At 42.1% G+C, this 140,567-nt stretch overlaps 11 protein-coding genes, 1 long non-coding RNA gene and 2 pseudogenes across 18 annotated transcripts in view; 9 read left to right on the top strand and 5 right to left on the bottom strand.

Annotated features, from left to right (window-relative positions):
* The window catches only part of LOC135525862 (echinoderm microtubule-associated protein-like 5), a 64,063-nt gene extending 60,570 nt beyond the window's left edge, over positions 1 to 3,493 (top strand). The window contains 5 exon segments of the mRNA XM_064953797.1: positions 1 to 110; positions 219 to 322; positions 968 to 1,121; positions 1,649 to 1,749; positions 1,954 to 3,493. The exon segment at positions 1 to 110 is cut by the window's left edge and continues 53 nt beyond it. Of these exon segments, the coding sequence (XP_064809869.1) occupies positions 1 to 110; positions 219 to 322; positions 968 to 1,121; positions 1,649 to 1,749; positions 1,954 to 1,990 (506 nt within the window). The 3' untranslated portion in view covers positions 1,991 to 3,493.
* Positions 3,494 to 9,063: 5,570 nt separating this feature from the next.
* Positions 9,064 to 13,528, bottom strand: LOC135525859 (iron-sulfur cluster assembly 2 homolog, mitochondrial-like). The gene is made up of 4 exons (XM_064953795.1): positions 13,419 to 13,528; positions 10,729 to 10,903; positions 10,400 to 10,515; positions 9,064 to 9,376 (listed from the first exon to the last, which is right to left on the bottom strand). The coding sequence occupies exons 1-4, from the start codon at positions 13,520 to 13,522 to the stop codon at positions 9,202 to 9,204; spliced, it is 570 nt and encodes a 189-aa protein (XP_064809867.1). The 5' UTR covers positions 13,523 to 13,528; the 3' UTR covers positions 9,064 to 9,201.
* Positions 13,529 to 23,389: 9,861 nt separating this feature from the next.
* Positions 23,390 to 43,718, top strand: LOC135525857 (autophagy-related protein 2 homolog B-like). 4 transcript variants are annotated; one of them, XM_064953793.1, is made up of 43 exons: positions 23,390 to 23,489; positions 24,449 to 24,831; positions 24,944 to 25,106; positions 25,263 to 25,415; positions 25,515 to 25,617; positions 25,763 to 25,925; positions 26,014 to 26,193; positions 26,303 to 26,399; positions 26,499 to 26,663; positions 26,799 to 26,950; positions 27,046 to 27,157; positions 27,251 to 27,494; positions 27,585 to 27,747; positions 27,921 to 28,013; positions 28,216 to 28,404; positions 28,533 to 28,806; positions 28,908 to 29,016; positions 29,119 to 29,326; positions 29,447 to 29,589; positions 29,704 to 29,867; positions 30,103 to 30,278; positions 30,391 to 30,541; positions 30,681 to 30,874; positions 31,027 to 31,107; positions 31,231 to 31,337; positions 33,846 to 33,938; positions 34,027 to 34,097; positions 34,201 to 34,277; positions 34,373 to 34,543; positions 34,838 to 34,970; positions 35,063 to 35,262; positions 35,367 to 35,596; positions 35,772 to 35,889; positions 35,987 to 36,178; positions 36,278 to 36,379; positions 36,552 to 36,630; positions 36,768 to 36,987; positions 39,415 to 39,484; positions 39,704 to 39,786; positions 39,958 to 40,079; positions 41,394 to 41,548; positions 41,675 to 41,824; positions 41,965 to 43,718. In XM_064953793.1, the coding sequence occupies exons 2-43, from the start codon at positions 24,670 to 24,672 to the stop codon at positions 42,193 to 42,195; spliced, it is 6,243 nt and encodes a 2,080-aa protein (XP_064809865.1). In that variant the 5' UTR covers positions 23,390 to 23,489; positions 24,449 to 24,669; the 3' UTR covers positions 42,196 to 43,718. The 4 variants fall into 4 exon arrangements, with proteins under 4 accessions (XP_064809865.1, XP_064809863.1, XP_064809864.1 ...); XM_064953791.1 differs by lacking the exon at positions 23,390 to 23,489 and adding an exon at positions 23,753 to 23,816; XM_064953792.1 differs by lacking the exon at positions 23,390 to 23,489 and adding an exon at positions 23,755 to 23,807.
* Positions 43,719 to 48,190: 4,472 nt separating this feature from the next.
* Positions 48,191 to 52,006, top strand: LOC135525856 (protein TMED8-like). Its single transcript, XM_064953790.1, has 4 exons — positions 48,191 to 48,355; positions 48,439 to 48,535; positions 48,773 to 49,066; positions 49,234 to 52,006. Exons 1-4 carry the CDS (start codon positions 48,197 to 48,199, stop codon positions 49,449 to 49,451), a joined length of 768 nt encoding a protein of 255 aa, XP_064809862.1. The 5' UTR covers positions 48,191 to 48,196; the 3' UTR covers positions 49,452 to 52,006.
* A 4,702-nt stretch (positions 52,007 to 56,708) lies between these two features.
* On the top strand, positions 56,709 to 59,983 carry LOC135527183 (uncharacterized). The gene is made up of 12 exons (XM_064955809.1): positions 56,709 to 56,770; positions 56,914 to 57,090; positions 57,168 to 57,273; positions 57,472 to 57,585; positions 57,915 to 58,083; positions 58,172 to 58,294; positions 58,429 to 58,616; positions 58,722 to 58,918; positions 59,045 to 59,136; positions 59,229 to 59,283; positions 59,553 to 59,650; positions 59,757 to 59,983. Exons 1-12 carry the CDS (start codon positions 56,709 to 56,711, stop codon positions 59,981 to 59,983), a joined length of 1,608 nt encoding a protein of 535 aa, XP_064811881.1.
* A 535-nt stretch (positions 59,984 to 60,518) lies between these two features.
* On the bottom strand, positions 60,519 to 62,912 carry LOC135526962 (maleylacetoacetate isomerase-like). Of its 2 annotated transcripts, none has more exons than XM_064955630.1 (9): positions 62,624 to 62,912; positions 62,273 to 62,301; positions 62,095 to 62,163; positions 61,931 to 62,004; positions 61,671 to 61,796; positions 61,408 to 61,483; positions 61,271 to 61,323; positions 61,137 to 61,186; positions 60,519 to 61,035 (listed from the first exon to the last, which is right to left on the bottom strand). In XM_064955630.1, exons 1-9 carry the CDS (start codon positions 62,710 to 62,712, stop codon positions 60,909 to 60,911), a joined length of 693 nt encoding a protein of 230 aa, XP_064811702.1. In that variant the 5' UTR covers positions 62,713 to 62,912; the 3' UTR covers positions 60,519 to 60,908. The 2 variants fall into 2 exon arrangements, with proteins under 2 accessions (XP_064811702.1, XP_064811703.1); XM_064955631.1 differs by lacking the exon at positions 62,624 to 62,912 and adding an exon at positions 62,393 to 62,455.
* Positions 62,913 to 68,694: 5,782 nt separating this feature from the next.
* On the top strand, positions 68,695 to 70,857 carry LOC135526960 (methylmalonate-semialdehyde/malonate-semialdehyde dehydrogenase [acylating], mitochondrial-like). Its single transcript, XM_064955628.1, has 2 exons — positions 68,695 to 68,953; positions 70,768 to 70,857. Exons 1-2 carry the CDS (start codon positions 68,707 to 68,709, stop codon positions 70,782 to 70,784), a joined length of 264 nt encoding a protein of 87 aa, XP_064811700.1. The 5' UTR covers positions 68,695 to 68,706; the 3' UTR covers positions 70,785 to 70,857.
* Positions 70,858 to 73,896: 3,039 nt separating this feature from the next.
* Positions 73,897 to 75,904, top strand: LOC135526961 (uncharacterized). Its single transcript, XR_010453374.1, has 3 exons — positions 73,897 to 74,125; positions 74,222 to 74,401; positions 75,153 to 75,904. It is a non-coding gene; the product is annotated as an uncharacterized LOC135526961 (long non-coding RNA).
* Positions 75,905 to 76,308: 404 nt separating this feature from the next.
* On the bottom strand, positions 76,309 to 79,482 carry LOC135527182 (basal body-orientation factor 1-like; annotated as a pseudogene).
* A 180-nt stretch (positions 79,483 to 79,662) lies between these two features.
* Positions 79,663 to 86,360, bottom strand: LOC135527181 (basal body-orientation factor 1-like; annotated as a pseudogene).
* A 1,080-nt stretch (positions 86,361 to 87,440) lies between these two features.
* Positions 87,441 to 99,434, top strand: LOC135525855 (ectonucleoside triphosphate diphosphohydrolase 5-like). The gene is made up of 13 exons (XM_064953789.1): positions 87,441 to 88,067; positions 88,528 to 88,607; positions 89,242 to 89,385; positions 89,779 to 89,854; positions 90,457 to 90,492; positions 93,942 to 94,030; positions 94,129 to 94,208; positions 94,978 to 95,039; positions 95,227 to 95,328; positions 96,114 to 96,257; positions 96,480 to 96,536; positions 97,633 to 97,748; positions 97,850 to 99,434. Exons 1-13 carry the CDS (start codon positions 87,773 to 87,775, stop codon positions 97,931 to 97,933), a joined length of 1,365 nt encoding a protein of 454 aa, XP_064809861.1. The 5' UTR covers positions 87,441 to 87,772; the 3' UTR covers positions 97,934 to 99,434.
* A 1,268-nt stretch (positions 99,435 to 100,702) lies between these two features.
* coq6 (coenzyme Q6 monooxygenase) lies at positions 100,703 to 111,478 on the bottom strand. The gene is made up of 12 exons (XM_064953788.1): positions 111,107 to 111,478; positions 110,603 to 110,737; positions 107,695 to 107,753; positions 105,968 to 106,094; positions 103,928 to 104,058; positions 103,718 to 103,825; positions 103,575 to 103,637; positions 103,371 to 103,478; positions 102,443 to 102,645; positions 102,017 to 102,132; positions 101,515 to 101,681; positions 100,703 to 100,832 (listed from the first exon to the last, which is right to left on the bottom strand). Exons 1-12 carry the CDS (start codon positions 111,303 to 111,305, stop codon positions 100,803 to 100,805), a joined length of 1,446 nt encoding a protein of 481 aa, XP_064809860.1. The 5' UTR covers positions 111,306 to 111,478; the 3' UTR covers positions 100,703 to 100,802.
* Positions 111,112 to 115,594, top strand: fam161b (FAM161 centrosomal protein B). 3 transcript variants are annotated; one of them, XM_064953786.1, is made up of 9 exons: positions 111,112 to 111,201; positions 112,346 to 112,637; positions 112,744 to 113,252; positions 113,375 to 113,712; positions 113,975 to 114,096; positions 114,204 to 114,371; positions 114,482 to 114,581; positions 114,724 to 114,896; positions 115,163 to 115,594. In XM_064953786.1, the coding sequence occupies exons 2-9, from the start codon at positions 112,357 to 112,359 to the stop codon at positions 115,233 to 115,235; spliced, it is 1,764 nt and encodes a 587-aa protein (XP_064809858.1). In that variant the 5' UTR covers positions 111,112 to 111,201; positions 112,346 to 112,356; the 3' UTR covers positions 115,236 to 115,594. The 3 variants fall into 3 exon arrangements, with proteins under 3 accessions (XP_064809858.1, XP_064809859.1, XP_064809857.1); XM_064953787.1 differs by lacking the exon at positions 111,112 to 111,201 and adding an exon at positions 111,585 to 111,919; XM_064953785.1 differs by lacking the exon at positions 111,112 to 111,201 and adding an exon at positions 111,586 to 111,952.
* Positions 115,595 to 121,171: 5,577 nt separating this feature from the next.
* LOC135526959 (neuroglobin-2) lies at positions 121,172 to 126,196 on the top strand. The gene is made up of 4 exons (XM_064955627.1): positions 121,172 to 121,285; positions 122,782 to 122,890; positions 124,618 to 124,737; positions 125,592 to 126,196. The coding sequence occupies exons 1-4, from the start codon at positions 121,188 to 121,190 to the stop codon at positions 125,742 to 125,744; spliced, it is 480 nt and encodes a 159-aa protein (XP_064811699.1). The 5' UTR covers positions 121,172 to 121,187; the 3' UTR covers positions 125,745 to 126,196.
* Positions 126,197 to 140,567: the final 14,371 nt, after the last annotated feature.

Below are 140,567 nucleotides of genomic sequence, written 5' to 3'. Positions count from 1 at the left end.
ACTTCTACGACCTGACGCTTGGACCACAACTCAACCGCATTAACTGTTGCAGGGACATCCCCAGCTTTGTCATGCAGATGGACTTCTCTGCAGACAGCTGCTATGTTCAGGTAGGCACAAGATCTGTGTATCTATGATTGTGCAAATGTGTACTAACTCTCCAATATGAAACTCTCCCAATATTCAGACTGCATTATTATTTGCTATTACCCAAACAGATATCTACTGGTGCTTACAAGCGGCTGGTGTATGAGGTACCATCTGGGAAGCAGGCCACAGAGCAGGCAGTCATAGACAGGATAACCTGGGCCACATGGACAAGGTGAGTGTGTGTTATGTTAGGGCCATAGTAATCACACTACTGACGTGGCCATATGAAGTAATCCATACTGAGGACACAGGGGTTACACCCTGGCCTTTTCTCATTTGGGCAAAAGTCTGTTCTCTCCTCTGTGACCTGGAAACCGATAATTGGTCAAGTGGTCAAAGAGAGTGCCAATTAGTTAGTAGGCGAACGGAAGAGTGTCCTCGCCTCCTCGTTAGCCACCTTTCATCGAGGATTGTCATGTGTATCCTACCTGAGTTCTTTGTGGAAGAGTTTTGATATCTGCCGCACCCCGTTTAAAGCAGTTGTTGTTTTCCCGAAGGAGAAAAACATGCAACAGTTAAAAACGATATGCTACTTATCCTCACTTTGCATTTTTTGGGATTCCTTCCCTGTAAACGTCATTTGCCTGTTGTGTGAGTAGAGTCTCATTTAATACAAGCGCATTTTTGTCTATGTTCCTTCTCCTCGCCGCCTTTCCTCGATTACCTTTTGACCTTTTTCATAAGGAGGCGAGAGAGGACTGAGGAAAGAGGACACAGTAGTTGAGCAAATTCAAAATTAAGAAAAGGCCCGTCAAAGCACCACATAATCATTGGAGTTACTTCCTGTCTAATGTGTGATGTTTCACTGTCTGGTCAGTGTCCTGGGGGACGAGGTTGTGGGGATCTGGTCCCGTAACACTGACAAAGCAGACGTCACCTGTGCCTGTGTGTCCCACTCTGGCCTGAACATTGTCACAGGCGATGACTTTGGAATGGTAAAGCTGTTTGACTTTCCATGTCCAGAAAAGTTTGTAAGTATAATCTGTGTTCTATGATGCTGATTTGTGTCTCTGTGTAAATATTTAATTCTGGTTGAATTGTACCTTATGAATCCAAGATGGCAGAAATGTATACATTTACAGTTATAGAATAGAATATATTTCTTTATTTACGTCACTTACTAAATGTAATACTGCACATTTTTTTACAACTGCTAATACTTGTTGAATGACTACTCATTAATTGTATCATGTTGGACATTAGTCTACATTATTCACTTTGACTTAAATAAAATAGTAGCTTTCGACATTGATTTGAATGGATTTATTTATTTTGCTGGTGAACTTCCACTAATGTGTTCCGGGCTTATGTTTGTGGTTTCAATGTGTACCATTCATGTGTCTGTGTGATGTTATTGTGCCTGTGGTTGACCAGGATGACATAATAACAGTGCCACCTAACCTACAGTATGCATCTATTCTAAATTCAGTATAAATTTAGATCAGCTACTGGTATTTTGCGGTAGCCATTTTGTTAAAACACTTCTTGTTCCCTGCAGGCCAAACATAAACGCTTTCTGGGGCACTCAGCCCACATGACTAACATTCGCTTCACAAGTGGGGATCGCTTCGTCATTAGTGCTGGCGGGGACGATAGAAGGTAGAACTCCCGTCTCTATTTGTATAATATTCCTCTGAAAGTCTCAATTTACAACATTGTCATGAGTAGTGTTTTTGGTTCATTGCAGCAATTAACAATGAAATAAACATTGTAATGGTGTATGAAATACTGTAGGTTAGACTGCTGTCTAACTGTTACAGTAATAAGTGTGTTTTGCTTCTTCCTTTCCGGTGTCCTCTGCAGCCTGTTTGTCTGGAGGTGCGTCCAAGCCCCACACTGAGATGCATAACTGGAGCGACACATCATCCAGTCCAGGGGGCTGCATGGGCTTTTCCCAGCATGGCTATTCAGAGAGAAGAACCCACTTCGCTGTGGGGCAAGCATGTCAAAATGGACAACGCACCTGGCAGCTAGTAATCATGACTCACTGCCTCAACACTAGGTGCAATCGTCTGCGTGAGCCTCATTTTCATAAGCCCTGAGGTAGAGGACATTGAGTCACGACCGTTGCAAAATATCCCTCCAAAACATCACATCACAGTTGTAAAACGTCCTTTCATATCACCTGCACATGATTTTGATGGTCATTGTGGAGTGTTTCTGTGTCAACGTTCTAAATTGCAGTTTTGCCAGTTAGTACGAGTAAATGTGACTGATGAAAATGCCATTTTTAAAGACGTGTAACAAACTATCTTAGCCTTAATCTACTGGAGTGACTGATGAGGTTTGGAGTGGTTTGATGTTTGCTTTATATCATTTGAGGTTTTTTTTGGACTAATTCTAGTTTTTTGTTTTTTTTTACCAATGATTTCAACTCCTGTGGCCTTCCTCCTGAATGTAACATCCACAGTTACGATCTGGATGTCAGCATGCCAAAGCATACTATGCACTGTACACCCGACCTGGTCACTGTGTTACCCTAATGATTTGTGTATGTGATGTCCACTGGATGAACCTCAAAACCCCAGCAGTGTGTGACCATGTTGTAACGATCTTTTAGGTTGTGCTGTAACCCTTCATAACATGTCATGTGTGTGTATACTTGTTTGAGGCTTTGTGTATGTGTGAAATGGGAGTGTATGGCTTATTGAAAGACAATACCGGATTCCCTGTCCAACTAAATTCCTCAGATAAGGAAAAAGGCGAAAAATTTATGTTTCAATGCACTGTTGCATATTTCATTTCATCATTTTTCAGTGTGCTGCTATGATACAGTACTAAGAGCTTACACATTGATATACAGGGCCTTCAGAAAGTATTCCTACCCCTTGACTTATTCCACATTTTGTTTCATTAATCTGAATTCAAAATGGATTAAATATGTATTTTTCTCTCCCATCTACACACAATAGCCCATAATGACGGTGAAAACATGTTTGTTTTGCACTGTATTGAAAATGTAATACAGAAATATCTCATTTACACAAGTATTCACACGCATTTGCTATTACACTCCAAATTGAGCTCAGGTGCATCCAGTTTCCTTTGATCATTCCTTTCAGCTGTCACTACAACTTGATTGGATTCCACCTGTGGCCAATTCCGTTGTTTGGACCTGATTTGTAAAGAAACACATGTCTATATAAGGTCCCATAGTTGACAGAGAATGTCACAGCAGAAACTACCATGAAGTCCAAGGAACTGTCCATAGAGCGCCGAGATAGAATTGTGATGAGGCATATATCTGGGGAAGGATAGAAAACCATTTCTAGAGTGTTGAATGTTTCCAAGAACAGAGTGGTGTCCATCATTGGGAAATTAAAAAAAGATGGAACTACCCAGACTATGCCTAGAGCTTGCTGTCTGACCAAACTGAGCAACCGGGAAAGAAGGACCTTGGTCAGGGGGGTGACTTAAATCAGTTTTACCTAATTTCTACCAGCATGTCACATGTGCAACCAGAGGAGAAAAAAAACTCTAGACCACCTTTACTCCACACACAGAGACGCATACAAAGCTCTCCCTCGCCCTCCATTGGGCAAATCTGACCATAACTCTATCCTCCTGATTCCTGCTTACGAGCAAAACTTAAAGCAGGAAGCACCAGTGACTCGGTCTATAAAAAAGTGGTCAGATGAAGCAGATGCTAAACTACAGGGCTGTTTTGCAGCACAGACTGGAATATGTTCTCGGATTCTTCCGATGGCATTGAGGAGTACACCACATCAGTCACTGGCTTTATTAATAATTGCATCGAGGATGTCACCCCTACAGTGACTGTGCGTACATACCCTAACCAGAAGCCATGGATTACAGGCAACATTCGCACTGAGCTCAAGGTTAGAGCTGCCGCTTTCAAGTTGTGGGACTCTAAACCGGAAGCTTATAAGAAATCCTGCTATGCCTTCTGACAAACTATCAAACAGGCAAAGTGCCAATACAGGACTAATATTGAATCATACTACACTGGCTCCTATGCTCATCGGATGTGGCAGGGCCTGCAAACTATTACAGAATACAAAGGGAAGCACAGCCGCGAGCTGCCCAGTGACACGAGCCTACCAGATGAGCTAAATCACTTCTATGCTCGCTTCGAGGCAAGCAACACTGAGACATGCACAAGAGCATCAGCAGTTCCGGGACGAATGTGTGATCACGCTCTCCGTAGCTGATGTAAGATCTTTAAACAGGTCAACATTCACAAGGCCGCTGGGACAGATGGATTACCAGGACGTGTGCTTCGGGCATGTGCTGACCCACTGGCAGGTGTCTTCACTGACATTTTCAACATGTTCCTGATTGAGTCTGTAATACCAACATGCTTCAAGCAGACCACCATAGTCCCTGTGCCCAAGAGCACTAAGGTAACCTGCCCAAATGACTACCGACCCATAGCACTCACATCTGTAGCCATGAAGTGCTTTGAAAGGCTGGTAATGGCTCACATTAACATCACTACCCCAGAAACCCTAGACCCACTTCAATTTGCATACCGCTCAAACAGATAAACAGATGATGCAATCTCTATTGCACTCCGCTGCCCTTTCTCACCTGGACAAAAGGAACACCTACGTGACAATGTTATTCATTGACTACAGCTCAGCGTTCAACACCATAGTGCCCTCAAAGCTCATCACTAAGCTAAGGATCCTGGGACTAAACACCTCCCTCTGCAACTGGATCCTGGACTTCCTGGCGGGCCGCCCCCAGGTGGTGAGGGTAGGTAGCAACACTCCTGCCACGCTGATCCTCAACACTGGAGCCCCTCAGGGGTGCATGTTCAGTCCCCTCCTGTACTCCCTGTCCACGCACGACTGCATGACCAGGCACGACTCCAACACCATTAAGTTTCCAGATGACACAACAGTGGTAGGCATGATTACCAACAATGACAAGACAGCCTATAGGGAGGAAGTTAGAGACCTGGCTGGGTGGTACCAGAATAACAACCTATCCCTCAATGTAATCAAGACAAAGATGATTGTGGACGACAGGAAAAGGAGTACCGAGCACAAACCCATTCTCATCGACGGGGCTGTAGGGGAGTAGATTGAGAGCTTCAAGTTCCTTGGTGTCCACATCACCAACCATCTAAAATGGTCCAAACACATCAAGACAGTTGCGAAGAGGGCTCGACAAAACCTATTCCCCCTCAGGAGACTGAAAATATTTGTTATCAGATCCTCAGATCCTCAAAAGTTTCTACAACTGCAACATTGAGAGCATCCTGACTGGTTGCATCACTGCCTGGTACGGCAACTGCTCGGCCTCCGACCGCAAGGCACTACAGAGGGTAGTGCACACAGCCCAGTACATCACTGGGACTAAGCTGTCTGCCATCCAGGACCTCTATATCAGGCGGTGTCAGAGGAAGGCCCTAAAAATGTTCAAAGACCCCAGCCATAGACTGTTCTCTCTGCTACCGCATGGCAAGCAGTACCGGAGTGCCAACTCTAGGACCAAAAGGCTTCTCAAAAGCTCTTACCCCCACGCCATAAGACTGCTGAACAGGTAATCAAATGGCTACCCCCCCAACCCCTCTTTTACGCTGCTGCTACTCTTTGTTTATCATCTATGCATAGTCACTTTAACTATACATTCACGTACATATTAATTACCTCAATTAGCCCGACTAACCAGTGCCACCGCACATTGGCTATATGGACTATTTGCATTGTCCCCCCCCCCCCCCCCAACCGGCAACCCCTTCTTTTACTCTACTGCTACTCTCTGTTGATCATCTATGCATAGTAACTTTAACTATATCCACATGTGCATATTACCTCAATTAGCCCGACTAACTTGTGCCCCCGCACATTGACTCTGTACCGGTACAACCTGTATATAGCCTCACTACTGTTATTTTCACTGTCATTTTACTGTTTTTTAAATTTGTATTTCTTTACTTATCTATTGTTAACTTAAACCTATTTTTTTGTTTAAAAATTCTACTGTTGGTTAGGGCTTGTACTTACAAATAAGGATTTCACTGTAAGGTATTCTACACCTGTTGTATTCAGCGCACGTGACAAATAAACTTTGATTTGATTTACATTTACATTTGACCAAGAACCCAATGATCAATATGACAGAACTACAGAGTTCCTTGGCTGAGATGGGAGAACCCATCAAAAGGACAGCAGTCTCTACAGCACTTCACAAATGCACTTCACAAATGGGCTTTATGGGAGTGGCCAGACGGAAGCAAAAAAAGGCACATGACCGAGCGCCTGGAGTTTGCAAAGAGGCACGTGAAAGACTCTGAGAGCATTAGGCAACATTTTATGTGGTCTGATGATACGAAAATGTAACTCTTAGGCCTGAATGCAAAGCACTATGTCTGGAGAAAACCAGGCACAGCTCAACAACCTTCTAGCACCATCCCTACCATGAAGAACAGTGGTGGCAGCATCATGCTATGGGAATGCTTTTCAGCAGCAGCGACTGGGAGACTGGTAAGGATAGAGGGAACAATGAATGGAGCCAAATGCAGGCAAATCCTTGATGAGAACCTGCTTTAGAGTGCAAACAACCTTAGACTGAGGCAAAGATTTATGTTCCAACAGGACAATGACCTCAAGCATACAGCCAAAGCAATGCTGGAATGGCTTCAGAACAAGAATGTGAAAGTCCTTGAGTGGCATCGTCAAAACCCACACTTGAATCACATTGAAAATCTGTGGAAAGACTTGAAGATTGCTGTTCACTGCCTCTCCCCATCCAATTTATGAGCTTGAGAATCTGCAAAGAAGAATGGGAGAAAATCCACAAATCTAGATGTGTAAAGCTGATACAGGCGTACCAAAGACGACTCAAAAATATAATCGCCACCAAAGGTGCTTCTACAAAGTATTGACTCGGGTGTGAATACTTATGTCAATTAGATATTTCTGTATTTCATTTTCAATACATTTAAAAACATGTTTTCACTTTGTCAACATGTGTATATGGGTGAGAAATAATAATGTAATACATTTTTAATTCAGGCTGGAACACAACAAAATCTGGAATAAGTCAAGGGGTATGAATACTTCCTGTAGGCACTGTATGTTTAAAAGTGAGTGGCTATTTTTTTACAAGGATATAGGTGTATGTTTCTTGTAACCAGATATGATACACCTAACAGAGTAAATTGAAAATATGAAATGTGCAGAATGTTTTCCCTCTTGTTTTAATTATGTTGTTAAATAGATGACATGTTTACTGCATATTTGATTTACATTACATCAATGTAAATATAGTTTGTAAATATTATTTTGTATATTTTTTGTGAAATGTTTCTTAAATCACATTTTAATAAAGAAAATGTATAGACAACAACATAAGTTCTTTATCAGGCAGAGGGTACTAACTCTACCAAAAAGGTATCAATCCAGTAACTATTTGCATACAGCAGTGATCTAAGCTATGTAAATCTGATGGTTTGCTGAGCTAATAATAAACTGTTGAGATGAGCCTGTTCAGAAAAACTAATTCCCTCATCATTCACAAAATGACGTTGATTTTCCGAAACAGAGAAGAGTATTTAAAATGGTAATTTAACTTCCCCTTTCATGTAAAAAGTCATGACCATCATGATTTTAGGGAAAGATTATCATTTTGTACATTTAAACTGTGAGTTTAACCAATTCCTCATTTTTAATATATTTTTATATAAAAACATTGAAAACCTTTATAAACAAATCCATATGATGGAAATCCTTCGCAGTGATGGAGAACTTGAACTCCTGTACTGTAGTTACCTAGTGCCGATTGATAGACCTATCTGTGATTGACTGACCACACTTCCTAGCTACGCAATCATCTTCATGGCATAATCAGAAAGCTCCCATTTCAGTGGGTAATTACACAAAACATAAACATAACATGAAACAATTTCAAAGATTTAACTGAGTTCATAAGGAAATCAGTCAATTCAAATGAATTCATTAGGCCCTAATCTATGGATTTCACATGACAGGGAATACAGATATGAACCTGTTGGTCACAGATACCTTAAAAAAGGTAGGGTCTGGATCAGAAAATCTGTCAGTATCTGGTGTGAATAATTTTTTTAACATTAATTTGCATCATGCAGAACTACAAATCGCTGCAAGATCCTGCACGTCATCTCTTGCTGACACTTTTGCTAACAGTTGTGTCAATTTAAAACTAGCACAAGATAGTTCACATAATTGTCAATTTAAAGATATTTTGCCAATTTATTCATTATTACATTTAACTAACAGATAGTTAATCCAGAGATTCTTAACTTTGCCTCGATTCGGCAGTCTCGTCCAGATCATCATGGCATTTGTAGTTCTTTATGATAGCCATATTAGCAGCTAATTTGCATTTCATTATTGCGGGGTTAATCCAGGCAAATATATTGATAAATCACCTTGTCCTAGTGGGATTTACAGTTATCAAAACATCATGAGAGGGTAAACCTACATGAAACACAGCCTTTATTTTGAGCGTTTCTAAAATCCCCTATGGGAATAATGAATGGTGGAAAAACAATTGGAACCATTTCCCTGTTTGACTGCTAGGTTTTATGGGTATTATGACTCATACTGTGGTATACTCTATGACCAGTTTACATACACCAACATCAATTTGATCCCAAATAAAAAAGCCATGTAACATCCTTTTAACACATTTTATTGTTAAGATATATGACCCATTTTTATATATACAAGCACATCTAGGTACGGGATACACTCTAGCGCATACAAACCACTCCAAAGCATAGTCTTCATTTAGTATAAATGTATAATGAATCAATAGAGTGTTTTATATTGTAATGAAATGTAACACTAATCCATCTATTTGTATCCAAGAAAATCTCAGATTCTCAACCACTTAGTTTAATTTGTAACCAAGCATACTTTACCTAAAGATACACCAGTCTGTCAATGTTTTTAGTTGCTGAGTTGCTACAAGTATCGTCTGTGAATTGTGTAATAACTTATGCAACCATGAGAACACGGTCTCTGAATATATAATTTTATGACTTAGTGAAGGATGTAGGGGATGAGGGTTTGAGAGCTGAAAGCCTCAGGCCGAGACTCATAACTTGACTGAGAAGGAGGTTCCACAGGAGCAGCCGTGGTCTGCCTGGGGGTTCTTCAGCATCTGGAAGGAGGAGCGGATCAGCTCATGAGTATAGTCCAGTGTCGAGCCTTTCACAAACTCCAGGCTATCTTGGTCCACAATGATCCTTACCCCTCCCTGCTCAAACACCCTGAGAAAAAAATGGGGTGCAGTAGAAAGAGTTTAGAATGGAATAAAAAAAAGGATAATACGAAGGGATTGAGGACAGAGAGATAGCATGTAACACAGTGTAATGATCAGCTATACAAACCCACAGACTGTGTGGTGAAGAAAGCGCAACAGCGCCTCTTCAACCTCAGGACGCTGAAGAAATTTGGCTTGTCACCTAAAACCCTCACAAACTTGTACAGATGCACAATTGAGAGCATCCTGTCAGGCTGTATCACCGCCTGGTACGGCAACTGCACCACCCACAACCGCAAGGCTCTCCAGAGGGTAGTGCAGTCCGCACAACGCATCACCGGGGGCAAACTATCTGCCTTCCAGGACACCTACAGCACCCAATGTCACAGGAATGGCAAAAAGATCAAGGACAACAACCACCCAAGCCCCTGCCCGTTCACCACACTAACTTCCAGAAGTCAAGGTCAGTACAGGTGCATCAAAGCTGGGACTGAGAAACTGAAAAACAGTTTCTATTTCAAGGCCATCAGACTGTTAAACAGCCATCACTAACACAGAGAGGCTGCTGCCTACATACAGACTTGAAATCATTGGCCACTTTAATAAATGGATCACTAGCCACTTTAATAATTCTACTTTAATAATGTTTACATACCTTGCATCACTCATATGTATATACTGTATTTTATACCATCTTGCCTATGCCACTCTGTCATTGCCCATCCATATATGTATATATTCTTATTCCATTCCTTTACTTAGATTTGTGTGAATTAGGTAGTTGTGGAATTGTTAGATTACATGTTAGATATTGCTGCACTGTTGGAACTAGAAGCACAAGCATTTCGCTACACTCGGAATAACATTGCTAACCATGTGTATGTGACCAATAAAATTTGATTTGAGATAATGATTGTGTTAGCACAAAAAATTGTGTTCCTGCTGCATGCCATTCAACACATTAAATAGTTCATTCATAATGAGGTCTTCTTGAATGATTACAGAGGTACAATCAATCAATGACAATTACCTGTCATCCTCGTTCCTAGTACTGTCAACGATAAACTTGTACTGGAACCCAGAGCAGCCTCCCCCTTCCACCTGTATTCTCAGGTACTCTCCCTTATCCATGATCTCTCCTAACCTCTGAACAACACACAGAGAAAAGGGTAATTATGTCAGTCCTTGACATTGTGGAGTGTCCTTGTATCACTTGATCAGGGTTGATGAAAGTGAAAGCGAGTGCTCGAGAAAAACAGAGCTTTTACAGCCCACACATATGGGAATTATTTCAAATGAGAAGCTACATGGTATACTGTACATGACATGTAAGCAATTTGAGTGAATAATTGCCCTAACCTTAACACATGATGCACTGAGGTATACTTTCTCTTCAACTGGACTGGACTCTGCTGGTTCCTCTCCGGCTGATGTGCTGCTTAATCGAGAGAAATCGGTGTAGAGGGGTTGTGACCTTTGGGAACATCTCAGTAATATTGGTTGGCCCACATTGGTGACAAGGGGAGCAGAGGCCCTAAAATAAATACAATTATTCAGTCAAATCAGAGTACCAAAGATGCTCAAGACATACACATCACTCAATTTGAATATACACCACATGACCAAAGGAATGTGGACAGCTGCTCGTCAAACATCTCATTCTAAAATCATGGGCATTAATATGGAGTTGGTCCCCCTTTGCTGCTATAACAGCCTCCACTCTTCTGGGAAGGCTTTCCACTAGATGTTGGAACATTGCTGCAGGGACTTGCGTCCATTCAGTCACAAGAGCATTAGTGAGGTCGGGCACTGATGTTGGCTTGCAGTCGGGGTTCCAATTCATCCCAAAGGTGTTTGGCAGGGTTGCGGTCAGGGCTCTGTGCAGGCCGGTCAAGTTCTTCCACACCGATCTTGACAAACCATTTCTGTATGGACCTCGCTTTGTGCACAGGGGCATTGTCATGCTGGAACAGGAAGGCCCTGTTTCCATAAAGTTGGAAGCACATAATAATCTAGAATGTCACTGTATGCTGTAGTGTTAATATTTCCCTTCACTGGAACTAAGAGTCCTAACCCAAATCATGAAAAACAGCCCAAGACCATTATTCCTCTTCCACCAAACTTTACAGTTTGCACTATCCATTCGGGCAGGGGGCGTAGTCCAATTGCGGTGAGCTTTACACCCCTCCAGCCAACGCTTCCATGGTTGCTCATTTCATGAAGCTCCCGACGAACAGTTCTTATGCTGATGTTGCTTCCAGGGCAGTTTGTAACTCGGTAGTGAGTGTTGCAACAGAAGACAGCACTCGGGGTTCCCATTCTGTGAGCTTGTATGGCTTACCACTTCGCAGCTCCGTTGTTGTTGTTGCTCTTAGACGTTTCCACTTCAGAATAACAGCACTTACAGTTGACCTGGGCAGATCTAGCAGGGCAACATTTTTACGAACTGACTTGCTGGAAAGGTGGCATCCTATGACGATGCCACGTTGAAAGTCACTGAGCTCTTCAGTAAGGCCATTCTACTGCCAATATCTGTCTATGGAGACTGCATGGCTATGTGCTCAAATCTTATAAACCTGTCAGCAACAGGTGTGGCTGAAATAGCCAAATCCACTCATTTATAAATACAGTGTAGTTACAATTTTTTCATCCAAATAAAAACAAATCAACTAGTTAATGCTGACCAACTAAGTACAAATTAATGCAACTCTATGCCTATACTACTGATATATAAGGCCTAACGTTACACTGACAGCAGTGCATTCTACTAGTTACTACTACTTATGCCTCGATCACACCGATGGTGTTATGGCATTTTGGTACACCAGAAGTACATTCATTTCCAATGGAACGCTTATGCGTCAACCTGTATGCTTGACAGAAATGGTAGCAGAAGGTGAATGTGTAACTTTTGTTGCACACATATCCAGCTGATGCTGCGTACCATTTTTCACAAATCCGCTAACGGTGTAATCGAGGCGTTCGCTGCAGGGAAGGGGTGGCAGGTAGCCTAGTGGTTAGAGCGTTGGGCCAGTAACTGGAAGGTTGCTGGAACAAATGCCCGAGCTGACAAGGTAAAGAAATCTGTCGTTCTTGAACAAGGCAGTTAACCCACTGTTCCCTGGTAGGCTTTCACTATAAATAAGAATATGTTCTTAACTGACTTGCCTAGTTAAATAAAGATTAAAAATATATATATTTTAAAAAGGGCGTTTCTGGAAAATTCTATGCTTACAGTTTGACGCATATGTTGATAAATCCAATGTAGGTACCACATAGAACACAATACTACAAGGCAAACACAGCATTCTATTGGAAATCAATGTACTTCTGGTGTACCAAAATGTGAAAACACTGTCAGTGTGATCGGACGTTACCCCTTGATCACACCAATAGAGTAGTTACGTAAAATAGTAGGCAGCATCATCAGAAGTTCAACATTCACCTTCTGCTACCATTTCTGTCAAGCAGTTTACACATACGTTGGATAAATCCAACATAGGCACCAGAGAACACACTGCAACTGCTCTTGCGAGGCAAACGCAGCGTTCCATTGGAAATTCATGTATTTCCGGAGTACCAAAATGCAATTACACTGTTGGTGTGATCGAGGCATTAGCTTTGGAACACAACATCGGGAGTCTGTTGGTTAGTATTGTGGTAAGGTTTTTTTTCCATCGCCACCCACCAGAACGATGCACAACTCTGGGAGTCCAACCTGTGTCCCAAAGCCTATAGGGATGGGTCCAGCCTTGGGGTCATGTATAAAGGCTCAGTGGATCATGAGAGCTGGCTAGACCCATGTGTAGCTCGATCAAGACACACAACGTTGACTAAGTCCAAAGTATTTGTCTGATTAGATGGTAGGACAATGTTTTATTAACAGCAATCAAACGTTTACGTAGCTCGATGACGAAAGCTTGACTGACACAAAATGATAACCAATGCTGTAATGTTAAGAGAGCGGAATGGACAGAATTAAGTTGTTTATATGCCTTCTTAAACAATTCCCGTATATTTCAATACCCATATAATTGCTTATTGTATACCTAGCAAGGGTCCATGCTCTTGTCTTTGTCGCACTCAACATAGCTCCTCGACCTAGGAATGACATCTTCCGTAACACTGTAGCTAGAAAGCCTACCCCCAACATGGAGAAACTGCGGCGTCAGATCAAGTGACGGAAAACGATTGGTCACGACGTCACAAGAAACGCCTACCGTGCAATATATAAAATATCTGATTCGTTACATTCAACGCCAGTCAGCGGACCTTGTAGATTCGCGACATTTTCCTGTGACAAGGAGTGTCTGTCGGCCTGCACCTGAAGCAAAGATGTTTTATAAGTAACCCAAGATAGACCAGAGCCTGTCGTTTCTAATGGGAGAAAATTAATAATCGTGGGCAGAACAAGCAAGGAGGTGGACAGAGCCAAGAACGAGCTAGTGAGATCCTATTGTCTCGTTCTAGCATTTATTTGCATATTTCTGTTAGGGAATACCTACTCTGCGTATTGCGCGTGTGCAGTAACGCAATTCGCCCTTGCACTCCCAAACAACGCCCCTTTTAGAAACGTTGACAAAGGGTAGTCTACAAAACACCGATTCCAGTTTTGGCAACAACAAAAAAACTGTATGGTGATCAAATGTTTAATCGATGAGAAAATGTGCAGAATTTTGGCCAAAATCCATATCGCTCAATCTTCTCCCACCTCCGGCAACTGGGCTTCCTCTCATGACCATATTTGGTAGTGAGTGGAAACGCCAACCAGATGCTGGCTGGAATGCTTATCATTAATACATCTGGTGAAATATCTGGCTTATTCTAACTGTGCCCGAAGGACCCAAGCGGTGTGTTTAAAAAAGTTGTTTTGTTCGCCTAATATATATTTTTTCACAACTGGTTATATCGGTGTATATTCAAACGAAGATAGAAAGGTAGTTAACAAGTGAACGTTGGATTGATGAATTTGTTACTGTAGACTAAGGGTTGCCAAACTTTTTTTCGTCCACGACCTCATTTGGATATCTGAAAATTCTCGCGACCCCAACCAGCCAATGTTTACATTTTATTTGGGGCTATGGCAGGCAATTGCATAACATTCTAACAGTAGAAAATAGTAAAAATAAAGAAAACCCTGGAATGAGTAGGTGTGTCCACACGTTTAAATTGTACTGTATATATACGTTCAAAAGTTTGGGGTCACATTTTCTGTCCTTTAAAATAACATAAAATTGATCAGAAATACAGTGTTAATGTTGTAAATGACTGTTGTAGCTGGAAACGGCTGATTTTTTAAAATGGAATATCTACATAGGCGTACAGAGGCCCATTATCAGCAACCATCACTCCTGTGTTCCAATGGCACATTGTTTTAGCTAATCCAAGTTTATAATTTTAAAAGGTTAATTGATCATTAGAAAACTCTTTTGCAATTATGTTAACACAGATGGAAACTGTTGTACTGATTAAAGAAGCAATAAAACTGGCCTTCTTTAGACTAGTTGAGTATCTGGAGCATCAGCATTTGTGGATTCGATTACAGGCTCAAAATGGCCAGAAGCAAATAACTTTCTTCTGAAACTCATCAGTCTATTCTTGTTCTGAGAAATGAAGGCTATTCCATGCAAGAAATTGCCAAGAAACTGAATATCTCGTACAACGCTGTGTACTACTCCCTTCACAGACCAGTGCAAACTGGCCCTAACCAGAATAGAAAGAGGAGCGTGAGGCCCCGGTGCACAACTGAGCAGGAGGACAAGTACATTAGAGTGTCTAGTTTATGAAACAGATATCTTACAAGTCCTCAACTGGCAGCTTCATTAAATAGTACCTGCAAAACACCAGTCTCAACGTCAACATTGAAGATGCGACTCCGGGATGCTGGCTTTATAGGCAGAGTTGCAAAGAAAAAGCCATATCTCAGACTGGCCAATAAAAATAAAAGATTACGATAACAGAGCAAAATAACAGAGACTGGACAGAGGAACTCTGCCTAGAAGGCCAGCATCCCAGATATATTTCTGTATTCTTACTTTCAATACATTTGTAAAAATGTTTTAAAAAAAATGTTTCACTTTGTCATTATGGGGTATTGGGTGTAGATAGGTGTTTTTTATTTATTTAATCAATTTTGAATTCAGGCTGTAATACAGATTGAGGATTTTTATTTTATTTAATACATTTTAGAATAAGGCTGTAACGTAACAAAATTAATACTTGTATGTATGTATGAATACTTTCTGAAGTGTTTTCGGAAAGTATTCAGACCACTTGACTTTTTCCACATTTTGTAACGTTACAGCCGTATTCTAACATTGATTACATAAAAAATGTTGATCATCAATCTACACACAATGCCCAATAATGACAAATCGAAAACAGGTTTTTACAAATGTTTACAAATGTATACATTTTTTAAAACAGAAATACCTTATGTAAATAAGTATTCAGACCCTTTGCTATGAGACCTGTTTGCATTGATCATCCTTGAGATGTTTCTACAACTTGATTGGATCCACCAGTGGTAAATTCAATTGATTGGACATTTTTATTTATTTCAACTTTATTTAACCAGGTAGGCAAGTTGAGAACAAGTTCTCATTTACGGACCCCAAACTTTGAGGAGTTGGTCCTAAAAAAAACAAATATTTTCCAAGTTAATGGTGTTAATCATTCTACTAGCCACCTACTAAAACAACAGTGTGGGTTACTGCCATTCTGTGAGGATCATTTTTTTAGTAGCCACCATTCCAAACATCAGAGCCTATGCATGACTTTGTATTGTATCAATTGATACAGTGCCTTGCGAAAGTATTCGGCCCCCTTGAACTTTGCGACCTTTTGCCACATTTCAGGCTTCAAACATAAAGATATAAAACTGTATTTTTTGTGAAGAATCAACAACAAGTGGGACACAATCATGAAGTGGAACGACATTTATTGGATATTTCAAACTTTTTTAACAAATCAAAAACTGAAAAATTGGGCGTGCAAAATTATTCAGCCCCCTTAAGTTAATACTTTGTAGCGCCACCTTTTGCTGCGATTACAGCTGTAAGTCGTTTGGAGTATGTCTCTATCAGTTTTGCACATCGAGAGCCTGAAATTTTTTCCCATTCCTCCTTGCAAAACAGCTTGAGCTCAGTGAGGTTGGATGGAGAGCATTTGTGAACAGCAGTTTTCAGTTCTTTCCACAGATTCTCGATTGGATTCAGGTCTGGACTTTGACTTGGCCATTCTAACACCTGGATATGTTTATTTTTGAACCATTCCATTGTAGACTTTGCTTTATGATTTGTATCATTGTCTTGTTGGAAGACAAATCTCCGTCCCAGTCTCAGGTCTTTTGCAGACTCCATCAGGTTTCCTTCCAGAATGGTCCTGTATTTGGCTCCATCCATCTTCCCATCAATTCTAACCATCTTCCCTGTCCCTGCTGAAGAAAAGCAGGCCCAAACCATGATGCTGCCACCACCATGTTTGACAGTGGGGATGGTGTGGTCAGGGTGATGAGCTGTGTTGTCCTATGTCAGGGTGATGACTGATTGTTGTCCTATGGACAGAGTCTCCCACCTCAGCTGTAGATCTCTGCAGTTCATCCAGAGTGATCATGGGCCTCTTGGCTGCATCTCTGATCAGTCTTCTCCTCGTATGAGCTGAAAGTTTAGAGGAACGACCAGGTCTTGGTAGATTTGCAGTGGTCTGATACTCCTTCCATTTCAATATTATCGCTTGAACAGTGCTCCTTGGGATGTTTAAAGCTCGGGAAATCTTTTTGTATCCAAATCCGGCTATAAACTTCTTCACAACAGTATCTCGGATCTGCCTGGTGTGTTCCTTGTTCTTCATGATGCTCTCTGCTCTTTTAACAGACCTCTGAGACTATCACAGTACAGGTGCATTTATACGGAGACTTGATTACACACAGGTGGATTGTATTTATCATCATTAGTCATTTAGGTCAACATTGGATCATTCAGAGATCCTCACTGAACTTCTGGAGAGAGTTTGCTGCACTGAAAGTAAAGGGACTGAATAATTTTGCACGCCCAATTTTTCAGTTTTTGATTTGTTAAAAAAGTTTGAAATATCCAATAAATGTCGTTCCACTTCATGATTGTGTCCCACTTGTTGATTCTTCACAAAAAAATACAGTTTTATATCTTTATGTTTGAAGCCTGAAATGTGGCAAAAGGTCGCAAAGTTCAAGGGGGCCGAATACTTTCGCAAGGCACTGTATCTGGCATTGATGGAACAGGAGGGAATTCTTGACAGGGCTTCTCCCCATAGATCATCTGAGATCTCAATATTTAACTCTTTACCCCAGGTCTCCTTGAGATGGCTAGTAGAGGCTTCTGTGTAGTTGGAGAAAAAAGGAGACAAACTGTGAGATGAGGTGTTTTGAATTGGGAGGGCGCTGTAACAAATCATAAAACGAATGTTCAGGGAGGTTGTCAGCATTTTGAATTTCCCCTTTGATATAGTGTCTGACTTTTAAGTAACAGAAAAAAATGTGAATGGGAGAGATTGAATTTATTCTAATTGGATGAATGATACTAATTGCTTATCTATATAGAAGTCTTCCATTGTGGCCATTCCCTTCTACCTCCATTCAAGAAACACTTTATCAGACCGAGATGGAACAAAATAATGATTAAAGCATATCGGGGCGTATACAGAAGTATCAGGCACCTTACAAACATGCTTAATCTGGTTTAAAATTCTTAAAAGAATTTCTCAAAGCCAAGTTGTTGCCTGTCAGTTTGTATGGAATATGGAACTATGCTTTGGAGAAAAGCAAGACTGGAAGAGAGGAGTTTATGATAGACTTGAGTTCCATATTTAGCCACAGGGGGGCAACAGTGTCCGGCTATCAGGGAAACCCAGTTGCCAGTGCGGTAATGCCCTGTCATTTGCAGCCCAGTAATAATGCTTAAAGATGTGTAGGCCAAAGTTGCCACTTTCCTTGGGCTTTTCCTAGTGGGCTTTACGAATGTGGTGTTTTTTGTATCCTGAGACAAATTACAAGAGATTGTCCAGTCGAAAGTCTTTAAAAAATTATGAGGTAAGAAAAATCGGGAGATTCTGGCCAAGATAAAGGAACCTGGGGGGAGAAACCATTTCTATGGCATTAATGCACCCCATCATAGAAAGAGGCAGGATTCTCCAGCTCTCCATGTTTTGATTTAGCTTTGCAACCAGTTCACTGTAGTTTAGCTTGAAGAGGAGCTTTGGATTTCTAGGTATTTTTAGTCCCAGGTAAGTTAAGTGGTCATGCACCACTTTAAATGGTATCCTCTCTAGCTCCCTTGTTGTCAAATTATCTGCGATACACATGAGATCACTTTTCCCCAATGTATTGAATAGCCAGATAGTTTGCAAAATTAATTGATTAAGTCTAGTAGTTTAGGGACAATGGCTACTGGGTCAGAGAGGTATAAAAGTACATCATCTGCATATAACGAGTCCTCTAGTTGGTAGTGTATCTCCATCCCCTACACCAGACACATACAAAATCACTGGACAACTGATGTTAAAGGTGCAATAAGTAATGCAATTAAGTGTAGTAAATGCAAGCTAAGTGCAAAAAAAAAGATATAATAAATGTGTTTTGTCATCATAGGAGAGTTTGTAAACTAAGATGTAAGGTAGGCACATGGTACAAGCAAGTCCAAAGTTCCAAACATCGGAATGCACCTAACTCCAGGGTTTATGTTTTTGTGGATGGACCCAGACTGATTGTAAACAATATTACATTAGAGCTTTGGCATGGGTCCTCAGATCCTCAAAAAGCTCTACAGCTGCACCATCGAGAGCACTGGTTGCATCACCGCCTGGTATGGCAACTGCTTGGCCTCCGACCGCAAGGAACTACAGAGGGTAGTGCATACTAGAGGTCGACCAATTAATCGGAATGGCCGATTAATTGGGGCCGATTTCAAGTTATCATAACAACCGGAAATCTGTATTTTTGGACACCGATTTAGACGTTTTTTATTTACAACTATATTTAACTAGGCAAGTCAGTTAAGAACACATTCTTATTTTCAACGACGGCCTAGGAACGGTGGGTTAACTGCCTCGTTCAGGGGCAGAACAACAGATTTTCACCTTATCAGCTCGGGGGATCCAATCTTGCAACCTTACAGTTAACTAGTCCAACGCAATAAAACAACCTGCCTCTTGTTGCACTCCACAAGGAGACTGCCTGTTACGCGAATGCAGTAAGCCAAGGTAAGTTGCTTGCTAGCATTAAACTTATCTTATAAAAAAACAATCTCCTCCTCTGACAACGAGGTGTAGCAAGGATCGGACCAAAATGCAACGTGGTAATTTTCATAAATGTTTAATAACGAACAATACAAAAACAAGAAACGTAACACGAAAACCAAAACAGCCTATACTGGTGAAACCTAACACAGTAACACAGTGACAGGAACAATCACCCACGAAACACTCAAAGAATATGGCTGCCTAAATATGGTTCCCAATCAGAGACAACGATAAACACCTGCCTCTGATTGAGAACCACTTCAGGCAACCATAGACTATTCTAGATAACCCTACTAATTCACAATCCCAACACCTACAAAAAACCCAAGACAAAACACACCACATAATAAACCCATGTCACACCCTGGCCTGACCAAAATAATAAAGAAAACACAAAATACTAAGACCAGGGCATGACACAATCATAATCACTAGTTATGTAACGACGTTCTTCGTTTGTCGAAAGAGAGTCGGACCAAAATGCAGCGTGTTGGTTACTCATGTTTTTAATGAAACAAAAATGACGATACAAATACAAAACAACAAAATGGAACGTGAAACCTAATTACAGCCTATCTGGTGAAACTACACAGAGACAGGAACAATCACCCACGAAATACAAAGTGAAACCCAGGCTACCTAAATACGGTTCCCAATCAGAGACAACGAGAATCACCTGACTCTGATTGAGAACCGCCTCAGGCAGCCAAACCTATGCAACACCCCTACTCAGCCGCAATCCCAATAACTAAAAAACCCCACTACGAAATACAACAACATAAACCCATGTCACACCCTGGCCTGACCAACTAATTAACGAAAACACAAAATACTAAGACCAAGGCGTGACAAGTTAATTACACATGGTTGATGATATTTCTAGATATTATCTAGCGTGTCATGCGTTGCGTATAATCTGACTAAGCATACAAGTATCTTAAGTATCTAAAATATATATATATATATATATTTTTTTTAATCGGCCGATTAATCTGTATCGGCTTTTTTGGTCCTCCAATAATCGGTATCGGCGTTAAAATCATAATCGGTCAAACTCTAGTGCGTACGGCCCAGTACATCACTGGGGCCAAGCTTCCTGCCATCCAGGACCTCTATACCAGGCGGTGTTAGAGGAAGGCCCTAAAAATTGCCAAAGACTCCAGCCACCCAAGTCATAGACTGTTCTCTCTGCAACCACACGGCAAATGGTACCGGAGCGCCACGTCTCGGTCCAAAAGGCTTCTTAACAGCTTCTACCCCCAAGCCATAAGACTCCTGAACAGCTAATCAAATGGCTACCCGGACTACCCCCCCACACTTATTTTTCTTAAAAATGCATTGTTGTTTAAGGGCTTGTAAGTAAGCATTTCACTGTTGTCGGCTCATGTGACAAATAACATTTAATTTGATTTAAAGCCTTGTGTGTTGTGATGGTTTGGAATTCATTCATGAGTCATGTGATAACTACTGAGACCAGAGTATGACTAGCATCTCATACCATAGTTACTACTGTTCACTAGTGATTTTACGTTTGATATTGGAGCTGAGGCATGAGTTGAAATCACTAACCTGCTAACGCCTCGATCACACCGACAGCGTTTTGGTAAACCTGAAGTACATTCATTTCCAACAGAACGCTGTGTTTGCAACCATGTGTTGCAAAACGCGAGATCCCACTGATTTCACTGTGGTTCTGGTGCTTTCTTCGATTCCAAACTACTTTCAAACACTGACCTCTACTGGACAATGTACTTACAAATATAGTTAGTATTTCGTAATAAAGGTTTAACCTTTTTTACTACCTCTACATTAGATTGTGCCAATATACCTTATGTAGTCTGCCAATAAACTTCAAAGAAGTAGTTTACACCTCGATCACACATACAGCGTTATTGTGCAACGTGGTATGCAGCATCATCTTTGTGTGTGTAACAAAAGTTCAACATTCAACTACTGTACATACAGTTTGACGCATACACTCGATACATCCACTGTATGCACCACACAGAACGCACGGCAACTGCCTCTCTAACACGATGCTGCAAGGCAAACGCAGCGTTCCATTGGAAATAAATGTACTTCTGGTGTACCAAAACACAATGATTCTGTCAGTGTGATCGAGGCATTGCCCTGGTAGCTTAGCAGGTAGGGAACAAAGAACATTCAGGGACGTGAAGGTGAGGTTGAAGACACACTATTTCATAAAAAAAAGTGAAACCACACTTTCTGCACTGTTTAAATCATTTGTTTTATTTAGTATAAGCTTTTGTCTTTAAGCATCTTAAATAGATTTATTTTTATATACTGAACAAAAATATAAATGCAACATGCAACGATTTCAATGATTTTACTGAGTTACTGTTCATATAAGGAAATCAGTCAGTTGAAATGAATTCATTAGGCTCTAATCTGTGGATTTCACATGACTAGGCAGGGGTGCAGCCATGGGTGGGCCTTGGAAGGCATCGGCCGTCCACTTGGCAGACAGGCCCACCCACTGGGAAGCCAGGCCCAGTCAGAATGAGTTATTCTCCACAAAATAACTTTATAACAGACAGAAATACTCCTCAGCACCCCCCCCCCCCCCCCCCCCCATACTGCCAAATATTCTCTAAAACGACATTGGAACCAGCTTATGGAAGAGAAATTAACATTCAATTCTCTGGCGGACATTCCTGCAGTCTGCATGCCAATTGCTCCCTCCCTCAAAACATTGTGTTGTGTGACAAAACTGCACATTTTAAAGTGTCCTTTATTGTCCCCAGCACAAGGTGCACCTGTTGTAGTTATGCTGTTTAATCAGCTTCTTGATATGCCACACCTGTCAAATGGATGGATTATCTTGTTGCGTTTTATATTTTTGTTCAGTGTAGTAAATTTGGAAGGCAAAAAAGGGAAGTAATGACGCGGGTATTCCAACTGATTATTGGGTAAAAAAACCAACGATTTATCGCTACGCCACGGAGTTAAAAGAAAATATGTTGTTACTAATGCATTGTTAACATATAATGAAGCTTTGGGTAATTCGCCGTTTTCGGCACAATGTGGTGAAAGCGCCGAAGCCTTCTTCAGAAAGCCTCGGTTTCCCATCACTACCGTACCACTTTTCATTCTGTGACAAGACAGTCACACTACAGTCCACCACCATCATCACCATGTTAGCTTGCTAGCTAACTTACCGCCAATAGCAGCCAATGTACGTGGCTATGGGTTCTGTTTATATAATTATTTGTATTTCCAATAAACAATCATGATTATAAGTAAACTTCAACAGTTAACCAGGAAATGTAATGTATATTTTTAAACAATTAAAATAATTCTACCTGCCTTACTCATCTCCCTCCGCGGGTTGTTGCTTTTGTTTTGCTGTACTTCCGTGCGATCAACAAAGAGTTTTGTTCATGAAGATTTCACATTTCCAGTTCTCAAAATCTTTTGCCCTTAGTGACTTCTGATCAACACCACTGTTATTAATTATTTTTGATAATTAATTCTTTGCAATTATTTCTACACCTTGATTTTGAACATGGCAATATTCTGATCAGAAGTCATAAGAAACAGTTCAAGTGGAATGGCTTGTGGAGGAAAAAGCTTTTACTGGGAGCATATGAGCAGTAAACACTTTTAGTAGATTTTCGCAGAAGGGGTGGAGTGCGGTTGTGTGTACGTCCCCCTGTCTTCTTACGTACAGCGGAGCGTGGAAAGCGTAAAGAGGAAGTTATATTAATGCTCGGACATACCCCGGGTGAAGCGGGTTAGCCTTGATTGCATCTGTTTTGGAAACCGATCGTGAGCCAGGTTCCCAGTTCTGGCCGATGGCGAAGACTGCTCAAAACAAAAGTGACGTAGGTTAATCACGTGTAGTAATAGTTTGATTATGTGTTTTTAAATACAAAAGTAATTGATTTTGATCAAAATGATTTATCTCGTTTGAAAATTAGAACATATTTTATGGAAAATAAATGTTGTGTTTCTTAACGATGCATCATGCTACCTTGTTGACAACATGGATGAGCGCGCAGATTACTGTTCGATTTGAGAGGGCGTCCCTCACTCACCGGTTTTGCCCGGTTATACGTCACGGGCCATAGACTGGTTTACGTTATCGAACTCCCTCAATGGTGCAGTGTCATGAAAGTGTTTGTAAACAATTCATGCAGACGGTGAGAAACGTAAGCTATTATGCCATCAAATTGCTGTGTAGAACTCATTATATGACACGTAACATATTGTCGTGCCATGTCAGTTGAGCTATATTCAAAAGAGCGTGGCAGACAAACTAGTTATAGTCCAAGATGTTCAAGAGGTTCATGCTAGCTTGGTCGTGCTAACATTAGCTAGCTAACAACCCCAGACGAGAAACAAGTCGATTATGTGGGGATTTAATTTTACAGCTATCGACATACCCTGGTAAGCTTGTCATACTAGCTACATATTAGTAATCAAACTAAAATAACCTAGCAGTATTGTCAAACTATTAAAACCTATCATATTTCGCCGGATCCTTTCAGTTGACGGTATGGACAGGATTATCAAGCGAGTAACGTTAGACACCCGGTTTGCGCAAACAATGATGTGATGCTAGCTAGATATTGCCACCCATTCTTTATAGATATTAACCCGACGCTTGGAAGTCAGGGTGGTGTCACTAACATGCAGCTACCAACAGTAATGCGGTCTACCTTTCTTCCTAGGAATGACAACAATATTGCTATGGTACTGGTACTGAAGTCTTAACTTGTTATCTAATGTGGTGTTCAAATGTGAAGTTGAGTTTCAATCTTATGTTCCTTTTCATTGATAGGTACAGCAAACTGAAGTTGGAATTATCGCCACATATCTCCATAGAAACCATAGAATTCTCCCTGTATGTATAGGATGTTTAAGCTGACATTTTCCTGATTTTTAAATTGTCAGGATGACAAGACCGATGCTACCCATGCTTATGATAAATATATAGTTCTCCAACATCCTTTTTCTCCATATTTGGAGCCATTTGGCAGCCACCACAATTATCAGACCAACATGCCTTGGCCATTTTCTGAGTCTATAAAGAAGCGGGCATGCAGATACCTTTTGCATCGGTATTTGGGCAATTTCCTACAAGAGAAACTGAGTTTAGATCAGCTTAGCTTAGACCTCTATCAAGGCACTGGATCCCTGGCACAAGTGCCATTGGACAAGTGGGTAAGTTCAACTGTTGTTGTGTAAACAAATAATAGCAATGGCATAATTGGATTTGTATTGACATAAATGCTTTGTGTGTACCTTTGCCTGAGTGCTATTTCTTCCCCTTCAGTCTTTGAATGAGATTTTGGAGTCAGTGGATGCCCCCTTCGAGGTAATAGAGGGCTTCATCCAGACCATCTCCCTGACCGTACCATGGGCGTCCCTGCTGCAGGAGAACTGTGCCCTCGAGGTCAAGGGACTGGAGATGGTGTTCAGACCCAGACCACGCATGGGTAAGAAGACACCTCCATTTGTTTGTTTCTTCAGCATCATTGTACTATGGCTACCTGCTACGAGTGCGCACACAGCTAACTAGCTAATGATTCCACATCGACTACAAATTGAATAAATCATGTTGACCATGACTGTTTCTTCCTGTGTGCCCCTAGCATCAGGTTTGGAACCTATGTACTGGTCCAGCTTCATGACGAGCAGCATGCAGCTTGCCAAAGAGTGTCTGAGCCAGAGACTAACGGATGACTTGGGGGAAAGCTTTCAGCCACTAGAGGGATTGGAGAAGTTTGCAGAGACCATAGAAACAGGTGCAGTACAAAGTTACTGAACAATAAGTTAACACTTGATTGGGCCTTTTTCCCAAGGATCAATAGGGTTGATTATGATTTCTACTTTCATTTCTGTAGTTCTGAGAAGAGTCAAGGTGACTTTTCTGGACACGGTTCTCAGAATAGAACATGTTCCAGAAAACTCCAAAACAGGAATCGGTCTTGAGATGCGAATCAACAAGTAAGTTAGGTTATAACAACTACTTGCACATTCGAGTAGTGTCCAATAACTTTTACTGAGGTATTCCTGATTTTATTGAGCAGTTTACAGAGCTTTCCTCTCTTTACGTGAGCTCTTAAATCCTTATCTGTTTTGTGTTGTTCAGGATTGTTTATTGTGATGAGACGGGCGAGGAGAGCTCCAGTGTGAATGTGCACCAGCCCACCACGTTTGCACATAAAAACCTGCAACTGGAGGGAGTCACCGTCTTCTGGGACGAGTTTTCAGAGGCAGCCAGAGCTGGCTTCAAATCCTCACCCATCCCAGCAGTGAGTCTACATCCAAATAATCGCATGTGTAGTATTAAGCACAGATAACTGATACTCACTCGCTCTTCCCTTTTCTGCACACCCTTAGGAGACAGAGGCCAAGTTATCCCCCAGCTGGAACCCCAGAATAATCTGTGAGCCACACCCCCAGTTCACGGAGCCTGTTTCCTCTGCAACACCCTTTGAACCCATGCAGATTGGTCACCTTAGTGGCAGAATCGATCTGTCGCTTGTCCTGAAACAGAACCAAACCATGCCTGGAGCAAAGGTTGGGTCAGCATTCTCACACGATTGAAATTGCACAGCAGCTGTGAAACTTGGACACACTGAAATGTACAGAATGTCTTGGTCCTTGAAAGGGTTTATTTGTTTTTCAGTTGGATGTTGATGGACAGATCAGTACAATGATCGTGCTGCTATCTCCACGGCAAGTTCATCTACTCCTGGACATGTTTGGAGTTTTTTCAGGCTCAGGTGGGTTTAATGATTGCAATTTAATGATGATATCTTAAAAGGAGCTGCCTCAGAGGTTGTTGAGTGAAACACTATAAGCCTCTGCTTTTGTGTCCGAAGGTGGGCCGGAGTGGGGGAAGGACAAGAGGAACCGTCCCATGCAGCAGGAGGATGAGTATCGGCTCCACATGGAGTTAAACCGCTGCCTGAAGAAGGATTCAATGATGGCCGGGGAAGACCCTGACCTTTTCGAGAGCCAGACCACCAGAACTGTGTCCAGCCGAGGTTCAGATGAATTGTTACCTCCAACCACTGTTTAATAACCTGATGACTTGTATTGAGGTTTTTGGTAGTTATTATAGGCTTATATCTAAATATCATCAACAATTGTTTGATCTAGTTTCTTTCTTGTTGGAGCAGAGGATGTCTTCTTCTCCATGGCTGACATGGACATGTCTCACAGCCTGTCATCCCTCCCCCCACTGGGGGAACCGCCCACTGTGGACCTGGACCTGTCACTCAACAGTAACTACTCCCCCTCTCCAGGAGAGTCTCCCTCTGGCAATGCCACGGTACGTCTCACTAGACTTAGTAAAAGCATCTTAACCAGATCTAATGACATGGTTATTGTAACATAGTGTAATTCTTTGTTCCTTTGTCCTCTAAGAACCTCTGGGACGATTACCTTGATGTGCCTAGACAGAGGGAGAAGCAGACCCAAGAAAGCCCTTTCCTGATGCGGGACTCACCACTCCAACACAAGCTGCTGAGACAGACCTGTAAAAACCAGCATACACTGTCACTACCATTTAGAATAAACCCAGCAGAGTGTTTACAAGTCAGTAATTCACTCATTTTGTACTATGTTTCAGCCCACCCAACCAAAGCCCATGGTGATGAGTCCAGGCCGGAGCTGGTCTTCAGGCTGACACTGGGGAGCCTGGCTGTGTGTGTTCTCCACATCGACCCCTTGCCCCCACCAGATGCTGCCCCCAGCCCCCTGGCCCCCATGGCTGCTGACTTCTTCAGGGTTGTCTGCTCCGACCAGCTCCCCCCAGCAGGGTTCATCCAGTTACGCACAGCGTTTGACGATGCCTGCCCCTATGACCATCTCAGGTGAATTTATTGACATATTTTGCACTCCCCTGCCACCTTAGTAACCTGACTGACTCAATCCCATGTCATATGTGTCCTCTATCTCTCCAGGTTTGTGGCTCAGGGGATGAAGGTGACATATGAGCATTGTCAGGGCTCCAGCCTGCACAGCTTCAGCACAGACGTGTCCCTGGGCCAGATGGAGCTGCTGGAGTGTCTCTTCCCCTCTGAGGCCCAAAGGGGTGTGTCCCTAAGAGGGGTCCAGTACACAGAGGTGAAGGCCTCCCCACCAACAACATCCACAGTGTCCCAGTAATCAGATTACAACACATGCGCATAACAGATATCATAACAACATAACAGATGTTTAATTCTATTTTTGGATCTAGGCATAGATGGCATGTGCTTGTAGAGATGTTGATGTTCTCTCGGTCTGTCCCACCTCAGCTCCTGACATTTGATACCCCTGTCACCACTGAGGCACCATCTGCCACCTGCCTCCACCTGCTCTACAAACTGTCTGAACGCAGAGGGCCGCAGGTAAGAGAAATCTTAGGGAGATTAAAAGCTGCAGTGAATGCACCGTAATTAGATTCCCAGTTCCACAACCCAACTTGCCGTACTCTCAAGTAACTCCAACTTAATTCTGCATCAGTCAAGTTAGTATTTGGCCCACAATGTACAGTATGTAGCAAATCCTGTACAGTGCCTGATACAGTACCCCTTACATGCTTTCTTCCAGGGTGGACAGGTGCGTCTGAGCACCATGCCCAGGAAGGCTGACTTCCAGGTGGAGCTGGGGGCGGTCCGCTCTGAACTGGACATCAGCATTGTGGACCGCCTCAACTCTCTGCTACAGCCACAGAAACTGGTCACCACAGAGATGATGGCCTCTCACATGTACACGTCCTATAATAAACACATCAGCTTGGTGAGCGTCTTAATACCATCTTTACACAGTCATAGCAGCGATTTTACCATATGTCTAAGGAAGCTGCCTATTATTGCAATAACTATGAAAAAGTAAATCACCTCAAAATGTTTCCATCCACCCCATAGCACAAGGCCTTTACAGAGGTCTTCCTTGATGACAGCCGTACTCCAGCCAACACTCACGTGTCGATAAGAGTCAATGCCCCTGTGTTGAGGCTGGTGGTGCGCTTCCCCATCCCAGACCTGCGTTCGGACCAGGAGAGAGGCCCCTGGTTTAAGAAGTCCCTGCAGAAGGAGGTTCTGTACCTGGAACTGGAGGACCTGGAGGTGAAGACAGAGTTCACAGGCGGCAGCTCCCCAGAGCAGACCAAGATGGAGCTCACCTTCAGAGAGCTAGTCGGTATGTATGTCACCCAGCTGCTAACGGACAGGTTAGCCTCAAAACCAGAACCACTTTTGATATATATCATTTCTGTGTTCATTTTTCATCCATTCGCACAGGGAAGTTCCAGGAACAGGAGGACCAGCCTGCAGCCAGGTTCCTCAGGGTCTCCCACACCATGGATGGAGACATGACCACCTCTGACAGTGGGAAGTTTGACTGGCCCAGGTACTGTACACCTGTCCATGTAGTACTGTACTGCTTCATGTCATACCTACATCTTGTCCCTTAGATGTTGTGAAACTCTCCTTACTAACCCTCCCCTTCCAGAGTGGTGCTGAAAGTCAACCCCACCGCTGTCCACTCCATCCTGGAGCGTGTGACTGCGGAGGAGGACGAGGGGGCTGAAGGCCACTCCCCTGAGGAGGAAGAGGAGGAGGAGGGGGGAGGTGCCCACTCACTGAAGGATGTCTGCGATTTTGGGAAGCCTGAACCCTCTCCCTTCTCCTCACGCCGGGTCATGTATGAGAATGAGGAGGTAGGAGCACATTTATTGAAATGCTCATTTGAACATAATTAGGACTGATTGATCAACATTTAGGTAGGACTGGTAATTAAGGCAACTTGAATGATTGACATTTCTTCCCCTCTCCTTTAGATGGTCATTCCTGGGGATGTGGCTGAAATGACAGAGTTCCAGGAGAAAACCATGAGCAATTCCCGCTTTATCCTAGAGTTGTGCTTGCCAAATGTGCAATTATCATTACCCAACAAAGTCTTTTATGAGAAACTGCATAACAGGTACTGTGAACAAAAAACTGGGGGAAATAATCAAATGTATTTTATTATTATTATTATTATAATATTATTATGATCATTTTACTATGTCTATTATTAACTCCCCCTCTCTTGCAGGATAAACAATGACCTGCTGTTATGGGAGCCCAACGCTCCCTCGCCTGTGGAGACAGTGGAGAACATGCCGTATGGAGTAGGGCTGTCTGTAGCCAGCCAGCTGATCAATGCTGCACACTACACCAAGGACAGCTTCAGCCCGTTCCGCTCCACTGGCCCTGAGGGTGAGACTCTCCCTACATAGTTCAACCAACATCTGCTGCTTCTCAACCTCATGCATGGTTTTCATACGCAGCTGCAAGTCTGTAGTGCACTCTGTTCTGTGCATTAATATTATTGAGAGATACTAATATACCAGGTGAAAATGTACTGAAATGTAATGGTTAAAATGTTATTCCTTCATATCAAATGAACTGCAACTTTCCCCACCCGTATGGCTGTGGTGTCCTGTTCCTGTAGAGGAGGACAGTGGGTCGGAGGAGGAGACCATGCACCACTACTCCCCGGCCTCTGAGCAGTGCTTCAGATCTCGCAGGAAGAAGAAGCCCAAAGCCCAGAGCAAGACCTCCCAGAGCCTGTTCTCTGTAATCCTCACCGTCAACCACGGCCTGGTGGCTCTGCAGACCAGCGCTAAGGTTTACATTCACAATGATCTGTCATTTCTCAGTTACATTGAATTTAAACAGCTGGGTATTCTCTGAAACTGTTTGACTGACTGGTCCCCCAATTTGTATTTTTATTTTCCAGCAGGAGGATAAGACTATATTGAATAACCGGCATGGAGAGTTTTGGTTGGAGGTGAAGAATGGGGTCCTGTTCAGTGTGACACAGTACGAAGGCTACAAAGACAGGCACTACATCTGCTTCCACACCAGCAACATCTGTCTCTATCACCAAGGTAAGACGGGAGATGTTAAGCCTGGGCACACATTTGAGGTGGAGCTTCATAGATCCCCTCTGCAAATGAGTCGATATGCCATTGTTCATGGGGAAGCCACTGTGTCTGTTACATTGTATGGGTTTATATCTCTACCTAGGTCTGGTGGAAGGAGACACCCCAGTGTCCGACATCAAGCTGCCCTGCAGGACGCGTCCTCATTGGCTGGAGCCGGCCATCTACCCCTCTGAGACTGATAGGGCTTCCCCTTCGGAGGGCATCGGCCTGGAGGACCACAGCATGCTGTCTGTCGCCGTCAAGATCTCCTCCCAGAACATGGAGCGCAATGTCAAGGTAGGTACACCCCATTTACATTTCTACTATTGGGGTGCATTAACTTGTGCCAGTGTTTCAAACACTAGTCTGTTGCTTGAGAAAGAAAAGCCATGTCATTTTTGACAGACGGGGAGATATATGCTCACTGTTAGTATGTGTTTCCTCTGCAGGAGTTCCTGGTTGCCGTGGGAGTGAGAGGGACCACACTCCAGCACCGAGTGGTTCCCCCCAAACTGGGCTGGTATGACCAGGTAAACACAACACATGTCCATCCAAGGTGTTTGTGTACGATCGGAGGCCACAAAATTAAGCATCCCTTGGATAAAATTAACCATACTCTTGTCTGATCAGTGTTTCTTTGTTGTGTGTAACAGATTGTGGACTTCCTGAATGTTTCTGATGAGCCTGTGTTGGGTTACATCCCACCTGCCTCAGTCACCACCCTTCATCTGCACCTGTGGAGCTGCTCATTGGACTACAGGTGCTGTTGACTAGACCAGTGTTTACCAACTCCAGTCCTCGAGTACCCCCAAAAGCACACGTTTTTGTTGTTTCCCCCAGCTTAAAATATCTCATTCAACTCATTTAGGGCTAGATGATTATTTGGTAAGTTGAATCAGGTGTGCTTGTCTAGGTCTACAATAAAAATGTGTTCTGTTTGGGGTACAGGAGGAATGGAGTTGGGGAAATAGTGGACTACACTACAGTGTAGATAAGTCACGTTTGTAACCGAACTCGGCTGTGTATCTGGATCTCAAACGTTTTATAGTCCCGTACCCCTTTGAACATTGAACCTCCAGTTGTGTACCGCTCTAGCACCAGGGTCAGTGCACTCTCAAATGTAATTTTTTTGCCATCATTGTAAGCCTGCCACACACACACGATACGGTACATTTATTAAACATAAGAAGAATGAGTGTGAGTTCTTGTCACAGCCCAGCTCGTGGGAAGTGATAAAGAGCTCTTATAGGACCAGGGCACAAATAATTATATAATAATAATCAATAATTTTGCTCTTTATATAACCATCTTACATATAAAACCTTATTTGTTCATCAAAAATTGTGAATAACTCACCACAGGTTAATGAGAAGGGTGTGCTTGAAAGGATGCACAGAACTCTGCAATGTTGGGTTGTATTGGAGAGATCTGTGTCTTAAATCATTTTCCACACAGTCTGTACCTGTATTTAGTTTTCATGCAAGTGAGGGCAGAGAATCCACTCTCACATAGGTACAAAATTGCAAAGGGCATCAGTATCTTAACAGCTTGATTTGCTAAGGCAAGAAACTCTGAGAGCTGCCCAATCCAGAAATCTGGCAGTGGCTTCTGATTAAATCAAATTTTCACAGAACCGCTCATTGCATTTTTGATGAGGCTCTCTTGTTCAGATATCGGTAAGTGGACTGGAGGCAGGGCATGAAAGGGATAACGAATCCAGTTGTTTGTGTCATCCGTTTCGGGGAAGTACCTGCGTAATGATGCACCCAGCTCACTTAGGTACTTCGCTATGTCACATTTGACATTGTCCGTAAGCTTGAGTTCATTTGCACACAAAAAATCATACACTGATGGAAAGTGTAATCCTAGATTCAGATCATTCAGATCATCCAGATAGACCAGTCGTGTGAGAAACTCGTCATCATGCAAGCAGTCAGACAAGTGAAAATGATGGTCAGTAAAGAAAACATTAAGCTCGTCTCTCCATTTAAAAAAATGGGTCAATACTTTTCCCCTTGATAACCAGCGCACTGTTGTAAAAGCGTTACATGTTCACTGCCCATATCATTGCATGATGCAGAAAATACACAAGAGTTCAGGGGCCTTGCTTTAACCAAGTTAACCATTTTCACTGTAGTGTCCAAAACATCTTTCAAGCTGTCAGGCATTCCCTTGGCAGCAAGAGCCTCTCGGTGGATGCTGCAGTGAACCCAAGTGGTGTCGGGAGCAACTTCATGCACGCACGTTTCCACTCCACTATGTCTCCCTGTCATGGCTTTTACGCCATCAGTACAGATACTAACACATCTTGACCACCAAAGTCCATTTGATGTCACAAATCTGTCCAGTACTTTAAAAATATCCTCTCATATTTTTTTAAGTACTGGACAGATTTCTGACATCAAATGGACTTTGGTGGTCAAGATGTGTTTGTATCTGTACTGGTTTCCAGTGGTTTTCAGTGGTTTGCAGAAGAGGATGTCTTCCTTAATTGACCCCCATAAATGTAACCGACATATACCAGGAGCTGTACCAGGCACGCCACGTCTGACTCATCCAGCTGTAACGCATAGAATTCACTGGCTTTGATGCAAAGTAATAATTGTTTCAAAACATCTCCTGCTATTTCACTGATGCGTCGTGAAACAGTGTTTTATGAAGGCATTGTAGTTTTTTGGGCCTTTTCCCCCAGCATTGCCCCAGCAGGAAGAATGAAGTCCTCCACAATAGTATGGGGCTTGCCTGGCCTAGCCACTCTGTAGCTCACCATATAAAATGCTTTTAGACCCTTCTTATTAATGGTATTAATGTTGCTTTTATACATGTCTTACTACTTGAAAGTCGTCTTTATTCTCGCTCAAAAAAACTCCTGTGGCTTATTTTTCGAATTGTCATGTTTCTAAATGTTTGCGCAATAGTGAAGGTTTCCTGCGAGCGAGTAACGGTTAATGTGATTGGATGTTAATTGTTTGACTAGGCTAACTGTATTTGACATTGTGTTATTTTGCTGAACACAAGATTAATTTTATTTTTGGCAGTGAAACGAGGCCCGTCAGGTGAGGGAAAAAAACCTCACCCAACTTTATAGCCCCGTTGGAAAATATAAATGTACTGTTTGAAAATGTAAAGAATAATAATAATAAAAAATAAATAAAAATGGGAATCACATTTTTATTTGGCGTACCCCCGACGGCATTGCGCGTACCCCATTTTGGGAATACCTGATCTGTATGAATGTATTTTAACATGGTGTATATCCTCTCTGCAGACCCCTGTACCTGCCACTCAGGTCTCTGTTGGTTGTGGAGACATTCAGCATCTCCAGCAGTGTCTCCTTAGACCACTCGTCCTCCACTCTCAGGTACAGTTGCAGCACTGGACGTGTCAATGACAGGAAATCAGAAGTTGGACGTTGATGTGTTTCAGTATGTATTTTGTGTTGGTTCTAGGATAATTTTGGATGAAGCAGCGTTGTTCCTCTCTGACAAGAGCAATGCCGTCTCTGTAAATCTAATGCGAGGTGAGACAAACTCTGGTAAAATGTGTTATTCAAAGATGCTTTAACATATTCTCTATTTAAACAGTTTTGATTGGACCAGTAACCCATGTGCTTTATCTCCCAGACTATGTGCAGGTGGTAGACATGGGAACATTAGAGCTGAGGATCACTGCTGTCAAACCTGGAGTGGACGGAGAATTGGTAAGAGCTGACAACCTCTGTTGATCTATGAGAAAAGTATTTCCAACAGCAAGATGGCACCGTTGATCCAGTCTTCTCACTGTGTCTTTTGACAGACTGAGCCCAGATTTGAGCTGCGCTGCTCCAGTGACGTCATCCACATCAGAACGTGTTCAGACTCCTGTGCTGCTCTGATGAACCTCATCCAGTATGTGGCCAGCTATGGAGACCTAGTGCCACCTCCTGGGCCAGAGGCCAAAAGCACCTGTTCCAAGCATAGAGCCAAGGTCAGCATTTATACCCCTCAGATACATGTATGATATATCATAGCCATTACACTATATCAAACTGTTGCCTTGAGAGTGAAGAGCAGTGACCGGGCAGTGGAGAATTTGTTGTATCTGTAAATTGTGAGGCTTATTTATGACTCAACATAGTCATTACAGCATATCAAACTATTGCCGAGATAGTAGACCAGTCTGGACTGTGTAGAAATTATACTGGTGTAAATATTGTCGTGAGGCAATGGCCTACTGTCTGCTGACTTAAAATGGTGTTCATGTCCTTGTTTGTTTGGTCAGTCGGAGGCTTCAAGCCGGCCCCCTTCCCAGGCCCCTCCGCTCCCCGACGCTGAGCAGCAGATGCTGCAGGACCTGATGAGTGAGGCCATGGAAGAGACAGACAACCAGCACAGCCTGGCCTTGCAACACAACGGTGAGACTACATACAACTAAAACGCCTTGACATTTACTACATGCATAGTAGTTGTCTGAGTTATTTTACGTTGTCCTTACTCTCCCCCACAGGAATTCATGAGGAGCAGAATCATGACCTCGACCAGCCTCGCTCTGACCTCTTCCTTTTCCCGGACGAGAGCGGAAATCTGCCACAGGAGCTGAGTCCCACATACCCTACGCTCCACTCACCCCTCATCACCCCTGCCCCTATCCTGGTCCCAGAGACCGACGACTTCTGTATTCTAGAGACCCCGGGCTCCAGAGCAGACGTAAGAGCATGCATCTCAGACTCTTACTTATTCAACATGTTGTATAACTTGTACATTTTTAGTGTCACTCCATTGCATTGGTGTGATGGGTGTGTTTGTCTCAGGATCGGGACGAGGAGCCCGTGGTGAACAAGTTAATCCCAGACTCCATTGAAATCAAAGACGACCACTTTGGCCTGCCCCTGGACAGCAGCGACTCCAGCAGGGGAGCCCTGAACTTCCCTGTCCCAGAGCTGCGCTACCTCATCAGGGAGATCTCTGTCATCTGGCACCTGTACGGGGGGAAGGACTTTGGGAGCTCCACATTCACCTCCTCTCCAGCTAGAAGTTGGGGGTGAGTGTGTGTGCTTTGGACTGTTCAACTGTTCTTTATTAAAACAACAATACTGGGAGATGTGAACTGAGATTGTGTGAAATGTCAGGATGGCTAGAGAAAGAAATGGATGTAATGGTCAAAAGGTGCAACAGATGATCAAGTGTCCTCTGTTAATGTTTGGGTTATGTTGAAGGTGTACCCCACACAGCTCCCCCTCCCAGACCCCAGTCAGACAGGGCAGGGGTGGAGGACGGGCCGGGGGAGGGCGGGGCAGGAACCCTGACGTCCTGATGGAGATCCAGCTCAGCAAGGTAAGGGAACATGACACAACCCCCCTCTCCTGTAACTATACAACATGTTGCCTATGAGTCTGAAGCTAAAGTTTAGGACCTCTTGCTCTTTTCTCAGGTGCGGTTCCAACATGAGGTATACCCCCAGGCCCCGGTGGCCTCTGGGTCGGCGGCGGACCAGCCTGTGTCCCGGCAGGTGCTCATCGTCCAGGACCTGGAGATCAGAGACAGACTGGCCACCTCCCAGATGAACAAGTTCCTGTACCTCTACTCCAGCAAGGAGATGCCCCGCACGGCCCACTCCAACATGGTGAGGGACACTGGGCATCTAGAGTAATGTACATGTGACTGTGGTCACATCAAAGACATGGTAGTGGATGAGGCTGAATGCGTTTTTGTTTTCTTGCAGCTGACAGTTCGGGCTCTGCACATGTGTCCAGAGACGGGTCAAGCACCCCAGGAGTGCTGTCTTAGAGTCTCACTCATGCCCCTTCGCCTCAACATCGATCAGGTGAGCCAGAGAAAAACATGCTGGTTTTATCTAGTTAATCATACATCCTTCTGAGGTTTGCAAAAGATTTCAAAACATGGAAATTGGTAGGCTTTCACATGCTCTCATTTAACACGTTTCAGTTTTAATATTGATCCCTTTGAAATGACACAGGCTTTTTATTTCCATGTAGGATGCATTGTTTTTCTTGAAAGACTTCTTTGCTAGCCTTGCTGCTGAAGTTGAGATGTTCTCTCCACCTGATCAAGAAGGTAAAGTATCCTTGGCTAGAGGCTACTATTGTATGAAATATGTAGCCTATTGAATAGCATTTTCATCACGGCTTTAATTTCATGATTTGTCACTGAGCAAAATGTTGACCCTCAATGATGCATTTGTTGGTCTGCAGCACTGTGTGTTTCAATGAAGAAGCCGTCTGCCCCAGAGGTCTCGTGCAGCTTCACTAAGAATGGAGGTGGGAGCCAGGACCCTGCCCCCATCATCTCTGTGCCTGCACAGAGCCGCTCCAGCCTCAGTCTCAACGGCCTCACCCTGTCCAGTAACAGCGACTCTGGGGAATCTGAGGTTGCCACTGCATCATCCTTCACTGACCAGCCCATCTTCTTCAGGTAGATGTCCTTACTATGTGTAGAGGTGGACAGGTACACTATACAGTCGTATGAAAAAGTTTGGGCACCCCTCTGAGGCTGCATAATAATTTACTCTGTCGTCACAGAAAATGATCACAGTGGCATGCCATTTATTTTCTAATAAAAGCTGAGTACTGGGGTATTGTCCAGACAAAGATTTTTAGTGTAGCAATATTATTAAGTTGTATGAAATTAAATCAGATGTGAAAAATAGGCTATGCAAAAATGTGGGCACCCTTGTCATTCTGTTGATTTGAATACCTGTAACTACTTAGCACTGATTAATTGGAACACACAATTGGTTTGGTGAGCTCATTAAGCCTTGAAGTTCATAGACAAGTGCATCCAATCATGAGAAAAGGTATTTAAGGTGGCCAATTGCAAGTTGTTGTTCTCTTTGACTCTCATCTGAAGAGTGGCAACATGGGGGCCTCAAAACAACTCTCAAATGACCTGAAAAAAAAGATTGTTCATCATTATGGTTTAGAGGAAAGCTATAAAAAGCTATCGCAGAGATTTAAGCTGTCAGTGTCCACTGTGAGGAACATAGTGAGGAAATGGAAGACCACAGGCACAGTTCTTGTTAAGGCCAGAAGTGGCAGGCCAAGTAAAATATCGGAGAGGCGAAGGATGGTGAGAATGGTCACAAACAGCCCACAGACCACCTCCAAAGACCTACAACATCATCTTGCTGCAGATGGTGTCACTGTGCATCGTTCAACAATTCAGCGCACTTTGCACAAGGAGAAGCTGTATGGGAGAGTGATGCGGAAGAAGCCTTTTCTGCACAAGCCAGCTTCATTTTGGAATAAGTTGCTGTGGACTGATGAAACAAAGATTGAGTTATTTGATCATAACAAGGGACGTTATGCATGGCGGCAAAAGAACACAGCGTTCCAAGAAAAACACTTGCTACCCACAGTACAATTTGGTGGGGGTTCCATCATGCTGTGGGGGTGTGTGGCCAGTGCCAGTACTGGGAATCTTGTTAAAGTTGAGGGTCGCATGGATTCCAATCAATATCAGCAGATTCTTGGGAATAATGTTGAATCAGTCACAAAGTTGAAGTTACGCCGGGGCTGGATATTTCAACAAGACAACGACCCAAAACACTGCTCAAAATCTACCCGGGCATTTATGCAGAGGAACAAGTACAATGTTCTGGAATGGCCATCCCAGTCCCCAGATCTGAATATCATTGAGAATCTGTGGGATGATTTGAAGCGGGCTGTTCATGCTCGGCAACCATCAAACCTAACTGAATTGGAGATGTTTTGTAAGGAGGAATGGTCCAAAATACCTTCACCCAGAATTCAGACACTCATTAGAAGCTATGGGAAGCGTCTAGAGGCTGTTATTTTAGCAAAAGGAGGCTCTACTAAATATTGATGTGATATTTCTATTGGGGTGCCCAAATTTATGCACCTGTCTAATTTTGTTTTGATGCATATTGCACATTTTCTGTTAATCCAATACACCTAATTTCACTACTGAAATATTACTGTATCCATCAGTTATTTGATAGATCCAAATGAAATTGCTGATCCAAACGCCCAATTATTTATAAATGGAAATCATGGAAATTGTCAGGGGTGCCCAACTTTTTCATATTGCTGTATATACAGAAGTATGTGGACAGCCCTTCAAATTAGTGGATTCAGCTATTTCAGCCACATCCGTTGCTGACGGGTGTATAAAATCGAGCACCCAGCCATGCAATTGCCATAGACAAACATTGGCAGTAGTCTGGCCTTACTGAAGAACTGTGACTTTCAATGTGGCACTGTCATAGGATGCCACCTTTCCAACAAGTTAGTTAATCAAATTTCTGCCCTGCTAGAGCTGCCCCAGTCAACTGTAAGTTCTGTTATTGTGAAGTGGAAACATCTAGGAGCAACACCGGCTCAGTGACAAAGTGGTAGGCCACACATGCTCCCTGAACGGGACAAGAACTGTTCGTCGGGAGCTTCATGAAATGGGTTTCCATGGATGAGCAGCAGCCACACACAAGCCTAAGATCACCATGTGCAATGCCAAGCGTCGGCTGGAGTGGTGTAAAGTTCACCACCATTGGACTTGTGGGAAATCTTAATGCTACAGCATACAATGACATTCTAGATGATTCTGTGCTTCCAACTTTGGCAACTGTTTGGGGAAAGCCCTTTCCTGTTTCAGCATGGCAAGGTCCATAAAGAAATGAATAGAAGCAAGTCCCCGCAGCAATGTTCCAACATCTAGTGGAAAGCCTTCCCAGAAGAGTGGAGGCTTTTATAGCAGTAAAGGGGAGACCAATTCCATATTAATGCCCATGATTTTGGAATGAGACGAGCAGGTGTCCACATTGTGTTTATTGATGTTGTTAGCAAATTATGAAATATTTGTTTTAATTTGTTTGATTTCCCTCAGAGAGTTTCGGTTTACTTCTGAAGTTCCCATTCGTCTGGATTACCATGGGAAACATGTTTCAATGGAGCAGGTATGTTGTTTTAACAATCTCTTAAAAACACTGCATACACATTCAGTTTTGTGTTCAGTGATTCCAGTGTTGACAGGCTTGACAACTGGTGTTGTCCAGTTTACATATTGTGCAATATTTTGGTTCACAAGCTCTGATGGATAAGCACATTCCTTATAAGTATAACATTTCTTACCCTCACAGTAGCACATTTTGGTCATGTTTCCCATGCTGTTCCAGGGAACGTTTGCTGGTATTGTGATTGGGTTGACACAGCTGAATTGCTCCGAGCTGAAACTAAGGAGATTATGCTACAGACAAGGGTAGGTTTAATCAGTACAGTCCCCTCATATTAGTATGATTTGTTATCATTGGACCAACCAACACTTAATTGGGTCATTCTTTATGTTAAATGATGACACACAAGCTATCTATGTATAGTATGAATAATGCAGTATGCAGTAACTGTGAGGACATTATTGGTTTTCTTCCAGACTGTTGGGAGTGGATAAGCTCTTTTCCTATGCAATAAATGAGTGGCTGAACGACATCAAGAAGAACCAGCTGCCAGGACTGTTGGGTGGAGTGGGACCTATCCACTCGCTGGTACAGTTGGGTAAGTAGGACATATGTATGTTGATAAACTGGTTTTGAGGCACTAATGCCTTCACCTATTAATCAGACAGCATGTTGCATGTGGTTTAATTTGCAAGGGCTTCCTTAAATGATTAACTGGATCTTTGTAAGAAGATTCTGTCTCAGCCTCTCAGCACCACACAAGATACTGTGACAAAGGTCATGATTTTGGCCAATTGCACCAAACAGGAAATTAGTCTGTAAGCTTTTGGATCAACATAAAAAATATTATTGTTATGCTTACACACAACAAAAATATAAACGCAACATGTAAAGTGTCTATCCCATGTTTCATGAGCTGAAATAAAAGATCCCAGGAACTTTCCGTATGCACAAAAAACTTGTTTCTCTCAAATGTTGTGTACAAATTTGTTTATATCCCTGTTAGTGAGCATTTCTCCTTTGCCAAGATAATCCATCCACCTGATAGGTGTGGCATAGAAGGAGAAGCTGATTAAACAGCATGATCATTACACAAGTGCACCTTGTGCGGGGGACAATAAAAGGCCACTCTTAAATGTGCAGTTTTGTTGCACAACACAATGCCACAGATGTCTCAAGTTGAGGGAGCATGCAATTGGCATGCTGACTACAGGAATGTCCACCAGAGCTGTTGCCAGAGAATTGAATGTTCATTTCTCTACCATAAACCGCCTCTAACATCGTTTTAGAAAATTTGACAGTGCGTCCAACTGGCCTCACAACTGCAGACTGTGTGAACAGAGTACCCCATTGGGGTGGTGGGGTTATAGTATGGGCAGGCATTTACTATGGACAACAAACACAGTTGCATTTTATCAATGGCAATTTGAATGCACAGAGATCCCGTGACTCGATCCTAAGGCCCATTGTCATGCCATTCATCCACCACCATCACCTCATGTTTCAGCAGGATAATGCACTGTCCCATGTCTCAAGGATCTGTACACAATTCCAGAGACCACAATCAACAGCCTGATCAACTCTATGTGAAGGATATGTCATGCTGCATGATGCAAGATACTAACTGGTTCCACTCCCCTACTTTTTATAGGTATCTGTGACCAAGGGATGCCTATCTGCATTCCCAATCATGTGAAATCCATAGATTAGGGCCTAATGAATTTATTTCAATTGACTGATTTTCCTTATATGAACTTTAATACTTGAAGTGTAAAATCTTTTACATTTGCGTTTATATTTTTGTTCAGTATGTATGTTAGAGTACTTTTTTATGTATTAATAAACTAAATTAAAGGCAGAAATACATTTTTTTTTTTTTGTATTGACCAAAGAATATGTTCTGCCTGTTCAGTCCAGGGATTTAGGGATCTGGTGTGGCTCCCGATAGAGCAGTACCGGAAGGATGGTCGGGTTGTACGGGGATTGCAGCGGGGTACTGCTTCCTTTGGCACTTCCACAGCTATGGCTGCTCTGGAGCTTACCAACCGCATGGTGCGGACTATCCAGGTATAAACACACCCTGATCCAGATAGAATATTTCTAATGTAGGTTGTAACTGTCCTGCATCTCAACTTCTGTGTTAGCAGTTTGTCAGGCTCCATAATGGAATGCAAAACAATTTGTGCTCTTCAGGCAGCAGCAGAGACTGCCTATGACATGGTATCTCCAGGATCCGATGAGAGGGAAATGAAGAGAATAAAACGGTTCTCTCATTACCGATTTGCTCATCAGCCAGTTGACCTAAGAGAAGGAGTAGCCAACGCTTACAGTGTTGTAAAAGAGGTAAATTACAAGATGCTAGCAATTTGCATCTCATCTGCTTGTAGTGCTGCTTAAAGCGTAACACACTACAAGATTGAGTACAGAATGAAGTTACTTATCAGGACTGTTATAAATCATGTTCAATGTGTGTGTCCCAACAGGGAATCACGGACACTGCTCTGACCATCTATGACACGGCCACACGGGAGCATGAGCAGCGTGGGATGACTGGGGCAGTGGGTGGGGTCCTTAGACAGCTCCCCCCAGCTGTAGTCAAGCCTCTCATCATGGCCACCGAGGCCACCTCCAACGTACTGGGGGGCATGAGGAACCAGATCCACCCAGACGCACGCCAGGAGGAATCCCAGAAATGGCGGCAAGGGGAGGAGTGATTGTTGACTGCTGTCCAATGACTGAAGAGATGATTGTGCGGAATAAGAGGGCGGTGTATTTTGTTTCAGAAAACACACTCCGTCTCAGCTGTTGCAAGGCCTTTTGAGTCTTACAAGCTGGAAGGAACTGGCTCTGTAGATTTTACTTTTTGATGCAAAAAATTGAGTCACATTTTATTTGTCACATGCTTCGTAGACAACCGGCATAGTAGACTAACAGTGAAATGCTTACTTACGGGTACTTTTCCAACAATGCCGAGTTAAAGATCAGATAAAAAATAAAATATAAATAGTGATGCGAGGAATAAATACACAGTAAATAACGAGTAAAAATAACATGCAGTGCCTTCAGAAAGTATTCAGAATCCTCGACTTTTTCCACATTTTTTACGTTACAGCCTTATTCTAAAATTGATGAAATTGTTTTTTCCCCTTCTCAATCTACACACAATACCCCATAATGACAAAGCAGAAACAGGTTTTTAGAAATTTCTGCTAATTTGTTAAATATAAAAATGGAAATATTACATTTACATAAGTATTCAGACCCTTTACTCAGTACTTTGTTGAAGCACCTTTGGCAGTGATTACAGTATTGAGTCTTGAGTATGACGCTACAAGCTTGGCACACCTGTATTTGAGGAGTTCCTCCCATTCTTCTCTGCAGATCCTCTCAAGCTCTGTGAGGTTGGATGGGGCGCATCGCTGCACAGCTATTTTCAGGTCTCCAGAGAAGTTCGATCGGTTTCAAGTCTGGGCTCTGGCTGGGCCACTCAAGGACATTTAAAGACTTGTCCAGAGGCCGCTCCTACGTTGTCTTGGCTGTGACTGAGGTCCTGAGTGCTGTGGAGCAGGTTTTTGTAAGGATCTCTGTACTTTGCTCCGTTCATCTTTCCTTCGATCCTGCCTAGTCTCCCAGTCCCTGCCGCTGAAAAACATCCTCACAGCATGATGCTGCCACCCCCATGCTTCACCGTAGGGATGGTGCCAGGTTTCCTCCAGACGTGCCGCTTGGCATTCAATCTTGGTTTCATCAGACCAGAGAATCTTGTTTCTTACGGTCTGGGAGTCCTTTAGGTGCCTTTTGGAAAACTCTAAGCGGGTTGTCATGTGCCTTTTACTGAAGAGTGACTTCCATCTGGCCACTCTACCATAAAGGAAACAGGATGCACCTGAGCTCAACTTTGAGTCTCATAGCAAAGGGTCTGAATACTTATGTAAATAAGATATTTCTGTTTTATATTTTTCTAAATTTGCTCAAATCTCTAGCAACCTGTTTTTGCTTTGTCATTATGGGGTATTGTGTGTAGATTGCTGAAGGAAAACAGTTTTTTTTAATCCATTTTAGAATAAGGCTGTAATGTAACAAAATGTGGAAGAAGTCTAGGGGTCTGAATACTTTCCAAATGCACTGTATAGGGAGTAGAAAATAACATGGCTATATACAGGATGGAATATATAGCCAAAATGTAGTGGTGCTGAAAAGTCAGCTCTGGTGTAAATAAAACACAATTCATCTCGTAGACTTGTTGCAGTTTGAACTAGTGTGAATCAGCTTGTGTTAACTTCCTAGCACATTTTCCCCTGCAGTGCCTTCATGGTAATATACGGTTGTAATACCATATGTTAGATAGAGGGACTCGTTGGAGCAGTTCATGTAGAGTCATAGAGGTCACTGTCATATGTCCCTCCCTACTGTGGATCATAATTGATTACCTTTAGCTTTGAGGATAGGACTGGATAGTTTTGAATGTTGAGAATCTTTCCATAACGGTAACAGTGAGGAAAGGTAATATACCATGTCCTTAAAAGGGACAGAGATGAGGAGTGGTGTCTGGAAGCTCAGCATTTCATTGAATCTTTTTTTTCACAATCGTGATAACAGCAAGTCTGTAGTTTGTCATATTCAACTTGATCTTATCCTACTTGGTGTCAAATAACACTATATCTCGACCAGAGATGTAAGCTGTTGAAGTGTATGTCCCCTAACATTTTATAAGGTTTAGCATATGTGGATATGTATGTGTGAGCTTTATAGCATTCTATGTAACATTTCTGGCAGAGAGCATCCTAAAAGACTCTCAGCATTGTTGAATGTGTTGCGGTAAACTGTATAGATCATCTGCACTTTTACAAGTGATGTGAAGGTCACTTGTTACCAGTACAATGGGGGTGTTGTAAAAACATTCATAAAAGAATTGCAGGCTGCAGTCGTATGGTATAATTGCCTGTGTAGCAAGTTCTTTAATGTGCGAAGTAGACTGCTTCTCAATTTTACATTTTTCAAATGTCAGTGTGAAACTTTATTTCACTATACATTTGCCTAAGTTGGCTTGTGCTGTCTGGTCTTAAATATCGTGCCCATGTTTGAAATATTGGACTATGTTTTTTTTGGCCTATGTGCTTATTTTGGAGATGGCTCATGTGATAATGCAGCCTTTACATTTGCTCTACACCCCTGAGTTGTTTTGGACAGTAGTTCATTACAACAATGTTTAACTGTAATGGGAATTGTAATGCATGTGATAATAGAGAATATTGTTTATTGTACATAGGTGTACAGTTGATCTTCACAATTTGTATTTAAAGCATGAAATATTCTTAAAAGGGAAATAAACTAATGTCCACTGAAATATATTGCCTTTTGAGAAGGAAACCAAAGATTTTGTGGCCAAACGTTATCTCCTTTATAATAATGTTCATCAGTGGAGCATAAAAAATAGGAGACAAGTGCAGCGACAGTTGATAAATTTGTTGTACTACTCACATACCGTACCTGTGCAGATATTGATACAACGTAACCTTACATTGTCATGCCCAATACTATCACAGCTTATTAAATAGACACATTTGAAATGTGTGACATACATCTACTGATTTACGTTGTTCTCACCTAATCACCTGGTAATAGTCGGAATTTGGCATCTCCATTATAATGCAAGCCAAGAGTGTAAGTCTGGTTTGGAATGGCGTTTTATTTCACAATGGAAGCACAAAGAGTAAGCTAAAATAGTTATGATATATTCCTGAATTAGTCAGTCAGCGGAGAGTTAGTGACAGTACTGGACCGTAGTTTTATGGACACAATCAATAGTTTTTTCCCTTACAGTGTTATATTTGTACCATATAGTGTCGAGGGGCCCAACGCAAACTTTTTCGTTCAAACTCATCTGTTTTGAATGCTATGGACTCTAGTGAGTAGATACTTTTGTATGGCGTAATATGTATGTCCAAAATGACAAAAACGATTGGATTTAAGTTGATGGGCTGCTCTATATAAGGGCCGTCAAAAGGGCAGCCACTCCCCCCTGAGTGTAACCTCTGTGGATTTGGAAACTAGAAGTGCTCCTGAGGAGAATGGACCCCTTTTTACTGTGACACAACATACAAATAATTTTGTATGGTGCAATATGTGTATGTCCAATATCAAAAACTCTTTAAGAGGTGCAAATTGAGAGTGGCAAACATTCCTTAGGGTGTAAACTCTGTGGATTTGGAAAATAGAAGTGCTCCTGAGTAGAATGGACCAAACGTTTATTGCGACACAACGTACAGATACTTTTGTAAGGGGAAATATGTATATGTCCAATTTATACTGAACAGAAATATAAACACAACATGTGGAGATCCCAGACATTTTCAATATGCACAAAAATCTTATTTCTCAAATTTTGTGAACAAATGTGTTTACGTTTCTGTTAATGAGCATTTCTCCTTTGACAAGATAAGGGGTTGGGATGTGGGAGTGGAGTTGCAGGGCGCGGGATAGAATGACAGTCAAAGATAAAAGTATAAAAAATAAAACATTACAAAAAGTACATTTGAATGACACTGAGGGGCAGTGTTTTTACATCTAATACCGGTTTGCCTGAGGCTGATGCCTTGCAGGTGTTTGTACATATACAAACACAATCAAATGCACATACACTCAAATATATTCAGTTGGCCTTGCTATTATGATTTTTTGTTTATTTTTATTGTTTGAAATTTGTGACATAAGTCTACTGATTTGCGTTGTTCTCACCTAATAGTCGGAATTTGGCATCTCCATTATAATGCAAGCCAAGAGTGATATCTTTGTTGTTTTTTGCATAGTTTTCTGTTTTCCTTTGTTTTGTTTTTTGATTTTTTTGATTTTGTTCAGTTGTTGGTGCATTGGGGGGTGATGAATGGAATATTTTTTTTCTAGGGGGGGTGGGGGGTGTCTCGGATGGTTGAGGGGCAGCTCTTGGTGAACTGTGGGTGGGAGCTTGGGCCGGTGGCTGATGGATCTCTTGTTACCGGTCCCCGTTTTTGATCTTGTGGGAGATCTGTCGACGTGCCCTTGAGCAGAGCGTTGACCCTGGTTGCTTATGTGTGTCGCTCTGGATGGGAGTCTGTTAGATGACTGTGGCTGAGGTCTTAATGATGAAATGCCTATGTATTGTTATGTTGTAAATGTGAACCTAAATGAATGCCCCCATTTCAGATTACTCTGACGTTCCCAATGATTTATGAAAACTTGCTTGATGGGTCGATGTCCTCATTGTGGTTTTACAGACGTGTTTAATAAGTTTTATATACACAGTGTATTAGAATAGTTATGAAATGAACATTGTTATATTTGGTAACGCTTACTTATTTTCCCTCGACTCCAACACCATTCGATGCATTGAACGGATGTGGGTGTCTACGTAAGGGTGCTAATTTTAAAAAACTCACAAAAGCCTTGGGGTCGATACATAAGGCGTTTAAAGAGCAGTGTGCGGGTTTCTTCTTATTTCTAATCTTATTCACCTATTACCATGCACCTGCAAAAAAATATAGCTCAGATGTGCGAGTGCCTACTATCATTATCTCTGGTAGTTTATTTTATTTATAATTTGTTGACGAGTTACAAGATTATGTCGAGATGCATCGATTCCAAGAATGGCAGAGGATCTTACGACTAGTTCAACTGGCTAGCTAACTATAGCTAACGTTAGCAAGCGTACGTCCAGCTCAGAATGGCCAGTGGGTGCAGTGATTTCTCGGCTGGGACATCAGCTTGCTAGTAGCGTCTGTAACAACTCAATGTATATTGAGCTGTTACATTTTATCATCTAGCTGTTGCAATGAAATTGGTTTCAAATCTGTTGCAATTATGTGACCAGGAAGCTATCTAGGAATGTTAATTTGTAACCGCGCGCGCACCAATCGGACTTTGAAGTTCGCTGACTAAATCAAATCAGTTTATTGGTTGCGTACGCAAAATCAATCAAATGTATTTATCAAGCCCTATTTATATCAGTAGGTGTCACACGAAGTGCTGTACAGAAACCCAGCCCAAACCCCAAACAGTAAGCAATGCAGATGTAGAAGCACGGTGCAGCGAAATGCTTATGTTTCTAGCTCCAACAATGCAGCAATATCTATCAATTCAACAACAATACACACAGCCCCCCCAGAATAACTTTGTCTTCTAACATTCAGGTCGAAGCTCAAGAAAGAGGTCCGAGGTGGAATTTTGAGTAAAATGACCGTTCAAAACTATCTTCCCCGGCTCGTTTTTTTTTCAGATTTCCAGTCGCCTTGAATAATCTGTAGTCGGAGATTTCCGAGTTCCAAGTTGTTTTGAACGCGGCATTCGTGCTGGTGTGTGTGTGTGTGTGTGTGTGTGTGTGTGTGTGTGTGTGTGTGTGTGTGTGTGTGTGTGTGTGTGTGTGTGTGTAAAGGGGAGGGATTTAATACAGTACGCTATTTAGAGCGAGATTGAGCGGTGTTTATGCATTCATTTTAGAGATAGATAAATTAGAGTCTACTTCGGAGCGTCAATCCAGATTGACAGTGTTATCGGTTTCCTCTTTCCCTTGGATAACGTCGGAGACCAATCCGCTAGACAGGTTACCCACTTGTTCTTGCTAGACCTACTTTGATCTTTTGCTGTATAACTACTGTATTTAATTCCTGCAATATGCTGTAACTAAATACAATTTAAATATGACATAACAATTTTGTATAGTTGTAATACATTGCCTGTTTTATGTATGCCTTACATAGCACAATTGTATTGTATGCTGAATTGTGTTTAGAAGTTAGAATGGTCATACTGTCTGTGTACAGGCTCCAGAGCAGAGGCCTCTCTAACTCCAACCACCCCATAAGTCACCCTGATATGGATGGAACCAACCAGCCAGCTGAGGTAAACATCATGCCAACATCATGCCACATAAAAAAGTACATGGCAATGAAATGAAAATACTGCAAGCACTTGTGTGTTTTCAGGTTAATCAACAGTCTCCTGCCGGGCAGCAGGCCATGGGGGGAGATGTTGAGGAGAGCAACAGCAGTGGGAATAGCCAGAACCCTGGAGAGAGAAAAGGTGAGACAATTTAGTCTAGGGTTTAACACCCGCTGCCACTAAAGATAACTCATAGCTTTCATCCATGTTCTGGAGTCTGATGTCTGTATTACAATATATTAATAAAATAATGAGCATGCTGAAAAATATCTATTTGACAAAGGATCTCAAATTGAGTAATTATATCACACATTTTTGAACACTGCTCATGTTTGGTTCCCATGTTGTCCTCACATATAGTCTATGGTTGTGCTCTAGCCCAAATGCCACCGCTGAAGCCTCCCTCCACGTGGACCTCCATGGCGATGAAGGAGCTCAAGTCCAAGCTGCGACTGGAGAAGGACCGTGTGGTGACAGTGAAACAAGGAAACATTTTGACAGTGCATGTGCCCACCGTTCCTGAGGGAAAGCAAGTGTGCTGGGAGTTTGCCACAGATAGCTATGACATAGCCTTTGGAATCTCCTTTGACTGGAACCCTGTCACCAGCCAGGCCATCACGGTCCACATTAGTGAATCCAGCGATGACGAAGAGGAGGAAAATCAGCTACAAGGTCAGTAGGCACCTCCTCTTTTGGTTTGAAATTTTAGTTCCAAGCTAATTTAATATGAAATAATCTCAATTTTATTTGAAAAGATTTGAATATCTTTAATAATAACTTCTCTTTAAATTAGTTGAGTTTGTAATTGTCTTGAAGGCCATATGTGTTGTCTCATGCAGGACTTATCAACCCAGGGGATGTTGAGAAGGGTTCTAAATCATTGGCCAACTCCAACATAGGGGAAATCTTACCTGTGTATCGTCTGGACAGTCACATGGCAGTGCAAGGTGGCAGTCACGAGTATCCAGGCGAAGGCACTTACCTTCTGAAGTTTAATAACTCCTACTCACTATGGCGAAATAAGACTCTGTACTACAGAGTGTATTACAGTGCCTGAGGAACTGTAACTGTTAGCTTTTGCATATGACTGTATGACTTACTAGAATTACTTATTTTTGATTTAATATTTTTGATTCCATAGAACATGTTATGGTTAATTATATGTGCATAGATTTTTCATCACAATCAGCGGATGTTGCTCACTCCTAGTCTACACTTAAAATCTAAGAGGACCAGAAAATTATGAAGTGGGACATTTTGCTCGTATGTTTTACTGTGTTTATAGACATATTTGACGTAGCCTTGTGTTTGTTCCATGTTCTGTTTAAAAGTTATGTGCAGTGAGTTAAGGCAAATTGACCATATTTTAAAGATATATATAGTATATGTACAGTATCAGTCAAAAGTTTGGACACACCTACTCATTCAAGGGTTTTTCTTTTTTTTTTTTTTTTACAATTTTCTACATTGTAGAATGTCTCTACACCTGGAATGCTTTTCCAACAGTCTTGAAGGAGTTCCCACATATGCTGGGCACATGTTGGCTGCTGTTCCTTCACTCTGTGGTCCAACTCATTCCAAATGATCTCAATTGTTGTTGAGGTCGGGTGATTGTGGAGGACAGGTCATCTGATGCAGCACTCCATCATTCTCCTTCTTGGCCAAATAGCCCTTACACAGCCTGGAGGTGCGTTGGGTCATTGTCCAGTTGAAAAACAAATGATAGTCCCACTAAGTGCAAACCAGATGTGATGTTGTATCGCTGCAGAATGCTGTGGTTGCCATGCTGGTTAAGTGTGCCTTGAATTCTAAATCAATCGTTGAGTGTCACCAGCAAAGCACCCCCACACCACCTCCTCCATGTTTCACGGTGGGAAGCACACATGCGGAGAACATCCGTTCACTTACTCTCTCACTAACCAAAAATCTCAAATATGGACAGATCTCCACTGCTCTAATGTCCATTGCTCGTGTTTCTTGGCCCAAGCAAGTCTCTTCTTCTTATTGGAGTTCTTTAGTAGTAGTTTCTTTGCAGCAATTCGACCATGAAGGCCTGATTTACACAGTCTCCTCTGAACAGTTGATGTTTAGAAGTTTCTGTTACTTGAACTCCGTGAAGCATTTATTTAGACTGCAATTTCTTAGGCTGGTAACTCTAAAGAAATGATCATCTGCAGCAGAGGTAACTATGGGTCTTACTTTCCTGTGGCGGTCCTCATGAGAGCCAGTTTCATCATAGCCCTTGATTGTTTTTACGACGGGCACTTGAAAAAACTTTCAAAGTTCTTGGAATGTTCTGCATTGACTGACCTTCATGTCTTAAAGTAATGATGTACTGCCGTTTCTCTTTGCTTATTTGAGCTGGTCTTTCCATAGTATGGACTTGGTCTTTCACCAAATAGGGCTATCTTCTGTATACTACCCCTACCTTGTCACAACACAAATGATTGGCTCAAACGCATGAAGAAGGAAAGAAATTCTACAAGTTAACTTTTAACAAGGCACACCTGTTAATTGAAATACATTCCAGGAGACCTCATGAAGCTGATTGAGAGAATGCAGGGTGTGCAAAGCTTTCATCAAGGCAAAGGATGGCTACTATGAAGAATCTAAAAAATTGTAAAACTTTTTTTGGTTACTACATGATTCCATATATGTTATTTCATAGTTTTGATGTCCTCACTAATTTTCTGCAATGTAGGAAATAGTCAAAATAAAGAAAAACCCTGGAATGAGTAGGAATGATAAATACATTCATTGGGCCCTCATCTATGGATTTCAAATGACTGGGCAGGGCATTGGCCCACCCACTTGGGAGCCAGGCCCAGCCAATCAGAATGAGTTATTACCCATAAAATGGCTTTATTACAGACAGAAATACTCCTCAGGATCCCCCCCTCCCTCCTCAGACAATCCCATAGGTGAAGCTGCCTGATGGCAACAGCTCTCTTGGACATTCCTGCAGTCAGCATGACAATTGCACGCTCCTTCAACTTGAGACGTTTTTTTGGCATTGTGTTGAGTGACTGCAAATTTTAGTTGCCTTTTATTGTCCCCGGCACAAGGTGCACCTCTGTAATGACCATGCTGCTTAATAAGGTTCTTTGATATGCCACACCTGTCAGGTGGATGGATTATCTTGGCAAAGGATAAATGCTCACGAACAGGGATGTAAACTAATTTGTGCACATCATTTGAGAGAAATAAGCTTTTTGTGAGTATGGAAAATGTCTGGAATCGTTTATTTCAGCTCATGAAACATGGCACCAACACTTTAGATGTTGCGTTTATTTTTTGTTCAGTATAAAAGTATGATTTGGATAGTCCCTTTATAGTACAATTTTATGCACAGATCTCTGTAAAAGAACATAATTTGTATTATATGTGTCTTTTCTGTGTTGTAGCTCTGTATGCACCTAATCATGTTCTCAATTTATTATAGCCGCCCATACGTGGCTCCAAAAAAGAATGTTTGTACCTCATCCATCTGTGTTGTGCATGTTTCCTAAGGTACTGTATCATATGAATTGTGCTGTTAAAATATAAGGAACTGAAAATAAGTATCCCATGGTTGTTGTGCTTTGTACTGCATGCACTTTTCTTATGTTTCTTATAAGCTTTCCTTTTAAAAATAAATCACAATAAAGAAGATTCTCACTTGCATTGAATTATGTTTTTTAAAACATTTTCTACAGCTCATTTACTTTATGTTCCCATTAAGTAGTAAAGTATAGAGAGCTTGGTCTCGGCCAATGATTATCTTTCAAGATCAATTAAGTATTTTTGGGTCATATATACAGTACTAGTCAAAAGTTTGGGCACACTTACTCATTCAAGGGTTTTTCTTTAACTGCAGAGTGAAGGAAAAGCAGCTAACAAGTGCTCAGTATATGTGGGATAGCTTTCAAGACTGTTGGAAAAGCATTCCAGGTGAAACTGGTTGAGAGAATGTCAAGAGTGTTCAAAGCTGTCAAGGCGAAGGGTGGCTATTTGGAAGAAACTCAAATATAAAATAGATTTTGATTTGTTTAACACTTTTTTGGTTACTACACAATTCCATATGTGTTGTTTCATAGTTGTCATGTCTTCACTATTGTTCTACAATGTAAAAAATAGTAAAAAATCAAAACCCTGGAATGAGTAAGTGTGTCCAAACTTTTGACTGGTACTATATATATTGATTAAACTAATGTCTGGTTCTATGTAAACGCATCGGTGTGTTAATCTGAGTGCTACATAACCCTCAACTGAAAGCATATATTTAGTAGTTTTGGAGAATAGAAGTAATATCCTTGGTCATCCAATGTAATTTTGTCTAATTTAAAATATATATATATAAATATATATATATATATTTAATCTTTATTTAATAACCAGGTAAGCTAGTTGAGAACAAGTTCTCATTTACAACTGCGACCTGGCCAAGATAAAGCAAAGCAGTGCGACACAAACAACAACACAGAGTTACACATGGAATAAACAAGCGTACAGTCAATAGCACAATAGAAAAAAAAGTGTGTACAAATGGCGTGAGGAGGTAAGGCAATAAATAGGACGTAGTAGCGAAGTAATTACAGTTTAGCAAATTAACACCGGAGTGATAGATGAGCAGATAATGATGTGCAAGTAGAAATACTGGTGTGCAAAAGAGCAGAAATGTAAATAAAAACAATATGGGGATGAGGTAGGTAGATTGGGTGGGCTACTTACAGATGGGCTATATACAGATAGCTGATGTTTAAAGTTAGTGAGGGAAATGTAAGTCTTCAGCTTCAGCAATTTTGCAATTCGTTCCAGTCATTGGCAGCAGAGAACTGGAAGGAAAGGCGGCCAAATGAGGTGTTGGCTTTGGGGATGACCAGTGAGATATACCTGCTGGAGCGCGTGCGGGTGTCTGTTGTTATCGTGACCAGTGTGCTGAGATAAAGCGGAGCTTTACCTAGCATAGACGTATAGATAGTAGCTTGTGCTAAGACTGGAAGGGAGTTCCTAGCCACCGTGCTTCTACACCTGCATTGCTTGCTGTTTTGGGGTTTTAGGCTGGGTTTCTGTATAGCACTTTGAGATATCAGCTGATGTACGAAGGGCTATATAAATACATTTGATTTGATTTTGATTTGATGATAGATGACCTGGAGCCAGTGGGTCTGGCGTTGAATATGTAGTAAGGGCCAGCCGACTGAGCATACAGGTCGCAGTGGGGGGGTATATAAGGGGCTTTGGTGACAAAACAGATGGCACTGTGATAGACTGCATCCAGTTTGCTGAGTAGAGTATTGGAGGCTATTTTGTAAATGACATCGCCGAAGTCGAGGATCGGTAGGAGGCTTTGTTGCGAAATAGTAAGCCGATTCTAGATTTAACTTGGGATTGGAGATGTTTAATATGAGTGGAAGGAGAGTTTACAGTCTAGCCAGACACCTAGGTATTTGTAGTTGTCCACACATTCTAAGTCAGAACCATCCAGAGTAGTGATGCTAGTCGGGTGGGCGGGTGCGGGCAGCGAACGGTTGAAAAGCACGCATTTGGTTTTATTAGTGTTTAAGAGCAGTTGGAGGCCACGGAAGGAGTGTTGTATGGCATTGAAGCTCGTTTGGAGGTTAGTTAACAGAGTGTCCAAAGAAGGGCCAGATGTATACAGAATGGTGTTGCCTGCGTAGAGGGGGATGAGGGAATCACCCGCAGCAAGAGCAACATTGTTGATATATATACAGAGAAAAGAGTTGGCCTGAGAATTGAACCCCGTGATACCCCTATAGAGACTGCCAGAGGTCTGAACAACAGGCACTCCGATTTGACACACTGAGCTCTGTCTGAGAAGTAGTTGGTGAACCAGGCGAGGCAGTCATTTGAGAAACCAAGGATGTTGAGCCTGCCAATAAGAATGATAACAGTGGCTAAATTCCAGAGGTGATAAGCCATTAAGAGGAGTTACTATGAGTATGATGTAAGGAGGACAAATGTATAAGTAGCTTGTGCTAAGACTGGAAGGGAGTTACTTCATGAATTGACTCTGCTTTTGTTATATTGATTAATAAAAGTCTATTTGAACTCACATGCTCCGGTATTTGTGAAATATGATTGACCAAATCTTTCCACGACAGGGTAAAGTGACTATGCATAGATAATAAACAGCGAGTAGCAGCAGTGTAAAAAAGGGGGTCAATGCAAATTGTCTAGGTAGCCACTCCCATGCTCTGACTTAGAATTTGTGGACAACTACAAATACCTAGGTGTCGAGTTAGACTGTAAACTCTCCTTCCAGACTCACACTAAGCATCTCCAATCCAAAATTAAATCTAGAATCGGCTTGCGATTTTGCAACAAAGCATCCTTCACTCATGCTGCCAAACATACCCTCGTAAAACTGACCATCCTACCGATCCTCGACTTTGGCGATGTCATCTATAAAATAGCCTCCAACACTCTATTCAACAAATTGGATGCAGTCTATCACAGTGCCATCTGTTTTGTCACCAAAGCCCCATATATTACCCACCACTGCAACCTGTACTCTCTCGTTCGCTGGCCCTCGCTTCATATTCGTCGCAAAATCCACTGGCTCCAGGTCATCTACAAGTCTCTGCTAGGTAACGCCTCACCTTATCTCAGCTCACTGGTAACCATAGCAGCACCCATCCGTAGCACGCGCTCCAGCAGGTATATCTCACTGGTCACCCCCAAAGCCAATTCATCATTTGGCCGCCTTTCCTTCCAGTCCTCTGCTGCCAATGACTGGAACGAACTGCAAAATCACTGAAGCTGGAGACCCATATCTCCCTGACTAGCTTTAAGCACCAGCTGTCAGAGCAACTCACAGATCACTGTACCTGTACATAGCCCATCTGTAAACAGCCCATCCAACTACCTCATCCCCATACTGTATTTATTTATTTATCTTACTCCTTTGCACCCCAGTATCTCTACTTGCACATTAATCTTCTGAACATCTACCATTCCAGTGTTTAATGGCTATATTGTAATTACTTCACCACCATGGCCTATTTATTGCCTTACCTCCCTTATCTCACCTAATTTGTACTCACTGTATATAGACTTTGTTTTTTTCTACTGTATTATTGACTGTATGCTTGTTTATTCCATGTGTAACTCTGTGTTGTTTTATGTGAACTGCTGTGTTTTATCTTGGCCAGGTCGCAGTTGTAAACGAGAACTTGTTCTCAACTAGCCTACCTGGTTAAATTAAGGTGAAATAATAAAAGATTAAATAATATTGCCTTCATATTAGGACATGCAACCTGTAGAGTCTCACAGAAATAGTTTAATGCATGTAGGACCATAGCAACAGACCTTGGCATGCTACATGTCCTCCTGCTGACTCCTCTGAAAAGGGGACACACCCCTGTTCTGGAAAAAACCCAAGAGGTGTAATCAGGTCTAATGGTGTCTAATAACCCAGAGCACAAAACTAGTGCACTAGTTTTGCTGGCTCCTTCTGAAATAAGTAATTGCCACAAATGTACTGAAAAATTCACAATAACCCCTACCTATATATACATTTTACCTCAATTACATCCACTAACCTGAACCTCCACACATTGACTCGGTACCGGTATCCCCTGTACATAGCCTCGTTATTGTTATTTTATTGTGTTACTTTTTGTCCTACCTAAAAAAAATGTATTTTTTTAGCAAATATTTTCTTTCTTTAAAAATGTTTTTGCATTGTTGGTTAAAAGGCCTTGTAAGAAAGCATTTCACTGTAAGGTCTACTACCTGTTTTATTAGATGTATGTGACAAATATAATCTGATTTTATTTTGTTTTGTTATCCTGCAACTGCTCAAATTACAGAATCAGTTGGATTAACTGAATTGTTTAACTCATTCTGAAGATTGAGACCATTACATAAATGCTATAGGATTTGATCATTAGAGCTGACCTATCTCACACATACAGTTTAAGGCCTATGCTCTTATGGGATTTTGTCCCATGATTCTCCATTAAGAACAATCATGAGGGAGTTGATGTAAGTATAACACAGCTGATGAAACATCCATCAACAGTTTTATTTTGAGCTGTTCCAAAAAGTAATCAGATGAGGATAGAACCAGGTCACACGACAGCAGGGTAAAGTCGGCCCACATGAATGATAAGGATTTGGACTGGGTTGAGACTAAACTGACCCTAGATCTGTGCAGACTGCAACCCAATAGAGCAGATAACAGGTGCGCAGTTTATAAATTGCACGCCACTTTCACTTGCACTGGCGAGCGATTTGTCCTGGTGATATTGGGATAATCTTCGTTAACGCAAATCTGCAATTTTGCTGATTCACTTCAGAGGAAATCAACATGGGACGGTTACATTTTTTCGTCCTCTGGTCGTTAAACGATGCACCCCGTCAGTTTATCAGGTAGTTATCAGGTATTTCGTTGTTAACATTTTGAAAGTGGGCACACAGCAACTCCCAATTTGAGCCATCGTTATTCATTACAGAAATGCCCAATCTTCATCCTTGTAGTTCACAGCATAAATGTTTGTCCGTAATTATTGCAGCAAATCCAATCGCCAGTGCCACCAAGTCCATGTTCCATTGCCACTGCCCAAACAACTTGTTGTATTCAGTGTTGGGGAATGGCGGTTCTTATCAAGCGAGACAACCATTTCAGTTGATGTTCTGGTTAGCCAGGACGTGAGACCGCAGAGGATTGGTACATTGTCAGACCAAACAAGGTACATTAGGCCTACATGCGTTTTAATGAACAACAATTGCAAAAATGCATACAAGGTCTATATTGCTTGTTTTAAAGGTGCTTGACTTGGGAGGGAGATTGGAATGCTGACCTTGTCCAAGAGGCAACAGAGAAAGGGAGGAGAGGAGTATATGGGAAGATTTTGCTTACTGTTTGTGGAGAGGTATGGTTTCAAGCGTTTTTATTCTGTACATTTTCAATGTTATTGTGACAGGTGACACTTTGTTGTGACATCTCACGTTCTAAATTAAATACTGACCAGATACTACATTCATCTTTGCAAATGATTATGGAAAGATTAATAACAGCCTACATAATGCACCAGTGTCTTAAATTGTTATTTAACTCTTTCCTCGAAAAGAATGAAGCCAGTTTCATCAGCAACACTCCACGTGTGCCAAGAAAACATTCCAGCCCATTCGAGCACAACAGCAATCTCTCCCATACTCTGCTCAACACCTCTGGGAGTCAGAGGGTAAATTGCAGGGTTATCCACTAGTTAGTAGACCTGTCACTACAATCTTGATTTTGAGGCATTTTTCTGGTCTACACTGTCATTAAAATTGTAGTTCAGTGAGACAGATATCAAATGTGTCACTCTTTGCAGATTTCAACCCCCAACTCATCACATCTAGGAGACAGCATTTGCTATGTCGAACTCAAAGCTAACAAGACAGAAATGGATGATTCCACTTTATCTGATAAACCCTGTATTTCGCTTACGGTAGGGCTCATGCTTGAATAAGAAACTTTCCAAGTAGAGAGTGATTGAACCTGACTTTTTAATCTTAATGGTATTTGAAGGATAAGACCCCCAGACGGACGGTGATTGGGAAGAGGGGTCGCATCGCATGGAGCCCTGAAATTATTCCTCAGGAGGATACTGGTCGAGCATCTAGCCCCAAAAAAATAAAGCTATCTAGAGAGAACAGTGTTGAGAAGACTGGAATGAAGAAGACCACCTGCAGAGCAGGTTACAGAATTCACCATGAAATTATTTGTTTATTTCAAATAGCAGCTATTCTGCTGAATGAAAAACATTAAGGATATTTTGTTTTCAGTTTGCCCATCAAAGCGCTGGAGCCACACCATGTGTCTGAGTGATCCTGAGACGGCCATTGTCATTGGAGGAGAAGCTTCTGACCAGACTCACTGCAAGGACTCCCTATGGAAACTGGAAATAGGTGAGATGAGTTGCCCATTTTAATAACATATAGAACAATTTGGAGCCAAAATGTAAACATCTGTTACCTGTCATCTTGAAATGCCCAGCACACATTTAATTGATCAAATTGATTGTCAACATTATCTTCTCAAGACAACGATTTTTGGTTCCCAATGAACTCCCCCACCTCTGGACCTGTCCCACCGTGTGCCCATGGCCACTCTGCAACCTATGACCCTGATTCCAAGGTCGTCTACGTGTACGGAGGCCTGAGAGAGGACCAGCGCTACAGCAACCTCTATATCCTCAACACTCTAACCTGGAAGTGGAAGCTTGTCACAGTGAGTGTCCTGTCCAGAGCCACTTGTCACTTTATAGTTTAATTGACCTTAAGGACCTTCAAATGAAAAGTTTGATTTTCTCTCTTGTGGAAATTCGTACTCTAGGCAAGAGGTGATATCCCCATGTTGGCCTACCACTCTGCAACTATCTATAAGAAAGAGCTCTTTGTTTTTGGGGGGGTTCACCCAAGCCGCTGTCCTGGAGGCAAGGTCTGCAGTAATGCTCTGTACATTTTTAATCCAGAGTTTGAGCTCTGGTACCAACCCATCGTCGAGGGGGACCGACCTCTACCTAGGTTTGGGTCAGTGTTCCTTGATTTATATTTCTGTAGACAAGGCATTGGGCTATTAGAATATTTAACTTACTGTATCTAACCATTACAGGACGACCATGCTTATTTAATAAACACATTGTGTTTACATTACAGGCACACAACCACGCTTTTGTCCAACCAGTTGCTAATTTTTGGTGGCAGGAAGACTGCAACCTACCTAAACGACCTCCACATTTTGGATCTCGGTAAGGCACTGACAGGGGTAATGTGGAGTACTCTATATATAAAGCTAGTTGCCATGATCTTCAAATGTAATTTTCTTAATTTTTGACAAAAGGCTTCATGGAGTACACAGCTGTGAAATATGAGAACATGCCACCACTGCCTCGAGGGTGAGAACATATACAAATCAAACCTTGTAAAATATGAACACAATGCCCATCTGACATTTTTCGTATTTCATATATCTAGGATATATCAAGTACTTGCCGTGAAGAAAAATTTCTATATTGTCACACAGACCAATATTGCGACCATTTAATTCTATGCCATTTGTTTAATCTGATATTTATTGCTTAGTATCTGTAAACAACAAGGATGTATATTGGTGTAGAAATTCCTTTTTACTAAGTTAACGTTGCCCTATCATCATTGTGGTCAGATATCATGCAGCACTGCCAGTATCCGACAACAGGATGCTGGTCAGTGGCGGTTGCAGTGCTGTTGGAGCCCTGCAGGACGTTCATATCTTCAACACGGGTACGCACTCACCAATGCCTATCATTTTTTTTTCAAGAAAGTTGATGGTAATCCAGCCTCTTTCAGCCTCTCTCTGAATAAAAATGCCTGCCATGGTTCTTTTCAGACACCAGTATGTGGCATTCAGTGGTCTCCCCTCTGCTCTGCGCCAGGCCTCGTGCCGGACACAGTGTGATCAATCTGGGAGGCTCTGTCATCTCAGATGCTGATAAACAGAAGAAGCGGGAGTATGCCAACATCCACTGCACCCTCTTGGTGTTTGGGGGCTCTGACTGCGCTGGGACCTTCTACAATAACACAGTGAAGTGCACAGTGGAGATCCCTGTAGAATAAGAGACTGGATCTTAGGGGAGATGATAACAACCTTATTGGGAAATAAGGAAAATAAATGGACTTTTTATCCCTGTATCTGGTTTACACATTCTAAATAATATGATTGTGCCATGGGCGGAACTCGTACAGGGACTTTTTGAGTCCTTGGTATTTTCTGTTCTGCGTAAAGGCTCTGTTACATTAGGCTTAGATTTCATCAAGTCTTCAGTTTTATTGTGGCTGCTTAATGCCCCTTTGTTTGTTCTGTGCTGTAGTCTTATCTGATCAGCTTTTTTTTCCTGGTGGGGGCGCTGATTGTTAGTTATGGTGCAAGTGATGCCTTTTATTCCATTGTGGTGTTTCACATTATGGGTCGTGACCCATTTGTTTTATGTGGCATTTTTCCCATTGAGAATATGGTATACACATCAGATCTGACAAGCAATCTCTTCTGTTTTTAAATATTTTCTCATCAATGTGTGTTATCACATGGTAGAGCTGAAATCAATTCTGTTTTATTTGAATTTAAGTAAGCTGAACTTCAGCTTTTTTACAAAACCAATTATTTAACAAAGTGCAGATAGTCATTTTCACTTTCCTTAAACTCAGTAACATGAAGGATCAACGGAGGGCTAGTATGGTACTTTGGAATTTATACAGTAAATGTTTTTTTTTAATTGATTTAATACATCACTATTTGTTAATGTTTTTACATTTTGTATTGCTTCCCTTAACAAATCCACTTTGGTCAGCATTGGCATAATTTGTGTAGATTGGTGAATGTACTGTTTCTCAGAGGGTGAATATGAGTATTAAAATAACAAAACTTCATCATACAAGTAATAGATCGTCTTTGGTTTCAATCTCATTAAATAAGACAAAGGTATTTTATAGAAGCATTCAATGATGGTGGCACTACTGGCTCCCTTAGACATCAGAGGTGTTCTCATGTACATATTTCAGCAGGTGTGTCTAGTTGGCAGGACGGATGACTCTCTTTGAAAGCACCCACCTTCAGTAAGGTTTGGTTTAGCCTTTTGATAGTTGGGAACTGATCAACATCCACTTTGAACCTGTTGGGCAAATGTACAAGTCATGTGGGTTGTATGTTCAGTGAATCTGTCTCATACTGTGGTGTTCTTTTGTAACAATTCTGAATGACTGGTTGCCTTACCGTTCAGCATTATAGACTTGAGGAACGAGACAGATGTCTGCCATGGAAATCTAAAAGGTAAACATGGTTAGTTCAGGAATTCCTAAACTTGAAGAGAGGTCTACGGTGTTTTGATGTGATGAGTGTCCCCTCACCTCGTCCCCTACACAGTACTTGCCAGCTGTCCCTTTCAGAATGGGCTCCAGGGCTGAAAGACACAGGGACAATAATCAGGACTGGAATGGTTGTCTACGGCGATACTGGTATTGTATGTAAGGCTATTTTTACCCACCTTCAAAACCTCTTTGGATGAAATGATGCGTCCACTGCACCTTCTCTGCTCCTACCTTCTGTAGCACGTACAAATTCTGAAATACAAATGATCAGACGTGACTGATCATCATTGTTGCAATGGCAATACAAACACATGATGTCCATACAGTAAACAAAGTTTGTGTTGCAAACTTGGTCAGATCTGCAGTGGACTGTGTGCCTTCAATTGGTTATATACTTTTCTCTTGTTTATCCATTTACTTTGTGCTGTAATTCACTTACCTGCACAGGCTGGATCCCAGAGGTGATAAGGTCAGAGATCATGCGCACCTGGGCACGTTTCTTTGGGTCTGCAGGGAGAAGCCTGTGTCCTGTTCTGGTCTCCTCAATGTACTGGATCACTGCCAGCTGAGGGGGAGTGGATTAGTCTTGTCAATGTTACATTCGGGGAATTTGGAGTTAGATTTAAGTTGTCGTTTAACTTTTATCAGAAGTACATCACTGTTGAAACACTGACAAACTAATAACATCATTGGACTCACCGACTGTGACAGCGTGATGCCATCAATTTGGACAGCAGGCACTTGTTGCATAGGGTTTAACCCCTTGTATTGTTCTGTAAACGGATGTGTACAGTATGAGAACATATATTTTACACCATTGATGTTCAATACCTCTACCAAAAACAAAAGCCTGAGGAAGTTACCTGCTGACCCCCATCTTTGATAAGATTGACTGGGACTTGGTCCCAATTCAATACCTTTCAGAGCAAACGCTGGAAGAAGCAACGTAGGTTATTTATTTACATTGTCAAAAGGAATTGCCACTTTTCTTATGCTGTAAAGTACGCAGAGATGTGGACTATACAGTCAAAAGGTACATACCGATTCGAACCCTCCAAGAGCACGAACTCCTAAAATAATAGGCGAAAGGAAAGAAAAGTACATTAGTGCACGTGATACGTCATTTTCTCATATCTTACTTAACGTTCCTCATTGATTCACCTTGGTTTGATTTGCCATAGTATTCAGACAGATCAGGCGTTTAACTACTGCAAAGTATGTTACTCCAAAATGATAACGAAAACAACTTTGTTCCTTGCAGCCAATAGAATGTGCTCCAAAATACCCTCCTCCCTGGTTTATGTCTGACTAAGCACTTTCCCAGCATCTTCAATTAATTCCACGTTTCAGTGTTTAGTACTGAAATGTTGCAAGCAATAATTGGTACTGTACCTTTGTGAGACGAGAGTGAGAGACGCATTGCAGGTTATAAGGGGTAGGTAGGCTAGAAACAGTAGACAAACTATTACTTTGTTGTGCATTTAACAGTGGTTGTGGCATTACATGTCACAGAATACTTCGATGACAGCTTATTATGCGGTTTTGCGCAATACTGCAAGATGGAAACGTTAACTACATTATGCAGATTATATAAATTCCCGTGTTTCATAAAATTAGCGCCAATTAATTGTAGGTACTTTTCCTATATAGCATATGCGACCACATCATAGGGAGAGGACTCCTTTTTGTAGCTGTGCAACTATAGCGTCTGCGACATCATGTGTAGCGCTATTGGGGCTATCTCGATTTTGAAGTAGTACATTTTATTCTTCATGATAGGCTGAATCCTCCTAATGACCTGGTTGGACAAGACTCCAACAGGGTCACCAGGAGGGATCAGCCAACAAAAGTAGAAGTCCCACCCAGTTGACTACATTTAAAATGGTGGATGCCCTGAGTGGCGCTGCCCATTGTAAAATAGCCTTTTGGCCACTAGAGACTTCTATCATTATCTTTGGACCATATATTGTCTGTGGTGGGCCATAAATAACCCAGTCGAGTTGTCAAAAAGACGGAGCTGCGCTTTAAAAATGTTTTCTAAAAAGTTGGTTCGTCTATAATTTTACATAGAGATTGAAATTACAATTGTATTAGCCAATCAATAAGGTTCATATGTTTGTGGGAGGTGTTCTACGTCAATGAGTGATCAGCTATTTCCAGATCCCTCCCTCTTTTCTGTCGATGTAGGTGACCAGGGACATAGTTTGGGGATAAATCGAGCAATAAGCACATTTTCATCATGACATGGACTGTATCAAGATCACTGTTGAAGAAAGGTGGAAGAAATCCTGTTATAATGTTTTACCCACGAGTTAATGACGACTAAATGCTTTTGGTATGTTTCACTTTGTTTACAAAATGATAGATGTCGTGGCTTGGCGCTTGTCTTGTTATCGACTATTCTGTATGTCACTTTTAGGAAGCATTCCTCCTTAGAAATGGGTACCAAACCAACCTCCTGCTATTATCATTATTATTATTTTAAATTGCTTATCATATCTGCTGCCTGTCAAGGTGTGCAGCTATATTTTATTTTACATTTTATTTAACCAGGTTGGCCAGTTGAGAACAAGTTCTCATTTACAACTGCGACCTGGTCAAGATAAAGCAAAGCAGTGTGACAGAAACAACAACACATAGTTACACATGAACAAACGTACAGTAAATAACACAATAGAAAAAAACTATGCACAGTGTGTGCAAATGTAGAAAGATTAGGAAGGTAAACAATAAATAGGCCATTGTGGCGAAATAATTAAAATGGATCATTAACAGTGGAGTGATCAACAAAAGAGCAAAAAAAAATATGGGGATGAGGTAGTTGGGTGGGCTGTTTACAGATGGGCTGTGTACAAGTGCAGTGATTGGTAAGCTGCTCTGATAACTGATGCTTAAAGTTAGTGAGGGAGCTGTGTCTCCAGCTTCAGTGATTGATTTTTTTTTTTTGCAATTCGTTCCAGTCATTGACAGCAGAGAACTGGAAGGAAAGGCAGCCAAAGGAGGTGTTGGCTTTGGGGATGACCAGTGAAATATACCTACTGGAGCGTGTGCTACGGGTGGGTGTTGCTATGGTGACCAGTGAGCTGAGATAAGGTGAGGCTTTACCTAGCAAAGATTTATAGATGACATAGAGCCAGTGGGTTTGGTCAACGAATATATAGCGAGGGCCAGCCAATGAGAGCATTCAGGTCGCAGTGGTGGGTAGTATATGGGGCTTTGGTGACAAAACGGATGGCACTGTGATAGACTGCATCCAATTTGTCGAGTAGAGTGTTGGAGGCTATTTTGTAAGTCACATCGCCGAAGTCGAGGATCGGTAGGATAGTCAGTTTTACGAGGGTATGTTTGGCAGCATGAGTGAAGGAGGCTCTGTTGCGAAATAGAAAGCCAATTCTAGATTTAATTTTGGATTGGAGATGCTTAATATGAGTTTGGAAGGAGAGTTTACAGTCTAACCAGACACCTAGGTATTTGTAGTTGTCCACATATTCTAAGTCAGAACCATCCAGAGTAGTGATGCTAGTCTGGCAGGAGGGTGCGGGCAGCGAACGGTTGAAGAGCATGCATTTAGTTTTACTAGCATTTAAGAGCAGTTGAAGGCCACGGAAGGAGTGTTGTATGGCATTCAAGCTCGTTTAGAGGTTTGTTCACACAGTGTCCAGAGAAGGGTCAGATGTATACAGAATGGTGTCGTCTGCGTAGAGGTGGATCAGAGAATTACCTGCAGCAAGAGCGACATCATTGATATATACAGAGAAAAGAGTCAGCCCGAGATTTGAACCCTGTGGCACCCCCATAGACTGCCAGAGGTTTGGACAATAGGCCCTCCGATTTGACACACTGAACTCTATCTGTGAAGTAGTTGGTGAACCAGGCGAGGCAGTCATTTGAGAAACCAAGGCTATTGATTCTGCTGATAAGAATGCGGTGATTGCCAGAGTCAAAAGCCTTGGCCAGGTCGATGAAGACGGCTGCACGGTACTGTCTTTTATCGATGACGGTTATGGTATCATTTAGGACCTTGAGCGTGGCTGAGGTGCACCCATGACCAGCTCGGAAACCAGATTGCATAGTGGAGAAGGTACAGTGGGATTCAAAATGGTCTGTGATCTGTTTGTTAACTTGGCTTTCGAAGACTTTAGAAAGGCAGGGCAGGATGGATATAGGTCTGTAACAGTTTGGGTCTAGAGAGTCTCCCTCTTTGAAGAGGGGTATTACTGTGGTAGCTTTCCAATCTTTAGGGATCTCCGATGATACGAGAGGTTGAACAGGCTAGTAATAGGGGTTGCAACAATTTCCGCAGAAATTTTAGAAAGGGGGTCCAGATTGTCTAGCCCAGCAGATTTGTAGGGGTCCAGATTTTGCAGCTCTTTCAGAACATCAGCTATCTGGATTTGGGTGGAGAAGTGGGGCGGGGTTGCAGAGCTGTTGGTAGGGGTAGCCAGGTGGAAAGCAAGGCAGGCCGTAGAAAAATGCTTCTTGAAATTCTCGATTATTGTAGATTTATCGGTGGTGACAGTGTCTCCTAGCCTCAGTGCAGTGGGCAGCTGGGAGGAGGTGCTCTTATTCTCCATGGACTTTAGTGTCCCAAAACCTTTTGGAATTAGTGCTACAGGATGCAAATATCTGCTCGCCTTTGCTTTCCTAACTGTCTGTGTATATTAGTTCCTAACTTCCCTGAAAAGTTGCATATCACGGGGGCTATTTGATGCTAATGCAGTATGCTACAGAATGTTTTTGTGCTGGTCAAGGCCAGTCAGGTCTGGAGTGAACTAAGGGCTATAGCTATTCCTGGTTCTACATTTTTTGAATGGGGCATGCTTATTTAAGAGGATGAGGAAAGCACTTTTAAGGAACAACCAGGCATCCTCTACTGACGGGATAAGGTATGACTCCCATGTGTGCTGTCCAGATAAATTGTTTAATTCATACATTTTTAGCTTTTAGTAATCCATCTGAAAATCACTGAAATTGACCCCGACATTCACCTCTGACATTCCGGATTGCCGTAGTTGTACATTAATTCCGTCCAAACAAGAGGCCTGGAAGTTTAAAATGATATTTGCTTATGTCACATACACCGGATAGTGCAGTGAAATGTTGTTTTACAGTAGAGGTGTCAAACTCATTCCTTGGAGGGCCTAGTGTCTGCAGGTTTTTGTTTTTTCTTTTCAATTAAGCCCTGGAAGACCAGGTTTGGGGAGTTCCTTACTAATTATTGACCATAATTCATAAATCAAGTACAAGGGAGGAGCAAAGACCCTCATACATTGTGTTTTACAGGGTCTGGCCATAACAGTACGGAGCCCCTGGAGCAAGTGCCTTGTTCAACGGCACATAGACAGATTTTTCACCTTGTCAGCTTGGGTATCAGAACCACCCCACTATGAGGTAGTAGGATTAGTGCATCTACTTTGCTTCTCATGCTATATAGCTGAGTTGAAATGATACGATTCAAAATAAATGCATGAACTCATGCATTATTATTATTTGCAGCAATTGCTAACCTCTTGCTTTCTACCAGAAGGTTGGATGCATGTTACTCCTCCTCGGTGGTTAGTTTATAACATAAATAATACTTTTATAATAAACTGTTCATTTTAGTGGTTGTACAGAATGACACAAATATTAATTTTCAGTCTGCTGCCTCAGTTACTATGATGGCAATTTGCATATACTCCAGAATGTTATGAAGAGTGATCAGATGAATTGCAATTAATTGCGAAGTCCCTCTTTGCCATGCAAATGAACTGAATCCCCAAAAAACATTTCCACTTCATTTCAGCCCTGCCACAAAAGGACCAGCTGACATCATGTCAGTGATTTCTCGTTAACACAGGTGTGAGTGTTAACGAGGACAAGGCTCGAGATAATCAGTCCTGTGTCATGCCAACAGTAAAGCATCCTGAGACCATTCATGTGTGGGGTTGCTTCTCAGGTGTGGGACTGGGCTCACTCACAATTTTGCCTAAGAACACAGCCATGAATAAAGAATGGTACCAACACATCCTCCGAGAGCAACTTCTCCCAACCATCCAGGAACAGTTTGGTTACGAACAATGCCTTTTCCAGTATGATGGAGCACCTTGCCATAAGGTGATAACTAAGTGGCTTGGGGAACAAAACATCACTATTTTGGGTCCATGGCCAAGAAACTCCCCAGACCTTAATCCCATTGAGAACTTGTGGTCAATCCTCAAGAGGCGGGTGGACAAACAAAAAAACTAATTCTGACAAACTCCAAGCATTGATTATGCAAGAATGGGCTGCCATCAGTCAGGATGTGGCCCAGAAGTTAATTGACAGCATGCCAGGGTGGATTGCAGAGGTCTTGAAAAAGGGTCAACAATGCAAATATTGACTCTTTGCATCAACTTCATGTAAGTGTTCATTATTCCATAGTAACATCTGACACATATCTAAAGACACGGAAGCAGCAAAATTTGGAAATTAATATTTGTCATTCTCAACATTTGGCCATGACTGTATATGACAACCCGATTTTAAATTTAACATGTTTTACAACCTGTTTTGAAGTACAATACAATCCTGAGTGGCGCAGCGGTTTAAGGCATCTCAGTGCAAGAGCACCATAGTACCTTGTTCGAATCCAGGCTGTATCACATCCGGCCCTGATTGGGAGTCCCATAGGGCGGCGCCAAATTGGCCCAGCATCGTCCGGTTTTGGTCGGAGTAGGTCGTCAGTGTAAATAAGAATTTGTTCTTAACTGACTTGCCTAGTTAAATTTAAATAAATAAACAGAAGCAAAGGTAAAATCTCATCATCCACGCTTCATTGCACGTTTAGCAACATGAACTTGGCACATTGTTTTTGTCATATTATGGGGTTTAAGACTACCCCTGCATGCCCTTGCCCTATCATTTGAAACATTTATACCCAACATATTTAGCATGCTTCTATACAATTGGTTTACCCTTACTGTTGCTCGGGTTGACTTTAATGCAAGTTACTCATTTTAAATCGGGAAGCTGATTTGGTGTGTGTGTTGGCTCATGGTGTGTGTGTCTTGTTACAGTAAGAGCTTGCCAGGAGCATTACTCTGGAGAAGGGCGAGACCCTGGCAGATGCAGAGGGGGATGTGTTCAGAGGATTGCATAAGTCTCATGTCCACCAGCCTTTCCGAAGGGAAATATTTGGGGATATGGTCTTTTAGCTTCTGTGGATACTTGTGGTGCAGCCAAGGAAATGGTTAATCTTTCCACAAGTGACCTAGACATTGAAATAATGTAAAGAGATCTTTGGTCTATCGCTTGTGACCGTCTCCGTGTGAGGGATAGTGACACACATTCTGTGACTGACCCAGCTCGTCTCTCTCTATCTCCGACAAACATCCACTTCCGTCTCCAGAGGTGGTAGCATTCTGCTACACCCGCAATAACATCTGCTAAATATGTATGTGATCAATACAATTTGTTTTGATTTAGTAGCGCGCACATGCAGCATCAACTCCCTGATGCTGGGGAAGACCCTCCATCACCAAAGATGCTGCCTGCCCATCGGGCTGTGTGCCGGCATCGCCCCCATCAACATCCCCGCCATGATCCCTCTGTGGATGTTGCCCATTGGCATGGCGTGTGGCAACACCTACCTGCTGAAGCCCTCAGAGCGGGTGCCAGCCTGCATCATGCTCTTGGCCAAGATGCTGCAGGATGCTGGGATGCTATATGGGACCCTGAACATCATCCATGGCAGGCAGGACGGTAAGAGAATAGCATCATGCCCCATCACCTGCTGTTGTCTGAGATACACAGTATTTGATAACCTGCAAAAATCAGCAGTGTTTCTTACTTACAAAGCATGTAGAGGTCTGTCATTTTTATCATAGGTACACTTCAACTGTGAGAGACGGAATCTAAAACAAAAAATCCAGAAAATCACATTGTATGATTAAGTAATTCATTTGCATTTTATTGCATGACATAAATATTTGATCACCTACCACCAGTAAGAATTCCGGCTCTCGCAGACCTGTTAGTTTTTCTTTAAGAAGCCCTCCTGTTCTCTACTCATTATCTGTGTTAACTGCACCTGTTTGAACTCGTTACCTGTATAAAAGACACCTGTCCACACACTCAATCAAGCAGACTCCAACCTCTCCACACTGGCCAAGACCAGAGAGCTGTGTAAGGACATCAGGGATAAAACTGTAGACCTGCACAAGGATGGGATGGGCTACAGTACACTAGGCAAGCAGCTTGGTGAGAAGTCAACAACTGTTGGCGCAATTATTAGAAAATGGAAGAAGTTCGAGATGACGGTCAATCACCCTCGGTCTGGGGCTCCATGCAAGATCTCACCTCGTGGGGCATCAATGATCATGAGGAAGGTGAGGGATCAGCCCAGAACTACACGACAAGGCCTGGTCAACAACCTGAAGAGAGCTGGGACCACAGTCTCAAAGAGAACCATTAGTAACACACTACGCCGTCATGAATTAAAATCCTGCAGCGCACGCAAGGTGGGGACCCTTCTCAAACCAGCGCATGTCCTGGCCCGTCTGAAGTTTGCCAATGACAATCTGGATGATCCAGAGGAGGAATGGGAGACGGTTATGTGGTCTGATGAGACAAAAATAGAGCTTTTTGGTCTGAACTCCACTCGCCGTGTTTGGAGGAAGGATGAGTACAACCCCGAGTACAACCCCAAGAACACCATCCCAACCGTGAAGCATGGAGGTGGAAACATCATTATTTGGGGATGCTTTTCTGCAAAGGAGACAGGAGGACTGCACCGTATTGAGGGGAGGATGGATGGGGCCATGTATCATGGGATCTTGGCCAACAACCTCCTTCCCTCAGTAAGAGCATTGAAGATGGGTCGTGGCTGGGTCTTCTAGCATGACAACGACCCGAAACACAACACACAGCCAGGGCAACTAAGGAGTGGCTCCGTAAGAAGCATCTCAAGGTCCTGGAGTGGCCTAGCCAGTCTCCAGACCTGAACCCAATAGAAATCTTTCGAATGAGCTGAAAGTCTGTATTGCCCAGCGACAGCTCCGAAACCTGAAGGATCTGGAGAAGGTCTGTATGGAGGTGTGTGCCAAAATCCATGCTGCAGTGTGTGCAAACCTGGTCAAGAACTACAGGAAATGTATGATCTCTGTAATTGCAAACAATGGTTTCTGTATCAAATATTAAGTTATGCTTTTCTGATGTATCAAATACTTATGTCATGCAATAAAATGCAAATTAATTACTTAAAAATCATAATGTGATTTTCTGGATTTTTGTTTTAGATTCCGTCTCGCACAGTTGAAGTCTACCTATGATAAAAAATTACAGACCTCTATATGCTTTGTAAGTAGGAAACACTGCCGATTTTGCAGGTTATCAAATACTTGTTCTCCCCACTGTATCTGGAGGCATTACTAATGTGATGTGAATTATTCAATTTGTCTCTGTGCTTTTATTCTCATGCATTGACGTCGTTGTTGTATTACAAAGTGCAGAGATTATGAATTGATTTTGGCTGGCCTGTCAGTGCCCAATCTAAAATAAGGCCATGTCTTTCCCAGCTGTATACCTTATGTGATCATCCAGCCATCAGCTTTGTGGGCTCCAACCAAGCTGGAGAGGACATCTATGAGAGGGGATCCAAAAATGGCAAGAGCGAACAGTCCAACATGGCAAGTCTGACATGTATATGTTGTTTCTAGAAATAAACAGAGGGTGGCAGTGTTGGCTTAGAAACGGTTGTGGAAGGATGTCCTCTCTGCTTCTCTTCTCCAATTTGGCTGATTAGCTGTACAGCTGGAACAGGGATTGAGCCAGACAGCCAGTTACACACGCTGTGGAAGTTAGTCTAGATTTTTTTTGTAACAGTATTTTTTTTTTATTGGCATTTCACAATTTTCACCCATAAAGAGATACAACAACAGAGACAAAGCAAAAAAAACAGCACTCACTTACACATACATACATGCATACGTGTGTATGTACACACACACACACACACACACACACACACAGTGGGGCAAAAAAGTATTTAGTCAGCCACCAGTTGTGCAAGTTCTCCCACTTAAAAATATGAGAGAGGCCTGTAATTTTCATCATAGGTACACTTCAACTATGACAGACAAAATGAGAAAAAAATATATCCAGAAAATCACATTGTAGGATCTTTTATGAATTTATTTGCAAATTATGGTGGAAAATAACTTTTTGTTATTTACCAAATACTTATCTCAATACTGTTATATACCCTTTGTTGGCAATGACAGAGGTCAAACATTTTCTGTAAGTCTTCACAAGGTTTTCACACACTTGCTGGTATTTTGGCCCATTCCTCCATGCAGATCTCCCCTAGAGCAGTGATGTTTTGGGGCTGTTGCTGGGCAACACAGACTTTCAACTCCCTCCAAAGATTTTCTATGGGGTTGAGATCTGGAGGCTGGCTAGTCCACTCCAGGACCTTGAAATGCTTCTTACGAAGCCACTCCTTCGTTGCCCGGGCGGTGTGTTTGGGATCATTGTCATGCTGAAAGACCCAGCCACGTTTCATCTTCAATGCCCTTGCTGATGGAAGGAGGTTTTCACTCAATCTCACGATACATGGCCAGATTCATTCTTTCCTTTAAACGGATCAGTCGTCCTGGTCCCTTTGCAGAAAAACAGCCCCAAAGCATGATGTTTCCACCCCCATGCTTCACAGTAGGTATGGTGTTCTTTGGCTGCAACTCAGCATTCTTCGTCCTCCAAACACAACGAGTTGAGTTTTTACCAAAAAGTTATATTTTGGTTTCATATGACATTCTCCCAATCTTCTTCTGGATCATCCAAATCCTCTCTAGCAAACTTCAGACGGGCCTGGACATGTACTGGCTTAAGCAGGGGGACACGTCTGGCACTGCAGGATTTGAGTCCCTGGCGGCGTAGTGTGTTACTGATGGTCGGCTTTGTTACTTTGGTCCTAGCTCTCTGCAGGTCATTCACTAGGTCCCCCCATGTGGTTCTGGGATTTTTGCTCACAGTTCTTGTGATCATTTTGACCCCACGGGGTGAGATCTTGCGTGTAGCCCCAGATCGAGGGAGATTATCAGTGGTCTTCTATGTCTTCCATTTCCTAATAATTGCTCCCACAGTTGATTTCTTCAAACCAAGCTGCTTACCTATTGCAGATTCAGTCTTCCCAGCCTGGTGCAGGTCTACAATTTTGTTTTTGGTGTCCTTTGACAGCTCTTTGGTCTTGGCCATAGTGGAGTTTGGAGTGTGACAGTTTGAGGTTGTGGACAGGTGTCTTTTATATTGATAACAAGTTCAAACAGGTGCCATTAATACAGATAACGAGTGGAGGACAGAGGAGCCTCTTAAAGAAGTTGTTACAGGTCTGTGAGATTCAGAAATCTTGCTTGTTTGTAGGTGACCAAATACTTATTTTCCACCATCATTTGAAAATAAATGTGATTATCTGGATTTATTTTCTTCTAATTTTGTCTGTCATAGTTGAAGTGTACCTATGATGAAAATTACAGGCCTCTCATCTTTTTAAGTGGGAGAACTTGCACAATTGGTGGCTGACTAAATACTTTTTTGCCCCACTGTACACACACCCACACCATTTTCCTCTTCCCGCTCGGCACTTCTCTCACCCCATCCCCATCATTGCGTCTCTCAATACATACATTTTAAACAAACTTACAAACAGAAATTAAACAAAAAAGCTCAGTTTAAACCAAGACGTTAAGTGTAATTCTGAAATACAAAGATCACCACCATTCTCTAAGAGAATCCTTGCAGCATAATAGCTGATACCTCAGGTTCTGGGTAATTTAGATAAGGTTCCCATACTTTGTAGAACTGAAGTCTAATATTTTTTACACATTCACATCCTCTACAAATGAAATGCAGTGATGTAATGTAAAGCACTTACAATATTGTACTTTTTATTGTTTGCTCACTAAAGTTCTTTTAGAGGATGAACTTTTGAGACCATCTCTGTTTGAATCTGCATTCAACCACATTGAAGACATGATGTAATGGGCTTTTAATTGAATTGGATCACTCTCCTTGGTATTCAAGTCAAGTGCTAGGAGGCTAAACATTTCCCCCTTATGCTCTGCTGTAGGGAGCAAAGAACCATGGTGTGGTGATGCCTGATGCCAATAAGAACACTCTGAACCAGCTGGTGGATTCAGGGAACCAGAACAGCGCTGCATGGCCCTCTCCACAGCCATCCTGGTGGGCAAGGCCCTCAGCTGGCTGCCTGAAGTGGTGGAACATGCCAAGGCTCTGCGCATTAACGCAGGTACCTCACCCTGCTCACACCTCCCACCCTAACCAGTCCTAATGGGCCCTCTGCTTAGTCCTCTTAAAGCCACCCACGCAGCCCTAACCACGTCTCGCCTCTTAGCTGTACCATTAACTTCAGATGGGGCTGAGCTGGGAGAGAGGGCTTGAGTCACTCATGCTGCAAATTTGCGGTGTCATTTGCGCCAAACACTTAAGAGTAGCTCAGAGCATGAAGTCTTTGTGAAAAAGAAGTTGTTGGGGAGAAGAATGAATGATGCCTCTTATTTGCAATGATATACTCTCTAATTTGTGTGGCTGCATTTAAACAGCCATTTTAGAGGGAGTGCTGCTGGGTGCCCCTCGCCCAAGCTGGGCTTTTGTGTTTGTGTGTGGCTAAAGGGGTATTTGTGTGAATGTGTGTGGCTGAGAGGGAGAGTTCTCACTGCAGGTTCTTTTTCGGGAACCCTCTCAGGGGACAAGGTGAGAGTGGACGTGGGGCCCCTGATCTCTCAGGCCAAGCAGAGGGTCAACAGCCTGATCCAGAGTGGGGTGGATGAGTGAGCACAGCTGCTGCTCAACGGCAGGAAAGTCAAGGGCTATGATAATGGCAACTTTTTGCGACCAACCATCATCGGCAATGTCACAGTAAGTTTGTGTGTGCTTGCAGATGACACGCTGTAATTCCAAAAATTATGTTCATTTCTGTGCAAATCCTGAAACTGTCATTTCATTTTATCTTAGCCCCAAATTAAGTGCTATACTGAGGAGGTCCCTGGGCCTGTTTTGGTGGTTCTGGAGGCTGAATCTTTAGATGATGCCATCAGCCTGGTCAACGATGACCCCTATGGCAATAGCACAGCTATCTTCACCACAAACGGAGCCACAGCACGCAAATACACTCACGAGGTGGACATAGGCCAGGTGAGTAGCTGTGGACCCCTGTGTCCCCCCCCTTTGTCCTGGGAGAATGGAGCCATTCATATCCCTCTGCCATGTCTTTACCTTAAACAAGGTGGACATCGCACCTCTGTTCTAAAACATACACTCAACAATAATTATTTTCCATGAAAAGTATAGCCTTGTTTGCTTCTGCTCTAAAATCAACTCTTCTGCCCCTCACCACCTGGCCCCATGTGGACTACAAATAGCTATAGCAAATATGTGCCTTTTTAATCAAAACAGGGGGACATAGAAAGACATTTTCCTGGTAGGATTATAGGAGAGAATCTTAAATTAAACTCAAAAGGGATTCCTTAGGACCTGTTAAATATTTAAAGCATAAATATGGCCTGACTTTACCCTATTTGTTAGCGGGCCTCAGCTATACCCAGTGTTATCTCTTCACATGACGGAGGACACCGTGTATGGCAGGCCATGTGCTGTAATCACCTACAAACCTCGCTGTAACAAAAGCCTCATTTTTTTTCGCTCCCTCAGCCAAAAGGCTTGACTACGGTGTCCAAAATTACTCCTGCTTTTTCAAACATTCTCAACCAATCGTGAGTTTCCAGTGGCCTCAAAAACAACAAGAAATGCATTTTCGGTTTGATGTAACGAATTTCATGCATTTAGTACCCCTTCCTCTCCCAGAGTTACTCATCCAGTTGCTCTGATCCTGTTTGAGTCAACAGCTTGCATTTCCAGTGCAGTAATGGAAGTTTGTGTTTTTCAGATTGGGATAAATGTTCCTATCCCTGTTCCTCTGCCCATGTTCTCCTTCACTGGCTCATGAGGTTCTTTCAGAGGAGCCACCAACTTCTATGGCAAAAGTGTATCAGTTGACATAAGTAGACAAACAGGAGGTTGTGCTGGACAATTTCCACATGAAGGTTTGAGATTCTGTGGCTGACTAGTGATGTAAACCACCCGGTCCTCTTAACTCGGGATAACTGGTCAAAGCCAACTTTATTCAGTCCAGATTTTCAGCTTTGTTTAATGTTCTCAGTGATGTAATACGGTCATGATGCCACATATATCTAGTTACAAAGCAGCATATTATTGTTGTCTTCGCTACTTTCTACTGGGCATCCAGGTTTACACACAGATCAAAACTGTTCTTCACAATGGTAGGAAGAAGACTCCCACTGTGCAAACTCCTTCAGTTTACATGTCAACTATGGGACGCTAACTGGTCTTGTATGAAAACATTTCCCATGTCTTTTGTGAAGCAAAATGTCAAAACTACTGTGCAGTCCCGTCCATAAGTTGCTAATTACCCACAGATGTGTTTTTTTGTCTTCTTCAATGGTATCTCAAGATTCACTCACTCACTCACTATGGATAAATAGTTTGGCTTCATTGTTGATTGACAGTACCCTTGTTCTATGCAAGTTTCTCGTTATTATGTGTATATTAGGCTAGCAGCTCCCAAGGGTTCTTACAGATCATGACGATCTATGTTACGTTTTTGGCAATAATGTGAAAAAGGAGCTAAAATAGTGAAGTACTTGCATAGCTTTTCTTCTATGCAACGTCAGTGTTTAAAATACACTGCCACAACAACATTATGATATTGATGAATGTGTAGCTGCCAAATGTGATGCCACTATTAATCATGGATTCAGTTCATCTGGATCTTAGAAATGTGTGTTATGCACACATCCTGTGGTGCAGTTATTCCTGCATGTGTCAATATTTCATTACGTTCAGTACAGGTTGCATTTTAATCAAAAGCAATTGAACCCTTTATCGTTCGTCTGTCTGTCTTGACTCCTTTTAAAAAGTTAGTTTTCCTTTTGTACGCTTTAAATGATGACGATCAGAAAATACCACACGTTTTTTCACAAAACCATCAACATAATTCTGGAGACTTCATTTGGAGCAGCAAAATTCTCAGACCGACCGTGACACTAACACCGCAGGGGACTGTCGGGGAGCTCATGTGTTCTAGATATCCGGCTGGGGTTGGAGGGAAGGGTACACACAGGCGCCTGGGTGATGGTCGCAAGGGACGGCTCCTCTGTAATTCTGCAAGGCATATGTCATTATGTAACAACAAATCTACAAGGTCTGATAAATCACTCTCACTGCTGGTGTTTAAACATGCTCCATGGGACAGATAAATCTACCGAAGCTTTGTAATTACAAAGAGAAACCAGGACATTCTCCTCAAGTATTGTTTTGGTGTCTTACCCGGGATCTGTGTCGTTCTGGTTCCTATCTGGGGATGCCAACAACACCAAAGGTTGGCTCAGATTCCTGCAAAAGGAAGAGTAGATTGAAATGCTGTAGATTTTAAAAAGGAATGTTTTCCCATACTGTGGCAGCTGTTCTCTCCAGCTGTAGACTGCAGAAATGACAGTCATTATGATTCCTACTCTACTGGGTTTCTGTAAATTCATCCTAGGTCGCCAAATGATCTGTTTGCAAGGCTAGACGCCAGGACAATGTTGACACCATATACATTCAGATCCCCTGCACTCAACTTGACAATTATGCTGCTAGCTGTTCCCTAACCACAGGCGTTCAAAGAACTAAATAAACCCCTTGTGCACGTGAAGTAGGGCCAAGAGGCTGAAGGCAAATCGGCGTGGCCAGATGTTTGTTTCCAAGCACAGGACTCTGTGGCCGGCCCTATTTTTACTATTGTGCCCAGACTCTTTCTTCCTTCTTTTTAAGCAGCTGTACGGAAAAGAAAATGATGTTGATGTTACCATAAACTGATGTTTTATGGTATCCTCTTCTGCTGACCAAAGAGCTGTTTATTTGTGACTCCTTTTTAAATGTCTTAAAGGCCCTCAGACTGTAGCACGGCTCGTGCTTCTTATGGTATCTCTGCGTTTTCATCTCAAAACTTTATTGTGCCAGGGGTTTTGTTTTCATGTTTAATGATTCCCAATTGATGGTATCATCTAAACTGAACACAGTAGAAATAGAAAAGAGGGAAGCTAACAATGAGCATGTCTGCTGGCAGACAACACAGGACCCACACGATGTAGTAGCTAGCTGTTACCTTGCTTTCTGTCCGTTCATTTTGGCAGTCTAAGCTCTTTCTCCTTCTGCTCCCACGTGAGTTCAGAGATGTCAACCCTGTTGCTCTGGAGATTTTTCCTGAAACACAAGTGTAGTGGAAAAATTGATTTTCATGTAGGAACAGTCTAGACATTATTTGTCAACTTTTGAACAGTGTACAGTGTTTGTGTTTTGAATAGATGACTGCTGAATCATATACAGCTGACAAGGAGTTGCTACCAGAGAAATGGGGCAATGTACGGTAAGTGGTGGTGATGACCGCAGGCAGGCCACTTCTCAGCCTCCTCCAGGTCGGTGTAGACACTTGGTGTTGTGAGGTTTTTTGGGGGGAGGTGTGGATTCAGGAGTACTCCTGCTTGCCTGACCAGGCCTTACTCATCCTCCTACGGTGGGCCTCCTGCCTGTACTGCAGCCGGCAGGCCTGGATCTCATGCTTCGCCTTGCCCAGGGCCTACTGGAAGAATCATTCTAGCTCTGTGCATTGCTACTACACAATGCTGTGGCTGCCGCTTCACTCGCCCCATCTCCTTCTCCCGCATGGCCAGCAGCTTCTGCAACTTGTCCAACTCCCCTTGGCCGGCCTGGGTGCTGTCCAGGGCCCGGTGCTGTGTCTCTCAAACTCCCCCACCATGAGCCCTAGGGCCTGCTCCAGGGTCCCCACCTTCCCCCACAGCTCTGCTATCTCCTGGGCCCTCACCCGGGACACATTCTCCATCAGCTCACTGGTCTTCTAGGGGTGGGAAATATAGGAATGGTTGAGGGGTTAGTCTTAAAATATGGTTGCAATCATCATGACAATATACATATGGCTTTCTCCAAGGTAATGTAGTTAATTAAAGCCACTAAATGGCATGTTGATGAATGAATAATGTTTTGGGGGGCTTAATTGCCGAATGGAAGGAGGTTTGAGCATGGAAGGAAATGGAAGGAGGTTTGAGCATGGAAGGAAATGGAAGGAGGTTTGAGCATGGAAGGAAATGGAAGGAGGTATTGAGCATGGAAGGAAATGGAAGGAGGTATTGAGCATGGAAGGAAATGGAAGGAGGTATTGAGCATGGAAGGAGGTATTGAGCATGGAAGGAAATGGAAGGAGGTTTGAGCATGGAAGGAAATGGAAGGAGGGTTGAGCATGGAAGAAGGACTGAGCTGGGGTGACTTCATCCTGTCCTCGCTTTATCAAAATAATGGGTGAGATTATGGTATTTGCTTTAGAGAAACAGTGCCCCGAAAATGGTGAGGGGGGAAGCCACTGACTTGGAACCCAGAAGAAAGTGGAAACTTGCCACAACCACCAGACACCAGCTCGCACTGGAGGTGAGGGGTATGAGGGGCCACAAGCAAAACAAACATGGGGTCAGCAAATATCAATAAAATGGGAAATGCCATCTGAAATAAGTCCTCTGGAGATCTGCCACGTGTTTAACAATTTAAAGACCAGTTATTGAGATGTTATTGAGATGATGAATGCCTACAGTTCTGTTTGTGGCGCCATTGGGACTGGTGTACCTTATGCAGTGCCAGGGAGGCGTTTTCCTCAGCCAATGACAGTCATCTTCCTCAGGTTCTCCACTTAGTCTCAGCCAGGCACTAGGCTACCAAAGTTGTTGAACATGAAGCATGAACATGAAGTTGTCTCGCTGCCTGACAGTTTTACCTTTTATGTGCCAAACTCTCTCTAAGGTATAAATGGCATGAAGGTGGTGTGCTGGGTTTGGTGATGTAGTAGAGAAAATTGAGTGACATCAAATTCCAAGCTTAGAATGCTGGGGAAGATTAGGTTTTAATTTGCCTTAAGTCACCAAATTGTTCTGAAAACGCAGGTTACATTTATTTCTACAATATAAATCACCAAGAACTGAAGTATAGAACTGGCAATACAGTATCAGTGTTGAAGATCATTTATGGACTATAAAAGAACACAGTCTTCAAAGTGTATATATAGTACCTAGTCTGTCCTCAGATGGCTTTCGAACTATACAGGGAGGTCTTCCCCACTGTTCCAAACCAGGACCCTCTTCCCTGCAAGGCATTCTGGAACTGCTTGGGATGTCATCATTGGCTTAGGTGATGTACACTATCTTAAGGAAGACAAACTGGTGTGGTCAAGAACCTTGGTTTCCCTCCCATGTTATTTATTTGGCCTCTTTTTTTTTCTCCTGGCCTGAAGGTGCAGTTTGAACAGTAAAATTAGCCTGTAATTGGCCAGCGGAGACACTCACACAACGGCTTCATTGTGGGCCCTCTGATCCAGTTGGGCAATCCTCTGCTCTGCCTCCTCCTCTAGGTGAAACTGCAGCGAACACAGTACTCACTGTTCCTCTCGCCCCCCTCTCTATAGCTCAGTTAGGCTTTTCACACCTAAATGTCTTTACCCATTAAATCCAATAGTTTTTGATTAGCCCAAGGCTAGTTTTCCCTAAGTGTATTTTTCATGTACAAAATAATTTGTCCCTTTTTTAAAGTCATCATACCTTTTTCGTTGAAGAATGTGTGCTCCATTCTAGCTAGTAGGCTTTACTTGTGCTCCCTCTCTGCAATGTACATGCTTTCTTTAATCTAGAAAATAGAGAGTTGATGATCATTGATAGAACTATGAAATCATTCACAATCAAGAGTGGTACTTCAGGGTATGAAACAAGGTTTCTGTCCATCTTGTTCTCATACTACTGAGCTCCTGTCCATTCGTGCTTTATTTTCCCCCAAACTCCTTGATAGTCTTCAGTTCACCCTGGATCACCCTGAACTTGATGGATCTCTTGAAGTTCTCATCCAGCTCAATGAATTTAAGAGTGTACTCTGAAACCTGCAACAACCAATCAGTTAGTTAGTTATACTGTATATTACTTGGATTTTGGAGTCAAAGAAAATGATATTCTCTATACAGCAGGTGTAAATACTGTATACCGATATTATCAGCTACTTTACGTATACAATGAACATTTTGAGAATGTACACTTTCCAAAGCGAAGTGTGTCCACTTCATATTTGTACGTGAGATGGCAGCTGCTATTTCAGAAATATAACTGATGCAGATTTTCTGAGAAATTACCATAGCTTCCAGGAACCGGAGGAGAACAGCTGGGAATAAAATATACAAGTTCAGATGAAGTATTGCCTTTGCAACCAGCCCCAAATCAGTCTGAGGCTGAAATCAGTTTAAATGCTGCTGTGTACAGAAAGGACTAAAGTGGACAAAGTTATGGAAGGCAAGCAAAACATTCACCCACAGTCAGGTACATGTTGACTAAATGATAGGTTAGCAACCATTTGATTATACTGTTATGCCTAATTGTTATTCTTTAGATTAATTTATGAATGCCATGCTACTTTAGATGCCACTTATTTTGCTATGTGACTGTGTGCTCTATACATTTAGGACGGGGATCAATTCAATTAGCCACAGCTTTCTTTAGAAACCTTGCATTCTTTCATCAAATGGACAGATTTGTGCTTAGGAAGTTTAGCATTCTCTCTTCTCTGTTATTCCTAATGCTGTGCTTTAATTTGAAAAGAAAATATGGCACTGACCCAGTGGAATGACTGGAAAATGACAGCTGCTAAATATCTTGATGATATAATTGTTTGGTTGCTGACTTTTTCAACATTGTCAGACTAATTTGAGACCGATGCCACGGGGCTCGTGTTCTCTGAGTGCTTTTATGTGATGATTTCCATTAGCTAAGTCAATTTTCAAGATGAACCATTTAACACTTTACAATGAGCAAAGGGGGTTGAGGGGAATGTCGTGATCACATCATTAGGGTCAACCACAAAAATAATTTCCCCAAATTAGTGCTACAATGGCATGCATGTCTAAAATGGGTGTGTTTTAAGTTGGTCCAGACCGAGCGTCTTATTTCTCAAAAGCTTATTGGGTCCCATTTTTACCAGCATGGAGATGGAAAACAACTGTCAGCAAAAGTGGCACATTTTGTTGTTTGACCATTCCAATGGCAGTTAGATATTAAATTATCTTTACTCCAATCAATGTGATGTATTTTTCTCTGTCGAGATCAACTGTCAAAATTAACCCGTAAATAAAGTTGCACACCAGCACAAACAATCCATATGACACAGGAGGGAAAGAAACCTTCTTAGCCTATACAAACTAGTTTTTATATGTTTGAGACCATGCACATTTTAACAACTTTGTTTTCTGTATCCAAAGAAGTGCATTACCAAAACATCATTTCTGACTATATGGCTGAAAGTGTATGGGGTAGGTTTTTAGTTTTAGTTTTCTTTGTTTTTTCATATAAGTTAGCATAGGGACTGCCTAATTATAAAGAACACTGTGCTCTGTAAGATGTAAACTGTCAAGTCACTCCGTGTTCTTTTGAATGTGGCTGTTAGGTCAACATGATGGAAGACTTACCTGGGAGGTTAGTTACCCAAACTTAATTCACAAAGACTAAATACTTACCAGCTGTTCATTTTCCTCAAGGGCCTGTTTTATTTAACTTTTTTAAATGGTCCCTCCAGCCTTGTAATTGACAACAACACATTTAGGGAACTTTGATATTTTTTTGTAATAAAAAATAAATAAATAAAGTTTATCGTTGTATTTGACATTTTGTGTGACTATCAGTGTACCAGTTTTTTGTTGGACACCAGGAAGAACCGCTGCTGCTTCTGCGAAAGCTAAAGAAGAGCAGCATTGACCTTTTCCTTCTCAATGTCAGACTCTTTATTGGCTCTTGACTCCTGTTTGCCTCATTTCTTTTTGTAGACATACAATTTGGACAAAGAGTTGTAGTAGCTATACCTACACAGACCTTGCCTAACAATAGCTAGCTAAAGTTAACTACCCCCAGTGTGATAGCAAAGTTAGCTACTGCTAACCTAATTCAAGCCATGACGACAACGCAAAGAACTTGTCTTACCCGTTAACATGATCATTATTTCCCTTTTTTTCCATTTCTTCTTGGGCATTGTTTTGGATACGATAATTGAACTGATAAGAATGAATGGGGCACTTATAGGCTAGCTAGGTAAGCTTCACTTCAAGCCGCTGGGGAACCAGTGTGTTTACAATTTTGATGCCATAGAAACCATATCATGTGGCACTGGCTGTGGACATGTTAGCAGTCGACTTCACAATCACCCGAAGCAGGTAATGTCATATGCACAGTATACAAAACTATTCCAGGTCAATTTGACTTAGAATGCAATCACACAAAAACATATTCAAATGAACAGGCGACACGCCATAAAGTTAGGCTAGCTACTTAATACAAAAAATAGGATCTCTGTACTACAAACACTCAGACCAATAAAAAATGGAAACCTCCCATCAACAGACCTTTGCATGAATATCAAGAAAGACATGTTCATTTTCTGCTTCTTGATCCTCTTGTCATGTTAATATAGCACACGTGACACATTGACACAGATCTGTTTATAGGCCTACATGAGGGATGAGGTGCAGCCCCTGGTATGTACCATCATTTGCACCCCTTCTAAGAGGAATATTGTTCTGCGTGTCCTGGGAAGAACCTTGGGCCGCTGACAGGTTACACAACCACCAGGATCACACTGTTTTGTTGGATTACATAAATTGCGGAGAAGCCACAAAAGGTCAACAAATTGCAGTTGACTTTGCAGGCTCTGAGTACCTGAACCAACTGAAATAAACAATGTAAAGTTATTGCGGGTCATTTCAATCCAAAAGCTACCGTCACATTACATGCCGTCTCTCAACTGGCTTCCAAATTGTGCTTTATGGAGAAACTTGAAGGTGCCCAAGGAACATTCTTCAACCAAAAGTTGAACAAAAAAGTATATCACAGATGTCTGGGTGTAGTTACTGTAAATTTAAGCATATAGCTTTTTGCACTGGCATCATGCACAGAGTTTGAGGACTAAATTTAAAGCTAATTGCTATGACAGGGAGTAGAACACTGAAATAACCCTGAGCATTTTGAAGCTGTCATTATCATTGGAATTGTAATGACATGGTTTAGGTCTCTTCAATAGAGTTTTGTGGTAGGACACCCGCAAACATGATATTCCGGAGGGTAACATTGCGGTATATTAATAATAGATTGCAAGGCCTGGATAACAATGCTTGGGTCACCTCTCATGCTTTAAAGCTTTTGTTTAAGATGCAACAAAACATCAAAAGTTGTGTTTAAGATACCACTGAGGATTTATTTTTGGACCTTTGACTAGTATTTGCTGTTTCTTACTGCCACCTAATTTCTACAAGTCTATGCCTCCCTCCGTAAAGCCCTATAGACTAACACAACCTTTCATATATATATATATATATATATATATATACCAACTAACTAGCCTACATATTCTGAAACGAAGGATGGTTGTGTACAATAAGCAATTACCTTGCTTTACTAAAGTGACTTTTGATCTAAACTATTTTCATTTTCAAACTAAACATACTTTTATCATAGTATTCAACCACGACCACTGAACAATCTAGTTTGTCTAGTTTCACAGTTTACAGCTCAGCTCAGCTCAGAAGTTGTCCGACCATGGCTCTCCTCTAAAATCATTCATCTGATCATGAAGGTTTGGCATGTTTTGACACAGTAGGGACAAGTCGTAAGATTCCAAGGAACAAATCAATCAAAACACTGCACATGATCCAAATACATAATTTTCTATAGTAGTACTTACAATAACGTACAGTATGTCTGAATGCCAAACTTAATTATGCAGTAGTATACATTTGTCTTTGTCAGGGTATGATTCTTCTTCTCACAAAGGACCTTGGAGATAGCAGCATGGGGGAAAAGCAGACACGACATCATGGCTTTTGCAAGGACTGGAGTTAGTAACTCTATGACATCTTGTGTTTTTTGAGTGTGAGCAGCCAGCAACCTTTTAAATTGGCTCATAAAGCTTTGCTGTTGTCAGATCTCTGTCAATGTGATATCCCTGTGTTTTATATGCAGTATCAGTCAAAAGTTGACACCTACTCATTCAAGTGTTTTTCTTAATTTTTTAATGATTTTCTACATTGTAGAATAATAGTGAAGACATCAAAACTATGAAATAACACATGGAATCATGTAGTAACCAAAAAAGTGTTCAACAAATCAAAATAGATTTGAGATTCTTCAAGGTAGCCACCCTTTGCCTTGATGAGAGCTTTGCACACTCTTAGCATTCTCTCAACCAGCTTCATGAGGAATGCTTTTCCAACAGTCTTAAAGGAGTTTGCAAATATGCTGAGCACTTGTTGGCTGCTTTTCATTCGCTCTGCGGTCCAACTCATCCTAAACCATTGCAACTGAGTTGAGGTCTGGGGATTGTGGAGGCCATGTCATCTGATGCAGCACTCCATCACTCTCATTCTTGGTCAAATAGCCCTTACACAGCCTGGAGGTATGTTTTAGGTCATTGTCCTGTTGAAAAACAAATGATAGTCCCACTAAGCGCAAACCAGATGGGATGTTGTATCGCTGCAGAATGCTGTGGTAGCCATGCTGGTGAAGTTTGCCTTGAATTCTAAATAAATCCCCACCTCCTCCATACTTCTCAGTGGAACCACACATGCAGAGATCATCCATTCACCAAAATCTCAAATTTGGACTCATCAGACCAAAGGACAGATTTCCACCGAACAGTTGATGTTTAGATGTGTCTGTTACTTGAACTCTGTGAATCATTTATTTGTGGTGCAGTTTACTCTAATGAACTTATCCTTTGCAGCAGAGGTAACTCTGGGTCTTCCTTTCCTGTGGCGGTCCCCATGAGAGCTAGTTTCATCATAGCGCTTGATTGTTTTTGCGACTGCATTAAGAAACTTTAAAGGTTCTTGAAGTGTTCCTGATTGACTGACCTTCATGTCTTAAAGTAATGATGGACTGTCGTTTCACTTTGCTTATTTAAGCTATTCTTGCCATAATATGGACTTGGTCTTTTACCAAATAGTGCTATCTTCTGTATACCACCCCTACCTTGTCACAACATAACTGATTTGTCTCAAACACATTAAGAAGGAAAGAAATTCCACAAATTAACTTTAACAAGGCACTCCTGTTAATTGAAATGCATTCCAGGTGACGACATCATGAAGCTGGTTGAGAGAATGCTAAGAGTGCGCAAAGCTGTCATCAAGGCAAAGGGTGGCTACTTTGAAGAATCAAAAATCTGTTTTGATTTGTTTAACACATTTTTGGTTACTACATGATTCCATATGTGCTATTTCATAGTTTCATGTCTTCACTAATATTCTACAATGTAGATAATAGTCCAAATTTGAAAAACCCTTGAGTGAGTTGGTATGTCCAAACTTTTGACTGGTAATGTATATATTTCCACACACTGGAATAATACTGTGAAATTGTGAAAATTATGATGCCCTTTTAGTGTAGCTGTTTTGAAAAGACTGCCTGAAATTTCAGCCTGTTTTAGTGGGGTAGCATTTTGGCCTTCCATAGTGACATCACAATGAGTTAATAAACCAATCTGCCAATAACAGCAAATGTTACGTTTTTCCCTCCCCCACCGACATTTTTTTCTTTGCTACGAAGCTATTTTGTTTGTTTTCAATTATATTGTCAAAAATAATCACAGTAAGGTACTTAATTGTTACCCAGAAATTATTCAATATTGAGCTAAAACAGCTGCATTGGACATTTGAATGGACACAAAGTCAATGAGAGGTCCTGCACATGCATGCTTTGATAGGGGAAATGGACCTTAAGGGTGAACCACAGGATTGAAAAAAAGTAGCCACAGTATTTAGACAAAAAGGAAGGAGGAAAGAAAGTGCAATATTTTTAGTCCAAATTACAGTGTTAGAACAGTGCGCTGCACAGCGGAGTGTCCTGGGATTGGAATGGCATGCTAGTGCCAAGCCCCATCCTTTCCTCGTGCCCTCTCTGTGGACCTTCTCTCTGCCCTTCTCAAGCCCTGCTGCAGGACTGCTGGCCGCCCCCATTCCGGCTTAATCACACCCCCTCAGCTGAGCTGGGTGACACATGCCACCACAGTTTGTGCTTCACTCACCCTGTGTGTGACTGTGTGGTGACCCTGTTAGCAGGAGCTGAGTTGGGTGATACCAGTTCAGCAAGTCTGCAGTCTCTAGAAATATACAAATTCTACCTGTTTCAGCCCTGTCTTTGTTTACTGTTGCTGCAGCTTCTCGTGGGGACTGAGTGAAGGAAATCCCACTCTGGTGCAAAGCTAAGTTCATATGAGGTCTCTGAGTTAGCAGGGCCTCTTTGCTGAGCTGCAGTAGCACATTGTTATTGCCTCCCTCCCTCCTAGAAACCAGAAACTCTGAACATTACAGTACATTAGAATATTTTTGCTGATAGACTGGTTAATGACACCTTGCCAACCACCCAGCTAAAACTGAAAACGGCTACTCATGCTTTTCATGGTTTCTCTTGTGAAACATGCCTTGAAATATTATTTTCTAGGAAAGCTTGTGGTTCGCACAGGGATGAGTGGGAGTGAGAATATTGCTTTCATTCTGTCAGCATTTATGCCTGTTGGAGTGCAAGTTGCATCAGCACATCTCTTATGAAAGGTTGGTTGGGTTTAAAGGTCTGCAGCATATGTTTTTATGTGGTAATTTTTACATGTCATTATTGGTTCGGAATGTGATACACACACATAAAATTACTTATACATATCTAGAGAAAGGTGTATTGCCCGTCTTGCCTTGGGCTGTCAGGTTACTACCTCAGGTTACTACCTGACAGGTTACTACCTCAGGTTACTACCTGACAGCCCAAGTCAAGACAGGCAATACAAGAAATTAAGACGAATATGAGTAATAGGCTACTTTGTGCAGGGAAGGAATTGTAGTAATCGACAAGCTTGCCTGTAAGTCTTAATTAAATACACCAATAAAATGTATTTTAAGACAATTGCTTCAAATTTCTACAAGCCAGTCATTTTGATGTCTTGATAGATCCTCTTTCTTTCTTCACTTAGGGGGATTTTTGGCTCCAGCTTGCACACAAAAGATGAAGAGAGAGAAAAAATAATTGCAGATAGTCAGTATCCAGCTCTTTCAGAAGGGGTACTCTTGAAGGAACCTAGATGGAACGCAACAGGATTGGTGGATGACCTGTCATGGTGTGGCCCAGTGCCAAGCCCGTATGTCTTTATATACTATAAACCGATGACCAGACAGTCCTGAATGTGCATTGCTACCCACACTGTCTCTGCCTCTCCGGTTGTCTCTCATCACCTCTGCAAGCTGCTGCCACTGCATTTTGTGCTGCTCCTCTGAAGAAGACTATCTTGAATAAGGCACAGTTGACTCTTACTGTATATCCATAGAGTAAATTGTTTTAGCTTTTACAAAAGCATCATTGTTTCTTTGGGTGTTCAAAAAAGATGGCTCTTCAAATGCTTCTCCTGACAGTAATGTCAATGTCGGTTCTGGCTTGGAACTTCCAAGCGAAGGCAACCTACCATCCTCGCCAGACAGTCCACCACGAACACTCTGCTAACATGGAAAACCTCCTGCCCGAAAACCTCCTGCTCGAAGTCATGCCCAAAGTCTTGCCTGAGGTCTTGCTTGAGGTCTCCCATCCTGTCAACCTCAGCCGCACTTTCTATGGGATCATGTTTGATGCTGGGAGCACAGGCACCCGGATCCACATCTATACATTTATCCAGAAAGACCTAGGTGAGTGTTTTCTCTCTCTTTTTCTGTGTATTTTATTCAGTATCTCTCAGCCTTAGCTTAGTCCCAGGAGCCAATAGGGGTTTACATTCAGCTGTCTCCCATATGTTTGCCGTTGGGTCATTCGCTCTGTGGTGTAAAGGCAAACATGTGCCGTCAGCATGGGGAGAGAGCAATCGTGGGCAAGACCGAACCAAGAGGCAGCTGAGTTGTAGTTTTAATCATCTGTTAGTGTGGCCGAAATCCCTAAAATCAAACCTCTAATAATGGACTTTGATTTGCTGTTTTTGTATTTACTTTACCTTTAACATCAGTGATTGTAAAGCCTAGCAATGATTGAGGCAACAAAGCACGTTTCAAAGCACACATTAATGCAACAGAGTTCTGTTATTTCACACATTTCATATATTTATATCTTGTTTGAATATTGAATGCATTCCCCATCTACTTGTTGTCTTTTTAGTTGAGCTGCCAGTTCTGGACAATGAGATGTATCATGCGGTGAAGCCTGGTCTGTCTGCCTATAAAGATAAGCCTGAAGAGGTATGTATCATGTGGTGAAGCCTGGTCTGTCTGCCTATAAAGATAAGCCTGAAGAGGTATGAATCATGTGGTGAAGCCTGGTCTGTCTGCCTATAAAGATAAGCCTGAAGAGGTATGTATCATGTGGTGAAGCCTGGTCTGTCTGCCTATAAAGATAAGCCTGAAGAGGTATGTATCATGTGGTGAAGCCTGGTCTGTCTGCCTATAAAGATAAGCCTGAAGAGGTATGTGTCATGTGGTGAAGCCTGGTCTGTCTGCCTATAAAGATAAGCCTGAAGAGGTATGTGTCATGTGGTGAAGCCTGGTCTGTCTGCCTATAAAGATAAGCCTGAAGAGGTATGTATCATGTCTATCATTTTCTCATTTAGGCATTGCGATGTAGACCATGTAATTACATGAACTGATTCTGTTGAAGCTGTCACTTAAGTCTGATATTTACTGTCTTGGGATCTACATCTTAAAAACCAGACGATGTGAAGTCCTATGTGGACAAACATATCAACCCTTTAATCAACTGAATACGTTGAAATATCTATATTGAAATATCTATATCAGCCCTTTTGGTCACGGCTGTGATTTGAGAGTGTTCCAGTGGAGACCATGCTCATCTGTTAATGCCTTTTATCCCATTCAGGGTGGGAACACGATCAGAGCGCTGCTGAAGGTGGCCAAGAACACGGTGCCAGAGGACGAGTGGAAGCAGACCCCGGTGGTCCTGAAAGCCACGGCCGGGCTCCGCCTCCTGCCCAAGGAGAAGGCTAATGCTCTGCTGGATGAGGTGAGGCACGTTTTCTCTCCCCTCAGTTAGTTTGGCACAGGGATGACAGGTCCTGCCAAGGATCGGGACATGAAACTGCTAAGTGCTTACAAGTGTTCTTGAAAAAACTGGGGGGGGGGGGAGAAAGTCTACCCACTTCGAGGTGGCGATCACTATGCAAAAAAACTGCTGTTTTGGGGTCGTCTGGAGTAGTGGAATATGTCATTTGAATTATTAAATTAGTGCTGCTACTCTAGCCATGCTTGTGGTTTTGCATTCCGCCATTCTCAGCCAAATGTGCCTAATAACAATTCCTGAGTCTTGAGATAATAAGTATCTATTTTTATTTTCTTATTGTCTTTATTCATCATGATCTTTATTAATATGCACTGTCATCATAAATTGTCTCCATAGGTTCGGGAAGTCTTTGACGAGTCCCCCTTCTTTGTACCGAACAACAGTGTCTCCATAATGAATGGAACAAATGAAGGTATGTCACTTTGTTAGTGTCACAAACATTTGTCTCTCATTTTCTTTTATGGTACTGTGGTATTGTGGGTATGTTGGTAAAGAGGAAAACTGTAGACATTGTTTAGATTAGCTAAACGCTGCAGTATTGTCAAACCAGGTGGTTGGTATCTCCGAACACTGTCCTAGTAACATGTGTTTATAAGAGCTCTATCGCTACCTCATAGAGCAATTAAATAACCTTGTCTGGGTTGTCCTTCCCACACTCAATATTAAGTGATCCTCCACATCACTCATTAAGACACCCGCAACAACTCCTGTTTCATCAGATGTGCAATTCATTAGCCTCACTTTATAAGAGCCATAACCTGAGCTCTGAGACAGTAGTAATGACCTGGGTTGGTCTATCCATGTCAGACAAATATTGCTAATGTAACAGCTGCTAAATGACTGAAAACTAGTATAACCTCCAATATCTTAACTGACAGTCTCTGAACTGCATGTGTTCAAATGGCAATATGTATCAGTACTTCCAACAACACGATTACAAAGGCAACAATTGCATATGATTTGGGCTCAAGTGAATGTTTACCTCATGCACTCTCCATCTACTCTCTCTTGTAGGAGTCCTGGCCTGGGTAACAGTGAACTTTTTGACAGGTAAGACATTGCTCATGTTTTGTTAAGGTGGTGTTAATGGTCAGGGGGGTCATTTCTGAGGTTTAAGCACTGTACACAGTTGCAGAGCAGTGCAAGTCTCCTGTCTGACTGTCTTGAATGTTGGCCACCATCTGGTCACGATGGGATGCAATATTCCCTCACTTTTTACACAGAGTTAGTGTAACATTTCTTCTAAAACCTATCCTATGGCCAAAATGATAGCCGCCGCCTTTCTCTTGGTGGCCACAGACCTATAGTACCAGTCAAATGTTTGGACACACATACTCATTCAAGGGTTTTTATTTATTTGGACCGTTTTCTACATTGTAGAATGACAGTGAAGACATGGAAACTATGAAATAACACATATGGAATCATGTAGTAACCAAGAAAGTGTTAAACATATCTAAATATATTTTAGATACTTCAAGGTAGCCAGCCTTCGTCTTGATGACAGCTTTGCACACTCTTGGCATTCTCTCAACCAGCTTCATGAGGTAGTCACCTGGAATGCATATTAATTAACAGGTGTGCCTTGTTAAAAGTAAATTTGTGGAATTTCTTTCTTTCTTAACGCGTTTGAGCCAATCAGTTATGTTGTGACAAGGTAGGGGTGGTACACAGAAGATAGCACTATTTGGTAAAAGGCCATATTATCGAAAGACCAGCTCAAATAAGCAAAGAGAAACGTCAGTACATCATTACTTTAGTTTAAGACATGGTCAGTCAATGTGGAAAATTTCAAGAACAATCACAGAAACCATCAAGCGCTATAATGAAACTTGCTCTTATAAGGACAGCCACAGGAAAGGAAGACTCAGAGTTGCAGAGGATAAGTTCATTAGAGTTTCCAGCGTCAGAAATTGCAGCCCAAATACATCTTTCACAGAGTTCAAGTAACAGACACATCTCAACATCAACTGTTCAGAGGTGACTGCGTGAATCAGGCCTTTATGGTTGAATAACTGCAAAGAAACCACTACTAAAGGACACCAATAAGAAGAACAGACTTGCTGGGGCCAAGAAACATTAGCAATTGACATTAGACCAGTGTAAATCTGTCCTTTGGTCTGATGAGTCCAAATTTGAGATTTTTGGTTCCAACCGTCATGTCTTTGTGAGACACAGAGTAGGCGAACTGATGATCTCCGCATGTGTGGTTCCCACCATGAAGCATGGTGGAGGCGTTGTGATGGTATGGGGGTTCGTTGCTGGTGACACTGTCTTTATTTATTTAGAATTCAAGGCACACTTAACCATCATGGCTAACACAGCATTTGCAGCGACACGCCATCCCATCTGGTTTGCGCTTAGTGGGACTATAATTTGTTTTTCAACAGGACAATGACCCAACACACCTCCAGGCTGTGTAAGGGCTATTTGACCAAGAAGGAGAGTGATGGAGTGCTGCATCAGATGACCTGGCCTCCACAATCACCTGACTTTAACCCAATTGAGATGGTTTAGGATGAGTTGGACTGCAGAGGGAAGAAAAAGCAGCCAACAAGTGCTCAGCATATGTGGGACCTCCTACAAGACTGTTGGAAAAGCATTCCAGGTGATGCTGGTTGAGAGAATGCCAAGAGTGCACAAAGCTGTCAAGGCAAAAGGTGGCTACTTTGAAGAATCTCAAATATAAAATATATATTTATTTGTTTAACACTTTTTTGGTTACTACGTGATTCCATATGTGTTATTTCATAGTTTTCATGTCTTCCCTATTTTTCTACAATGTAAACAATCTTAAAAAATAAAGAAAAGCCCTTGAATGAGTAAGTGTTTCCAAACTTTTGACTGGTACCGTAGACAGTCAAAAGAAGTCGGAAGTTTACATACACTTAGGTTGGAGTCATTAAAACTCGTTTTTCAACCACTCCACACATTTCTTGTTAACAAACTATAGTTTTGGCAGGTTACATACACTAAGTTGACTGTGCCTTTAAACAGCTTGGAAAATTCCAGAAAATGATGTCATGGCTTTAGAAGCTTCTGTTAGGCTAATTGACATAATTCGAGTCAATTGGAGGTGTACCTGTGGATGTATTTCAAGACCTACCTTCAAACTCAGTGCCTCTTTGCTTGACATCATGGGAAAATCAAAAGAAATCAGCCAAGACCACAGAAAAGCATTGTGGACCTCCACAAGTCTGGTTCAAACTTGGGAGCTATTTCCAAATGCCTGAAGGTACCATGTTCATCTGTACAAATAATAGTACGCAAGTATAAACACCATGGGACCACGTAGCCATCATACCGCTTAGGAAGGAGACTCGTTCTGTCCCCTAGAGATGAACGTACTTTGGTGCGAAAAGTGCAAATCAATCCCAGAACAACAGCAAAGGACCTTGTCTTACTGCGGATATAGATACTTTTGTACGAGTCCTATATCGACATAATCTGAAAGGCCGCTCAGCAAGGAAGAAGCCAGACTACAGTTTGCAACTGCACATGGGGACAAATATCATACTTTTTTGGAGAAATGTCCTCTGGTCGGACGAAACAAAAATAGAACTGTTTTGCCATAATGACCATTGTTATGTTTAGAGGAAAAATGGGGACGCTTGCAAGCTGAAGACCACCATCCAACCGTGAAGCACGGGGGTGGCAGCATCATGTTGTGGGGGTACTTTGCTGCAGGAGGGTCTGGTGCACTTCACCAAATTGATGGCATCATGAGGTAGGAAAATCATGTGGATATATTCAAGCAACATCTCAAGACATCAGTCAGGAAGTTAAAGCTTGGTTGCAAATGGGTCTTCCAAATGGACAATGACCCCAAGAATACTTCCAAATTTGTGGCAAAGTCAAGGTATTGGAGTGGCCATCACAAACCCCTGACCTCAATCCCATAGAAAATTTGTGGGCAGAACTGAAAATGCCTGTGTGAGCAAGGAGACCTACAAACCTGACTCAGTTACACCAGCTCTGTCAGGAGCAATGGGTCAAAATTCACCCAACTTATTGTGGGAAGCGTGTGGAAGGCTACCTGAAACATTTGACCCAAGTTAAACAATTTAAAGGAATACACTCAATTAGTATTTGGTAGCATGTAAACCTCTGACCCACTGGGAATGTGATGAAAGAAATAAAGCTGAAATAAATCATTCTCTCTACTATTATTCACATTCTTAAAATAAAGTGGTGATCCTACCTGACCTAAGAAAGGGAATTTATATGAGGATAAAATGTCAGGAATTGTGAAAAACTGAGTTTAAATGTATTTGGCTAAGGTGTATGTAAACTTCCGACTTCAACTGTATCTATTAGAATGCCTGTCTTTGTCTCAAGTGGGTGGTTGGAAAATGAATGAATTCTAAATGCAGTATGTGGTCAATGTACAGTACTTGTATGTTCTACTTTCTGTTTATAATGTCGATGATGGATAGAATCCTGTCTATAGTTTTCTATTTCCAATTCTGTGTGTTTGACTTTCCATCTGTTTGCTTTAGGTCACTTGTATGCCAAGACCAGGAAAACAGTGGGGATCCTGGACTTGGGTGGAGGATCTACCCAGATCACTTTCCTTCCAAAATCAAAGGTAAATGTTCAACTGAACTCCACTGATGTTTTACAAAGATTTAGATAACCATTGCTATTTAATTAGACATTACCCAACCCCTCTCTCTGTACCCATAGAAAACAGTTTTCACTGCCCCAGCCAGTTACATTGCCAACATCAACATGTTCAACCACACTCTACAACTCTATACTCACAGGTGAGTAAACAAGCATTGGTGCAGTATTTATAGTACAGATCTTCATTTTGCAAGAAAATAATCATGCTGCAACAGGAAATGTGAATTATTATGTGGATTATAATTAATTGAATTTTTTGTAGGGGTTGATACATTTTTCGTAAAGGAAAATCAAGTCGGAAATTTCAAAGTGGAAATGACAAACTTCAGAAGCCTTTTTAAAACTCCTTTTGCCCCCAGAACAGCCTCAATTTGTTGGAGCATGGACTCTACAAGGTGTCAAGCGTTCCACAGGGATGCTGGCCCATGTTTACTCCAATGCTTCCCACAGTTGTGTCAAGTTGGCTGGATGCCATTTTGGTGGTGGACCATTCTTGATACACACAGGAAACTGTTGAGCGTGAAAAACCCAGCAACGTTGTGGTTCTTGACACACCGTTGCGCTTGGCACCTACTACCATATCCCATTCAAAGGCACTTAAATATTTTGTCTTGACCATTCACCCTCTTAATGGCACACATACACAATCCGTGCCTCCAAATGTCTCAAAGCTTAAAAATCCTTCTTTAACCTGTCTCCTCCCCTTCATCTACACTGATTGAAGTGGATTTAACAAGTGACATCAATAAGGGATCATAGCTTTCACCTGGATTCACCTACGTCATGGAAAGAGCACGTCTTCTTAATGTTTTATATACTCATTGTATATCATGGCATGCAATGAAAACAGCAAACTCTCATTACCTTGGCATTGTCATGAATGTATTCTGAATATCTGTCCTCATTCAGCTACCTTGGAAATGGACTTGTAGCGGCTCGATTGGCAACTCTTGGGGCTTTGGGGTCTGATGGTAATTTGAATTGTCATACAGTATTTGCTTAGCTATTCAAGCTAGGCAACTGCAGTCATTCATCTGTTCAGGCTGGATAAATACATTTGTATAATGCTGCAAGACACACAAGATTTCTATAAATCAGACACACTATTTAACTGTCATCCTCATTGGGGACAATGCAATAACTGGTTTACTCTTTCAGGTCTGGATTGGAAAGTTTTCACAAGTTCCTGTCTACCCAAGAAGTTCAGAGAGGACTGGACTTTTGGTGGAATCACCTACAAAGTTAGCGGAATTCCTGACGGTAAGCATAAGATAAAACATACAATTTCAATCATATTTTATTTGTTATAATCCTCGAAACTATAAATAAATTATTCAGTCTCAGAGTGCAATGTTAGAGTTTAGTTAAGTCTGAGTTGAGAACATTTTCCCACTGGACAGTGCAGAATGCATGTTTTGTCATTCTTTCTCTCTGCATGCAGACTTTAAACAGTTATAATAGAGCAAACCTTGTGTTTAAATGAGAGGAAAATTGTCAGTTAACTCCGCAAATAATGCAACACTCCCATACCACGGTCATGGAGCCAAAAGATACTGGGTTAGTCCCCGAGCTGGAATTTTTTTGTGTAAGGAGAGGCTTGATGTTGACCGCTTACAATTATGTGGTAAAAATAGATAACCCAACAGGCGTGTGCTACTCTTGTCAGCACTTGGTTTCCACGGTTGTAACCAACAAACCAATCCCAGGGTGCTGTGAAAGTATCCTTCTGGGATTTTTCTAGTGTAGAGCCCTGGAGAGCCCATAGCCTCAACCCCATTTTGATCTCCTAAAGAGGCTCCGGGTTCTCCCAGTGCATTCCACCACAAGCATGCAGCAAACTCAGGTATTTTACTCTCATTTGAAAATAAACCTTTTATTGTTGGTGCCAATTTAAAAAGATTCTGACTTGTTAACAATTGACTTGAGTGTTATGTTGTCATGAAGCTGACGTAACTCTATACTTTTATGATACCTGCCTTGAAGATTCCGTACAGTTTGTGATAGATAGTAATGATTATTTTGATGTTATCTGTGTGTCTCTCCAGGCTATGCAGGTTACAAGCTGTGTTACTATGAGGTGATGAGGGTGGTGAAAGGCATCGTGCACCAGCCGTTTGAGGTGAAGGGCAGCAGCATCTTCTATGCCTTCTCCTACTACTTCGACAGAGCTGTGGAGTCAGGCCTCATCGGTGAGTAGACACAGACCAGGACGGATACAAAACCACCATTCAGAAAGTATCCAGTTAAACCTCATAATGATATGAAAGGATTCAAGTTATTTGTTTTTATAAAAAATGTTTAGTTATTTTCTCCTCAAATACATTTAACTGCAGTTTTTAGGATTTGCTTAGAAAACTGAAATGACAGCTGTTGTTGCAGATGAGAATAAGTATAAATGTTTTGTTTTCCAGATGGCAGTCGCGGTGGCGTGGTAGAAGTCAGGGATTTCAAGAAGAGAGCCAAAGAAGGTGAGTGCTAGGCTTTTTCCCCTCAGAAACATGTTGACTATATTGATGCAGTACACAGTGTACAAACAAGAAATGTTGGTGCTTATTTGCATGTTAGACTCAATAATCTCACGGGCCTTACAAAACATCAGTTCCTCACCACAAAATATTGCTGTAAAAATACACGCTGTTCTAACTCACACAAACACTCAACCTTGTTTATGCCCAAACATCTTGGCACTACTGTAACCTAACCTGGAACATTGGCACTTTCGTCTGCCATTTCCAATATAACCAAGGACCATCAGATGAAATGTCTGATTCATAACTGTTCTCAGAATATAAACAAATATGTTGATATTTTACATACACATTGACATTTAGCTATTTAACACATTTACACACCATTTACAGTAATCTGATGTGGAAAGTGCTCTGGCACGTTAGATTGACATATAGCCTTGGTACTGTTAGAGCGCGTGGCTCAATAAATGCCTGTGCTAGATTTACAGCTAGCAGGAACGAGTTGGTGTGTTATGTAAAGTCTGTTTGCATTGCGAAAATAGTCATATGGTCTCGATGAACACGTCAGGCGTTGGGCAGGTCGTCAGGTGTTGGGCAGGTTGGCAGGCAGTTGACCTGGGCAGCTGTGAGCTCTCTCTCTCGTACCTGACAGCCACACAACACCAAACTGACCTGGGGGTTGAGCCTGAGAGAGACACACTGTGTACAGCTAGTCTGTTGACTCTGCCACCCATCCCCAGAATCACCAACATGTGCAGACCCTCAGCACTTGACTCTTCTCACACCCCCTTTCTCAGTCAGCTAAACAAACAAAATAAACCAAACAAGATGACCAGCTTTCTATGATGTGGTGTACAGGTCAGAGGTTGTCTGCTGCTTGACCCCACATGAGACGTGATACAAGATGTCTCAAAATATGCCCACGCGTGCTGTCGTCATAAAACTCAGCATTAGCAGGACAGAACTATGTTACTGTTAAGTAAATAATTGTTAAATATCCACCAAATAAGGTGAATACGTAATATTTCTATCACAGTGCTCTCTGCCCTTTGTGATTTGTTGTTAACGTAGTGCCGACCTGATTTGTTTTCAGTGTGCAACAAGATGACCAAGTACCGTCCCATCAGTCCCTTCCTCTGCATGGATATGACATATATCACCTGCCTGTTGAAGGAGGGCTTTGGCTTCAAGGACAACACGATGCTGCAGGTGAGACAGGAACAGGTCACTGGGCACAAAGGTAGGGGACAGGCACCAAGACGTTAATAAGTCAAAACTTAACAAACATCGTTTTTTGTTCTGCTCCACAGCTTGCCAAGAAGGTGAACAACGTTGAGACAAGTTGGGCCTTGGGAGCCACATTCGATCACTTTAACAACCTTAACATCCACTAAGGGCAGCTATCCTAACTGTCTGCAGGCACTGAGAGGGACAGCCTGTTATTTGGGGCATCTCCTCCGCCACGACCCCTGACTAGCCCCTCCCTCCTGCTCAGCAGCACTGCCACGCTCCTCCAGCCTGCCCATCCCCTCCCTCCCTCAGCAATCTCCTGCAAATAATCCAAGAACTGTTGACAAAGAAATCACTATATTTTTATAAGGGAGGACAGCTATTTCTACTGTATGTTTAACCCATAATTAGTGAGTTGACTTTATTTTTGCAAAGCAAGCGTTTACATTTGCGCTTCCTTAGTGCTGTCTGACCTGAAATGCAGTCTTATTTGGCTACCTTTGAGTGTGTAGAGTATTTAAAAGCAATGCGACTAGTAAGGTATTGAGAGAACTTTGGTCATGGAGTGCACTGTAAAGTACAGTGGAATATTTGAAAAAATGGGTTGCAGGAATGACAGTGAGGATCCTGGACTTGGGTGGAGAATCTACCCAGATCACTTTCCTTCTAAAATCAATGGTAAATGTTAAACTGCAACACATTCTATCTGGAAATGTCTTTCCAGTACATTATACTGTAGGACAAGTGAATTAGACATTTCCTCTCACAAGGCTTATAACAATAGATGGTTGAAATGACTTAGCCAAAGCTTCCCCCCTCATACTTTGCACAGAACACTTTAACTGCAGATACTGTATTGGAGAACTGTTGCTTGGATGTTTACAGAGTTGTTCATATCCATCCATGTTAAAGGGAGGTGTCCAATTTGCAACAACTCAGGAGGCAAGTAAAGCTCAGAGGGGGGAGACGATAGTGTTCTCACTGAGTAAGTTGCATTTGATACATGAATACTGTATGGTGTATGTATGGTGTTAATGTTTAAAAGTGCTGCCTTGGTAGATGTGTGGCCTTGTGTAGGATGGCCGGTGGTGTTGAATCAGAGTGAGTGACTTGTGTTTCTGACTGTTGGTGAACTCTGTGTTATTTGTGTTGTCTACGGTGGTCACTAAATGATCATTGTTCGATCAGCAGTGTGCATGACGACAGGACCCTGTCAGAGGTTTAGCTTGTTGCTGTATTGAGCAACCAGTCATAATGTTATTATTAGAGCGTCTAAGCATGTCAGGTATATCAAAGACCTTCAACCCATTAATCGTTCATTTGTAGGAATATAGCTCTTGGTTCAAGACACACATAATGCTTAATACTGTTTGTCATTTTCTTCTTGAGAACTGTACAAATATTTAAAATGCTGTTGCAATCTGTACAAAATTCAACTTTGCTGTATTATTGCTCCTGGTGCAATCATAGCCGCTATCTGTCCAATAACTTCTGCTGTATATAAAACTACAAAGTAAACCTGTATTAGTAAAATACTTACCGGTCTGTAACTGCTTCGACTTTGCAGATGAAAACGTTCTTTCTGCTGCATAATGTTCACTATGCTTTAAGGTGAACTGTTTGACAGATCATGTCAATATTTTATGAAAACCTGGTGCAAGTAAAATGTGTGTATACACTATACATGTATGTTTCAATAAAATACTAAAAGTGTATTTGTTTTCCCTAACATGTTCAGTCTTTAAATAGCCCAATGTACAGCGTACAAAACATTAAGAACAGCTTCCTAATATTGAGATGAACACCCCTTTTGCCCCAAGAACAGCCTCAATACATCAGGGCATGGACTTTGTGTTGAAATTGTTCAACAGGGATGCTGGCCCGTGTTGACTCTTTTTCTTGATAGTTCACAATCTGTCTCAAAGCTTCAAAATCCTTCTTTAACCTGTCTCTTCCCCTTCATCTTTAACCTGTCTCTTCCCCTTCATCTTTAACCTGTCTCTTCCCCTTCATCTACACTGATTGAAGCGAATTTAACAAGTGACATCAATAAGGGATGAAAGCTTTCACCTGGTCAGTCTGTCATGGAAAGAGCATGTGTTCATAATGTTTTGTGAAATGTTTTGTTTTTATCTTAACTAGGCAAGTCAGTTAAGAACAAATTCTTATTAACAATGACGGCCTACCGTGGAACACTGGGTTTACTGCCTAATTCAGGGGCAGAATGACAGATTTTTACCTTGTCAGCTCGGGGATTCGATCCAGCAACCTTTCGGTAGCCTAGTGGTTAGAGCGTTGGTTACAAGATTGAAACCCCCGAGCTGACAAGGTAAAAAAATCATTCTGCCCCGGAACAAGGCAGTTAACCCACTGTTCCTAGGCCATCATTGAAAATAAGAACTTGTTCTTAACTGACATGCCTAGTTAAAAGTAAAATCATTGTAAAAATCTAACCACTAGGCTACCTGCCGCCTCCACACTAACCACTAGGCTACCTGCCGCCTCCACACTCTAACCACTAGGCTACCTGCCGCCTCCCCACTCTAACCACTAGGCTACCTGCCGCCTCCCCACTCTAACCACTAGGCTACCTGCCGCCTCCCCACTCTAACCACTAGGCTACCTCCACACACTAACCACTAGGCTACCTGCCGCCTCCACACTAACCACTAGGCTACCTGCCGCCTCCACACTCTAACCACTAGGCTACCTGCCGCCTCCACACTCTAACCACTAGGCTACCTGCCGCCTCCACACTAACCACTAGGCTACCTGCCGCCTCCACACTCTAACCACTAGGCTACCTGCCGCCTCCACACTCTAACCACCAGGCTACCTGCTGCCTCCACACTCTAACCACTAGGCTACCTGCTGCCCCGGAAATGCTTGGAAAACCCCAAAATCATCTTCACACAAAGAAAGACGCGCAGGAATAACAGAGCATAAAATAACTTTATTAATTTACACTTTTACATTCCATTCACAAAGTCATTGGCGTACCATCAAACCTAAACGGCAGGACCAGTGTATGTGTCACTTGCTTGCAAACGCCATGATCTGAGCCTGGAGAGAAAGAACATGAACTCAAATCTAAACATCCATTTTGTCAATTCATCCATACCTCTCCACAAATACAGGAATCCAACAGCCACGTATAGCACTAGCAAGTTCTACCAAAAACAATGACTAGCATCTTTCCCATCTGTGTAAAAAGTGGCACTACAAACCTCTGTATACGAGATCTGTAAACTCAACATTTAATATGGAAAAATGTCAAGCATAACTTTGGGTCTCCAGAGAGAAATGCCTTTACAACCATTTACGGTTGCTTTGGTCTGAATCACTTAGTAGGGAATAAAGCCATTTCACATCAGCGGTCTGTAATAAAAGGGGTGTGAAAACACAAGCCAACACCACTGTAACACAGCCCCGGGGCCAGCACTGCACCCCACCCACACACTTTCTGTAACACTACATTTGGGGCTAAACTAAGCTGCCGTAGTAGTAAGTTGACAACCATGTAAATTATAGGCAGAGCTGAAGTAAAAAGACATGTAATCAGAAAAAAGTTCAGGATCGGGTGGGGTCATGAACGAAGCCAAGGTGGGGCTTACTTCTGACATGTGGCCAAACCTTGGGAATGGAAGAAGAGATGGCTTCTACTTGAACAAGTGTTGTGGGTTCACTTTGACAAGGGACATGACATTCGAGAAAGGCGGGGTTAAAGAGGAGACAGCATACTAACTTTCATGGCTGGCAGTGCATTGGTGGCCTGCAGACCGAAGGTGCGTAAGACAACCATGGGGGCAGCGTTAGTAGAGTACAGTCGTTTCATCAGGTCGATGGCAGCCATCATGGGCAGGTTGTGTCGCTGGCGCTCTGTCTCATATTCCAACAGGTGCTGCATGGCCCCTGCACAACACAACACAGGCCGAGCAAAACACCAGGGGTTAATAAATCATGGAGAAAAGAGTTTCTGGACCTGTGTCCATTGTTAATGCGTTTTCTGCATTGGAGCTATTCAGAACAAATACAAATATTCACATAACAGGATTTCTATTTCTGTGAACTGTCCTTTCTGCCAAGAACTATATAAAAAAAACATCAAATAAACTTTGGAAGAAAGACTGTTCTTTTTATAATCAAGATCAACAGCAAGCGTCCCAGCCTGGGCTGTGGAAAAGAGCTTCTGAGAAACCACTGGCTACGGCTACTGTGTTTGGTGTCTGTTTAGGGTAGTCACTAACCCAGATCCTTCCCGTTAAAGGCCGCCTGGCTCAGGAGCTGAGTGAGGCAGGCCACATCCCCAAAGCCCAGGTTGGCTCCCTGGCCAGCTAGAGGGTGAACGCGGTGTGCTGCATCGCTGCAAAGAAAAATAAAGACCCCTGCCGTGTAAATCTAGTCACCTCATCTACAGGGTAGGATCAAAGCAAGCATTCCCTTCAAATAGACAGAAATAATTGGATAGAGGCATTAACCTTTCATTTTTTTTTTGCAGTTGATAAGTATCTATTATTTTTTTTATATTATCCTGTTATACCTTCATAGAATAAGGACATATAATCCTTACATTTACAAAATGCCAGGTCAAATATCAATAGTCACAGTTTTCTAAAGCAAACCGATGTGAAGTTCAATAATGGTTGTATCCCCAGGGGTGAGTCGGGATTTACCCGATGAGTGCCACCCGGTGCCTGATGTACTCTGACGCATGGCCCATGCCCAGAGGAAACATGACCCGACTCTTTGGGCCGATCCCGGCCACGCTGGGCGGTAGCTGGCGTGCCGAGCCTGCAGACGGCATGAGGACTGACAGGGCAGTGCGGAACAGAGAGCCAGCAGTCTCCACCAGCTCACTGTGGTTCTCATTACTCCACTGGCAGAAAGAGACGACACAGAGAGAGAGGAAGAGCGAAAGAGAGAGGTAGAGATGGAGGGAGAGAGGAAGAGCGAAAGAGAGAGAGGTAGAGATGGAGGGAGAGAGGAAGAGCGAAAGAGAGAGAGGTAGAAACAGCAGGTAAAGGAAGAGACAGGGGTACAGGAGAGATAGAGGGGCGTGGTAGACAGAGAGAGAGGAGTTAAAGAAACAAACTAGAGCAGAAATGCAGAGTGAGTGTACTTTTCCTCACTAACAAAATGGTTTGGCAGCGTTACAGGACCCTTGCTAATTAAAAGAAGAGGCTGGTCAGGACTGCTGTTGAATTAGCTTAGTTTAAAAAACATTCCATGCAGTAATGACCAACTGGCAGACCACAGGTTTAATTAGCAAACCAGGCCTGAAACCAAGCATGACAACCGTGGTGACCCCATCGGCAGGACCAGTAAAAATAGCAGGCTTGGGAAAGCGACTTCATGCTTGCAAAACGTTGGTATTGTCTACATGTATGATGTAGAGTAAACAGAAAACAGTGACAAGTGCACCCATTGGCTAACCGGTTCATTGGTGCACTTGCAGCATGTTGGTAACAAGAGGATTTCCGTTCATAAAATGTACTATTCAAAACGCATACAAATGTATCAGAAATCCATTTCTTTCTCTGCTGTATAAAGGCACTTGTTCCTAATTGTTATCTGATTCGGTGGGTTCAGTCCGGGACTCACAAAGGCAGTGTTGATGGAGTCCACGAAGCTCTCCTCATCCAGCTGCAGTAGCTCCTCTGCATGGCGGTGGCTGGTTGACCACACCAGAGAGCTCTCTGTGTCCGACAACTACAGCCACAAGAAAGAAGGGGATATTAGTTAAGATTAAGGGACAGAAAAAAGCAAAGAGCTCAGCTGCACTTTGAACCTATGATACACACTTACTGGTAACATTGCTATGGGGCCTGTTGGAAGGAACCTCTGCCAGGCAACATTGTTCTCTGTTGGCTATAGAAACACATGATAACAATTAGTATGGCCTCCATGTGTCTTGATGAAATAGACAGGTCGTAAGATGTAAATCTCACCTCAGACAGATGCAGGACAGCCACAACAGCTGATTGGTCGTAATTCCACTTGACCGTGGGTATCCCCGCCTCCTTCCTTACCATCGAATTTGGCCCATCTGCTCCAATCTGCAAAACAGCCAATCACAGCGGTTACATCCTAGAGCATTATGGTCAAAGGCAAATAAATAAATAAATAAATAAAATAGTTACTACTCAGGATGGACTGACCAGTAGTTTGGTTTGAAGAGTCTGTCCGTTGGCCAGGGTGACCTGAACCCAGGGGATGGTGTCAGCTACCTGGTGGGACTTGGGCCAGGTGTATTTCACCACCTTGGATTTGTACTGGACCCTCACCTGATCTGACAGACCAAACACAGAGAAAGGAAATGGTCTAAAGCAGAGCCAATGGGATTTTGGGTTCACCACAGAGAATCATTTTCACTAAACAAGGGGATTTTGGGTTCACCACAGAGAATCATTTTCACTAAACAAGGGGATTTTGGGTTCACCACAGAGAATCATTTTCACTAAACAAGGAAGGGGCCAGTAAGTATTTTTCATCACAATTGGTCACACTAATCAAGACTTTGCTACTTGTACACCAGAGACTCTGGGTTCGCGCCCAGGCTCTGTCGTAACCGGCCGCGACCGGGAGGTCCGTGGGGCGACGCACAATTGGCATAGCGTCGTCCGCGTTAGGGAGGGCTTGGCCGGTAGGGATATCCCTGTCTCATCGCGCACCAGCGACTCCTGTGGTGGGCCGGGCGCAGTGCGTGCCAACCAAGGTTGCCAGGTGCACAGTGTTTCCTCCGACACATTGGTGAGGCTGGCTTCCGGGTTGGATGCGCACTGTGTTAAGAAGCAGTGCGGCTTGGTTGGGTTGTGTATCGGAGGACGCATGACTTTCAACCTTCGTCTCTCCCGAGCCCGTACGGGAGTTGTAGCGATAAGACAAGATAGTAGCTACTAACAATTGGATACCACGAAATTGGGGAAAAAAGGAGGTAAAATAAATTAAATTTTAAATACATTTTAAAAAGACTTTGCTACTTCTTTCCTCCACCTGGGGTGGCAGGGTATCCTAGTGGTTAGAGCGTTGGACAAGTAACCAAAAGGTTGCAAGTTCGAATCCCTGAGCTGACAAGGTACAAATCTGTCATTCTGCCCCTGAGCAGGCAGTTAACCCACTGTTCCTAGGCCGTCATTGAAAATAAGAATTTGTTCTTAACTGACTTGCCTAGTTAAAATAAAGGTAAAAATAAAAATAAAAATTTAAAAATTAGGAAAAAATAGAGTAAGGTTTGGCTGTAAGTGACTAAGGCAGTGGAGGATCTACAAACCACCTTGTAAAATACCACTGGTTTGCCTCTCTGGCAGGCAACAGATGCCGAAGCTCACATTGACAATCTTCTTAAATGGTCTTGGCTTGCCGCATAGTATTGATTAATAGTGTTTATCTACAAGCAGACCATTCCACACTTTCCGCTTGCTGCCAGCATGCTGGGATTACACCAAAACTCCCACTTTCTTTGAATTATCGGTAGTCGGTCATCCCAAACATAAAAGTATCTGGAATTACACTTGGCGTTGCCCATTTGGAGAGTTTCCCGTCTGCAGATTGACTAATGGTTCCTGAACACGAGCGACAAATATTGGCCTGCAGTGACTGGAGAGCAGAGTAACTACCAAACTAGCGAACTTAGTGCACGCTTTTCATGTACTGCCTCAGAAGCAGAGAAACATCATGGCCAAAGGAAAAAAAATGAAGTAGAGGACCAACATGATGCCTTTAAGGAAAACCTGCTGCCTGCAACCACACATCTGTTTAGTGCAAAATGTAGTAGTCCATTTATAAATATGCTGTTTTACAGTCGGACGCAAGGCAGTGCTAAGGTTTCATTTCTGAACCTTCAAAAAGTCGGCCTAATTTCAACAACAATACAGCACATCGTCAGCACTTCAGCATCCTTAATGGCGTGGGAGCACATGCCAATGTGAAATAGGTCATTGGACAACTGCACGTGCCTTTACATGGCATCCGGTCTATGGAGTGCACTAACTGGCACACAGGAAATATGGAACATGATTGAAATAGCAGGAAAAACATGGATGTGTCCAAGAGCTGCACTGGTCTTTAAAAACGGACACTGTCCGTCAATGAACTCAAGATCTCTTCTAAGAAGAGTCACATCACTACTTGTGCATAGTGAGGGTTTCATGGAAAAATCATCAATGCAACTGGACTGTGTGTGGCGCTGCTTTTCTTACCAGAGAGATTCTCCAGCTGCTTCGTCAGAGCTGCCACAATGATGTTGTTCTCCACAATGTATGCCATCTCGTCCTGCAGGTTCTCCTTATCAAATGTAATCAGGGCATCCGAGCAGGCATCCCAAACCTAAATGGGAAATCAATTATCCCTGTGGTCAAGAACTCTATCCTTAAATGCATCCCCATTCCCTATATTAAGCCGGCCAAAGAGCCACAGCCTAATTGAACTGAACACATAAAATTTGTTCAGCTGCAGCCAGAGCTTGGCAGCCACTACTTAAATTACCAAACTAAGATCAACAACACCCTTCTAGTTCTATGGTTGACTTAGGGAGCTTACTGATGCACTATGAAATGCCATTTCTGATGTGGATGTATGGCAATATTTTTGGCCCGACAGAACACTTTTGTTAACATTACCGAGTGGGTAAATATTGGTTACTGTATCCCCAAAAAGTTGAGTGTCAAAATAAAACACATAATTGAGGCACATAATTTCTAAGATGGTAAATGAAAAAACTTTTCATGTGACGCAGGGAAGTGGTTATGCTTATGTAGGACTCTCTCTCAGACCTTATCATTCAGAAGTAACACAGCTAAACTACCCCCCCCCAACATGCCATAATGTAGTGGGTTTTACCCTACAAAAAAAACACTAATGGTGGTGGGTTTCCAACTTGTGACAAGTGGTGGCTGCTTGAAAGATTTAATGAAACCAAACTGCAAATTCCAAGGAGTTTTTTATGTTGGAGAAAAATATACTTCTGTTGATAAGGAATGTGTTGCTATGTACTTATTGTCCTCTTTGCTAGGAGTAATCCCCAAATGGGAGCTTTAAAACCTGCTTATCTTTCCACCTTAACACCCAGACAGGAGAGAGACCATTGGAAATGGCCTACTAATATTCCGGTTATTTTTCCTTCTTCAGCCAGTAGTTAACTATTTAGGATAGAGAATGAAGTTTTTTTTGGGGGGGGGGCAGAGCAGTAAAGGAATTATGGAAGAGGTATATCACCATAATCACCATATTACATTTTATGATGACATCCTTGGCCATGAGAGAAACCCTGTGTTTTTTTCTTTGGTATAAACTGACCACATCTTAAAGAAGGGACTCAGCCTGCGCCCACAGCTGTAAAACACGGTCACTTTGCTACTGACATCCACACATCCTGTCATCTTCCATCTTCTGACTCCTGCTTGTCACATTCATCTTTATAATTAGTACACACAGGGAATGAACGCCTAGTTGAAGATGCCAAATAGATGTATTTTTCCTATTAAATATGATCCTAATTAAATAAATAAATACTCTGCCATTGCGGCCAGAGGGGAAAAAAAAACATTTCACTAAGCCAGGGAGCTTTGATCATCGTTTTAAATTGACCTCCTGTCCTTTGGGGTTTGAGGCACCCTGGCATTTGCATGGCCTCTGAGGACGTATAAATTGGGCAGAGGAATGAACAAAATGCATGTTTTAAACCACCATTGGGGTTGCTTTTTCTTTGTTAACAATTACATGGTCGAGGGAAATGGCATTGTAAAGTACATGATTGAGTAGAGGTTAAATGGCAGGGGAGATACAATTTTCCTAAAAAACTTTATATCCAAACAAGTTACTGATGCATGGAGAATGAGAGTAAGTATATAGCAGTATAACTAACGACCTAAATGGGCTTCTCAATAAAAAAAACAACTTGGAGGGCTTGGAGTTCCCAAGAACTGACCTGCATCTTCTGATAGGGCTTACATCTCATGTTCATAATGTGATCCCATGCACCAACACCTGAAAGGCACACAACATTTTAATAGAATACAAGACCTAGCAAATCTAGGGATGTTATGTATGAGGCATAAAAGCCCCATAATTACTTGTTAGAGGAGTTTGATTAAATGAGACAAGAACTCAAGTGGGCGAAGTCAACAAAAATATAAATACAACATGTAAAGTGTTGGTCCCATGTTTCATCAACTGAAGTAAAAGATCCCTGAAATGTTCCATATGCAGAAAAGCTTATTTCTCTCAAAAGTTGAGCACAAATTTGTCTACATCCCTGTTCATGAGTATTTCTTCTTTGTCAAGATAATCCATCCACCTGACAGGTGAAGCTGATTAAACAGCATGATCATTACACAGGTACATCTTGTGCTGGGGACAATAAAAGGCAACTCTAAAATGTGCAGTTGTGTCACTGAACACAATGCCAGACATCTCAAGTTGAGGCAGCTTGCAATTGGCATGCTAACTGAAGGAATGTCCACCAGCGCTGTTGCCAGAGAATTTAATGTTAATTTCTCTACCATAAGCCACCTCCAATGTCATTTTAGAATATTTGGCAGTACATCCAACCGGCCTCACAACTGCAGATTACATGCATGGTGACGTGTGGGCAAGCTGTTTTCTGATGTCAACGGCGGTTGGGTTATTGTATAGGCAGGCATAAGCTACGGGCAACAAACGGAATTGTATTTTATCGATGGCAATTTGAATGCACAGAGATACCGTGACAAGATCCTGAAGCCCATTGTCGTGCCATTCATCTGCCGCCATCACCTCATGTTTCAGCATGATAATGCACGGCCCCATGTTGCAAATATTTGTATACAATTCCTGGAAGCTGTAAATGTCCAGGTTCTTCAGTGACCTGCAAACTCACCAGACATATCACCCATTGTTTTGGATGCTCTGGATCGATGTATACTACAACGTGTTCCAGTTCCCGCCAATATCCAGCAACTTCGCACAGCCATTGAAGAGGAGTGGAACAACATTCCACAGGCCACAATCAACAGCCTGATCAACACTATGCAAAAAAAATGTGTCGCGCTGCACAAAGCGAATGGTGGTCACACCAGATACTGACTGGTTCTGATCCACGCCCCTACCTTTAAAAAAAAGGTATCTGTGACCAACAAATCCATACATGGCCTAAAGTATGTGCACACCCCTTCAAATTAGTGGATTCTGCTATTTTAGCCACACCAGTTGCTGACAGATATATACAATTTAGCTTCCCTGGTCAACTGTTAGTGCTGTTATTGTGAAGTGGAAACGTCTAGGATCAACAATGACACAGCCGAGAAGTGGTAGGCCACACAAGCTCACAGCTGTCCTTGGTTGCAAAACTCACTACCGAGTTCCAAACTCCCAAACAGCACAAGAACTGTTCCTAGGGAGCATCATGAAATGGGTTTCCATGGCAGAGCAGCCGCACACAAGTCTAAGATCACAGTGTCCAATGCCAAGCATTGGCTGGAGTGGTGTAAAGCTCGCCACCATTGGACTATGGAGCAGTGGAAACGTGTTCTCTGGCGTGATGAATCACGCTTCAACATCTAGGAGTCCGACCGTCAATCCCAGATTTGTCAGATGCCAGGAGAACGCTACTTGCCCCAATGCATAGTGCCAACTGTAAAGTTTGATGGTGGAGGAAAAATTGTCTAGGGCCGTTTTTCATGGTTCGGTCTAGGCTCTTTAGTTCCAGTGAAGGGAAATCTTAATGCAACAGCATTCAAATACATTCTAGACAATTATGTGCTTCCAACTTTGTGGAAGGCCCTTTCCTGTTTCAGCATGATAATGCCCCCGTGCACAAAGCGAGGTCTATACATAAATGGTTTGTTGAGATCGGTGTGGAAGAACTTGACTGGCCTGCAGTGCCCTGACCCCCACCCCATCGAACACCTTTGGGATGAATTGGAACGCAGACTGCGAGCCAGGCCTAATCGCCCAACATCAGTTTTGCTGAATGGAAGAAAATCCCAGCAGGAATGTTTCAACATCTAGTGGAAAGCCTTCCCAGAAGAGTGGGAGATGTTATAGCTGCAAAACGGGGACAAACTCCATATTAATGCCCATGATTTTGTAATTAGATGTTAGACCAGCAACTGTCCACATACTTTAGACCATGTAGTGTATGTATTCTCAGTCATGTGAAATCCATAGATTAGGGCCTAATGAATTTATTTCAACTGACTGATTTCCTTATATGAACTGTAACTCAGTAAAATCTTGGAAATGGTTGCATGTTGCATTTACATTTTTGTTCAGTATACATCCAAGTCAATTTAACTGGGCTTGACATAGCCATGGGTATCCAAATCACTTCCTTCACTTCCTTATTGACATGCAGCACATCATCAGGGTGTCAAGTAAAACCCAAGGAGACATGAATAATAGTTGAGAGGATTCTATCAATGATTGATGTAGACTAGAGGCCAGATATGATCCCTGCTAAGCATGTGACTAGACAAGCTGGGCCTGATCACTAACCTACTTCCTGACAACCTTTTATACTGAGCCACACCACAAATAGGCTTAATCAGACAGGAAGCTGGCCACTTAAACATGAGCTCTTTTGTCATTGGACAAGATGTACTGTTCTTTTCAAACGGATAAACCAACCCTGACAAATAATAGACAACAACTACCAAACGATCTACACACAACTCTTCACTCCTACTGTACTTTATGAAGCTCATACTATTGCAGCCATGTGTATCTGTTTGTAGGGAGGTTCCCTAAATTTTTCTGATGCTATTGGCTGGTCAATGGAAAACAGAGATTCTAATGCCATTAGAGAGATTACTTCCTCAGGGAACATGATAATAGTGTTTCGTAATATGGTTGTGTACCACTGAGGAGGGTGGCAGAGCCCGGGCTGATGGAGCTGACTCTTGTACTGTAGGCGTCTGGGACCTTGTCCATCACTTTCTTGTTGCCTGCTTCAAGCAAAAGAATCTTCTTCCCCTCCAAGTTTGGATCCAAGCCTGTCAACAATAACGAGGATGCATGAAATTGATTGATGCTCCGTCCAAAATGATAAACAGACAGATTAAAAGTTGTGGTGGGAGTAGCATTGATATAGCCTACATTTTGGCATCACTAGTGGTGCCATGAGAACAAGAAATTAACGTTCCTCTGCATGTTTGTCTTAATTATACCTTACTTGTTTAGCAACACAGAACTAAGGCAAATGCTGTATGGTGTAAATCAGCAGCAAAGCCACAACTGCAACTTAGTTGTGAGGATGAAGTCTGAAAATTTGCATCCAGCAGCGGAATGACGGCTCCTCCTCCTTTAGATGGGGGGCAAATAGGGGCAGTTTGACTGGACAGCATCAGATCACCTCGACTCACCTAAAGAACAAGCCATAGCGGTCCCAACCATCCCTCCTCCAGATATAATGACATCATAGAGCTCATTTTCATGTTCCCCGTGTTCTGCTGTGCACGTGAGTCCTCTGCAAATGATTCTTGTTTCTGAAAAACGGTTCAGAGCAACACACCGCCGCCCGATTCCATTGAAAGACAGTGCCGTTTTAGTGAGACTATGCATCTTTAAAACAACGTAACGACGTGGTACTCGTCTAACCCTTAAAAAAACTCCAACTGTATTGTTTAGAATCAGAACGAAATGTTTCCCCTTGAATATGTCCTACTAATCGCAGCTGTGTCCATTCTATAATGCAGCCATGTTGTATATTTTGACATACGTAAGAGGCAAGAACTTCCTGTAGTGCTCAACCAATCAGAAAAAGGAACCGCACTAGTTTCACTTCACAAGTTGTCCGCACTTTGGTGCTATTGATATTTAAACATAATTCCGTTTTATTCAGGAGGACAATGTAGAAGGAATAGTTAAGGCGCTTCTTGAATAAAAACATGTGTTACAAATGTGTCAACATGAAGTGCCCAATCGAGATGACTGAGGTATAGATCGAGATACAGCAAGCGTTTACTTCAGCCAATCAAACATTAGAATGTTCCAGGGGGTGGAGTCAAATATCTTAGCTTTGACAACAAGTAGCGAAACATCATCCAGTGATTCGAAGTTATTACTTTGTAACAGTCAATATATGATGTCGATACATGACAGTCTTTGTTGTGAAGCAGAGAAGCAAGAAGAGATGGACAACAATGGATAATAATTATAATAATCCACTGGAATAAGTATGCTGTAGTTCTAAAGTGCACGAGCATCAGGTTATATTTTCTATTTTACAATATTCCAAAATGGTCATCTCAATATGTATTGTAGTTATGCATTGTGTAACAATACACATTTTCTGCCCTAAAACAGTTTAGCATGTAGCCTACTATGTTAACGTAGACATATAATATGACTTCTCTGGCAATGTTTTGGAGAAGCAGTTTGGTTGCTAGGGCAACCCTTGCGTAGGCTCACATCATGTGCTGCTGGAGTTTTGCATAACTTTTCATGATATTAATTATCATTAATTGGTCAAATGTGGGACACAGTTCTGTGTAAATTAAAATGTCTGATCTAAACAAGGGTTTATCTCACTGTGGGAGGTGTTTTTGGAAGAGGTGTTTTTGGAATATAAAAATGTCTTCCCCTTTTCCTTGTTTCCATAGCTGTTTGGTGAATGTTGGGTTCAGGAGGACACACTGCTGCTAGGATGCAAGAGCAGAGGAACATGGCTGACCTGCAGGCTTTCCTGGAGGATGGCCTGAGTTCAGAGCTGCTGCTCCAGCACCAACTGCAGGAGATGAAGGAGGCCCACACGCAGCAGCTGCAGGAGACAGAGAGGAGACAGAGAGAGGGCCTTGAGAAAAGGATCCAGCAGAACTCTATGCTGTCAGCAGGCTTTGACAGGAAGTCTAGTGCTGACAGACAACTGGACGATTTTTTCAGCTCTCAGGCCAGGTATGTCAAGTCACCCAATGATGCAAATAAGTTATCACAATATATTTGTTTTGTAAGTCTCAAATATCCTATTGTTCTATGTTAAATAAAACAATCTCAAATGTAGGGGACCAAGGAAATCCAGTTCCATGTCTGAACTGATGTCAGGTATGAGGTCTACCTCGAGGAAATCCCCACAGCTCAGACAGCCAGGGAGGTTTTTCACATCCTCTGCAGCCTGGGCTTCTGCCACAACTGTTTCACACAAAGGACCACAACATCTTCAGCACCAAGGCCCAACAGAAACAGAGCAGCTCCAACTAAGCAAAGAGGAGAAAGAGGAGGCGGAATGTCAGAGGAAGTTTCGTGCTGTTCCTGTGCCTGGCCATGTGTTTTTGCCCCTCTATGATGAGATGACGCAGGTGCGGCAGAAAGAGAGGAAGGAAGGCCATGAACAGAGGAGGGACTTCCTGCTCTCCATGCAGAAGCCCTTCAGCTTCCTGGAGAGAGATGAGAAGAAGAGAGAGAAGCTGATGCAAATGATAAGCACGGTGGCACAGTCTCAAAAAGCCACCAATGTCAGGAAACCAGTACCGAAAGCAATCAAAGACCATGCTGTCTCTGAGCATTTAAAAGGTGTGTTGCCTAAATAATATATCTCCAAAGATCTTGCTTAGGTGCAGTAAATTGTATTATAAAAGTATTATAATCCTCCCTAAATCTTATTTTTTTCTCATTAAATTCTGTATGCTCTGTAGAGGAGGAGTTGCGCAGGAAGGTACGCATCCAGCTGAGGGCCCAGGAGACTTTGAGGAAGTCCACAGCACCTATAGAGAACCAAACTCATACTGAGAACCCAGAGCCTCGCACCGCCCAACGGACTAAAAAGGAGGTTCTGGCCTTCCTGGATCAGAAGCCAACCTTCCAGCCAAAGACCAACTCCCAGGTCCCTGATTTTGACAGGCTGCACAAGGCCTTTCAGAGGGAATCACTGAAGAGGGCAGAGAGGAAAAATGTTACCAAGTGTCAGCCCTTCCACCTGCGGACGTCAACTCTGCCTTCAAGACCAAGCAGAAGCAGCTCTGAAAAAGAACAGGTGAGCTTACTGTAGAACTCTGCAAATAGAACTTGAAATGAAATTTCTCTTTGTATCTTTGGAAATGTTTTGTTTATAATAATAAATAATAATATATCCCATTTAGCAGACGCTTTTGTCCAAAGCGACTTACAAGTCGGCTGGGGCCACTACTTTTACATATGGGTGGCCCCAGCGGGAATCGAACCCACGACGCTTGGCGTTGCAAGCGCCATGCTCTACCGACTGAGCCACACAGGACTTGTGTTATTTTTGTCCTCAGGAACCCATAGTCAGTGCCGTTTTGAAGAGAAGCAATTCCTTTGGAGGCTTAACATCACTGTCCACAGATACGCTTCCCACCTACATCACAGATGCAGCAAGGAAACGCTGTATGGCCATTAGGTAAAGGGAAACTGTGAACTTCAGTATCAGGTGTGTCTGTCTCAATAAGTAAAGATACAGGACATAGTCATACTCATCTCTGTCCTGTCCTCTCCCTGGTCCATCAGAAAGTCTGTGGAGCAGAAAGAGAGCAAGGAGCAGGAGAGTGCAGAGTGGATGCGGAGACATAGGAAGAGGTCTCAGGCCATGAAGAAGACAGTGGCTGTCCGCGCCAAGGTCATGGACCCTCATAGCAGCCTGAAAGAGGTGTATCAGGAGAAGCTGAAACAGCACCGGTGAGTACTGGGAAATTCCTCAGATGAAAACTGAAAAGAACAGACGGATTAAAGAGTTGTTGATCTGTACTTCATGTTGAATTCATGTTTATGTGGCTCTGTACATGTAGGGAGGCCGACCAACAAAGGACGAGAGAGTATAAGAAGGAGCTACAGGATATAAAGGCCAGAGTAACTGTCCGTCCTTACCTGTTTGAACAGGTGTCCCAGGTAAACTATGGGCCTGCATTGACCTGGAAACTCATTTTCTGGATTTTCAAACACTTGAGAAGAGCCTTTAAGCGGTCAACTGTTGTATTATTTACTGTTGTGCACCTTGTCTATTCCCTGGCCTTTGATGGAATTGCTCTAGAAAAACGCCAAGGCTGACGTGGAGCGTCTATACAGAGACAAGCTGAGGGAAGCTGGTTTGAATGAGCAGTTTGTCAAAACAAAGGGAGAAGAGTTTGGAACGGCACCCGTCTTCATATTGGATAACAACGACGATGTTGATGACCAAAGTGTTGAGAGTGACATGGAGAAAAGGTACCTACAATGACAACAAGTTTGTGTCGCAGTGTCTTCCAACTAACAATTAGTTTTAGTCATACAATATCTAATGCCAATAGGAATACCACTGCAGCTGGAAATCCACGGACGCCATGTGTTATAGTTCTATATGCAATGTCGCATTACATAATACTGTGAGACTGTTGTAAAGTATTTAGTGAAGAGAAGACAAATACTGCAGTCAAGCAAAACTTTGATGCATTTACAATATAGACATTTTCTAACCGACATGTCTGATTTAGGGATGGAAACGTAGACGTCTGGGAGGAAATTGAAGAGGTAGAGGAAGAGAGCGTGAAAACCAGAGTGGAATAAATGCATTGATGAAAAAGGTAGACCCGCATGTAATGGAACTCCATACACAGTAGCTATTCTGCTTCAAAGAGCACTATGTTCTAAAATAATTGTAGTGTAGTTTAACTATGTTGACCCAGTCTTGGACTGTCTGACATGTTTTGTCATGATTTATGATGTTTCTAAAATGGGGATATCTGGCCTCTGGAGCTGTTAAATTTATATTAAATGGAGCAAATGTGAGAAAATGAATAAAGGTTTATGGAACTGTATATGTTTATAAGTAATTTAGAATGTTATATGTTGACATTTTGCATGGCATATTAAATGTTTGGCCGCATAATATTTCAACCTTATTAAAACTGAATATCAAAGGCTTATTTGGTTTTATGAAATTCATTTAACATGGCATTATAGCGGAGAACTACTTGGTAACCAGAAAAAAAGTGTTTGAAAAACAAAAATAGGCCTACAATGTTACGGATTCTGACCCGTCCTGGTGTAGTTAGTATATCATACCTCACTGAGAAATCAGAGGGCTGACAGTGGTCCCAATGACATTGCAGTACAGTAGTACATATTCAATCTGTCATGCAGTCTAGTTGTATTCGTCAAACTCCGTTTGAGCAAGCCCATAAATCATTTGTCAATGGACAGGTCCGACAGTGGCTGGCGAAGGTATTCACCCACCTGGTATTTTTCCTATTTTGTTGCCTTTCATCCTGGAATTTAAAAAAAAAAAATGGGGGGGGGGGTTGTATCATTTGAATTACACAACATGCCTACCACTTTGAAGATACAAAATATTTTTTATTGTGACACAAACAATAAATAAGACAAACTGAAAACTTGAGCGTGCATAACTATTCACCCACCCCATCCCCCAAAGTCAATACTTTGTGAGCCACCTTTTTCAGAAATGACAGCTGCAAGTCTCTTGGTGTATGTCTCTATACGCTTGGCACATCTAGCCAATGAGATTTTTGGCCATTCTTCAAGGCAAAACTGCTCCAGCTCTTCAAGTTGGAGGGGTTCCGCTGGTGTAGAGCAATCTTTAAGTTATACCACAGATTCTCAATTGGATTGAGGTCTGTGCTTTGACTAGGCCATTCCAATGCTTAGGGTCATTGTCCTGCTGGAAGGTGAACCTCCGTCCCAGTCTCAAATCTCTGGAAGACTGAAACAGGTTTCCCTCAAGAATTTCCCTGTATTTAGCACCATCCATCATTCCTTCAATTCTGACCAGTTTCCCAGTCCCTGCTGATGAAAAACATCCCCACAGCATGATGCTGGATGTGTTCTCGGGGTGATGAGAGGGGTTGGGTTTGTGCCAGACATGGCGTTTCTCTTGATGGCCTAAAAAAATAATTTTAGTCTCATCTGACCAGCGTACCTTCTTCCATATGTTTGGGGAGTCTCCCACATGTCTTTAGACAAACACCATACGTGTTTGCTTATTTTCTATCTTTAAGCAATGTCGTTTGTCTGGCCACTCTTCCGTAAAGCCCATCTCCGTGGAGCGTACGGCTTAAAGTGGTCCTATGGACAGATACTCCAATCTCTGCTGTGGAGCTTTGCAGCTCCTTCAGGGTTATCTTTGGTCTCTTTGTTGCCTCTCTGATTAATTCCCTCCTTGCCTGGTCTGTGAGTTGTTTTGGTGGGCGGCCCTCTCTTGGCAGGTTTCTTGTGGTGCCATATTCTTTCCAGTTTTTAAGAATGGATTTAATGGTGCTTTGTGGGATATTCAAAGTTTCTGATATATTTTTATAACCCAACCCTGATCTGTACTTCTCTATAACTTTGTCCCTGACCTGTTTGGAGAGCACCTTGGTCTTCATGGAGCCACTTGCTTCGTGGTGTTGCAGACTCTGGGGCCTTTCAGAACAGGTGTATATATACTGAGATCATGTGACTGATCTTGTGACACTTAGATTGCACACAGGTGGACTTTATTTAACTAATTATGTGACTTATGAAGGTAATTGAGCAATACCTTGCTGTCTACATGGAGACCAGCTCAGATGGGTTGGGGGGGTACCATCAGAGAAACATGATGTGTTTAATTTTAAGTCCCCGCTCAAAATGTTTGGAAGAGTTCAGATGAAGATGAGTATGGGAGTCATTGACAGCTTATGGTCTTTCCCCTAACTGAGCTTACTCTACAGTGGACCAACAATACAAGCTGATCAATCAAACCAGCTGTGGGGTTCACATTGGTAGGAGACTCTTGAATGGTAGATGCAGTCACCTCCATGAGAGCTCAAAAATCACATGTCAGGGGTTCAAGGGCTCCAGTGAGGCTGTCATGGAAACCATGTTTTCCCTCCTTACACTGTCCAGTGGTCCAGCAGGAGACTGCTGTGCACCATCTATGGCATTCCACACAGCAGTTACTATGCATACAAAGAATGCCATGGTTAACAGCATGAGAAATGCAACACTATTACTCCTCTGACCCAGAGAATAGTAGAGAAATGCTGTTCAATAGCATCCTTACTTTAAATGTGTTTGCAAAAACCTACAGTATCAGTCAAAAGTTTGGACATGTACTCTTTCAAGGGTTTTTCTTTATTTGTTACTTTTTTCTACGTTGTAGAATAATAGTGAAGACATCAAAACTATGAAATAACACATATGGAATCATGTAGTAACCAAAATAGTGTTAAACATATCAACCTTCGCCTTGATGACAGCTTTGGCATTCTCTCAACTAGCTTCATGAGGAATGCTTTTTCAACAGTCTTGAAGGAGTTCCCACATATGCTGAGCTCTTGTTGGCTGCTTTTTCTTCACTCTGTGGTCCAACTCATCCTAAACCATCTCAATTGGGTTGAGGTCTGGTGATTGTGGAGGCCAGGTCATCTGATGCAGCACTCAAGGTGTGTTGGGTTATTGTCCTGTTGAAAAACAAATGATAGTCCCATTAAGCGCAAACCAGATGGGATGGCGTATCGCTGCAGAATGCTGTGTTAGCCATGCTGGTTAAGTCTTGAATTCTAATAAATCATGACAGTGTCACCAGCAAAGCACCATCACATCTCCCCCTCCATGCTTCATGGTGGGAACCACACATGCGGAGATCATCCGTTCGCCTACTCTGCGTCTCACAAAGACACGGCGGTTGGAATCAAAAATCTCAAATTTGGACTCATCAGACCAAAGGACAGAATTCCACCGGTATAATGTCCATTGCTCGTGTTTCTTGGCCCAAGCAAGTCTCTTCTTATTGGTGTTCTTTAATAGTGATTTCTTTGCAGCAATTCAACCATGAAGGCCTGATTCACTCAGTCTCCTCTTAACAGTTGATGTTGAGATGTGTCTGTTACTTGAACTCGGTGAAGCATTTATTTGGGCTGCAATTTCTGAGGCTGGTAACTCTAATGAACTTATCCTCTGCAGCAGAGGTAACTCTTAGTTTTCCTTTCCTTTGGAGGTCCTCATGAGAGCCAGTTTCATCCTAACGCTTGATTGTTTTTAAGACTGCATTTTCAAAGTTCTTGAAATTTTCTGGATTGACTGACCTTCATGTCTTATACTGGTAACCAGTTTATAATAGCAATAAGACACCTCGGGGGTTGTTGGTATATGGCCAATATACCACGGCTAAGGGCTGTGTCCAGGTACTCCGCGATGCGTGCCTAAGAACAGCCCTTAGCCGTGGTATATTGGCCATATACCACATCCCCTTGTGCCTTATTTCTTAAATATAACACTTTTTTGGTTACTACATGATTCCATATGTGTTATTTCATAGTGTTGATGTCTTCACAATTTTTTTACAATGTAGAAAATAGTACAAATAAAGAAAATCCCTTGAGTGAGTAGGTGTCCACACTTTTGACTGGTACTATATGTAATGAAAAATTTGATCAAGCATTTAAATGAAGCAGGCAATAACATGGTTGAGAAAAAAATCTCTTATGTGGGGTAATGACATCCTCTAAATTTGGCCATCAGACTTGGTTATCTGAGTGTCTGAGAATACGCCTCTCCAAGCAGTTAAACAATCATGTACCATTTTACAAAAGTGGAGCCCTCAGGTCTGTTATTACTTCAGCTACAATATTAACATTCCCACACATTTCATTATGAAATTGCTTCAAGTGCTCCAAATCAAGTGTCTGTGGTTGGTTAGCACTCCACAGTTTCATTCAATTTAGTTTTTGAGCATAAAACAATCTGACGATAGAAAGGTTCATAGCAAGGTTAAAGAGCAACTCTAAAAGGTACATTTGGGGCCCCAAAGGGTCTGAAATGTCCCATAACTCAAGATCATGTATGTGATGACTTATCTCCCTTTGGTTCATTGACCTCTGACCTTATAGTAGGTGACAGTCCAAGTCATGGTGCTCTGTGTATGGGATTATTTATATTGAATAAAAATATAAATACAACATGCAACAATTTCACAGATATTACGGAGTTACAGTTCACATAAGGAAATTAGTCAATTGAAATAAATAAATTAGGCCCTAATCTATGGATTCCACATGATAGGGAATACAGATATGAATCTGTTGGTCACAGATACCTTAAAAAAAAGGTAGGGGTGTGGATCAGAAAACCAGTCAGTATCTGGTGTGACCACAATTTGCCTCATGCAGAGTGACACATCTTCTCATAGAGTTGATCAGGCTGTTGATTGTGGCCTGCGGAATGTTGCCCCACTCCTCTTCAATGGCTTTGCGAAGTTGCTGGATATTGATGGGAACTGGAACACGCTCTCATACAGGTCGATCCAGAACATCCCAAACATGCTCAATGGGTGACATGTCTGGTAAGTATGCAATCCATGGAGAACCTGGACATTTTCAGCTTCAAGGAATTGTGTACAGATCCTTGCGACATGAGGCTGTGCATTATCATGCTGAAAAATGAGGTGGGCCTCAGGATCTCGTCACGTTATTTCTGTGCATTCAAATTGCCATCAATAAAATGCAATTGTTTTCGTTGTCCGTAGCTTACGCCTGCCCATACCATAACCCTATTGCCACCTAGGGGCACTCTGTTCACAACGTTGACATCAGCAAACCGCTCACCCACACAAAGCAATACCCGTGATCCTGCGGTTAGCATGCCAATTGCACGCTCTCTCAAAATTAGAGAAATCTGTGACATTGTGTTGTGTGACAAAATTGCACATTTTAGAGTGGCCTTTTATTGTCCCCAACACATGGTGCACCTGGGTAATGATCATGCTGTTTAATCAGCTTCTTGATATGCCACACCTGTCAGGGGGATGGATTATCTTGGCAAAGGCGAAATTCTCACTAACAGGGATGTAAACACATTTCTTGTGCGTGTGGAACATTTATTTTTATTTTTATTTCAGCTCATGAAACATGGGACCAACACTTTACATGTTGTTTGTATTTTTGTTCAGTGTATCTGGAGGGAGGTTGATGTTTTTGACAGCCCTTGGTTCACCTGTAGGAGGAGCTATAGCTCGTCACATCCTCAAAGGAGAGAAAGAGAGCGATCCTGCCTTTCCTTCTTCAGTGGAGTGAACAGACCCACAGCGCTGGAGAGAGTATAGTGGGAGAGAGTGAGGGAGAGGGAGAGAGAGACAGTAGTCAGTTTGACAGATAAGCACGGCGGATGACTTGTCTCTCTCTGAATGCACCGTGAGCAGGAGAGCAAGTCAGTACCAAGAGTACCAGCCAAGGCAGTTCTCCAGATGCACAAACACACACACACAGACTCCACAGCCTGGTACAGACAGGGAGCGTGTGAAGAGAGAAGAGGTATGCTGGGATCTAGATTTGCACATGTACAACTATCATGAATTCCTCTTTCTATTGTTTTGGTTTTAATATTTTATGTTTTAGCTCTTGCACTTACACTTAGTTTCCAGGTGGGTCATCAAAGGTTTCCCAAGCGGAGTCTACCAAAGTGTAATGGGTTGCCCAGATCAGAGACTTTTCCTCTGATCCTGCAAAGAGAGCTAGTCCTCACACTGAGCGACCCCCGGGCATGGAGAAGCTGACGGAGAAAGACAAGGAGCTGATCCGAGGCAGCTGGGAGAGTCTTGGCAAGAACAAAGTTCCACACGGAGTCGTCATGTTCTCCAGGTACAGTCATGATCTAAAGCTTTTTATTTGAGGAGTTAGGTATGAAGGAGTTAGGTATGGAGGAAATGAAGGAGTTAGGTATGGAGGAAATGAAGGAGTTAGGTATGGAGGAAATGAAGGAGTTAGGTATGGAGGAAATGAAGGAGTTAGGTATGAAGGAGTTAGGTATGGAGGAAATGAAGGAGTTAGGTATGAAGGAGTTAGGTATGAAGGAGTTAGGTATGGAGGAAATGAAGGAGTTAGGTATGAAGGAGTTAGGTATGGAGGAAATGAAGGAGTTAGGTATGGAGGAGTTAGGTATGAAGGAGTTAGGTATGGAGGAAATTAAGGAGTTAGGTATGAAGGAGTTAGGTATGGAGGAAATGAAGGAGTTAGGTATGGAGGAGTTAGGTATGGAGGAAATGAAGGAGTTAGGTATGGAGGAAATGAAGGAGTTAGGTATGGAGGAAATTAAGGAGTTAGGTATGGAGGAAATGAAGGAGTTAGGTATGAAGGAGTTAGGTATGGAGGAAATGAAGGAGTTAGGTATGGAGGACATGAAGGAGTTAGGTATGAAGGAGTTAAGTATGAAGGAGTTAGGTATGGAGGAGTTAGGTATGGAGGAAATGAAGGAGTTAGGTATGGAGGAAATGAAAGAGTTAGGAGAAGTTGTGATATTGCTTGTCATACTGTATTATCTATTCAGATCAAATCAAAATGTATTTGTCACACTCGCCGAATACAACAAGTGTAGACCTTGCCGTGAAATGCTTACTTACAAGCCCTTAACCAACAATGCAGTTCAATAAATAGAGTTAATACAATATTTACAAAATAAACTCAAGTAAAACAAATCAATCAAAAAGTAGCACAATAAATGTACATAACAATAACGAGATTATAAACAGGTGGTACCGGTGTACAACACTATACTTTATAACCAGTGTTTCCCTTATATTCGACTCTGCTACCACTGCTGAAAAAAATCCAAAGGGAAACACTGAGAACTAGACATGCATGTGTTCCTCCATGAAGATTTCATTGTGATTAGTATATCAGCCTTTACTGTTTGTGTACCAAAACAGAGTGTTGGTTGATATCGGCAGCATTTTTTGTAAGAAAGTTTACTGAAACCTAACCATTGATTATAATTTGCAGTTGTATACAATACAAATATGTCAGTATTACAAAGATACTGTAAATAATGTAGTTGTCATAGTAAACAGTACTTGTGTACTTAGAGAGAAAAATACACTTCACCTACATAGATACTGCATCACACACTCCCTATACTGGGACTGGTGGCTTGACTTGTTGCTTGGCGACAGGCTGCAATAGTCTTTATTTTGAAACAGCTTCTGCTAAAACAGACTAGAGAAGAACTGTTGCTGACTGTCCTATTTTCGTTAACCAGACATTAAAATCGTAGCTATTGTAGCATTCGGGGGGACTACATGTATCTGTCTGCACCTATAGTCTGCACCTATAGTACTGAATTGTGTTTTATGTCTGTGCAGACTGTTTGAACTAGAGCCTGCGCTCCTCAACCTCTTTCACTACAACACAAACTGTAGCCCCACACAAGACTGCCTCTCCAGCCCTGAGTTCCTGGACCATGTCACAAAGGTAACCCTGCGTAGCCCATCACCATTAAAACTGACATCTACAGTGAGGGAAAAAAGTATTTGATCCCCTGCTGATTTTGTATGTTTACCCACTGACAAAGAAATGATCAGTCTATAATTTTAACGGTAGGTTTATTTGAACAGTGAGAGACAGAATAACAACAACAAAAATCCAGAGAAACGCATGTTAAAAATGTTATACATTGATTTGCATTTTAATGAGGGAAATAAGTATTTGACCCCCTCTCAATCAGAAAGATTTTTGGCTCCCAGGTGTCTTTTATACAGGTAACGAGCTGAGATTAGGAGCACACTCTTAAAGGGAGTGCTCCTAATCTCAGTTTGTTACCTGTATAAAAGACACCTGTCCACAGAAGCAATCAATCAGATTCCAAACTCTCCACCATGGCCAAGACCAAAGAGCTCTCCAAGGGTGTCAGGGACAAGATTGTAGACCTACACAAGGCTGGAATGGTGAGAAGGTGACAACAGTTGATGCGATTATTCGCAAATGGAAGAAACACAAAATAACTGTCAATTTCCCTCAGCCTGGGGCTCCATGCAAGATCTCACCTTGTGGAGTTGCAATGATCATGAGAACGGTGAGGAATCAGCCCAGAACTACACGGGAGGATCTTGTCAATGAACTCAAGGCAGCTGGGACCATAGTCACCAAGAAAACGATTTGTAACACATTACGCCATGAAGGACTGATCAAGAAAGCACATATACATGCCCGTCTGAAGTTTGCCAATGAACATCTGTATGATTCAGAGGACAACTGGGTGAAAGTGTTGTGGTCAGATGAGACCAAAATGGAGCTCTTTGGCATCAACTCAACTCGCCGTGTTTAGAGGAGGAGGAATGCTGCCTATGACCCCAAGAACACCATCCCCACCGTCAAAAATGGAGGTGGAAACATTATGCTTTGGGGTTGTTTTTCTGCTAAAGGGACAGGACAACTTCACCGCATCAAAGGGACGATGGATGGGGCCATGTACCGTCAAATCTTGGGTAAGAACCTCCTTCCCTCAGCCAGGGCATTGTAAATGGGTCGTGGATGGGTATTCCTGCATGACAATGACCCAGAAACAAAGGAGTGGCTCAAGAAGAAGCACATTAAGGTCCTGGAGTGGCCTAGTCAGTCTCCAGACCTTAATCCCATAGAAAATCTGTGGAGGGAGCTGAAGGTTCGAGTTGCCAAACGTCAGCCTTGAAACCTTAATGACTTGGAGAAGATCTGCAAAGAGGAGTGGGACAAAATCCCTCCTGAGATGTGTGCAAACCTGTTGGCCAACTACAAGAAACGTCTGACCTCTGTGATTGCCAACAAGGGTTTTGCCACCAAGTACTAAGTCATGTTTTGCAGAGGGGTCAAATACTTATTTCCCTCATTAAAATGCAAATCAATTTATAACATTTTTGACATGCGCTTTTCTGGATGTTTCTGTTGTTATTCTGTCTCTCACTGTTCAAATAAACCTACCATTAAAATTATAGACTGATAATTTCTTTGTCAGTGGGCAAACATACAAAATCAGCAGGGGATCAAATACTTTTTTCCCTCACTGTAAATGGTTGATTCTTGGAAACAAATCCACGGCAATAACCTCTTGCTGCGTGTTGGTGTATGTGCACATTTCTTTGTGTATGTGCGTACATGATTGTGCATGTATGTGTGTGTGTGTGTGTGTGTGTGTGTGTGTGTGTGTGTGTGTATGTGTCCAGGTAATGCTGGTGATCGATGCAGCAGTCAGTCATCTGGACGACCTCCATACCTTGGAGGATTTTCTGCTCACTCTGGGGAAGAAGCACCAGGCAGTTGGGGTTAACACCCAGTCTTTCGCTGTAAGAATATTGTCACTCTGATCACTCACTGTAATACACTGCTGTCATATTGAGTGTACTGTACACTATACTACACTGTAAAACCAAAAAAATAAAAGTTGATTTTACGTACAATTACAAGTCAACTCCAATTTAATTTGAAATTCCAATTAAAATATTGAATTAACTCATGAACTGGAGAATTCATGTTGAATTCAATGCAAATTTCAAAAATCTTCACGTTTTGGAATTTAACTGGAATTTGGACTGTTTGAATTGGAATTGTAAAAACATTTATATATTTGGTTTTGAATTGGAATTCAATATCTGTAAATTTCCCATTTATTGGAATTATTGCACTTAGTATAAAAATGTGCTGCAGGATTTGTTCTAAATCATATCAAGTTCTATCTCTATATTTCCAGTATAGGCTGTCAGGACAGTGATATGATCAGTCTGAGAGAATTGAATTCAAATTGGAATTTGTGGAAATGTTGGGGATAATATTGAATTGGGAATTGAATTCTTACAATTGACTTAAGATTGGAATTGAATTCTCTCTGAATTCAAAGACTGACCTGGAATTTGATTTGAATTAAATTGAATATACAGGGAGAGGAAATTGAATTAGAGGAAGTGGAATAACCCAAACCCTGATTTTAAGACAACCAGCTGCAATAAGATTGTGAGTTTGAGCAACAAAAATGTTGTTGAGCAAACTCACAATCCTATTGAAGGCATTTGTCGTACATTGAAATCAACATATTATTTTACAGTGTACTTTTAAGGAACAAAACTTGCAACAATTTATAGTTGTAGGCCAATATTCATAATATTTGCTTGCGTGCATCCGTGTGTGCATGTATATGTTGCAGGTGGTGGGGGAGTCCCTTCTCTACATGTTGCAGTGTAGTCTGGGTCATGGGTACACTGGCCCACTGCGTCAGGCCTGGCTCAACATGTACACCATCGTAGTGGCGGCCATGAGCAGAGGATGGGCCAAGAACGGGGAACACAAGACTGACTGAAACATTTGCTGGGGTCTGCTACCAGTTTCTGTCTAATCACCTTCATGGTTGCTACGGAGTAAGGTTGTATAGCTCACAGCCTGAAGGTTTTGATTGCTGTATATTTCCTCAGTGAGTCTAGGGTTACAGTAGGGGGAACAAATAATGTTATCACACTTGACACCACAAACGATGGTTGAATCACCTGATGTTCAGAGTTAACTGTTTTTGCTGGGGATGTTGTAGCTGTAGATAATGCTGCTATAACTTTGTGGGGATGTTATGTGTCAACCAGCTTTGCACGTGCTCTAAGTCTTCAGTTTGAGTTCCTCAAATTAGAGAAAGGGTTAAATTAATGTAATGACTGAATTTGCTTTGTAAATAATTGTCTTGATATACAGTGGCTTGCCAAAGTATTCACCCCCCTTGGCATTTTTCTTATTTTGTTGCCTTACAACCTGGAATTAAAACATATTTTGGGGGGTTTGTATCATTTGATTTACACAACAGGCCTACCACTTTGAAACAAACAAGAAATAAGGCAAAAAAACTGAAAACTTGAAAAAAAAACTGAAAACTTGAGCGTGCATACCCCCCAAAGTCAATACTTTGTAGAGCCACCTTTTGCAGCAATTACAGCTACAAGTCTCTTAGAGTATGTCTCTATAAGCTTGGCACATCTAGCCACTAGAATTCTTCCCGTTCTTCAAGGACAAATTGCTCCAGCTCCTTCAAGTCGGATGGGTTCTGCTGGTGTACAGCAATCTTTAAGTCATACCACAGATTCTCAATTGGATTGAGGTCTGGGCCTTGACTAGGTCATTCCAACACATTTAACTGTTTCCCCTAAAACCACTCGAGTGCTGCTTTAGCAGTATGCTTAGGGTCATTTTCCTGCTGGAAGGTGAACCTCCGCCCCAGTCTCAAATGTCTGGAAGACTGAAACAGGTTTCCCTCAAGAATTTCCCTGTATTTAGCGTCATCCTTCAATTCTGACCAGTTTTACAGACCCTGCTGATGAAAAACATCCCCACAGCATGGTGCTGCCACCACCATGCTTCACTGTAGGAATCATGGGAAGTGTTGGGTTTGCGCCAGACATAGCGTTTTCCTTGATGGCCAAAAAGCTCTATTTTAGTTTCATCTAATCAGAGTACCTTCTAACATATGTTTGGGGAGTCTCCCACATGCCGTTTGGCAAACACCAAACGTGTTTGCTTATTTCTTTTTATTTAAGCAATGGCGTTTGTCTGGCCACTCTTTCGTAAAGCCCAGGTCTGTGTAGTGAACGGCTTAAAGTGGTCATATGGACAGATACTACAATCTCCGCTGTGGAGCTTTGCATTTCCTTCAGGGTCATCTTTAGCCCTTTTGTTGCCTCTCTGATTAATGCCCTCCTTGCCTGGTCCGTAAGATTTGGTGGGCAGCCCTCTCTTGGCAGGTTTGTTGTGGTGCCATATTCTTTCAATTTTTTAAGAATGGATTTAATGATGCTTTGTGGGATATTCAAAGTTTCTGATATATTTTTATAACCCAACCCTGATCTTTACTTCTTCACAACTTTGTCCCTGACCTGTTTGGAGAGCACCTTGGTCTTCATGGTGCCGCTTGCTTGGTGATGGCGCTTGCTTAGTGGTATTGCAGACTCTAGGGCCTTTCAGAACAGGTGTATATATACTGAGATCATGTGACACTTTGTTTGCACACAGACAGACTTTATTTATACTAATTATGTGACTTATGAAGGTAAATGGTTGCACCAGATCTTATTTAGGGGCTTCATAGCAAAGGGGATGAGTACATATGCACGCACCACTTTTCTATTTAAAAAAAAAATATATATATATATCATTTTTTGAAACAAGTAATTTTTTTCATTTCACTTCACCAATTTGGACTAGTTTGTGTATGTCCATTACATGAAATCCCCCCAAAATCTATTTAAATTACAGGTTGTAATGCAACAAAATAGGAAAAACGGCAAGGGGGGATGAATACTTTTGCAAGGCACTGTTTCTACTCTAATAGCAATGATTGTGGGGTTCTTTGTGATGTATCTTAAAGAATCACACAATGGCTGTATTACTTGGCATCACTACCTCTACTGTGATCATTACTGTAGCTGGAATGGGCGGCTATGAGATGGGCCCTTTGCCAAATCAAACCAATGAAAAAGAAACATTGATCACAAAAGTATATACAAGATTATTGTTTCGAGTGAATATCACAAATCTATTTATATTTCTTTGAGTTCGGCTAGGGATCTGATAATGGCACATACTAATGCTCTCCTTTCTTTGTGTGTGTTCATGACCTGGGGTGTAGAGGTGAACATGATTCTTAAAGACATTGATATTATTAAGTAAACTGTTTTTTTGGACAATGCTCAATAGAAAATGACAAGAACTGTTAATATATTCAAAGGTTTTTCTATGGGACCTCTATGACTGTAATGGCACCTTTGTCTGAAAGTGGAACACATATAGAAAAAAAGGGTTCCAAAAGAGTTCTATGTCTGTCCTGATAGGAAAACCATTTGTAGTTCCAGGTAGAACCCTTTTGTGTCTGAGGTAGAAATCTTTCTAGTTCCATGTTCCCTCTGGGGAAAGGGTTCTACATGGAACCAAAAAGGGTTCTGTAACAAAAAGGAGTTCTTCAAAGGGTTCTTCTATGGGGACAGCTGAACATCCCTTGTAGGTTCTAGAGAGCACCTTTCTTTCATAGAGTGTAAGTGGCACTCTCCTCTGACAGTAGAGGTTGTAAAGATCACGTTGCCATATGCGTATTATCATATTTCAATAGACAACTGACTGTTACTTACTCTAAATAGACTGTTATTCTCCTCTTGAGTTCAAGCTAAATGATGGAACCCAACAGTAGATTATTTGCTTGAGTGACTTTGGGCAATTAGTTTTCACTAATTGTAAATGTGAAGTGGTGTTGAACCACATAATGTATCAATATTGTGATGACACGTTATAAACAAGCCACAATTACAGAAGTACTTTGGCTTTTTGGACCCATTAGACAATCATAGTCATTGACAAAGCCAGGATTTATTCTTTCTTTTTTACTTCTCTAGTGTGTTCATAACACTGCAAAGTTAAGTACGTTTAGAGCTCTGAGGGTCTTTCTGTGGACAACCCTAAAACATTTATGAATAAACAAGTTTCACTACATCCTACCTGAGCCAGCTCAGATAGTAAGAGATGATACTGTAGTTAGAGATGATAGTTAGAGATGTGTACATCCTTTTTGCCGCTATGAACACATTTACCTATATGTTTCTATACAGTGTGTATCAGTGGCATGAAAGACAAAATTCCAAGTTAGCTATAATACGTAAAGTATTTGATAACACTGCACTACTGTATATCCAAGCTGCTGATATGTGGTGAATATTGCTTTAGTCCGAGATGACTTTATCATGTTTATTTTTGTATTTTCAAGTGTTTTATGTGTAAATATCTATATACCATTGTGAACAGAAATTTTCCTAACATGTTAAATTACCCAAAACATATATGTAAAATACATGGTGTTCCCTTGAACATGTATCATGACTTAAGATATAACAATCACTCAAAGTGGTTAAATTGCCCGAGAGCCTTGTGCTACGAACAAGAGCGCAATTTCTCCTCAATCGGTAAACATATTTGCCATATTATCAATTTGTCAACCCTAAAAGGAATGTTACTGTTGGCATCGGATACCGAACCATTTCATTACTATTTCAATATGAGATCTCACTTTATTGATCAATTACCTGTGAGCTTTCTTTTCAGGCTATCGCAGTACTTTACTACTTCAGGGGGTTCCTCTCTCCCACTTTCCAACTAGCATAGTGGGGTTCCCTTACCAGATGAATCCTTCTCCTGGACCAAAAAGCATTATACATAGAGAATACACATCAAAAGTGCTTTTTATTCCAGGAATAAGCTTCATCTGAGTCTAGGAAACCAGCCCTATGAATTAAACACATTTTGTAATATCTATATAATGTACTATGCAGATTGTTGTGGGTGATGTCTTTATTTTCAATTTTCTGAGAGTAGGTCTGTTTAATGTGTAAGTGTGGATTGCATTGGTACATGTAAATAACCTGATATTTTGATTATGAGTGTCTCCATGTCTACCTCATCAAACTCAGCTGCTATTGAACAGCAATGATTTCACCTATGTAATGTGTTGTGTGCTTACTCAATTAAGACTAAATAAAGGTGATCTTCTGTGGACATACAACTGAAAAAATGGGACAATGTTTATTGTTTTTCTTCCACTTTGATGGTTTGAATGTTTGTGTGATGGCATTAATGTTGAGTTCAGGGTTTGTAATCAGTTACACTATGCCCGGTTGTTCTCGCTCCGCTTGGTTATTCCTTGGGATTATGTAACAGCAGTGTACTGGCTGGCTCCTTCCCTGGGGGTATAGAGACTTCGTCTGAAAACCAGAGAGCTGAGTGAATATCATCCTACTTAATCATGCAAATGCCACATTCATCGCATCTCCAGGATTCCAAAAACTCTTAGCCGCTACACAGCTAATGTGCTTTCTTGACCTTAAAATGCAGACAGCTCTATTTTGTAAGTATTACGATGAACTCTAAAGCTTTGTGTGTGTGTGTGTGTGTGTGTGTGTGTGTGCGTGCGTGCGTGCGTGCGTGCGAAAGAAGAGAGAAAGAAACAGAGAAAGACAGAGAGATGGCAGCTAAGTTGTTCTGTCCCAGATGGCCTGAACTCCATTCAACACATTGGGTTAATCTATCCTATAAAGCATTCACGTATTACATTTGCCTGCGTCATTGTAAAAGTCGCATCCATGGGCTGTCTGTCTGCCCTGGTGAGAAAGCAGTAACTGACGTGTCCCAAATCTGTCTCTCTGCGGTGCTCTTCATTTTCCCCTCTATCTGAAAGGTTGGTTTATTGATGCTAGTAAGTCGCTGGCTGTCCTACTATGACCCACAGAGTAACACTGAGGCTGGGGTGTGAGTTCAGGGGATTCGGTTGAGAAAAGCAGTGGTGTGGCCTCCATTAGTTTAACACATGATTCATCCCATAACATGGAGAGTATCTGCTGTCCTGAGGATTGCTATTGCACGGTCACCTCCACTATACCGCCACTACAGGTCAGGTATAAAGGTCTAGTGAGGCCGCAGCTGTATAACCCGGCCATTGGCAGATGTAGGGATATAGAGACGAGAAAGGTGGATACAGCAGCACTGAGGTGATGCACATCAACAGAACTGCAGCAGAGTCAGCACTTTTAAGTTCCTCAGTGTTCACATCACCAAGGACTTGACATGGACCAACAACACCATCACTCTTGTCAAGAGGGTGCAACAGGGTTTCTACTACCTAAGGCAGTTGCATAAATTCAGCATGCCACCCGAGTCCTCGCCAAATACTACCGCTGCACCATTGAGAGCGTCCTGACCGGTTGCATCACAGCCTGCTCCGGGAATTGCTCCATCCACGACCGCAAGGCCCTCCAATCGGAGATGAAGATGGCCCAGTACATCACTGGGACCGTGCTCCCACCCATCTAGGAAATCTACTCAGAACGGTGCCTGAGGAAGGCCCTCAGCATCATTAAGGACCCCACACACCCCAGCCACAAGCTGTTCACTCCCTTACCATCAGGCAGTCGGTATCAGAGCTTGAGGTCTGATACCAACAGGCTCAGAGACAGTTTCTATCTACAAGCCATCAGAATGCTGAACACTAACTGGATTGACCACCTGCACAGACTCTCCGCAAGTTAGCACATAATGTACTCACGCACGCCTACCAGCTCTCACAGTCTCATGTCAGAATTAGATGTTCATCCATGTTTCTCAAACATCCAATTTTGAAGTTGTTCCAATTGTACAATTTTATCGTGTTTAAGGTTAAGTTCAGGCATTAACTTCAAAATCTTAAGATTACGCATTAACTCTGAATGGTTAAGGTAAGGGTTAAGGTTAAGCATTAACTCTGAATGGTTCAGGTAAGGGTTAAGGTTAAGCATTAACTCTGAATGGTTCAGGTAAGGGTTAAGGTTAAGCATTAACTCTGAATGGTTAAGGTAAGGGTTAAGGTTAAGCATTAACTCTGAATGGTTAAGGTAAGGGTTAAGGTTTGTGATAGGCTTAAAACAAAACAAAAAAATAAATAAATATCTATCGCTGGATTCAAACATGCAACCTGAGGCAGATGCTTACGCTCATCCAACATCCGGTCAACAATGCTGTAGCAAAATGGAAACCTACTTGAATGCTCACTGTTGCCCCTAGTGGCCGGTTTACAAGTCATCTCCCAACATCCTCAGACATGGATGGACATTAAATACTGACTTGTATCACCGGTGACCTGGCTGCATGCATCCTATGACATGGTGAAATGTTTTGTTGGATTCACGTTAGTTGACAATTCAACCAAATGTAAATTAAAATTGCACATTGAACTGATGTCTGTACCCACTGGGTTATCTTTTATGATTTCTTATTATTGTTGCATTGTTGAGTAGGATCCTGCATTTCGTTGGACGGTGTTCACCTTATGCATCCTGCACATATGAATAATAACACTTGAAACTTGAAAGTATCTGTACTGCAGAGTAATCAAATGTTGTCCCATGACGCCAACTGAAGATATTGTGCCATACCTGATGGCTGCTGGGGGATCAGTCCTGGGGCTTTCTGGGGGAGACAAGCCTGTTAGAAAAGACAAGACACACATCCTTTTTTTATAAAGTCTGCAATGTGCTTTGGAATGAAGGGGGATTGGATGTTGTCATGGAAACTGCTAAGCAAGGGTCCAGAGAGATATTTGTTTTTGGAGGCAGACAGACACTCTTCAGTGGAGCTGGCTGGCGGGCGGGGTAGGGTAACTGATGTATGATATAGAGGAGAGGGGGTCTGTAGGGAGGTGGAGGGGGCTAGCAGACTGGGGCTGATCAGGTTAACACTCTAAGATCATCCAGCCTGGAGGCAGCTGAATACTAATGAGTGAGTCTGCCATCTCGTGTCGCCTCAGCTCAACCACTGCAGCATGGCAACCACCATTGCCTTAGCAACAAGAGGAGAAGCACTTCTCTTTTTGTGCTCTTTCATGACAGTTTGATGACAGTGTTAAAGTGTCATAAACAGGTGAAGATTTTCAGTTGAAATCTTACGGGGTTTACAACTGACTTCAAAGTCAACTTGAGGTGTTTCAATTGGCAAAGAGTGTTTGTTATATTTTCCTCTATGTTGGTACAGACTGTGCCACTAAAAAGTACAGGCAGTGATACAGAACATCATTCAAGTAAGGTAGTCCCTCTCTCTCTCTCGACTGGCTTGCTGTCTAAACATTAGAAAGGTTACATTCTTTATTTCTTTACCCCCTTTTTCTCCCCAATTTTGATCTTGTCTCATTGCTGCAACTCCCCAACGGGCTTGGGAGGCAAAGGTCAAAAATGACCCGCCAAACCATGCTTCTTAACACCCACCCATCAGCCGCACCAGTGTGTCAGAGGAAACAGATGATGCTGGGCCATTTGTGCGCTGCCCTATAGGACTCCCGATCACAGCTGGTTGTGATACAGCCCGGGATCGAACCTGGGTCTGTAGTGACACATCTAGCATTGTGATGCAGTGCCTTAGACTGCTGCACCACTCAGGAGGCCCAGAAAGGTTACATTCTAATTGAAGTATGAAGCCATGGTAACAGAAGAAGCCACCTTCTAATGGCCCTGTTCTCCTGCATTAGATAACAGATCTTGACACCTTTGCTGGGAGATGGAGACAGTGGCATTTCATGCCGACAACATTCCTCTAATGAGCTCAACCTTTTGTGACGCTGCCTGCCAAGACCTTTACAGCGCCACGCTGGATCTCACATCGATCTCCTCCAAGATCTGAGGGCAAGACACTGTCCCCCCTGTCTGGCCTTCAAAGCCCTGGCTGGCCTGGAACACAATGAGCAACTATAGCCACTCACAACTATAGCCTGCTACTACAAATCTTGTGTAAATTTATGCAATCTGGGGTGGAATAAAAAGTGAGAGTGAAATGAAATGACAACTGCAACTTATACTTTCATTACATGAAATGTTTTAACTAAAGATATGTAAATATAAAACAACAGCAACTGATTAAGCTGAATTTGCATGTGAAAATAAGGAGGCAGCATAAGCTGTGGGGGAATGATAATATTCTATTCTGAGCATCTGGAGATAAGAGGGAAAAAGTTCTGTGCCACACACCCAAAGGAATTCACCTTTCACTAAGAAGCGTGCTCCAAGCAGTTGCCTGTGGTGACAGGGGAAAATGTCAGGCATATTTTTTCTCTCTCTCTCTAACAAATTTTCAACATAGACAAAATTTGACTAAAAATCTTGACGTACGTTTGAAACAATGTCAGATCGTCAATGTAATATCCATTATAAGAAAAAGACTTCGGGCTGGGCAGCACCTCATACTGGAGAGGTATTCTATACCTTATTTCTTCAGTCTTCCATCCAGGGTTTTAGCATTTGGGATGTCAACAGCTTTTGTTTACATTAAGCGCAGAATTCAACCAAACATAGACAGTACATAGGCCTAGCTTTGGTTGATTTCAAATGGAATATACAAGTTAATAATATGTACTGTATGTTGGATTCACATCTCCATCTCAACCAACATTTAAAGAATAGGATTAAATCAAACTCTATATTAAGTGCATTTAAAGTTTGATTTGGTTTGATTTAGTCCTATTCTTTAACTTAGGTTTTTGGTTGAAATGGAGATGTGAATTCAACATATAACATTATTAATTTGTAGACAAGCTAAAGCGACTCAGGTGGCACTGATGGATCTATCCAAGCACAATTCAATATCCCTTTTGCAATATGGTAAATAGCCTATTACCTTGTCTACAACTTTACAAATGCTATGTCACATCTCCCTCTCAACCCCCCCAAAAATGTATGTCCAGGAGGGCAGGAAGGGGACAAGGGGAGCAGGTAGCTGATTGGTGGTAGCTATTCAGCAGTCTGATGGTCTGGGGGTAGAAGCTATTGGCCAGTCTGTCAGTTTTAGCCATGATGCTCTTGTACTGCCCGCGTCTGAGTGATGGAAGCAGGGAGAACAGGGCGTGGCTTGGGTGGCTGGGTTCCCTGATGATCTTCTTGGCCTTCCTGCGACACCTGGTGTTGTAGGTGTCCTGAAGGGACAGTGTGCACCCAATGGGGCTTTCGGCTGAGCGTTACACCGTCTGTAGTGCCTTGCGGTCAGTGGCGGTGGAGTTGCCATACCAGGCTGTATGCTCTCGATGGTGCTCCTGTAGAACACTGTGAGGTCCCTCGGGGACAGGCCACATTTCTTCAGCCTCCTGAAGTTAATTAAAGAGTCACTGTTGTGCCTTCTTCACCAGTGGCTAAGATGAAACTATCCAACCAGTAGATACAACAAAATATCAACACAATTCAATATTACTTTAAGACAGTAAATAGCATAGAAATGGAAATTAAAGTAATTTAATAAGATCTCTAAGGTAAATACCCTAACGTTAAGGCCATCTTATAAATCATCTTACATTTTGAGGTTACTGTAACCATAAATGTTCTATGCAATCATAGAAAGCGTTGCAGGTCGCAAGGTCTGTGGAAATCATTACAATTGCTATAATAATCTGCACAGAACCTCAAACGGATTGATCACATGCCATGTAGGCCTACTTTAATGTAATCACAACTGCAACCCAGATCATTTGGCTGTGCTATTAGATGAAGCACAGTGATACACATTAAGTTGTTGTATAAATAAACAAAATATCTGACATTGCATTCCTATTTGAACTTTGTTGTGCTTTTAGATGGCTGAAAGTGCAGTGGTAACACATTTAGGAGACAACTAAACCAAAAATCGGACATTGATTTTACGTTGGAATTTAGTTGTGCTTTTAGATGGTTGAAAGCATAGCATTGGGAATTCAGCAAACTTTTGGCTGTCTTTTTTTAAATGGGTGAACATAGGTTGGAACATATTTACCTAATATGACCCAATTATCCACATTGAAAAGACGTGGTGCGCAGCATCTATGAACCACATGATTATGCATAGTATTGACGTCAAACGGAAGAACCGAGGACAAGGATGGCTCCTGCTGTGAGATTCTCTCTGGTGTTTACGAACAACTGATGCTGTGAGGATATCAAGATGCAAGGATGCTGTGAGATTAGGATATCAGGACCTGCTTAGACAAAAGCAATTGTAACAGTAGAGCAAATGATCGCAATGGTTGGGAAAATGAATGGCTGCAGTATTACCATTATAATGAGCACATGATGCATGGAATGCCAAGGTATGAATGTATGGAAGTGTATATTATTATTTTAAATGTATGTCGTTCTGATTTTGTCTATTAATGTTCTGCATTGTCATGCTTTATGTTTTGTGTGGAACCCAAGAAGAGGAGCTGCTGCTTCAGCACCTAATTGGGATTCTGATGAAACACTACACTTATCCCATATAAAAGCTGAAATATATAAATCAGAATAACAGGTTTTTATCTTAAAGTCTCTGTAAATTCATTATAATTGATAGTGTAGATCTTAGGGAGGCTGAGGCAAGTTCTACACAGCACTAAGAGCGATGTTATTCACTGGCATTGGAGTCTCAGCTCTCCTCCTCCTCTACCCTGATCTGGCGACAGATCAGGGTAGATCAACTAATTGCCCCCATTCGAACTACAATCCCCACATGAAGTTTACGGGACCAATGAGGTCTCCAGTATACACACATGCTTGTCCCCGGGCTAGTTTGTATGCAGTACTCCTCCAGAAAATGGGCCATCATGGAGGTGAGCACCTGCATACATTAACCCAGTCTCTACAGCTCTGTCTGCCATATTAAACTCTCTGGCCAGGCAAATTCATGACCATTGGGGAGCAAATCCGATCAGCAGAGAGCCATAGTGGAATTCATTCCCCACACAACCTTGATTCAGCAGCGACAGGCTGACAAATTCATTTTGACAAAACTGGTGATTTAGAAAACATGCCAAAATGTTAAGTATGGCACATACATCATAATCTTACAAATCAGAACCTTTGAGGACAACAGATTGAGAACAATACCTGAGCCGACAAGGTGGTTCAAATACCCGAATACTGATTGTCACTTGTTAAAATCATCGACAAGGGGTCCTAACGTTCACCTGATCACTCTGTCATGGAAAGAACAAGTGTTCTGTATGCTCAGTGTGAGATATTCTTTCGTCTCTTGGACCATGTGTGAGAAACTTGCACGCATTGCTGAATATCCAAATGTGCTTGGACAATGAGCCTCGGTCACATGTAGGCTACATTTTCCCACGGACAACAAGAGAAACCAGATTGTAAAAATCCACCATAAAAGCTTGGTTAGCTCTCTGCAGTCGCGCCTTTGATTTTTCCTTGACCAGAACCTCTGTGCCTTCTGCTGAACTTGTGACTCCGTGCCCTTCCCTACAGACCACAGCAGACGGAGAGGGAATAAGGAGCCTATAGCACAAGATGCGTGGCAGCAACAGATTCAGTTTTAATTGAACTCACAGCACTTCAAAAGACTTTTGACACAGAGAACAGCTCAGGCCTGTCGGTCGGATGGAGGTCACTACTACACACACACTGTCCCGCGGTTCCTCAACCTCAGGTCTCAATAAAAAAAACAAGCCACACATTTTCATCAAGATGACATAATGTTAGTTTTACTTTATTTCCCTGCAAAAGTAGATGCTTCAGAGAAATCTATAAGTAGTATTTCAGAAAGAACACAGCAGTTTCCCGTAAAGGACAAAAATAAGAGCTTGAGCAAAGTCTGGAAAACCACTGTATTCCCAAAACAGAGCCGGAGCGCCCATGTGAAGAGCATCTGATGTATGAGCACAAATGACAGAGGAACAATAGAGCTCATTTAGCATCAAATCTGTGGGTTTTACAAGTACATTTCCTCCTCGCAATGTTATTGGGACATGAAGAAAGTTTGGTTCTTGAACTTTTTGATGTTTGCACATGATTACCTGAAATGAAATGGAATCAACTGTTGTGACCATCATAAAAAAAACATGATTATTTTCTTATAAGAACATGTTAAAGAACTGTATGACCTGTGAAAAAACATGATTATTTTCTTATAAGAACATGTTAAAGAACTGTATGACCTGTGAAAAAACATGATTATTTTCTTATAAGAACATGTTAAAGAACTGTATGACCTGTGAAAAAACCTGCTGAATCCAGAGCACACGTTTGGTGAGCTTAGGGGACTTCTGGGTTGGGGTTTCTCTATTCAAACTGATTTTATTGTGGTGCTCTCCACTATGAACATCTCAGAGGACAAAAATCAGTTAACCACCTAACTGAGGAACTCAATTTAACCTTGTACAATACCCTAGATGCATTTGCACCCCTAAAAACTAAAAACATTTCTCATAAGAAACTAGCTCCCTGGTACACAGAAAATACCTGAGCTCTGAAGCAAGCTTCCAGAAAATTGGGACGGAAATGGCGCCACACCAAACTGGAAGTCTTCCAACTAGCTTGGAAAGACAGTACCGTGCAGTATCGAAGAGCCCTTACTGCTGCTCGATCATCCTATTTTTCCAACTTAATTGAGGAAAATAAGAACAATCCGAAATGTATTTTTGATACTGTCGTAAAGCTAACTAAAAAGCAGCATTCCCCAAGAGAGGATGGCTTTCACTTCAGCAGTGATAAATTCATGAACTTCTTTGAGGAAAAGATCATGATTATTAGAAAACAAATTACGGACTCCTCTTTAAATCTGCGTATTCATTCAAAGCTCAGTTCTCCTGAATCTGCACAACTCTGCCAGGACCTAGGATCAAGAGAGACACTCAAGTGTTTTAGTACTATATCTCTTGACACAATGATGAAAATAATCATGGCCTCTAAACCTTCAAGCTGCATACTGGACCCTATTCCAACTAAACTACTGAAAGAGCTGCTTCCTGTGCTTGGCCCTCCTATGTTGAACATAATAAACGGCTCTCTAACCACCGGATGTGTACCAAACTCACTAAAAGTGGCAGTAATAAAGTCTCTCTTGAAAAAGCCAAACCTTGACCCAGAAAATATTTTAAAAAACTATCGGCCTATATCGAATCTTCCATTCCTCTCAAGAATTTTAGAAAAGGCTGTTGCGCAGCAACTTACTGCCTTCCTGAAGACAAGCAATGTATACGAAATGCTTCAGTCTGGTTTTAGACCCCATGTGAAGGTGGTAAATTACCTTTTAATGGCATCAGACTGAGGCTCTACATCTGTCCTCGTGCTCCTAGACCTTAGTGCTGCTTTTGATACCATCGATCACCACATTCTTTTTGAGAGATTGGAAACCCAAATTGGTCTACACGGACAAGTTCTGGCCTGGTTTAGATCTTATCTGTCGGAAAGATATTAGTTTGTCTCTGTGAATGGTTTGTCCTCTGACAAATCAACAGTTCCTCAAGGTTCCATTTTAGGACCACTATTGATTTCACTATATATTTTACCTCTTGGGGATGTCATTCGAAAACATAATGTTAACTTTCACTGCTATGCGGATGACACACAGCTGTACATTTCAATGAAACATGGTAAAGCCCCAAAATTGCCCTCGCTAGAAGCATGTGTTTCAGACATAAGGAAGTGGATGGCTGCAAACTTTCTACTTTTAAACTCGGACAAAACAGAGATGCTTGTTCTAGGTCCCAAGAAACAAAGAGATCTTCTGTTGAATCTGACAATTAATCTTAATGGTTGTACAGTCGTCTCAAATAAAACTGTGAAGGACCTCGGCGTTACTCTGGACCCTGATCTCTCTTTTGAAGAACATATCAAGACTGTTTCAAGGACAGCTTTTTTCCATCTACTTAACATTGCAAAAATCATAAACTTTCTGTCCAAAAATGATGCAGAAAAATTAATCCATGCTTTTGTCACTTCTAGATTAGACTACTACAATGTTCTACTTTCCAGCTACCCGGATAAAGCACTAAATAAACTTCAGTTAGTGCTAAATACGGCTGCTAGAATCCTGACTAGAACCCAAAAATTTGATGATATTACTCCAGTGCTAGCCTCCCTACACTGGCTTCCTGTCAAGGCAAGGGCTGATTTCAAGGTTTTACTGCTAACCTACAAAGCATTACATGGGCTTGCTCCTACCTATCTCTCTGATTTGGTCCTGCCGTACATACCTACACGTACGCTACGGTCACAAGACGCAGGCCTCCTAATTGTCCCTAGAATTTCTAAGCAAACAGCTGGAGGCAGGGCTTTCTCCTATAGAGCTCCATTTTTATGGAACGGTCTGCCTACCCATGTCAGAGACGCAAACTCGGTCTCAACCTTTAAGTCTTTACTGAAGACTCATCTATTCAGTGGGTCATATGTTTTACTTGCTATATTGTATTTACTTTGCCACCATGGCCTTTTTTTGCCTTTACCTTCCTTATCTCACCTCATTTGCTCACATCGTATATAGACTTGTTTATACTGTATTATTGACTGTATGTTTGTTTTACACCATGTGTAACTCTGTGTCGTTGTATGTGTCGAACTGCTTTGCTTTATCCTGGCCAGGTCGCAATTGTAAATGAGAACTTGTTCTCAACTTGCCTACCTGGTTAAATAAAGGTGAAATAAATAAAATAAATATGATTGAGTGTAGTCTGGCCCAGGAGTGTGAAGGTGAAGGGAAAGGCTCTTGAGCAACGAACCGCCGTTTCCCCTCTTTCCACTGGGATTCTCTGCCTCTAACCCTATTACAGGGGCTGAGTCACTGGCTTACTAGGGCTCTTTCATACCGTCCCTAGGAGGGGTGTGTCACTTGAGTGGGTTGAGTCACTGATGTGATC

The sequence above is a fragment of the Oncorhynchus masou genome, chromosome 32 (genome assembly GCF_036934945.1).
Source record: "Oncorhynchus masou masou isolate Uvic2021 chromosome 32, UVic_Omas_1.1, whole genome shotgun sequence".
Classification (NCBI taxonomy): Eukaryota; Metazoa; Chordata; class Actinopteri; order Salmoniformes; family Salmonidae; genus Oncorhynchus; species Oncorhynchus masou.
This window is presented reverse-complemented; position numbering and strand designations above follow the sequence as displayed.

What these genes read in the sequence shown, in the direction of transcription:
- LOC135525859 (XM_064953795.1), bottom strand. Translation starts at nt 13,522, where the DNA reads ATGTTGGGGGTAGGCTTTCTAGCTACAGTGTTACGGAAGATGTCATTC. An exon ending in AGAGCATGGACCCTTGCTAG is followed by an intron (nt 10,904 to 13,418) that starts GTATACAATAAG and finishes TATTTATTTTAG; the next exon opens with GGCCTCTGCTCCCCTTGTCA. An exon ending in ACTAGGAACGAGGATGACAG is followed by an intron (nt 9,377 to 10,399) that starts GTAATTGTCATT and finishes TTTTTTTCTCAG; the next exon opens with GGTGTTTGAGCAGGGAGGGG.
- LOC135525857 (XM_064953793.1), top strand. Translation starts at nt 24,670, where the DNA reads ATGCCTTGGCCATTTTCTGAGTCTATAAAGAAGCGGGCATGCAGATAC. An exon ending in AAACCATGCCTGGAGCAAAG is followed by an intron (nt 26,194 to 26,302) that starts GTTGGGTCAGCA and finishes TTTGTTTTTCAG; the next exon opens with TTGGATGTTGATGGACAGAT. An exon ending in TGCCCCTATGACCATCTCAG is followed by an intron (nt 27,495 to 27,584) that starts GTGAATTTATTG and finishes CTATCTCTCCAG; the next exon opens with GTTTGTGGCTCAGGGGATGA.
- LOC135525856 (XM_064953790.1), top strand. Translation starts at nt 48,197, where the DNA reads ATGTATGCCTTACATAGCACAATTGTATTGTATGCTGAATTGTGTTTA. An exon ending in GAACCCTGGAGAGAGAAAAG is followed by an intron (nt 48,536 to 48,772) that starts GTGAGACAATTT and finishes GTTGTGCTCTAG; the next exon opens with CCCAAATGCCACCGCTGAAG. An exon ending in GGAGGAAAATCAGCTACAAG is followed by an intron (nt 49,067 to 49,233) that starts GTCAGTAGGCAC and finishes TGTCTCATGCAG; the next exon opens with GACTTATCAACCCAGGGGAT.
- LOC135527183 (XM_064955809.1), top strand. Translation starts at nt 56,709, where the DNA reads ATGGGACGGTTACATTTTTTCGTCCTCTGGTCGTTAAACGATGCACCC. An exon ending in GCACCCCGTCAGTTTATCAG is followed by an intron (nt 56,771 to 56,913) that starts GTAGTTATCAGG and finishes TAATTATTGCAG; the next exon opens with CAAATCCAATCGCCAGTGCC. An exon ending in CCTATGGAAACTGGAAATAG is followed by an intron (nt 58,295 to 58,428) that starts GTGAGATGAGTT and finishes TATCTTCTCAAG; the next exon opens with ACAACGATTTTTGGTTCCCA.
- LOC135526962 (XM_064955630.1), bottom strand. Translation starts at nt 62,712, where the DNA reads ATGCACAACAAAGTAATAGTTTGTCTACTGTTTCTAGCCTACCTACCC. An exon ending in CTGGGATCCAGCCTGTGCAG is followed by an intron (nt 61,484 to 61,670) that starts GTAAGTGAATTA and finishes TTTGTATTTCAG; the next exon opens with AATTTGTACGTGCTACAGAA. An exon ending in CAAGTCTATAATGCTGAACG is followed by an intron (nt 61,036 to 61,136) that starts GTAAGGCAACCA and finishes TTTGCCCAACAG; the next exon opens with GTTCAAAGTGGATGTTGATC.
- LOC135526960 (XM_064955628.1), top strand. Translation starts at nt 68,707, where the DNA reads ATGCTGGGGAAGACCCTCCATCACCAAAGATGCTGCCTGCCCATCGGG.
- LOC135525855 (XM_064953789.1), top strand. Translation starts at nt 87,773, where the DNA reads ATGGCTCTTCAAATGCTTCTCCTGACAGTAATGTCAATGTCGGTTCTG. An exon ending in ATTTATCCAGAAAGACCTAG is followed by an intron (nt 88,068 to 88,527) that starts GTGAGTGTTTTC and finishes TTGTCTTTTTAG; the next exon opens with TTGAGCTGCCAGTTCTGGAC. An exon ending in CTACAACTCTATACTCACAG is followed by an intron (nt 94,209 to 94,977) that starts GTGAGTAAACAA and finishes GTCCTCATTCAG; the next exon opens with CTACCTTGGAAATGGACTTG.
- coq6 (XM_064953788.1), bottom strand. Translation starts at nt 111,305, where the DNA reads ATGCATAGTCTCACTAAAACGGCACTGTCTTTCAATGGAATCGGGCGG. An exon ending in CTCTGCCACCCTCCTCAGTG is followed by an intron (nt 107,754 to 110,602) that starts GTACACAACCAT and finishes TGTGCCTTTCAG; the next exon opens with GTGTTGGTGCATGGGATCAC. An exon ending in CTTTAACGGGAAGGATCTGG is followed by an intron (nt 101,682 to 102,016) that starts GTTAGTGACTAC and finishes TGTGTTGTGCAG; the next exon opens with GGGCCATGCAGCACCTGTTG.
- fam161b (XM_064953786.1), top strand. Translation starts at nt 112,357, where the DNA reads ATGTTGGGTTCAGGAGGACACACTGCTGCTAGGATGCAAGAGCAGAGG. An exon ending in TTTTTCAGCTCTCAGGCCAG is followed by an intron (nt 112,638 to 112,743) that starts GTATGTCAAGTC and finishes TCTCAAATGTAG; the next exon opens with GGGACCAAGGAAATCCAGTT. An exon ending in TGTCTCTGAGCATTTAAAAG is followed by an intron (nt 113,253 to 113,374) that starts GTGTGTTGCCTA and finishes TATGCTCTGTAG; the next exon opens with AGGAGGAGTTGCGCAGGAAG.
- LOC135526959 (XM_064955627.1), top strand. Translation starts at nt 121,188, where the DNA reads ATGGAGAAGCTGACGGAGAAAGACAAGGAGCTGATCCGAGGCAGCTGG. An exon ending in TCCTGGACCATGTCACAAAG is followed by an intron (nt 122,891 to 124,617) that starts GTAACCCTGCGT and finishes GTATGTGTCCAG; the next exon opens with GTAATGCTGGTGATCGATGC. An exon ending in TTAACACCCAGTCTTTCGCT is followed by an intron (nt 124,738 to 125,591) that starts GTAAGAATATTG and finishes TATATGTTGCAG; the next exon opens with GTGGTGGGGGAGTCCCTTCT.